Source organism: Trachypithecus francoisi, unplaced genomic scaffold, assembly GCF_009764315.1.
Source record: "Trachypithecus francoisi isolate TF-2019V2 unplaced genomic scaffold, Tfra_2.0 Lachesis_group16, whole genome shotgun sequence".
NCBI lineage: Eukaryota > Metazoa > Chordata > Mammalia > Primates > Cercopithecidae > Trachypithecus > Trachypithecus francoisi.
In genome coordinates, this window is record NW_022681461.1 from 51,800,648 (window position 1) to 51,944,826 (window position 144,179).

Consider the following 144,179-nt stretch of genomic DNA (forward strand, 5'->3'; position numbering starts at 1 on the left):
GAAGAGATGAACCAAAACACAGTTATACTCTTGTACATGGAGTGGTCTGGGTAGCTTTAATCTGTCAGTAGCCTCCGCCATATGTTGCTATTGTGCATCTGAAGTGTGAATAATCTGAATTGAGATGTGCTGTGAGTGTAAAACTGCGCACTGGATTTAGGAGACAGTACAAATATATATATATATATATATATATATACACACACACATATATGTATAACATACATCAGTATCAAAAAGCAAAACATCTCAATTTTATGTTGATTACTTGTTGAAATGATATTTTGATCTATTGAGTTGCAGTATATTAGTAAAATTAATTTCACCTGTTTCTTTTTATTTTTCTAATGTGAATGGTAAAAAAAATGCATATGTAGCTCACATGGCATGCATTATATTTCTCTTGAACAGCACTGGTCTTAAGAAATGAATCTCAGGCCCTGAATGGTTGAGTCTAACTTTGGCCCACTCAGATGAAAGTCTCTGTGCAGGGAAAGGAAGGAAGTTGATGTGCACACTTATTTCCTTGAAAGTGCGTTGATGCTATACTGAAGAGCACTGGGATCAACAGTAGTCTTTGAACAATTTCTGGTTCTCCATTACTTTCCAGGTATCTAGTGTGATCCATACTTCTCACTGTGCCTTTCATTACATATCATTAGGTATTAGTTGTGTGTACCCTTCACTCCAGTGCCAAGGCTGTGTTACCTTCACTCTTAAGGTCCTTCACCTACTAATAACTTTCCCTTTACCAGGACAACACAGATGCTGCCCAAGCTGCAGTCTTCCTATGCCCTACCCCCAAGTATCTTACTGAGGTACCTCCTGCTATGGGTTCCCACTGCACTGATAGCATTTTCCACATTACATTGTAATTTGCTATGTGTCTCAATAACTAGCCTGTAAGTTCTTTGAAGGCAGAGACTGTCACAATCAATATTTAAATGTTACACACCAAGAGAATTAATCAGTTCAGTGATTATCTAATTTGCCCATAAATTTCCATCAAACATCTGCCCTAGAGAAATCATACTTCTTTTTTTTTTTTTTTTTTTTGAGACGGAGTCTCGCTCTGCCCCCAGGCCGGAGTGCAGTGGCCGGATCTCAGCTCACTGCAAGCTCCGCCTCCCGGGTTCACGCCATTCTCCTGCCTCAGCCTCCCGAGTAGCTGGGACTACAGGCGCCCGCCACCTCGCCCGGCTAATTTTTTTGTATGTTTTAGTAGAGACGGGGTTTCACCGTGTTAGCCAGGATGGTCTCGATCTCCTGACCTCGTGATCCGCCCGTCTCGGCCTCCCAAAGTGCTGGGATTACAGGCTTGAGCCACCGCGCCCGGCCCATACTTCTTTTTTAAAAAACATACAGTACCTGACATAAAGAAAATATATCAAAGCTCTACCTGGAATCAAGTTTGATGACTAAAATCTACTTAATCCCCAAAAAGCCTTGTGTCAGGACCCACCTTCTGCAAAAGCATTACAGTTTATTATGGAAAAGTGATTGCTAAAACATGTTGGCTTCCTTTTCCCGTCAGGAGAGTTCATTGCCATGTTAATCTGAGGAGCCTGTGTATATTTGCCTTTGTCCCAGAAATATGTGAGTGTTCCTGTGCTGCGGAGAATTAGGCACTGGGCAGTTAAGAGAGGGAGAGAGAGAGCCCAGGATTGGAGTCCCAGTCTTCTAAATGCAATTTATAGCTCGGAAATAAATTAGACTTTTAAAAACAGATATTTATTGGAGGTACTCCTAACAAATTTTTACCTACTCAAGAAACCTGAGTCATAATTCTCATATTCCATTCTGGTGTACCTAACCTCTGCACACTTATGGGAGTACTAAAATTGTTTATTAACTTAAAAACTTTTTGATGGCAACAAAAACAGAGTGGTAAAAAGAAATGAGAAAACATCTACATTATAAATAAAATCCAAGACCAAGTGCAGTGGCTCATGCCTGTAATCCCAGCACTTTGGGAGGCCAAGGAGGGTGGATCACTTGAGGTCAGGAGTTTGAGACCAGCTGGCCAACATGGCGAAACCCCATCTCTACTAAAAATACAAAAATTAGGCATGGTGGTGCACATCTGTAATCCCAGCTATTTGGGAGGCTGAGGCAGGAGAACCGCTTGAACCCGGAAGGCAGAGGTTGCAGTGAGCCAAGATTGCACCACTACACTCCAGCCTGGGTGACAGAGAGAGACTCCATCTCAAAAAAATAAATAAATAAAACAAAATAAAATCCAAAAATGGTTTATCATTTATTCCTTCACTCAGTTAACTCTAAAATTTATGTCTACACATGCCTCCCTAAGAAAGAGCTGATAAATCTTGACCACTGAGGTCAAGAAAATAATTCTAGATTCATCTGTTCCCTCTTTTGCATAACCTAATGTTTTCCTGTCTACACAGTCTAATCTGTGCTAGGTCATCCTCTTTTAATTTAGGGACCTTATTACTAATCACAGGATCACAGGTAGTTCTTGGCTTTTGTTTATAAACTTTCTCCAAGTTTGGATTTAAAGAAGCGTGTTTTCTCAATGTATTTCTACAAGAGGCAAAAAAAATCATGTCAACAAGTTTTACAAATGGCTGCTTGCCCTTACTTGCCTTTACTGTGATGCTGCAGTTCTCTGATCTTCCCCTCTGTGAGGACATAGCAAGAAGGCACCTTCCACAAGCCAGGAGGAAATTCTTCACCAGAACCCAACTATACTGGCACCGTGATCTTGAACTACCGGCTTCCAGAACTGTGAGAAAATACATTTCTGTTATTTAAGCCACCCAGTATAGCGTATTTTGTTATAGCAGGCCAGATAGCTTAATATAGAAGTTCATATTTGCAGAAGCTCAACCTAGATTATAGTGCTTGGACAAGAAAGAATAACTATGCTACCAAGATTTAACTACACCATTTTATTTCCTTTACACTTGATAGAATAGATTTCTAATTTAGGGCCCACCAGTGAATTGTAAGGGGTCTCCTTTTTTTTTCTGGGGAAAGGGTTTATTACATTTGTCAACTTTTCATAAGGGATCTCTGATCTAAACCTTTTTTAAAAAATTGCTATATGAGATTTCCACTGGGGAACCCACAGCTCATAAGCCAAATGTCAGGAATCTCAGGCTTCTGCTCCACAGACACATGATTAGACATCAGTAAACGAAGCATGAATATTTATCCCCTTCTAATTGTTTCTTTGGATACATTTCCCTTTCCAATACCAAGGTAAAAGTCTTGCCTTTAATGTGGTCTCTACACTGTATACCTTTCTTCAAGAGAACTACTAAAATCAGACATGAAAGCTGTATAAAATATGATAGCTAAAATAAAGCTCTAAAGCAACCGATAGTGGAGAAAATATTTTGAATCCACTTTGAGTAGGTTAGTACTGAGTGATAGGAAGCATATCTTATAAAAGCTCACTTGAACATCAAGGGGAGCAGTTCCTCTTCCATTAATTCACATGCTTTCAGCTATTCCCTATCCAGACAGTCACCATGGTGAAAGGAAATCTGCTGAAAACAAGGACCAAGCACTCCCTACATATAAAAAGCTGACAGAGCACATTCATTTCTAGACACAGGACTCGCTTCTGCACTAGTCTCCAACCCTGAAAGGCACTTGTTTGTACTTCAGGGAGGTAAGGTTGGATGTCACCTCCAGATAGGTTCAGAGGGATAATTGTGTCTATTCAAGATGTCTGTCAGCCACCACCATTACTAGGACCCTGAGAATCTGTTTAAATATATATATGTGTGTGTATTTATATCAACATAAATTTATATATATCAATATAAGTTTATATTGATATATAATATACATAGATATATAGATATGTCAATATAATACATATATAGATATAAAATATATTATACATAATGTATTTTACATACTATATATTATTTATATTATAGGACATATATAATTACATATAATATATTACACAATGTCTATATCTCTATATCATGCATCCTACATGCTCTGTTTTCCCAAGCAGATAGCCATCTTTTTCACTGCCTTAAAGGACTTTCAACAAGTTACTGTATATGTATATGTATATGTATATTTATATGTATATGTATGTGTTTGTATATATGTGTGTGTGTGTATATATATATATGCCAGCATTTTCTTGTACAGAGCAGTATTATGCCTGTGTATTAGAGGAAACAAACTTTTAGAGGTAAGGTTTCATTGACAAACAACTTATTTAAAAAGCTTATAGAGAATTTCCCCGAAAACACTTTAGACTTTTTATTGTTTCATAAGGAATTAATGTTGTCCATCAGCAGGAAAAAATGCAACACATTACCTTAATTATTTAGAGGTTTCACTTTTTTTGAGTAGTGGGAGGGATATGAATAAAACAAAAATATGCTTAAATTTTCCTAAATTTTTACCTTGGATTCCATTTACCACTATCTATCAGAGAGACAGGTTGGCATGAGAGAGTGGCAGTGGTTGGGGTGGGGATGGAATGTGGGAACCAGGACTATGACTTTAGAGTTTTATTTCCACATCCAGTTTTCAAATCTGTCCTCGTTTTCGTATTTTATTGGCAACTGGTTTGGAGTACAGATGCTAAACATACCCATCTATGTGAAATACTTGAAAGACTATCAATTTAAATACAAAATCTGAAAGAAAACTGAAGCAGTTCATCAATCTCAGGAAGTTTCAGGAATATCTAAATGCAATGAACATAATAAATTGATGACTAACTGGAGTTTTCTATTTTCTTCAAGACCATTGGAAATATTTTGATAAGAGTCTTTGAATTGTTTAGAGAGTCTATACTTAATATAGACTACTTACATAGTCTAAAAGTATATAACAAATTAAAAAGAAGTTATAAAAATATATGCTCCGATATTAACAACCAATTCTTTTACAAAAGTGTAGGTGATGTTCTTAAGCAGCTGTGGCCAGAGTAGGTATCTGTGTCAGTACTAGTCTGGATTTGCCCCTCACTTGTGTCCTGAATTTTTATATTTCTAACCCTTGTTGTTGATTTTTACAATACCCCACACTGCTCTATACTTGACTAGTCAATTCTCTGGTAACAGGATAATCTAAGGTGAAGAGTTTTGTGCACTTTGCAACTGTTCTAAATTTGTAGCTCCAAATGCAGGCTTTCCATCTCAGCCATGCAGGCTTCATCAACTATATTTCTATTGCTCTTGTTATTTCTATCTGTTTTGAATTGCCCCTACCACAAGAAGCAGAGCTGTGATGACACTTTCATGTGACTAATGTCAAATCCACAAGGTTTCTTACCTGAATCATCATGAGTGAAAGTGTTGGGATATCATTGTGGCTTTCAGAATAAATAAACCCTGCTCTCATTCAGCTGTGGTTTTCAAAGTTGCTTTTGTGTTGAATTTTAAGTGGGATTCTTTCTGATTTTTCACTATAGACACAAGCTTGGTATTTTAAGCAGGTCATAATCCTCAATGGACATTTTTGAAAGATGCTGATTAACTGCTCAAGGAGGAAAAATAATCTACATACTCTCACTCGGCAAACATTCCCCAAGGTTTTCAGCCTCTTTAGATATAATTAAAAGAAATAATGATGGTAGGGTGTCAGAAGGCTCCCCTTTTCCCACTGAAACCAAGGGGATTCAGATGAGGCTCAAATCAGTACAAATGGGATTCAAGTTAAGTCTAAGAATCTAATTTCTGAATCTAAGTCTTTAAATCTGTTAGACTAGTAAAAGGTTTGTTGTCAAGAGATTTTAGAAAAGAGGAGACAATTTGCATACAGTATTTATTGAGAATCTGCTAAATACTAGATAACTAGAGCTGCTAAGACACTGCTTCTGCTCCCATGGAGCTTGCAGTATTGAATCAGTCAGCTAATCGGAGAAGAAGTTATGACAAAGTTTGGGGTATATCATGACAGAGGAAATTCAGGATATTCTAGTATCAAGGAAAAGTAAAGAAAAGGACTTCTGGAAGAAGTGCTGCCTCAAAGGTACCCAAAGGGTGAGTTGGAATTAGTCATGAAAAGAAGGAGGTTTGAAGCACTCACCAAAGCATTCATTTACTAGTGCAAATGAGAGCATGGTGGAAAAACATGGAACTGACAGCAACTTAGAATGGTTGGAATTCAAATGGAGAGAGTGAAATGATATGAGGTGAGTATGAAACCCAAGGTCATATTGGGGTAAAAATTGCAAGCCATGTTAAGGAATTTGTAATTTTTTTCCCTAAGGAAAATAGCCATTGAAGGTCTTCTTATTTTAGAAAGGACATCACTGGCAACAATTTGACCAATGAATTAGGGGCAAGTTAGGATGTAAGGAGACCAGGTAAGAGGCTACGAAAAGTAGCTGCAACTTGTACTAGGATAGTAGCTGAGGAAACAGGGAAGACTGGATGGAGTTAGGAAATTTCTAAAGAGTTAATTACTGTAGATTGATTGAACACAAACGGGAAGGAGAAAAAGGGAAGCTGGACAATGGATACAGGGGAATTAAGATGATAGCCTGAAAGTAAGGGAATTTACTGAAAATCAAAAACATAATCCAGGCTGGGCCTGGTGGCTCACGCCTATAATCTGAGCACTTTGGGAGGCTGAGGTGGGTAGATCACTTGAGCCTAGGAGTTCAAGGCCAGCCTGGGCAACAAAGTGAAATCCTGTCTCTACAAAAAATACAAAGCTAGCTAGGCATAGTGGCATGCACCTGGAGTCCCAGATACTTGAGAAGTTGAGGTGGAAGGATCACTTAAGCCGGGGAGATTGAGACTGCAGTGAGCCATGATGGTGCAACTGCACTCCAGCCTGAGCGACAGAGCAAGATGCTGTCTCAAAACAAAATAAAACAAATATGGTTCCAGGAATTTAAGCATAGAACTTTGTTTTTATCAAAGACTAAAAAATAAATATTTCAGAGTCTTTCTTGTTCAATGATTTTATAAGTATTAACTAGTCGTTCAGTGCTGAGAGGCCATTCAATTTTTTAAGTCATCTCTAGCTGTAAGCTCAATTCACAGTATTTTTTGTGAAATAACTATCTTCATTCAGAGTTTAGTTAGCCACCCTCACATGTAGGAAGAAATCCAAGGTTTATATATTTAATATTCTATAAAAGATCTGAGTATAAATATTAAACTCCTTAGCATAATTTGAAAAAGTTCAGATGCAGAAAATTTGAGTGCAAAGCAGTTTGAATTATACAGCAAAAGAATATACTCTATGTGACATACATTTTCTTTTTTTTTTTTTTTTTTTTTTTTTTGAGACGGAGTCTCGCTCTGTCGCCCAGGCTAGAGTGCTGTGGCCGGATCTCAGCTCACTGCAAGCTCCGCCTCCCGGGTTCACACCATTCTCCTGCCTCAGCCTCCCGAGTAGCTGGGACTACAGGCGCCCGCCACCTCGCCCGGCTAATTTTTTTTTAATATTTTTTAGTAGAGACGGGGTTTCACCGTGTTAGCCAGGATGGTCTCGATCTCCTGACCTCGTGATCCGCCCGTCTCGGCCTCCCAAAGTGCTGGGATTACAGGCTTGAGCCACCGCGCCCGGCCGACATACATTTTCTAAGAGGTATGAACAATTTATATATTTTATATAGTAATAATTAAAACAAACAAAAAGCTTAATGGATTTACATAGCTAGATTCTATCTTAAGAATTACCAAAAGAACATAGAATATTAATCTATTCATGGCATAGGAGAATTGTCCATGTTTATATGTGGTGCTTTAAAAATATGTAATATATGTTTTGTATCTATATAAATTATTGATAAGAGAAAGATACTGAAAAATGGTTCCATACCAACAATTCCTATCAGACGAATCTTACCTCTTCATATAATGAATGTTACAGGGGATGAAAGGAAACAAAAATATTAAAAATGAATGTTGGAATTCTGTCCTGATCAGTATTAATATGTCAGGAATATATTTTAGAAACCCAACAGTACTAGGGGAAATGATAATGAATGTGAAGCCCTAGTAATCAATACATTATTATGAAATACTATTTACAGTTTTGATTCATTTTTTCTAAAAATATTCAAAGCAAATCTACACTGAGTAAAGAGTTTGGCATCTGTCTTATTTATAGATCTACCCTAGATGTGTATGTGTAACACAATACAAATTTCTCACTTCTTCTGCCCCTAAACTTGTTTACCCTCCTATGTTCCCTGGGTCATTAATGGTTCGCCCTAGCTACTAGGCACCAAAACAAAATCTGGGAAGCATGCTAGACCTCACCCCTGACATCTAGTCAATCTCTGGATTCAGCCAATTGTAATTCCTAAATATTGCTCAAGTCCAAATTTTGTTATATAGATATATCTTCTAGCCCTTGATATCACTCAGCTGAATTATTGCAATGTTTCCCTAACTGGACTCTCTGAATTGAATTCTCACTTTTCTTTCAAACCATCATTCACCCTTCCAGCAGACAGATGAATCTAAAACACTGTTCAGACCAGGTCACACTCTGTCTAAACCCCTTGATCATCATTCCTGCTTCTTTCAGTATATAGTTTTTATTCCTTCTTTGTAAAATTGTAATGGAAATTCAAATGTCATGATTGCAGAGGCTTCCAGTATGACAGAATATCTTGTATCAGATGAACCCATCTTCAGAAAACAATTATAAATTGTGTACAAAGTATTTTAAAAACAAAAATTGAAAGGCACTAAAGAGTGATCAAAAGCAGACAGAAACTAGTGATGAATTAATCCTGGAAATTAGAGAGTCACATGGGTTTTATAGTTTTTCCCCAAGAGGCCCTCTCTGGTCCCCGCAATGTTTAGAATACAGAACTAAAACAAAACAAAACTTGCCTTCTTATTGAAGTCAAAGTAGGAATTTCCTTTTCAGGAAATGGAATCACAGAAGGGGAAGATGGAGTCAAAGGGGAAGCCTCAAAAGTTGAATAATAATATCCCCCTCAAATCCTTGGCTGACTGCTTGTCCATGGGTGAGACTCCAAGGAAGCTGGGAGGAAAACCACAGCTGAAACATTGAAAGGATAAAAAACCGATCATGTATTTCAGCTGCTACCTACTGCAGAGAAACAGTTTAGAGTTCAAGTTCAACTAAATTAGAGGGGCTTCAAAACACTGTAATTTTCCACTGAAATTCCAGAAAGGTTATACATATAAAGTAAAGACTACATTCCAGGACTAAGGGATTATTTGCTCTTCAACTCGAGGCAAAACTAAAACAGGCTTAATTTAGCAAATTGTAAAACCAAACCCCACAAGTTCAAAATCATCTGCCTATAATTTAGCTATCTGCTAGAATAACACTACCTCTATTTAGCATGAGAGTTAGCAAACTAAAACCTATGGCCTCTTTTCGTATGACCCTTGAGATAAGAAAGATTTTTACATTCTTATAGGGTGGAGGAGGAAGAGGAAGGAAGGAGATGAGGAAAGAGAAGAGGAAGAAGAAAAGAAAGAGGAAGGGTTGGGGAAGAAGAAAAGGAAGAGGAAGGGAAAGGGAAGAAATACCAATAACCAAAGGTGGCCTACAAGGCCTAAAATATTTACCATCTATCCCTTTATAGAAAAGGTTTTCCAATACACCCTTTAAAGAAATATAGTATAATCCAGAATCTCTACAACGTATTATCTATCATATCCCAAATGCCATTAAAAATTACTGGTAATGTAAAGAAACAAGTAAATGTGTCCAAAAAATGAGAAGATTGATTAACAGAAATAGGTCTACAATTCTGGTCAGTAAAAGAACCTTAAAATAATCATGACAATTATTTCAAATATGGTTTCAGTGGGTGAAAAGGGGAGAAATTCTAGGAGAGATTTGTAAACTGAAAAGAACAACAACAACAAACAAAAGAAAAATTCTAGAACTAAAACAATTTAACATCTGAAATTCAAAAACCATTGAATTTGGTTTAAGTCTATCAGAAAATAACTTAAAACTGGAAACAAAATATGGATTTTTTGAGTTAAAGTGCTGTTTTCTGATGTGTACTGTATAAATTAGGTAGTTACATCTCTTTCAGCAAACTACTTCATAATAGTGTCTTTGGCATCATATAGCAGAGCTTTAGTGTTGATGCCAGATTCCTTAGGGGTGACAGACACATCACACTAGCATATTTCATGATAAGCCCCATGTGTGTTTTTGTTAAATATGACAGTAAAACCTCACCTGCATATTTTTAAATAAGTTATTTCTGTGATAAATCCTTCACCAGGCAATGATCTAGACTGAGACTAAAATTGCCTCAAGCACTTTCATTTTTAGTGCTTTGTTCCAGTGACTTTAATCTCTAGCTTACTTCATAAGCAAAGTATATACTGATAAATCCAATGAGGCCTAAGCCCTATTTGGCTGAATATACTATTCTATAGGGAAATGAAATGAAGTCAACTAGTAACACAAAAACTATGTTTAGCAATTTACTAATCTTATTTGTAAGGCAGTAGAGCAGAGAGCCAACATAACCATTGCCTTAATCCTTTGTTCCTTATCTTATTTCTACTGACAGGCAGCTTTTGTTTGTCTCCTAGGGCTAAGCTTAAGCGTCTGGCTGGGAAAGAGCTCTCACACCGACAGGTCTCCCCTCCACCCCTTACTCTGGAGCGACCCCAGTCCAGCAAATAAGCATTCAGGAACAGTCCTTTCATATATGCTCAGGCCATCTATTCAAATCTCTTAGTCACAACCCTTCATTATTTTCCTGTCTTGGATGACTCAGAAATAATAAAGGTATTTTTCTTCTTATATGTCTCCAGTAATTTTATGTGGACATCATGGTTATATAAGTTGCCTAGAGCCACTGTATTACTGCATAAAAAATGATCCCCCAAACTCAGCATCTTACAACAACATTTATTCTTACACTTGTGGATCTGTAACTGACATGGTTTGGCTAATTGAAGCTGTCTTTCAAGCTGTGGGTTGGCTGGCCTTGGCTCTTGACTGCAGGTTCACTTCAAGTCTCCAAGTTTTTTGTTCAGGGGCTAGACTACTGGTGAACCTGCTGTCCAGGGCAAGTGCTTCTCATGGTGAAATGCTTCAGCCCGGGAGACCAAGCAGAACCATTCAGGTACACTTCTGGTCTCTGTTTCACTAACATCCCAGTAGTCAAAGCAAGTTATATGTTTAAGCCCAAAGTCAAAGAGTAGGAAAAATATACTTCACTCACATGAGAGCAAGGCAAGAGAGGGAATAAGATAAACTTGTCATGGGACAATGAAGAATTGAGACCAAAAATTCAATCTACAGTGGCCCATATCACAGAATAGATTAAGCTTCTTGGTGAACCAATTCCTGGAAGGATTGAGGTAAAGGAGGGTGAAGAAAAAAAACTGCAGTTGGAAGAGCTATGAGTTCCTAGCAATAAATCAAATTAGGCAGTTCCAAATTTAGATCGCATTAGATGGTTTTATTTGCTAGCATTTTTAATTCTTGCATTTTTAGCATAATTACAATACATTGGCACCTCCTTCTATCGTTATTCTCCTCATTTCCCACCTGTGTATATATTCTGCTACTAGTGAAGAATATATAAATTATGCTAGGTACAGAGTTTGAAAGACCTAGATTTTAATCACAGATCTGTAATGTACTTGCTAAGTAATCCTGAGCAAGTCCTTCAAAGTTTCTTGGCCTGTTTCCTCACCTTTAAATTATGACAATATCTGTGTGCAGAATTCTTGCAAATATTAGATATTACACATGTAATACTACTGGCACATAATAGTGGTCTGAAAACAATGGAAACTGATCTCCTTCTACATCCTTAGTCTTTCCCCTTCTCTCTGTCCTTTCACCCAGCATCCCACCCTAGAAATGTTTCTGTTTGTCTATTTAGAACAGTCAGTAGGCATCAATGGCATTTTGGAGCCATTACATTGGGGACTTTCTCATTGGTTGGCAAGTCCCTGACTTTGTCCTCATTCCTCTTCTTCAACTCAGTATTCTGTGCTATAGCATAAAGGAAATTGAAGTAAGAAATTTTGAGCATGTCAGCATATAATTGTACAATCAGTTTCCAACTAGGCTATGAAGAAAGAGATTTCACCCCCTGCCAGAGTGCTTTAGGTCAACAGGGTTGAGAAGCTTTAAATATTACTAAGAAAAGATCCCTTGAGGCTCTACATCTCACCTCAGACTGGATGTTACCCCACTTCAATGTTTTCATATGGATTATAATTTTAAAAATTGTGCAATTATTGACTAGCATACAGTCTATTTCAAAAAGGTAGGATGCATCTCTCTTTTTCACCACTGGAATCTTAGCAGTTGGCATAGCAGATGCTCTATAAATATCTGTCAAATAAATGAACAAAAGAATTATGGCTGAGCCTGAATTTTAGAGAAACTGAAAGACTTCCTAATTAAATACAAACTGAGCCCATTACTTTTACTTCTCAACTCAAAATTTATGTTTATTATGCTCTTACACATCATCTTGAGGTTGTTCTTCCACATAATTATCAGTCCTCAGCCTCAATATTTGAATTCTAATAAACTACTCTTAGAGACTTACTGTGTAACAGCTGACTTTTCCACTTTATATGCATGCAGTATTTAGAGGTTAAAGAGGAGGTCATTATAATCTAACCAGGAATATGTTTGAATGTAGAAAATGAATGATAATGTTACAATGAAGCTCTCATCACTCCACAGTTTGACTTTTAAACAATAGGACTTTAACTTTTTAATTCTCATAAACTGATATAATTGCACTTAGACTTATTTATCTTTATTGTGGTTTCTTTAGAACAAAAGCAAATGTTTGGTAATTATTTAAAGGAATCACCATAAAACACTCTTCAGAATTTGAACTGAAGTAGTAGTTCAAGTGCTGCCAAATAATTCACTAAACTATGAAATTATGTGTGTGTAGAAATAATATATACAATCCATTCTAATCTGTTACTTGATATAAATATATAATGCATAACTATATATAATACTTCACACAGTTTTATATGCAATGCACATATAATGCAAGAATAGAAATTAGTTTTAAACAATGCATAAAATGTTAGCATGCTCTTTTTATGGAAAGTTTCTAAATAACATGATTTTTATTCTAATCAAATTAATTTGAAAATATTTATAAGACTATATGGAAGAAATAAAACCACCTACAATGGGATGTTCCTACAATCCTCATTGGTAGCATCCAGGAAAAAAGAAGCCCTATTAAATTTTGGGGTTGTTTTTTTCTTTGTGAAAATATATATGAAGAGAAAAAATTAATAAAACCAAAGTCATACTGCATAAACAATTGTGCTCTCTGATTTTTTCACTCAAAATGCACAGTATATAGTAAGCATCTCATACCATGTATTTACCCAGTCCTCTTATATTGGACATTCAAGATAATTTAAGTTTTCTAATATTATAAATAAGACAGTAATGATAGTCAGTTGCTAGGTATTCCATCCTACCCAAAAGCAAGCTTCAGCCTAACTAGGTAATAATGCATGTTTTAGCCAGTTTCAAATTCAGTCGATAATCAAACTATAATAAACTGGTTGTTGGCCGGGCGCGGTGGCTCAAGCCTGTAATCCCAGCACTTTGGGAGGCCGAGACGGGCGGATCACGAGGTCAGGAGATCAAGACCATCCTGGCTAACACGGTGAAACCCTGTCTCTACTAAAAATACAAAAAACTAGCCGGGCGAGGTGGCGGGCCCCTGTAGTCCCAGCTACTCCGGAGGCTGAGGCAGGAGAATGGTGTAAACCCGGAAGGTGGAGCTTGCAGTGAGCTGAGATCCGGCCACTGCACTCCAGCCTGGGAGATAGAGCCAGACTCCGTCTCAAAAAATAAATAAATAATTAATAAATAAATAAATAAATAAATAAACTGGTTGGCTTTTGGCCAGGTACCCATGCCTGATTGAACCAATCAGGGCCAACAAACCCTGGGTTGAAATGTTCACAGGATAGAAAACAGTGCTAATCAAAGTGTTGTACCTGGAGTGGCATTCAAAAGTAGGCAAGATGGTTTTAAGTGGCACATGAACACATGAATAGTTTCATGTTTGTTTTCAACGAATAATGAGGTAACATCAGTAAGGTAATCTCTTTTCATGAATATTAACATCAGTTTTAGTGATAACATTTTATTAATTTATTGAACAAATACGTACTGAGGATCTCTCATGTAAGCATTGAGGATGCTACTATAAGCAAGACATAAAATTTCTAACCTCAGGAGGCTTACATTCTAGCAAGAGAAACAAATAATAAAGTAAGCAAATAAATATTTAAGTTCAAGTACCAATGAGAATTATGGAGGAAATATCAGAAAGTAAGAGAAAATAAAATGGGCAGCCTTAACTTCACTTTAGATAAGGGAGATCTGGGAATTGGAAGGTATCTCTTCTAAGAAATAAGGGAATAAGCTGTGTAAGGATCAAGTACAAAGACCCAAAAGATGGAGCAAGCTTGGTGCACTCCAGGAAGCAAATTCAGCCAGCTTGGAGTAAGGGAGGGCTGGTAGAGATGACATCAGAAAGGACCTCACACACCAGGGCCTGTTGTGGGGTGGGGGAAGGGGGGAGGGATAGCATTAGGAGATATACCTAATGTAAATGACGAGTTAATGGGTGCAGCACACCAACACGGTACATATATACATATGTAACAAACCTGTACGTTGTACACATGTACCCTAGAACTTAAAGTATAATAATAATAATAATAATAAAGAAAGGTGGGTCAGGGGCCAGATCACAAACAGCCTAGTGAGTATTAGTAAGGACTTACCCTGTTCTCAGTGTAACAGCAAACTATGGGATGGTTTAAGCCAGGTTAATTGAACAAATTTATATTTTGAAAACAATCTGCTGCCGTGTGAAGAACTGATTGAAAGGATGCAAGAACAGAAATAGGAAGACACGTTAAGAGATTAACACAACAGTCAGATATAATAATAGTGTGGACCAAAATGATAGAGGTGGAGACAGTGAGAATTCTCAAATTGAAGGCACTTTAAGTAGAGGTGACAAGACATCTTGATGATAGAAATGCCAAATGTGAGCCAGGCAGCATGGCTCTTGCCTATGATCCCAGCACTTACGAAGGCTGAGGCAGGAAGATTGCTTGAGCCCAGGAGTTCAAGACCAGCCCAGGCAACACAGCAAGACACCCCATCTCTACAAAAAATAGAAAAAAAAAACCAGGTGTGGTGGTGCATACCTGTAGTCTCAGCTACTCAGGAGCTTGAGGTGGGAGGATTGCTTGAGCCCAGGAAGATAAAGCTGCGGTGGGCCATTACCATGTCACTGCACTCCACACTGGGTAACAGATTAAGAGCCTTAAGAAAAAGAAAAGAAGGAAAGAAGGGAAGGAAGGAAGGAAGGAAGGAGGGAGGGAAGGAAGGAAGGAAGGAAGGAAGGAAGGAAGGAAGGAAGGAAGAAAGGAAGGAAGGAAGGAGGAAGGAAGGAAGGAAGGAAGGAAGGAAGGAAGGAAGGAAGGAAGGAAAAGAGAAGGAAAAAAGTCAACTTTGAGAAAATAAAGAAAAAGGATAGTGCCTAAATATTTGATTGTACAATTTAGGGGATGGATATGCCAACAGGAATCCATATAAACAGCAGATGTGAGAAGAAAAAATAATTTTGGTTTTAACATGTTATGCTTTTTAGATAACACAAACAAATGTACCTACTAGGCAACTGGATATTTAAACCTAGAGCGTAGGAGAAAGGATGGAGGGGCATTATCATCAGCATGAAGATGCTATGTGAGGACATGTGCCTGGATGAAATGGTCTAGGAAGTGAGTACAGGGAGTGAAGAAGGCAGGACCAAGCAAGAATATCAAGCGGGAGTGCTCTAATATTGAGAAAGGTAGACTGTGCAAAGAAAACCAGGATGCAACAGCCGTGAGATGGAACAACAACTAGGAGACAGTGGTATCCAGAAGGGCTCGAGAAGAAAATGCTTCAGGGTAGATGATGATTGTGTCAAATCTGCTGTGAGTTTGCATAAAATGAAGACTGAAAATTAACTGGTGCTCTTAGCAACATGGAGATTGCTGGTGATTTTGACAGAGCAATTTCAGGAGAGTGATGAGGACTAAATCCCAACTGAAGTGGGCTAAAGAGGTGAGAAGTCAGAAAGTTAGAGTGAGTACAGAAAATTCTCAAGAAACTTGCTATGAAGAAGAGTTGAGGAATGCAACTGGAGCTACAGTGCAACCAGAAGTCTAGGAAAGGATTGGGTTTGTTTTGCTGAGATGGGGGATCTATTTGTATGCTGATGGGAATGATCTACAGTAAGAGGGAAGAGTCATGTTCAGGAGAAAAAAGATGATTAGAGGAGTAAAGCCCTGGCACAGGTGGAAGGGGGTGAGGAGCCAGGCTGCAGGAGCTGTTTATCATCTGTGACCAAAGAGAATATGGAGCACTTGGGTGAGGAGCAAGGAGGTTGATAGATGTGGTAAAGGGAAAGGGAAGTAGTTCTCTTCTGCTTACTTCTATTTTCTTATGAAATAAAAATCCAGGTTATCAGTTGAAAATGAAGACAAGGAGGAAATGTTGGAGGTTTAAAAAGGGGGGGAAGATACAAAACAGTTATCTGGAAAAAGAACTGACCAGAGAATTCTACTATAAAAAGTTTCCTGAGGCCGGGCGCGGTGGCTCAAGCCTGTAATCCCAGCACTTTGGGAGGCCGAGACGGGCGGATCACAAGGTCAGGAGATCGAGACCATCCTGGCTAACACGGTGAAACCCCGTCTCTACTAAAAAAAAAAAAAAAAATACAAAAATCTAGCCGGGCGAGGTGGCGGGCGCCTGTAGTCCCAGCTACTGCGGAGGCTGAGGCAGGAGAATGGTGTAAACCCGGGAGGCAGAGCTTGCAGTGAGCTGAGATCCGGCCACTGCACTCCAGCCCGGGCGACAGAGCAAGACTCCGTCTCAAAAAAAAAAAAAAAAAAAAAAAGTTTCCTGAAGTGTTGAGGACCCACCAGAGATTTGTGGCCATAATGTAAAGTAAATGTGTGTGTTGTTCTCTTATCCCATTTAGCTGCTTGAATGCAGATATAGATTAAGCGAGTTAAATATAACCAGGGTTTGTATTTTGCTAGGCAAATATAATGGGGAGAAAGAAGGACAAAAGAGTTGAGGGTACCTGCAGAAGAGTTATAATGACAAACCATGGAATCTAAGATGAATAGGGAAAGAAGTAAAGACAAGCGAGGGAGATGATTAGGACAAAGGCTGGGAGTGAGTCCATAGATTACTGGAATGACGTACTTAAGTGAGGAGGCAGAAAGAGATGCTGTGAATATCTGAAAGTGGAATGATGAAAAACTAGATACTGGAGGTTACTGATAATGACAAACTCTAGGGTGTGACTAGGGTGAACATGATGGAGTTGGGGAAAGAAAGAGATATTGGAGTCAGAAGGTCAAATCATTAAAAAGGCTTACTGTAGAACTGATCTAAGTAAGTGGTGCTGAACCCTGCTGCATATTCAGATCATAGGAGTTGTGGGGTTTTTTGTTTTTCTGTTTTTTTAAAGCAAAACAAAATCTGGGTCTAAATCCTACCTTGACTAAATTAAATCAGTACCTCTTTGGCTTGGGGGAGGAACTGAACACAGGTAGGATTTTTAAAACATCATGAGGTAATAAAAATGTGCAGTCAAATTTGAAAAATAATGACATACATAAATGTTGACATCATTAAATATAATGACAGGAGTCGTGGTACAAGGAAATGCAATGAGCCAGCTGCTAAAATCTTCCATCATGAAGTGGAATGGCTTGGAAAATAGGAGATGAAGGGTTTTTGAAAAAGGATAAACAATGAGAAACAAGGAGCATTCCTGTCCCCACCTCCAGGACCTGGAAGCATAGGGTGTGGGAGCAAAAACAACCACCCCTGAAAAGGCTGACAGTAAACAGGATATGGGTTGGGTTGGGTGGTCAGCCAGGGCTTAGAGCAAGAAGGTGAAGGTGTTGTTCAGAGAAGAGTTGGAAAATAAAAGAGACTGTGCTTCCCAAGCCCTGAATTCCAGCAGCTGCATTGGAAGAGACTGCAGTTTTGGAAGGAATGGGAGATTGAGTCAGATCAAGAGATATACAAAAATATATGGAGGAGAGTTTCCGTGATGACCTGGAATGCCTGGACTTCTATGGTGACTGCGGCCAAAAGGAGTATGAAACATGATGATTAGTTCCATCACCACTGAAGGAAAGGTGGAAAATTCATCCTAAGTATATCTTCCTTCTTGGGATAGGATCCTTGGGTGGTATGTGATGATGGAGCAGGTTGAGAAGCTAGGTGCTTGGGGTGGTGGAAAAGGAGCCTGGGAGGTTCTGAAACCCTTTTAAGGCAAGCTGGGGGCAGTGTCAAAGGGAGATAGGATAATAGCCCTGCTACTGTTAACTGTAAACTGTGAGTCTCCTTAAAATCTTTGACAAAAGCAGTTAAATGGTCTCGTTCTTAAGATTTACCAAATTATGTTGCAATCAGTTTTCTGTATCTGTCTGCACTAGGCTTTAAACTGCCCCAGCAGAAACCTTTTCTTGTTTATCTTTTAATTTTCAGCACCTAGATTAAGAAACATTTGATGTACTGAAGTTAACTGCTTAAAGAACCAAAGACAAGGTTTTGTTGTGCTAAAGTGAAGTAACCAAATAAGGACAAATTTTTTGTTAACATTTCTGGATTGTAATTTTACCAGGCCGGAAGTGTTACTAAATGCACTCATATTTTTAACCACAAACAGGACTTTCCTTTTTCACTAGTTCAAAGAATTAAAATAGTTTCTGCCAGGAATTGATGCAATAATATGTGTTTAAGTGTTACATTAAGAAATCAATATTTCTAGCTTGCACTAAGCACATTAAGCATCCCTTAACTTAAAAGTGTGAACAATGTGTTTGCTTGAGATTAATTTCATGAAAAGAAAAGATAAATTAGATCAGCTAACCTAAGGAGATAATGAGATGCCAGCATTGTCTTTAGTTCTAAACTCTGCTCTATTTGGGGCATAGATTTTTTTCCCTTTCTCAGAGCTTGTTGTTTGAATCAGGGAGATCTAAAGCAATGTGGAAAGTAAAGAGACCCTCTCTTCAAAAAATCTGCCTTCTGCTCTCAGCTTCAATAGTAAGTAGAATCCTGTTGTATTTCTCCCTTACTTATAATTATTATCTCATAAAAACAGATACCAGATGTTCGATGTGATGGTTTGCAGCAATTTTTTTTTCAATCATTCTTATATGGTATATCATAATAAACCCCAAAGTTAACAATTTATTTATGAGAAAAAATAGAAGATAATTTTATCTAGATGAAACCAGATATGATAAAAAAGATTCAAAGACAAATTTTCAAATATGTAAAAATTTGAAAAATCACAATTATATAAATCAAAACACTGCAATGGAAGGGAAAATCATTTTCATCAGATGTAAAAAAAAAGGATTCATATCTAAATTCAAGTGTATATGAAAATAATTCTGCCCAAGCAAGGTGGCTCACACCTTAATCTCCACACTTCGGGAAGCCAACCTGGGAGGATTACTTGGGCCCAGGAGTTCAAGACCAGCCTTGGCAAAGTAGGGAGACCCCATCTCTACAGAAAATCAAAAAATTATCTAGGCGTGGGTGCACACACCTGCAATCTCAGCCATTTGGAGGCTGAGGCGGGTGGATCGCCTGAACCCAGGAGATCAAGGCTGCAGTGATTCATGATTGCACCACTGCATTTCAGCCCAGATGACAGAGTGAGACTCTGTCTCAATATAAAAGAAAAGAAAAGAATTTCAAGAGTTCAGTGGTCAAATGATATGAACAAGACTTCACATAAGAAGAGATATAAACATTTGTTTATATCTATCAAATAATAATACAAATTCTAGTGAGGATATGCTGTAAAATATTCACATAATACTTATGATATTGTAATTTAGGGTAACCATTTTAGAAAGTTTTATTGAAATGTCATTCTTCTAAAAGTTCATATTTTATCTTTAGCAATTCTATTCCTTAAGCAAAAAATCAATAGAATATAAATTTTCCAACATGTTCATTGTGATACTACTTTATAGTTATGAAATATAATTATATTTTGCCTCACTCAAAAACAAGGGTTAATCTGAGTGCTATCTTGCATATATAATAAAATAATAATAGGAACAACCTGTACATATTACAACAAAAGTATCATTATAATACTATAAAAGGTATGTGGCATTCTTGCACTATTGCAGGACATAATGACGCAACAACTTCATGGAGCTATTAAAAGTAATACTTATAAAGTCTGTATAGCCACATCAAAAAGATATTTATGCAGAAAAAAGAAAAAATAAGTTTAAAATTGTATGCGTACTGAGATTACACCCCATAAACACATACAAAATTTGGACTAAGATTAAAAGGAGCTACATTCTTAATATATTCATTTCAAAATTGACAATAGTAGTAGCTAATATTTACTAAGCACTTACCATGTGTCAACACTGTTCTAAGTACTTTGTATATTTAATCTAATATAATCCTGAAACAACCTCATTCGTTAGCTACTATTAATATCTCCATTTTATAGGTGAGAAAACTAAAGTGCAAAGAAGCTCAATAAATTTTTTCAAGTTCACTCAGCTACAAAAGGGAATAGGTGGAATTCAAACCTATGCAATGTGATCTCATGAAAGTAGAACTATAGATTATTTTTCTTTTTCATGCTGTCCTATATTATGATTGAAATATTGCTCAAATTATTTTTAAAAGAAGGAATTTTCTGTCATCTTTTCCACTCCAAAAAAGCTAAATGTTTAGAAAACATATCTCTGTAGTGCTTTACCAAATTCTGTGGTGATTTCTCTAATTCTTTGAGGATTACTTAGTTTTAAAAGCACCTGGGAAAACAAGAATCTGCACTCCACATCCTAGTATCATTCCTAATAAACCAGTTTCAGCTATAACTTGATTAAAGAGAGTTAATGCCGCCAGCTTCCAGGAACAATCAGCTCTACTGTGCCTGTTAGGACAAAGATTATTATCATATGTTCTCATTTACCTGGTGAACACACTGCACTCTACTGTAGGTGAACACTCCCATGCTAAAGAAACAATCAAATTATAGAAGATCATACTTTCCTTGATTGCAGAGGCACAGGTTAGAAAAAAATGTGTAACAACTTTTTTTTTTTTTAACCTTTTCATAAGTAAAATCCTGCAGGGAATTCTCTAACTTGAGCGTGGTTAACAGATGACATACTAATCTCTTTTGCTTTCACTCGAGAACAAAGGTAAATCTGAGTGTCATCGTGTATATACACTCAGTTTAGATTCCTTTTAGAGAAATAATATACTGGTTTGTCTTGCATAGCTTGGGGCCACTGGATTGTGGTGATATTTTCAGTAAACTCCAAATACTGATTAATCTTTTCAAATTAGTCCTCTTATCTAGCTCATTCCTAAGAATCAATATTCTTTAAAAAAAATTTCCAATATATAAACATTTAAATATTTTAGGGGCTTTTCCTATAAGTCTTCAGCAATGATGAGAGAGACCTGAGACAGAAGAAGAAAACAAATACACAAAAACTAATTTCTACCTATGACAACTCCATTGATTTATCTTTGGAATAGAAACTGCTTTCATTCGCTTCAGAATGTGCTGATTTTTTTTTTTCTTTCTTAGATTGTATCTCAGTGACCTGGGTCGTGTACAAGATATTCAGCAATTTGCTCAGTAGGTAGAAGGAAGTCACTAATTTATCCCCTCTACCTATTGCCAAGCAAATTCACTCAGGGGTGAGGCTCCAGAAATGCTTTCTTCATGACTGACCAGCAGTTAGACGACATGGCTTCTGGGACAGAATGACGGTGTTAGCGGTCAGAGTCAGGGCTAAACTTTGTTAGTGCTTCTCACCTTTGCATAAGTCATTTCAACCAACAGTCTTGCTTTCATTTGTTGTCCAGATGAAAAGAAGGGCAATGATTAAAACCTACTCCATGGCATATTTGTAAAACATCTTGAATTTCTCCTAATGGGATTTTTTTTTCTACGAAGTGCAAAACACTAGATTACCTTAACCATCATTAATGCTATGCTGAGAAAAATTATATATAATTTATAAAGGAATAATTTTAATATATTAAGAGGCATTGCTATGTTGGAGAAAATTTGTGTATTATATACATGACATTATATTTTATTTGATAATAGATATACATCTGCTAGTTGAGATTTCTCTTTTAAAAAACAGTGTTACAAATTTATTTTTAAGAAAGTGGGTCTACTTGGAAACGGCATAAAGAAAGATTTCATTGGGACACAGGATGTTTTTGTAAATAAAGTATGATTCAGCATCAAATTTATAACAATTTAAACAAAAATTTAGGAAAGATTTCACAGGTCTCAGCTTTAACAGCTGAAAGGGTTTTTTGTTGTTGTTGTTTTGTTTCTTTTTGTTTTTTTCCCAGTCAGCTTTTTTGGTTTTCCTTAAAGTGATCACGATGTGAAATGACTAGGAAGTACCTGCTGCCTTTCATGGGAATAGAAATTTACTTCCTTAAACCTATAGAGGGTTTGCTAGGATTTAATTTCTATGTAAGGCAGAGGTTAGAATATATTCACCTTTAATCGGTCTGTCCGGCTGTAAGATCCCTTTATAGGAATTATTTCTAGGACACACACAGAAAATTGATGGGGAAAACTACATTCCCATTTATTTCTTCCCTAACACTGGTTGTTTAAACCCACCCACAAATCAGAATTAAGTGCTTCTTCTCTGGGCCATAAACTTCCTACTTTGCCCCTTAAGTACACTCTCATGTCACTCTGCTTTGAATTAAAATTGTTTGCGGGTTGATTTCCTCCATTAGAGTATAAGCTCCTTAGAGGCCAAAATCTGTGTCTTATTCATTCAAGTGGACCCTACAGCTAGGGTATCATATAATTTACTGTCCATCTTGGACAATAGCTACAAGTATACCTCTGGTCTCACACAGACTTGGTCCAGACTTGATTCTGATCTCATCTGTACAATGGGCATAATATGAGTAGACATCTCATATTACTTTGAGAAATAAAATAATTCATAAAATATACTTAGCTCTGTATCATGCCATTATATGTAGCAAGAATTTGGGGAGGAAAAGCTTGTTGAATCCTCCAATTGAATCAAACCTCTTGCTTTTCTTCCAATTTTTAAGTTTTTCTTTCAACTGTTATTTCCCCTCTTATCTGAACTTCAGGTAACTTCTTTTTCTTTCTGTTTTTCTCTGGAATTTCTTTTAGGGCCTTGTGACTTTCATCTTTCTGTTTTCTTTTCTTTTGGTAGGAGGAGAGGGATATCTTTCAATTCATTCATTCAATGAGATCTGCAGAGGACTTCTTGTATGCTCAAGGTGGTAATGGAAATGTGCCAAAAAGCCTTTTTTTTTTTTTTTTTTACTTTATTTCTTACTGTACCTCCATCTTTATCAATCTCTAGTTTTTCCAATTCCTTCTCTAAGTACCTTGTTTTGAAGTCTGTATTTTCCATGTATGATAGCCTGGAATTTATACAACTCTGACTCCCTTGAGTTGAATTCTTATATTCTTGTTTGGAAATGGCCCCTAGATTGGCACAGCACCAGTAAGAGTGGGATACCAGTTTAATCAGCTATGCATTTATCTGTGTGATCTGCATCCACAGTTATGAACAGCTGAGCTAACCAAATGTATATAATGTCATCTCTTCCTAATTATTCTCTAATCATGACCTGGTCCTCTCCAGTCTCATGACCTTGGTGTCTCTGAGGATAAATGGAGATCTACTTGGGGGTAGAACTTGCTTTGGCTCACTTGCCCAAAACTCTAACAAAGTTACAGAGATACCAGTATCAGCTTTCCCGTTGTTATCTACCACTAGTGATAGTATGTGCAGGTACTATTAACTAGCAACCGATGGTCAAGTTAAAATAATAATGTCTACCTCAATCAAATCACTGGGTAAAACAATGAATCCACCTTTGAAGGACTAAGATAAAGTATATGATCCCCTTACCATCCCTTTTCCCATCTTATACAGACTAGAAAACCTATTGTGCATGTTTTTAATAAGGCATCAAAAACCATAAACTTTTCTTTTTCTTTTCACTGGACATCTGTGGACCAAATATAGGTATTCTGTAGAACACACACATGCCAGAGAATGCAGTGAGAGAAAAGTAACATGATGTTAGCCCAACCCACAAACTGGTGTGGGAGCCTATGGAAAAAGTAGAGCCTGTCACTTTCAGTTATCGAACTAAGAGACCATAACAAACATTTGAGCAGCTTTGAGTTTTCTGTTTTTGAACAAGACATTTCAGAGAAGTTGTGCAAAGTATATACTAAAATACATGTATTTTAACTTGTCTAACATAATCTTGTGACTATTTTGGTGTAAAACACTCTTAGACTACTTGGGATTTTCTAAGAGTTGAACTTTGGAATTTTTAGAACATGGCTTAAAATTCAAAACTCAAAACTATAAATGGAGATTGTGGCATAAGGGATTGAAAAGGGTGAGAATCATTCTGAAATGTTTATAGTCATACCATCAGGATTCTAGATTTCAGGAACAGCACCTCATTTTTACCAAAGAGTAGATAAATATGAAGCCTCACCTGCACCACAGACCTGCCCCGTAGAGTCAGCTGGCCAGCTGACTATGGGGTACACCTGATTAAAGGTTCCAATTTTCTGCCTCCAGTCTACCTTCAGACTCAAGGCTGCGACATCATGCCTGGTGCCATTTCCCTCACTCTGCCCCTCATATCATAGTTTCTCATACCCCTTTTTACTTAGCAATGTGATAGAGAAGGAAGACAAAGAACTGTTGTTGGTGACTTGTAATATATCAGAAATTATTACATGTTTCATTCCATTAAATCCTGGGGCAATGCTGCTGCTGCTGCTGCTGCTGCTGATGATGATGATGATGATGATGGTTTTACAGATAAATATAAGGCTTAGACAGTTTGCAGATCTTGATAAAATGGAATCACCAATGAGTGTAGAAGTGTGAAAACTTGCACAAAGTCACACAGCCAAAACTGGTACTCTTGTCTCTACAACCCAGTGCCTTTCCACCATACTAAGTTGCTTCCCAGAGTGTCTGTCTGCATCTGTACTCTTCCTCCAATTTACAACAGCAAAAGACCTCCTAAAAGCAGAGAATAATTGGCAAAGAACTTTGCACATAGCAGGTTTTCCATGTTTGTTCAATGAATATCAGATATAATGTGCAAGATAAAATTTGGTTTCTCAGAGATGGGCATAGCTCAGTAGCAGGGTCTTCCTCTCCTCTCCAGCCTAAATCATGCAGACCAGCCTGGGTCCCAATGTGGTCATTAATTTTATGTGTCATCTTGGCTAGGCTATGACACCCAGTACTTTGGTCAAACACCAGTCTAGATGTTGTTGCAAAGGTTCTTTTTAGACGTGATTAACATTTACATCAGTAGATTGAATAAAGCAGACTGCCATCTAAGTGGGCCTCATCCAATCAATTGAAGGCTTAAGAAAAAAGACTGAGGTCTCCTAAGAAAGCAGGAATTCTGCCACCAGACTGTCTTCAGACTCAAGACTGCAGCATCAACTCTTCCTGGAATCTCCAGACTGTAAACCTGCCCTACGAATTGCAGACTTAGCTCCTACAACTATATAGCTATAGATATATACACACATATGTATATAAGTACATGTGTGTGACATACACTTACACACATACATATGCATGTATATGTGACATACACTTGACACATGCACACACACATCCTACTGGTTGTTTTTCTGGAGAATCCTGACTAATACAACCGGCATAACTTTCCTGCTAAAAACCAACCAGTGTTTTTACAGAAGGCCAGAGAATGAGTATAGGATTAGTTCATCCCCCTTCTCATAACTGACTTCCCTGTCCCCTTACTCCATGCATGGAAAGGAAGTGGGTGTGAAATGCTTCCTGAGGATGGGCATCATTCTGTGTTCTGGTGCAAGCATAGCTGCTTCTGCTGCCTTTGCTAACTTCACAGGGGTCTGACCCAAAAGCCAAAAAAGCCATGGGTTTATTTTATCTATCACTTCAATTTAAGTTATATGCCTTCTTCTGGAAAGTCACGGAGTATCTGGAGATAAGAGGTTGTCTCTATTAGAAAAAGCAAGTTTTAGATAGCAAAACCCACTCTGCCAGAAATTCTTTGTTGCCTCTTGCTAACTGTTGTTTTGTACCAGTTCCTCCCCTATTGAAACGTATGCATTCCCTTTAGCCCTTTTCCAGGTATGTTAAGATTGGATTATATTTCATTATCAGTTCCAAGAGGACTATCTGTTGATCCTTAAAGGAGCTGCCAAAGAAGGATGGGCTTTCCTCTTAAAATTTTAGACCTTTTGCTTACTCTTGAAAATAAAAAGAATACAGGGTTGACTAGAAGATTGGTCAGTCTTCCATAATAAGATTAAAGATTCCAATTTTCAAAGAACAGATTCTATTTTCTAATGAAATTTAATAGTAAAATCCAATGATACTCAATTGCCCTCATATGTGTCCAGTCATTGCTTATGATAGAACTTTTGTTAAAAGATGAAAATAATTTAGCATCTTATCCTTCAATCCCTCCTCCACACAAAAACGTAAGTCAGATTACAGTAGAACCTCCTGCTTAAAACATTTCAATGCTCTGCATGCCCTGTAGAAAAAAATCAGAAGTCTTTAGGGTGCTATGTAAAGGTCAGAAACACCAATGCTCATGGGATTAGAGGCAAGGCTGGGACTGAAAGTGAGAGGAAGAGGCCAGAGACAAACTGGGCAGTGCGCATGTCATCCACTGATACCGTGTTGGAATTAGAGAATGATATTGCAAGACACTCCAAATTTTCTAGAAAGCTTGGAAATTCCTATTTTTTTCATGTGGAGGTTCTAAGTTGTAAATGTTTACAGCTTATTTTTAAAAAACACTAGCCACACAGGGTGGCACATGTCTGTAATTCCAGCTACCTGGGAGGTTGATGTAGGAAGATTCTCAGAGCTCAGGAGTTTGAGGTCCTCCTGGGTAATACAGTGAGAACTTGTCTCTAATAAACAAATAAATAAATAATGAATGAGCCAAACAAACCTCATCTGATTTCCAAATTAACCCCTGGATTCCTGTTTCCAATGCTGGACTCTGACCTATGTCCACCCGAAGGGCTTCATCTTTCACTCTGCCCCCTTATACTCACACCCTGTGCTCTGACCATATTCCAAGAATAGCAGTTCTTTGAATGTACCACACTGATTCCTACTTTGGTGCCCTTCAACATGTGTTGCCCAGCCCTGCTTTCACTACATATCCAAAAGCCCTTCCTTGTTCCCTTTTCTTGCCTGCAAATACATATTGCACAGTTCAGCTGAAGGACCTTTCTTCAAGGCATCCCTCACACCTACCCAGGCCAAACTCACCATACCCTCCCTTGTCACCCCCTATCCCAAAACTCTATATAACCTCCTTATTATATCTATAACATTTTGCTCTTATTTATTTTCTTGACTCCTCCTAAAAGACTCTAAGTTCCCCAAAGGCAGAGATGGTATCTTTTCAATCTCTGTATTCTCAGCACCTCATGCAGTAGCTAGTATACCACCATCATCATCATCATCATAATTAACACATTCAGTGCTTACCATGTTCCAAGTGCTTTACAAGTATTAACTTGAATTCTCACACAAACCCTGGATAATTACCCTAATTTTACAGATGAAGGAACTGAAGCACAGTGTCATAAGCTTCAACACCAAATAGTGTAGAGTCAGAGAGTATGGGTCTAGACCTTGCTTCTCTACCATGTTTTCTCTCATATGGCACAGTGTTATTTTTTGGAAATAAAATTAAACCTAAGGGTCATTTCCTAGTAGTTGATCACTTCAGTATTTCCAATCTCTTTCTTACGTATCTTTCTGTTGCTAACAAAGTAGAAGGGCTCACAGATAATTTTGCCAAGAAGAATTTTATTAAAATACTGGTATTTAAAGACTCTAATCCCACCCAGCCCTCCTGAATTCATCTGGTCTTGATTCAGCCTTGGTGAAAACAGAGTGCAGTCTGACCCAGTGATAACCCCATTAGGCAGTTTCTTTTGATGCAAACAGCAATTTAAGCAAATATGCCCTTTTGTTTTTTTCTAGTGCTCTTTGTTATTGTAGTAATATCCAAGCTGAGTTTCATGTGGGAAATCAAAGAGCCAAAGATAGGGACTTTTCATTATACACAGAAATCCAACAGAATGCTTTTTATTCCCATTCAAGCAGTTACTACTTATCTGCATGACTAAGGCATGGAAGATCTAAAAAGAAACTAAGTGCTAGTCTGGCCTCTGCTCCTTCACCCACATGGAAGTTTCACAAGCATGTTTAAAGTTTTGGGTCAAGTGCTGTCACTCTCAAAAACCAGTGGGTCTGCATTTTCCTTTGCACTACAAGTACTCTATGGACATTGCTGCGGTTTTTATCTGATTATAAGTATCCAACTAAAGTAGTTAAATGTTGAGAAAAGGTAAATAACTGATAGTACATAAGAGAACCTGAAGTACTCTGTTGACACTTAAATTATATAGCCAAGGACAACGGAGGAAATCATTTAGTGCTATTAATCAGTAATCTAACAGTATTGTGTCTGTGTGCAACTGTCTTTCTTTTGGCTAATATGTGTGAATGAATTGGTCATTGAAAAATCTGATAAAGGAATATTCTAAAAGTACACAGTGAAATCCAAATTATTTCTATCAATTACAGCTCACCTTTTCTGAGGCTTAAACTTGACATTTAAAAACATTTTAGTTATTACTTTGTTTCAAAATGAACACTACACCTCTGGTTAAAATTCTACCTTTTAAAAATTAAGGTATTTGAGACCTAGAGGGCTTAATCCTCTACTTAATATTTATTTTACTTTAGTAGTTTTTCTACAGAAAGTTTGTGAAAGATTTCATCCCCTGTATATAGTTTCTTTATCCTCCAAAATCTGGTCCTACACTGTATTCCTTGACCCATGAGGTCAAGCGGTGCCATCTGCTGGTCATAAGAAGTGGTGTCATCTGCTGGTCATTGGTATATAACTATATGAGAAAAACCACATGCACTGCTCTAGAAGTAACTTAAGTAAACTGCCGTAGAGTACACTTACCACTTTAGAATTAACCTTTAAGTTACAACTTCTCTCTTCTTCTTCCACCTTTCTCTCTCGCATTTTCTCTTATGAAGCCAATATGACTCAAGCTTTAGACTATTTTAAATGGCAGATTTGAGAAAAAAAAAAAAAGCAAACTTTTGATGCCCCCTGGTGTTCAGATTCCTTAGTATTTCTGAACTTTCTCTTTTGCTAAAACTAAAATCATAAAATGTGCTCTTCATTCATTCATTCATTCACTTATTCATTCATCTAATGAACATAACTATATCATGAATCTATGAATTATGCTCTATTTGAGATAATTGGATACCAAATTGTGACCAACATGACAAGGAAAAGAAAAGGAAGAATCTCACGACAAAGTTAAATTGAAATCTATTTTTAAGTGTCCTTCGAGTTTCTCAGTTCAGTTGTACCAAATCTATGATGGCTGGCCTTATAAGTAACCTGAGGAAGAGAGGAAAAGAGGGTAGAAGGCGAAGGGGAGAGAGAGGAGGAAGCAGAGGGTGGGCTGGCTCAGTGAACATGACATAATCCACTCATGACACACAGAACAGACAACTTGTTGCTTCCTCTTTAAGTGTATTATAAATGTAACACTTTTTTTTTTTTGAGACAGAATTTCACTCTTGTTGCTCAGGCTGGAGTGCAATGACCCAGTCTCGGCTCACCGCAAGCTCTGCCTCCCGTGTTCAAGCGATTCTCCTGCCTCAGCCTCCTGAGTAGCTGGGATTACCAGCATGTGCCACCATGCCCAGCTAATTTTTGTATTTTTTAGTAGAGACGGGGTTTCTCCATGTTGGTCGGGCTGGTCTCGAACTCCCAACCTCAGGTAATCCACCTGCCTCGGCCTCCCAAAGTGATGGGATTATAGGCGGGAGTCACCACACCCGGCCAACACTTTTAAATAAAGAGATAAATGAGGTTAATGGGAATATATTACTTTACAAGCAAGATTCGTGTCTAATGCTTTAATTTAATGGTGGCAATTATTGTCAGATGGTCTAGGATAAAATTTTGTATCTGGTACATGACCTTTGGGAAGCTCTAGGAAGCCTTCAGCAACATCATATTTCCCTTCACACACTTCTGCTCCATTAGCCAGCAAGAGAGATTTTCACAGTTGGATAAGAAGCTTCTTAGATGATCACCAATACTCCATGCCTACTCATCAATCTAGCCACCTGAAACAATCACCAGTACAACAGGAGTGCCATTATCTCCATGATATGGAGTGAAAAGCTCATTTACGTGCCAGGAAGGTAGTGCACCCCAGCTGCATGGGAACAGAAGCTCCTGTGCTCAGGACCCTTCTAGGCCTCACTTTATGTATCTCTTTATCTGGATGTTTATTCATATCCTTCCAAATACACTTTGTAATAAATCAGTAAACATGTTTCCCTGAGTTCTGTGAGCCACTCTAGCAAATTAATCGAACCCAAAGAGGGGATCATGGGAACCCCAACTTGAAGCCAGTCAGTCCGACGTTCCAGAAGCCTGGACTTGCAACTGGGGGGGAAGGAGGGGATAGTCTTGTGGGAGTAAGCTCCTAACCTGTGGGATCTGATGCTTTATCTGGGCAGATAGTTGGAATTAAATTAGAGGACACCCAGTTGGGTCCTGCTGCAAAATTGACTGCTTGCTTGCTGCAGGGGGAAAATAAGCACATCTTTTGGGATCACAGAAGTCTCCTGTGCTGATTGTTATGGTGTGAGAGCACAGGAAAAATGGTTTAAGAGTTTTTCCCAAACAACATGATATACATGTACCAAAATATTGCTGTATCCCATAATACATAAAATTATTTTGTGTCAACTAAAAAGAAAAGGAAAAACAAGAATTTAAAAATCCTAGAACGGTATTGGCATAGAAACAGACATATAGAACAGTGGAACACAACAGAAATTCCAGAAATAAACTCGCATTTGTGATCAATTTAGTTTTGACAAAGATGTCAAGAACACACAATAGGTATAACGACAGTCTCTTCAGTAAGCGCTGTTGGAAAAACTGGATATCCACCCAAAGAAGAATGAAATTAGACCCTCATCTCACTCCATATACAAAAATCAACTCAAAATAGATGGCAGATTTAAATGTAAAGCCCAAAACTGTAAAATTCATAAAAGAAAACATAGAGGAAAAGCCCTGTGACACTGGTCTGGACAATGGTTTCTTGGATACACCCTGAAAAGCATAGGCAATAAAAGAAAAAATAGACAAATGGGACTGTATCAAATAGAAAAAACTTCTGGACAGCAAAATAAATAATAAAGAAACAACCCATGAATTGGGATAAAATATTTGCAAACCTTACTTGTGATAAGGACCTAATATCCAAAATATATAAGGAACTAAAACAATTCAGTGGCAAGAAAACAAATAACCTGATTTTTAAAAATGGGCAAAGGACCAAAGCTGACATTTCTCAAAAGAAGACAAATGGCCAGCAGATACATGAAAAACTATTCAACATCATCAATCATCAGGGAAATGCAAATTAAAATCACAATGAGATATCAAATCATGTCTATTAGAATGGCTATTATCAAAAAGATGAAAGAGCACAACTGTTGGAGGGGAATGTGGAGAAAAGGGAACCCTTGTACACAGTTGGTAGGAAGGTAAATTAGTACAACCACTTCAGAAAACAGTACAAAGTTTCCTCAAACAAATAAAAATACAATTACCATATGATCCAGAAATTCCACTTCTGGGCATATACCCAAAGAAAATGAAATGAGTATGTAAAGGTGATATGTGCACTTCCATGTTTATTGAAGCCTTATTCACAACAGCCAAGATATGAAAGCAACCTAAGTGTCCATTATGAATGAATGGATAAAGATGATACACACTGAATATTATTCAACCTTTAGAAAAAGAAAGAAATTCTGCCCTTTGTGACAATGAGGATGAACTGGGAGAAAATTATGCCTAAGTGGAATAGGCCAGGCAGAGAAACACAAATACTGTACTGCATGATCTTACTTATACATGGAATCTAAAAAAGTCAAACTCACAGATGTAGAGAGTAGAAGAATTGTGCCTACCAGAGGCTGGGGATTTGGAGGTAGTGATTATTTGGATGGGGAAAGGGAAGATGTTGATCAAAGGGCACAAAGTTTCAGTTACACAGAAGGAATAAGTCTGTGATCTATTGCACAGCATGGTGACTATAATTAAGAATAATGTTTTATATATTTCAAAATTGATAAAAGATTTTAAATGTTCTTACATAAAGAAATGCTAAGTATCTGAGGTAGAAAATATGTCACTTTGATGTAATTATTCTACAGTGTGCATATATGTTCATATATATTATTACATCACACCTCCTGAGTATATACAATTATTTGTCAATTAACAATAAATTAAGAAAAATATAGCAAGCAAAAACCCCTCTTCCACTTTCCCTCAGTACTTTACAAATACATTTCCCATTACATTCTTATGAAGTGCTAGTTTAGTAATTAGCAAGCCCCTGTACCACTTCACCCCTATTTTAAGTCACCCTTTCCATCTCTTTTCTTTTACTAAAACCTAGTCTATCCTTATACTCCACAGCTTTCTCTTAAGGAAGTTGATATTCTTCCATTCCCTACATACTAGGGGACTGTGATGAAGGGTAGCATTCTCCTGGTTTCTCATTGCCAACTCCAGGTTGGTTTGCTTCCATGGCCTCTAGAAAAACTAATGCTATTAGAAGGCGGTCTCTTCCATCTAGCTCTGCCATCCTCTGATCATCCCTGTGGCTCTGGTTTACCAGTCCCTCCAACAGCTGGACCTTGTATCATGGTCTTCCCCTTACCCCAAGTCCTATCTGCCACAGTTCCAGGAGATGCAATATGAATGTAGACAATACATACACAGAGATTTAAAAAAAAAAAAAAAAAAAAACCTTCCCCCTTTCACCCTATCTGACTAATTCAATTGCTCACTTCCTGGATCTTGCCATAACCTTTAGAACTTACTACTCTTCTAAAACCTTGAGCTCCGATATTTCCCTCCAGGACCTCCTCTCCTTCCCTCTTTCACATTCCTTCACCCTACCCTCATGGCTCTTAGACACCTTTAAGCCCTCCAGTCCCTTGATCCTCCACCCCCTTGATCCTCCACATTCATCCATCATCCAGGTCCTTCATGGCTTCATTGTTCCCCACAGGGGCTGGATTTCTTTGATTGATAAGACAAACTCATACCTCCCCAACGTCCTCAATTCCTTGAGGTACTATCTGATCAGACAAGGGTGAGGGGCTGCCAGAAAAAATTATACGCCCTTGCAGATTGGTACCATTTCTAATTCATGGTCCCTAATCTCATATGGTCAAATCTTTGTCATCTTTTCTCAAACTCATTATGCAACCGTTATCTCTTATTTTATTGAGAAAATTATACCTTCAAGAGTGGTCTTCCTTAGGTTCACAGCATCTATTCTTTTTTTTTTTTTTTTTTTTTTTTTTTTGAGGCGGAGTCTCGCTCTGTCGCCCGGACTGGAGTGCAGTGGCCGGATCTCAGCTCACTGCAAGCTCCGCCTCCCGGGTTTACGCCATTCTCCTGCCTCAGCCTCCCGAGTAGCTGGGACTACAGGCGCCCGCCACCTCACCCGGCTAGTTTTTGTATTTTTTAGTAGAGACGGGGTTTCACCGTGTTAGCCAGGATGGTCTCGATCTCCTGACCTCGTGATCCGCCCGTCTCGGCCTCCCAAAGTGCTGGGATTACAGGCTTGAGCCACCGCGCCCGGCCGCATCTATTCTTAAATTATCTAGAGGCCCCATTCTTACCTCCTTTCTTCCAGCCCCATGTCTCCATTCTAATAGAGGACTATGATTTCTGTCAGAGTTTCTGATCCCATTCCTCTGGGATCTTGTGCCATTAGCTATATCTTTCTTAGTGTCTTCCATTTTTTCTTCTTTGTGAACTTCTTTTCACCTGCTTACAAACATGCTCAAAACTCTCTCATTAGTAAAAGAAAAAAAAATACCCCATTGATTACCTATCCTCTGCTGTTCATCTCCCAGTATCTCCTCCCTCTTCATCCAGACTTTATGAAGGACAGGTTTGTTGTTTATTTTCCTCATCCACAGGCTGCTCACACTCTCTCCAATTTGCCAGAGTTTCGTTCTTGAGGCAATAGTCCATGTGAGTTTTGTATTGGGTATCTGAAAAAAAAAAATTCCAGGGTAAAATAAGGGTGAGAGCTCTGTGTGTGAAGAAGTATTTAAAAGCTATTTGGGTTTTAAATTGTATTAAAAGTCAGAAAATTTAAAAACAAGTCTTCCTTAAGCATTTCTGTTCAACTTACAAATATTGTTATCCTGTTTACAAGTTGAGTATAATGAGAAATATCACCTTCACTTTTTTATTGATTACTGTATTAGCTATTTTTGGATTAACATTTCTATATTGAACAGAATAATTTTTCTCAGTACTTTAATTATATTCAATTAAATATTTTAAACAGTTTTTCAAAAATTTGACTTTAATTTTTAAGCATTTCAAATATCTGACAGGACAAATTTATAATACTTATAAACAAAATGTTTCCAAGAACTCAGATAATGCTTGAAATAAAATTATTTATACTCAGGAAATATAACAAATCAAAGTATCTTATATAATCTGATAATATACAGAAACTTTGTCAAATTATTTTTGCCTTTTGGCTTAAAATCAAACTTAAAATCAATTGCACATTCAATTGGAATTATGAGGATAACCTCTGAAATTCTATGTATTTTATATACTGTATAAAGTTTTAAATAAGAAACAGAGTTTTTCTTTAAATTTAGCACAAAGGTATTAATGCTATGTTGGCTTTATTTCAACATTTCTATATTTAATTCAAAACCATCCTATGGTGGAAAAGCACTTACCTAGAGTGAGCATAAAATGTATCTTCTAAACTGGGATACATTTGAGAGGGAAAAGGGGAACACAAAAAATAATTAAAACTTGTTAATTGATCTTCAGTAGGTATAAACCAGGACTATCCCAGCCAAACCAGGCTGATGGTCACCCCTTCCTGATCCAAGTGTAGGGAATCATTTATGATTTGGATGAGCAGAGCTTTGTGGGTCAAGTGTTTATGCTCACAATATGGCTATATAGGTTAGAGATGTGAGCGAGACCAGATACAGGTCCTGAGAGTGATCTGCTTCCTCAGTGATTCCATCTGTGTTGCAAGGGGACCTCTGAGGTTTTTTATAACTATTGCATCAACCAGGGACCTCAAGTTTATACCATCAAAGTGATTTTGTGATTCTTTCTCACTTTCTTTATTGCCTGATTTGGGTAGATACAAGTCACCACCACCAACATCATGGGTTGCTTTTAATGTTTCCAAGAGGTCACAACTCTAAAGTCATTTTAATGGCATCTCACTGGCTTTGGCATTTACTTCATACTATTTTTCTGGCTCTGAAACAAATGCTTGTTTCTGCTCAGGATAAAGGTCACTAACTACTTCTTAATAATCAAATCTAATCAAATTTATTTTTCTTAATACTAATGGACCACATGATTAATTATCTAAATGACTGTCTCCTACACTTCAATTTCCTTCATACCCAACTTCCCCTCTAACAACACACACACGCAACCCTCACCTCTCTAATTTCTTAGTTCATCCCTTAAGGCTGACTTTCTCCAGGAAAACTCTAAAAGGTGCCCAGCTCTGTGTTTTCACAGTATCTAACCTCACCCTTATCACGTTGTTTTATAATATTTGACTTCTCTTTCTGACTCCTCTCACCAGATCAGGAGTTTATTAAGGGCTCAGAAAGTATATAGATCATACATCTTTCTCTCTTAGCACTAAGTTTAAGGACCAGCACACGATGGTGTAGAGAAACTTTCCCGCTGGAGAAAAGGCATAAAAATTTATGTCATGTGAACACACGGGAGCCTTCAGAATGAAGACCCAAAGATCCAGGGAAAATTTCCCATTTTTATGATTAGCTTTGTTAACCCAAAATATCTGAGACAGGTCTCAGTCAATTTCGAAAGATTATTTTGCCCAAGGTTAAGGATGCACCAGTGACACAGCCTCAGGTCCATGATCAGACTTCCACTGCATACACAATTTATTCTGGTTCAATGAATTTGCATTTTTACATAAACAATAGGGCAGAGGAAGCAATCAGATATGCATTTGTCTCAGGTGAGCCTCAGAGGGATGACTTTGAGTTCTGTCTTTCGTCCACAACAAATTTCCTTGGGCAAATTGTGAGGGAGGTATGTAGCTTCTTATATTTGTAGCTATCTTATCCAGGAATAAAATGGGATGCAGGCTTTCCTAACATAGTTCCCGGCTTGACTTTTCCCTTGGCTTACTCATTTTTACCCTTGGCTAGATTATTTATATTCCTTTCACAGGTTCAACAAAGTATGGACGGCCACATAGAAATATGATTGGACAAAAAGGGAATGACATACTGCTAACAGACTGAGTAGGGAAACCCAGCAAAGCTGTCAGTCTAGATTCTTCATGATTGGACAAAAAGGGAATGACATACTGCTAACAGACTGAGTAGGGAAACCCAGCAAAGCTGTCAGTCTAGATTCTTCTTGGCCTCTCTGTGTAGCATTCCTTCCTTATGGGTGTGGGGCAGGTCTCTCTCTGGAATGGGGGTCTTATAACCCACAGTCAAACAAGATAGGTCAGATAATTTCTTCATGGCCATATTTGCATATTTTTGGTTCTTATCTTTTACGCAGAAAGGCAGAGGGAAGGTTAGAGAAATATGTTTAGGTTTTATGGCTGGCTTTAGGGAAAAAGTCTTCTGGTTTCTATTATCTACCTTGGGGAAGAAGGATTCTAGTTTCTATGGTAGCATCAGGGGGAGAATGGGAGTGAAAGATAGGCAGGAGAAGGTCAGAGAAAACCTTTTGCTTTTGAGGCTGCTTCTGAGGCCTTCATTTTTGGGGTGTTGTTTTCTGAATCTCAACACCGGAAAAAATAATAATTAATCAAGAGTTCAGACTTTGCGATTAGGACAGATTCAAGGCTGAATCTCAATTACTTTAGTTACATAAATTTAAGAAGACTTCTTAAATGCTCTGAGCCTCATGTTCTTCGTGCAATGACAGTGATAATAAAATCTACACTTGTCCTTTCTCAAACATCACATCTGACCTAGAATTTTATTATCTCAGTTTAAGGCTTAATAGTGTAAAATTCATAAACCCCTGGGTGAGGTAACATTTTCAGCTGATTTTGGCAACTTAACAGGTTTGACAGGTTGGATTGACATTTTGATGGGCTACAGAGAGGGAAGTCCTGAAGATTCCAAATAGACAAAGAAGCTTTGGGGAGAGGCAAATAAGCAGAAAAGATGAAGTTATAGCAATTCAACTTATCTCTCTCCCCTCCTCTGTAAAATGGAAATTATAATAGCAACTACATTAATAGCTGTGAGGATTAAATGAAGAATATGTGGCTCTTAAAAAGTATTAGCTGTTTTGTTGTTGCTATTGAAGATGCTCAGAAGACAAACATGACTTTGTTCCTGATTTGTTTTTAGGATTGTATGTACAGACGGCATATGGATTTGGCAGAGAAGAAAAGCAATACTCTTAGACTTATTTCCTACATTTTAATGTTTTTCACTGTATACAGGTGTGCCTTAAGTTTTTAAAGTGGAATAAAGAGCAGCGGGTCACATAAGAGCTCATTATATGGGTCTCTCATCATAGCTTAGATCCTGACATGCTAAGGACAGATTATGTTGCATCTGTGATATTAAAATACATCTGGGTATCTATTACTTTTTGGCCCTTTTCTATAAAAAGCACAGAAGCTGAGAATCATGTCTCTTTAGAGCAAGATTGAACATACCCTCTCTTTCACTGAGGGAGGTATAGGGTTCAGGGCTTAATCTTGCACTTTGCTTATCCTTAATAGAAATAATAATACCTACCTTATAGGATGTGAAGATCCTGGGATTCCAGGGTAGATGGCCATTCTGTTGATCTGAATATGCTTTTAATGTGCAGAATTAATCTAAGAAAAGTGAAAAACTGGTGAGATTTTACTTCAAAAAAATCCAAATTATATGCAACTTAAGTCATCTTCAGTAGAGTTTCAGAAATGATAGGGGAGATACAATTTAAAGTGAACTTTGAAAACAAGACAAGGTGACTTGCAATGAAGGCTATTTCTAGGGTAAAAGGGACTTCGAATAGAAGGAATGAATAAAGAAAACTGAAGGAGAACTTGATTCTATTGCAACAAGAAACATATGGGAAATTCCAACTATCTGGAGCAAACCAACTTTAAAGCAGACTGTAAAAACTGACCCTGCTTATCTCATTTTAAAGCATGGGGTTCTTTCCTCAACCAAAAACACAGATGTCAGGTTATACTTTATAATTTCCACTTTCATTAAAGGTCATTATAAGGACTTGCCACCTAAAATGTGATGTAAATATTTTTTGAAAAAGCTACTATATCACTTGTAATTCCCTCTATAAAGTACCTGCAATAAATGCATTTTTAAAATCAGATTTCAGCAATATTTTCTTCACCTGTGACATACTACTTATTTTGTTTATCATTATGATAATGGGAGAATGGAACACTTTTCTTTGTTTTTTGTTCTTATTTCCTTAAAATTTTAGAATAATAGTCATGTACTAACCTATAAGAAATTTAGAATGCGGCCGGGCGCGGTGGCTCAAGCCTGTAATCCCAGCACTTTGGGAGGCCAAGACGGGCGGATCACGAGGTCAGGAGATCGAGACCATCCTGGCTAACATGGTGAAACCCCGTCTCCACTAAAAAATACAAAAAACTAGCCGGGCGAGGTGGCGGGCGCCTGTAGTCCCAGCTACTCGGGAGGCTGAGGCAGGAGAATGGCATAAAACCCGGGAGGCGGAGCTTGCAGTGAGCTGAGATCCGGCCACTGCACTCCAGCCTGGGCGACAGAGCGAGACTCCGTCTCAAAAAAAAAAAAAATTAGAATGGCTCAATTAGTTAGGCTTTCTATGACAAAAATATCTAAGTCTCTAGTTACTAAAATGTTAATGTTTATGTGGCATCATGGTCTATACTGTAGAGTCAGAGTAAAGACACATAGCTATATTTTTTTAGATCAATAATTTGTTCAGTTATTTATAACCAAGAGTATTAAGAGAACTTGGATTGCAGACAAAATTATATTCTGCAATTATATTCAATTTTTTTCAGAATGTTACATTAGGACTGGCCTGGTACATACTTGCACATCTTTTGCTTCTTATCTTAATAAACACTAGCCACTATTTTCTTTTCAGTACATTTTTTTTTTTTTTTCCTTCTTGGGCAGGGTAAAGAGAAGTTGATTATTCTGATAATTGCCTGTGGAGAAGTTTCTCTGGACACAATTTTATTAAGGGCATTGAGTCTCTTTGGGGTTAATTTTTTTCTTCCCAATGACCACACTGTGCACAATGGTGATATTGTGAATTTTGAACCCGAATTTATACCAGTTCAGACATCTTTGGCTTCCTCATGCTGACATAGGCTTGCCTGGCTGAGAATTTGAAGATGCAATAATTTTTAAAATGTATTACCATCATTATTACAATTAGTTTACTTATTGTTCCCCCAGATATTTTTTCAACAATGTTCTGCTAAATCTAGAGTGGCTGCTTGCTAATAGAACTTTAGCTTTTTCACTAAGCTGCCAGGATGGGACTCTAATCCACTGTCAAAAGTAGTGGCCAAGGCCGGGCGCGGTGGCTCAAGCCTGTAATCCCAGCACTTTGGGAGGCCGAGACGGGCGGATCACGAGGTCAGGAGATCGAGACCATCCTGGCTAACACGGTGAAACCCCGTCTCTACTAAAAAAAATACAAAAAATTAGCCGGGCGAGATGGCGGGCGCCTGTAGTCCCAGCTACTCGGGAGGCTGAGGCGAGAGAATGGCGTAAACCCGGGAGGCGGAGCTTGCAGTGAGCTGAGATCCGGCCACTGCACTCCAGCCTGGGCGACAGAGCGAGACTCCCTCTCAAAAAAAAAAAAAAAAAAAAAAAAAAAAGTAGTGGCCAAAATGTCCCTACTCATTGCGGCTGTGATACAGGTGTATTGTAAAAAGATCTGATTAACACATAATTGGGGATCTCTAAGTACACTTCCATGTTATTTAGAATTTTTATTTTGGCCCAAATATCTATAAGGTAGTGGGGAGTTATGTGAGTTTCCTAGGCCATGAAAACTTGCCAGCTTTAATAACTCCAGATAAGGATGGGTCACCAGCCAGCTTGGGCCCATTTTGTAGTACCCATCCAGGACAGACACACTGGCCAGGCACAGAAATATAACAATTCAGTGGGAAAGCTGATGCAGTTGGTTGAGGTGATACATTTCATGCATTTGTATGAATACTTCCTCTTGAATATTTGATGATTCTGGAATGGTTTGGAGAAGACTTCAAAAATAAAATGTTTAGTAAAAGGGAACTGTAGGACACTGAAGAACCATTGCTCAAGACCCAATATAGTCAGCTACTGGTGATAACCATTTCAGTACTTTGTTGGCTAGGACCTAGAAGCTGGGAAGACATTTATGAGAGATTATCAAAAAGGGGAGAAGCTGTTGAAACCTTCATACTGTTTCATAATCAGAATTGTTTTAAGATGACCTAGTTCTTTATAATTATCTTCAGAAAAGCAAGGGTACAGGTTAACAGAGGGGGATTTATAGGGTAAGAACAGAAGGGCAGGGCAAAATCTATGTTCCTAGACAGACCGACTCTCCTTGTCTTGTTGACATAGTAATCAAAAAGGGAGACCACTGAAAATTTTTGCGTATTGAAAATTAATGAAAATTTTGTCTTCCTTTTATTTTAGGACTTGTTAAGAAAAAACATGACCTAAAACTTGGAAATAAGGCAAAAATATTACTGCCTACCTTTTCAAAGATACTGCACTAAAGAAAGCACTGTCTCACAAGCCTGCCCAAGGGTTATCCAAGTCTGGGTAGCAAGGGGTCATTTGATTCAGGTACTACCCTGAGCAGAAAACAATGGCCCAAGACCTCAGCCAAACCCAGCTCTCCACCTATTTTTGTACAACTTTGAACTGAGAATGCTTTTTTACAATCTTAAGTGGTTGGAAAAATATCAAAAGTAGAATAATATTTTGTCACATGTTAAGTGTATATGAAATTCAAACTTTAAAAGAATTTCCTTTTCACAGACATCACATCTTCAAGAGCAAATGCTTGAGCCCTTACCTGCAAGTTATAGTAGAAAAGTCCAGAAGTCCAGCCTGGTCCTCTCCAAGTTTCCAACTCCTATGCCTAAGGGTATTTTAAGCTTACAAGATCTAACTTGGTTACAGCGTCTAACTTTTAGCAGGGAGGCAGTGCTGAGTAGAAACTGGACTTGCTAATCATATCAAGTCACTTAAGTTGGCTAGGACCCCCTACTTAGGTAGCGGCCATAAAGCCCAGGGCATCCTTGTGCCCTCAATGGTTCACTTCTGAGTGGTGGGCTTCCTGCTCCTCAATAGAGCAATCAGCAGAAAGGCCCCTAGAAAGCTACATTGTCTTCATCCACGAAGGACTCCCTGTCTCCTGTTTCTCAAAGGAGCATCCATCCGAATTCTACTTTCATTCCTCTTTTGCCATTGCATTTTATAACTTAAAAGAAATAGATGATTGTAACAGAATAAAGAAAACTTTACATTGTGAGAAAATTTAGACCTAAAGCATATAGTAATGAGAGGACGAAAGTCTATACTGTTTAAGTAAACAGGTTCTATGAGCAGTATCCAGGCTAACATCACACAGTGGTATTTTGAATTAAATTGTACTTGTGTTTCGTTTCCGTGTTTTGCTGCTGTAAGAGGAAAGCATCCCCTTTCTCGGCCCTCCTCCCACCTCCAGCCTAATTTGCAGCATTTCTACATCTCAGAGTCCACCCTTAAGATCCTTGTCACCCATTGTTTTGTTTCAGAACGCTTAATCCATCAAGGAAGGTTAAATTGGATTATCCCAGCAGGGAAGGGATGGGGGCTTTGAGCATGAGGGATTATCCCTGTAAAGGGCTGCTGGTGGTGGTGGTGGGGTGTGTGTGTGTGTGTGTGTGTGTTGTGTGTGTGTGTGTGTCCTGCTAGTGTTGAATGATGGAGACCTTAGTCTGGATTCTGAATCCGGGTGTACTGGATGCCGCTCCGGCGTAGAAAGGGTTAAAGATGCCCCCAGTCGGGTAGAGCAGACTGGGAGTTGCGCAGGGTCTCAAACGCCTTAAAGCCGCCCCACAAATTGAAGACGAGTAAATCATAGTTCGTAAATCAGAAAGATTATCCAGTAGTACGTTACTCTGTTTATTTCCCTTTCGTCATCCCTGAGTCTTGGGTCAAGTCCATCCCAGTTGTGTCCTCCAGGAATCAAGGGAACTACGCAAACCCCCGGTGGGTTCGCAGCCGTAGGAAGCGCAAACCACGGCGCCGCCACAGCAGCCGCCCCGCGTTAACTGCCTAAGAGAATCTCAGTGGCCGGTCAGTTCCCTCCTTGGTGAGGATTTTCCCTTGCGCGAGAACTTGTGGAACGCCGCCGGGCCAGATTTTCCTGCTGAGGCCTCTGACGCCACTAATATCGGGCCAAGCAGGGAGTGCTGCTCTTTCAGGGCTTTTGTGAAAGTTAAGTAAGCCAATTAAAGTCCAAAACACGCAGTCTGGAACAATACAGCGCTCGATAAATGGTCTCCATTATTATCATTATCCGTTAGTTACAACTGGGGATGAAAAAAAAACCATGCACACAAAAACCCAGAGAACCGGAAAGGTCTGCAAAAGGGGCGGAACGCGGGAACTTCGATTTGGGGAAGGGGTGGCGGGGGAGAGCCCACACAAGCAGCCAATCCAGCTGTCCCGGGGAGGAAGAGGAGGAGTCAAGGCCGGCCCCGGGTCTCCGCACTGCTCAGTCCCGCGCTGTGAGGTTGGCACAGTTGCAGCTCTTCGGTCCCTTTGGTTCTCTTAGTCCCGAGCGCTCGCCCACTGCAGCTTCCTTTCCCGTGCAGAGACATGGCCTCTGGCACCACCACCACCGCCGTGAAGGTGAGATGAGCCCTTCCAGCCGCAGCAGTTCGCCCTGCCGGGTGCCTTCTCGCCCCCGCCCCGGGGTACTGCGCCTCCGGGGGCCATACGCACGGCCCGCGCGCCCCTGCCGCGGCGGGGAGGGACTGGGGCTCCGCACTCGGGACTCACTTGCCGCTCGAGGAGAGGGTACGCTTGCGAATGATCCCCTCCCACACACACACACCACCTTTTGGCTCATCTGCACCCGCTGCCCGTAGGGCGTAGGCACCCCTTTAGAGAGAGGTGTCGTGGATGGGAGAGGCTGCGCCCAGGCCGCCACCAATCCTGAGCACCACTCTTCTCCCGAGAAAGACACCCGGCTGGAGCCAGCAGGTGTCCGGGCGCCTGCGCTTCTGTGACCATCTCCTAGTGCCTTGCGGGACTCCAGCTTCCGCTCTCTGACTCTGCTTGCTGCCTGCGGCCCACGTGGGAGAACTGCTTACTTGCTCTTTTGCATGCTTCCGGCTTCTTCCTCCGAACGTAGGCCTCCGTGCTGAAGTTTTCCCCAGCAGCGCAATGCTGTAGGGGTTCTGAGACTTTCTTCGAAAAGGAGTACAGGCGTCCCTTTTTAGGGCTGCACCGTTTGGAGGCGTCTGGCTTCAAACTGCTTTGTTTTGCAGCCTTGCAAGTTAGAGTTCGATTTCCTTGTGCCCTAGGCCCTGAGAGGTCTTGATACAAGGGATCATTGTGCGGTGGGAAGCTTTGTGCTGAAGAGGGCACAAGTTCTGAGAGTAGCAACTGGCTTCCCTGGGGTTTTAAACACTTCTCTCCTGGTTAGTATTCCAAGAGCGAATTACAGCACATAAAGAAAACTCGATGCTAAAACTTAAGACCTCTTCTAGGGCGTTTATTACTGGCTAAGAACGCAGTTAACTTCTTTGATTTTTAGACATTTTTGACCTATGGGATAGGAAGGTCTGCGATCTTCTCCAGAGCATCTCGATACCCTACACTCGACTGCAGTTTTCCCGGGAGAAGGCGAATCTGCGGTCAGTGTGTAATCAGCCAGATTAGTTTATCAAGCCCTTGCAGGTTTAAATGAGCCAGTTAGAATGAGAGGAATGGTGAAGGGTGTTGCATCCAGACTTACACATGAAACTTATTTTGTCATTTTGAAAAGAATCTTGCATCCGGCAAATATTTATAGAAGGCCTCGCCCCTGCCTTCATGGTTTGGCGGAAACAAGGCAGAAACGGTTTTCATGAAACTCGTGTGAAGTATGTGACTTCTCTTGGGTGCTCATCTATAAACTGAGAATTTCACTGCAGAATTTGCTGGGAGAGCTAGAATTAAATTGTCTATGTTGCACATGGTTGAAGCTTATTAAGTGGTAGTGCTTATAAGTGGGGGAACTGAGATTAATTTTGAATGACCTTTTCCCCAACAATTATTAAGTTATTGTGTTAGGTATCATTAGGCCACAACATTTCACCTTACCTTTGCAGGAATACACTTCGAATGCCATTAAAAACAGAGAGATGGTGTTTAAAACAGTCTTACTTTAATCTGATTAGCATTCTCCCTGCCACACGGTTTCCCTTCAAATTAATGCAGTGCATTTAAGTGCAGAATGGGCAGTGTGATTCTCAGAGACCTGATGTAAATATTGAATAATGTGTATTTTTGATCTTGGCAAGCTTCTGGACATAAAATTAAGAGATACATATGGTGCTAAGACTGCCTGCTGATTTCTCTTTCAGTTTAAAACAGATGACAGCTTTGCTGTTGAGATTCCATGATGCCAGCACCATATTCCCCAGACTTCTAAGGCAACATTCTGTATAGAAAATGTGAGGTGCCAGTGTCCAGAGCAAAATAGGTTAAAAAAAACCACATCCTATTCCCAAATTATAGAATAATGGGACTGGAAAATGTTCCTTGTGTGTATAACCACACAAATCCCTTTTGCAGGTGTAAAGTTGAGGCCCGGAAATGTCAGCTAAGGTGTCCAGAATTACACAGCTGGACCTAGATCAGGACACAGTTGGGCCTAGAGCCTGGCATTCCACCAACTAGATGTGAGGCATTTCTGAAATCTGAAGTGTGGTCTCCCTGCCCTGTTTTCTTGTGACTTAATGCACAATTAAAATGAGCACTTGATAGAATGTCCATCTTGAAGAGGGAGGCAGAGTGCGAGCAGAAAGCAGGCTGTCTCCAGTGCCTGCTGGACACCACCCAGGTAGAGGTGTAGGAGGCACATGTGTGTCTGAGCCCCATTGGTGTTGCTGGCAGGTCCTTTGAGAGGTGGCTGGATTTAAATACAGTAACGTGTAACACATTCAGCCCAGTTCTAGGTACTCCTTTAATGTCAGCCCAAGTACCTCTCTTTTTAAAATAGAGATATGAACAGGGAATGGATCTTAAATTCATTCTCAATTTAAGAGGTGCAGTTAATGCATGCAAGTGAAAGATTCCACTGAGTTTTGGATTGGCAGTATAATATTTGGCATATCTTTCAAATCTAGCCATCTACTGGTAGAATCCTAATCAAAAATATTTATTGAATACCTGCCAGACACTGGGGATGCATCTTTGAGTAAGCAAGGCCTTTATTTTCTTCAAGTTTATATTCTAGTCAGGGTGGAAAACCAACTGACATGAAAGTGAAACAGCAATAGGATTCCATTGGGTGAGGGGTGTCAGAAAAGACTCCTAGGGAGGTGGATTTTAAGCTGTGCAGTAGTCTGCCTCCAAAATCTCTATGTTGAAACCTAATCGCCAATGTGATGGTATTAGAAGATAGGGCCTTTGGGCATGATTGGGTCATAAAGGTGGAGCCCTCGTGAATGGAATCAGTGCCCTAGAGAGCTGCCTTATTCCCTCCACTAAGTGAGAGGACACCATCTATGAGCCAAAACGTGGGTCTTCCCCAGACACTGAATCTGCTGTGACCTTAGACTTGCTAAGCCTTCAGACTGTGAGAAATTTCTGCTGTTTATAAGCCACCCAGTCCTAAGATACCTTGTTATAGCAGCCTGAATGGACTTAAACAAGCTGATAGTGAAAATAAGGATAAAGATCCAAGTGAAGACCTGAGGAGAGAGATGGGGGTAGGAGAGCAAAAACCAAGGTGTCACAGAAGTGAGCTCAGTGTAGTAGGAATGGAAATCACGGATGCACAGTGAGAATTGGGTGGATGCAGCTCATAAGACCATCCTTATAGACCACGATCAAGAATTTTGATTTTAAATGTTTTGGAAACTGTGGAAGAGCAGCAGGTGGCGTTTGATTTACATTTTAAAATGATTACCCTGGCTGTTGTGTACAGGATAGCCAGTGGGCAGGGGAAGAGCTAAGAGATCAGGCCAGAAGTCTTGGTGTTGGTGCTGAAGTCTAGGGTGGGAGCCATGGAGATGGTGAGGAATAATGAGATTGGGGATAGAATTTGCCGGTAAGATGTGGGGAGTGCAGGAAGAAGAACAGGATGATTTCTGCTTTTGACCTGGAAAATCAAAAAGATGGTGATACTGGTGGGTCATTTCAAAGTGGATGATAAGGGGCCATGAGTGACTCCTTGGAGCCAAGGAGGGTGAGTGTACTCCCAGATACTGCTGGTTAGGGGGCCAGTGGCTGAGATGCTGAGGGACCTCTTTACTGTAGGAGCAGAGTGGGTGGCAGGTTGAGGGAGGGAGAAAGCCACCTGGAGTGAGAGTAATTGAAACAGTCTTTTTTGTGGTTCACTGCAGTGAGAGGTGGTCCAGGCAGGGAGTGAGGCTATTACTTGGGGGGTAGCCATGGAGAGAGGCAGCAGGAGCCAGAGGCTATGGGATTAACATTGCCATTGTCTGAGAGGACCTCAGGGAGACATTGTCCTCCAGCATCAGCCAAGGGCAGGTAGTATTCCTGAGAGAGGGCCAAACTAGTCTTTGGCACCCAAATAGAAGGCATTCTGGAGGGCTCCAGCAGTGTAGCATGACTCCCCTGAGCAGCCTCCCAGCTTTCACTCGGGGAGATTAAAAATAAGACTTGGCCAGGCACAGCGGCTCATGCGTGTAATCCCAACACTTTGGGAGGCCCAAATGGGCAGATCAACTGAGCTCAGAAGTTCGGGACCAGCCTGGGCAACATGGTGAAACTCCATCTCTACAAAAAATACAAAAATTAACTCGGCACAGCGCTGCACACCTGTCATCCCAGCTACTCAGGAGGCCAAGGTGGGCGAATCACTTGAGCCCAGAAGGCAGAGGTTGCAGTGAGCAGAGATTGTGCCGTTGCACTCTAGCCTGGGCGACAAGAGTAAGATCCTGCCTCAAAATAATAATAATAATAATAACAACCACAACTTGTTAATCATGGTTGCTGTGACAAGGAGGGGATATGGTCCCATTGTGGGTTGGTAGTGAGCTATAAACATAATGATATTAGGGAGACGGACAAGTCATGGTTTGTAGACTGTGGAACATGGGCCTTTACACTCTCCGCTTGGCTGTCTCGAGTGTGGCCTACAAGGGCCTTCAGCCTGAAAGTCCTTGTGTGGCCATCTGAAACTGAGGACAACCCGCAGGCCCCAGTTGAAAATCAAATGACCAACGAGCCTTCATTTTTTTGCCTAGGGACACAAGGGCATTTTGGGCAGGACAATTACTTCTTTGGTAGGACTGTCCCAAGCATTGCGGGACATGGAGTGCAACCCTTAACCCCCTCTGCAGAAATGCCATTAGCACTCCCCATAGTCGTGACAACAGCCAGAAATAGCCCTGTTTCCAGACACCCCCAGGAGAGCTGTTTGACATTTAGTTGAGGACCCTAAGGCAAAATCACAAAAAGACTACCTGCTGAAGAGAGGTAGGAGCAGCCAGGTTTTGTACTGCTCAGCAGGGTAAAAGGAGGAAATCGGGCTTTTTTTGTTGCTTTGAGGAAGTTTATTTTGATTTTTTATTTTTGCCAGGAGTGGTAGGGTATACAGAAACAGTGCCTGATATTAATACATTATTTCACTTTATTCTCTTGATAATTGTATGGATTAAGTAAAAATGTTACCCCTATAGGTGCAGTTGAGGAAGCAGTTAAGGAAAATGTTTGTATGCAGTGGATCCTGGATCCTTACCTGTGGTTGTTGTCATGGCATTCCAGTCTGTGCCTCAAAAGCATCTAAAGCAGTGGTTCTCAAAAGTGTGTCATGCATTCATATCACCTGGTCATTTGCTAGAAATGCAAGTTCATAGGCCCCACCCCAGTCCCAGTGAATCTGAAACTCTGGGGCTGGGGCCCAGCAATCTAGGTTTTGACAAGCCTTAGGATATTCAGATGTCCACTGAAGTTTGACAGCCACTGACCTAGAGAGCTTTGGAAAGGGTGACCATCTGCATTTTTAACAAGCTCTTCCCTTAGTGTAATAGTTTCCTGTTGCTGCTGTAACAATTTTCACAAATAGAGTGGCTTAAGACAACACAAATGAGGCTGGGCGCGGTGGCTCATGCCTGTAATCATAGCACTTTGGGAGGCTGAGGTGGGTAGGTCCCTTGAGCTAAGGAGTTCAAGACCAGCCTGGGCAGTATGGTGAAACCCCATCTCTGCAAAAAATACAGGAAAAAAATTAGCCAGGCATTGTAGTGCATGCTTGTAGTTCCAGCTCCTTGGGGACAGGAGGATCACTTGAACCCAGGAAGTTCAGGCTGCAATGAGCTGAGATTTCACCACTGCACTCCAGCAGCCTGGGTGACAAAGTGAGACTCTATTTCAGACACACACACACACACACACACACACACACACACAAATGTATTCTCTTACAGTTCTGGAGTCCACAAATCCAAAATGAGTCTTACAGGGCTAAAATTAAAGTGTCTATCGGACTAGTTCCTCTTAGAAAATCCATTTCCTTGCCTTTTTCAGTTTTCTGAACCTGTAGAACCATGAGGTAAATAAGCCTTTTTTCTTTATAAATTATCCTGTCTCCAGTATTCTGTTATAGAATAGAAAACAGACTAAGAAAACTGTTGTGCTTGTAAGAGATTGGGACACAGACACATAGAGAGGGAAGATCATGTGAAGACACATGGAGAACGCTGCCATCTCCAAGCCAGGGAGGGAGACTGACCTTAGAAGAAATCAATCCCAATCGCACCTTAATGTTGGACTTCTAACCTCCAGAACTGTGAGGAGATAAGTTTCTGTTGCTTATGGGGAAAACCCATTTCCTTGCCTTTTTCAGCTTCTGGAGGCACCAGGACTTCTTGGCCCATGGCCTCACATCATGTCCCCTTTTCTCTCCCTCTGCTTCTATCATTATATCACTTTCTTCCTCATTTGACCTTCTTACCTCCTTGTGATTTCATTTAGGCCCCACCCAGATAATCTAGTATAATCTCCCCATCTCAAGATCCTGGATTTAATCATATTTGAGGCAGGTTCTGGGAATTAGGATGTAGCTAGGATCTCTTTGGGGCAGGGGCATTATTCAGCTTACCACACTCAGCCCACGTTTTAGAAATTTATGGTCTAGGCCCTAGAGCAGGTTGCTTAGTTCTGAGGGCACTTTAGAACCACCTACAGAGCTTTAAAAACAAACTATGCCTTGCCCAACTAATCAGAATCCCTGGGGCCTGGGCTTTGGTATTGAAAGCAGGAGAGGGGGAATGTCCTAGTATCCAGCAGCTGGCTCAGGAGGGTGGGTGGGTCCCGCTGTTGTTCCACAAGCATAGGAGAGCTCTAACAAATACAGTATGCATTAGGGAAAATCCTCCTCTGAAAAAATCTGGCCATTTCAGCAGGTGAAGTGTGTCTTTAAGAGGATGTCTGCCCTTTAGCCTGGTATCTGTACTTTACAAGGGGCGTTTGGTCAAATAAAAACCATGGATGTTTTGAGCCCTTGGGTTGTCCAAGCTTATCCGACTAAAATATAGAGTCACTATATTAGTTCGCTAGGACTGCTGTAACAAAGCACTACAGACTGGGTAGCTTACGCAACAGAAGCATTATCTCCTCACAGCTCTGGAGGTTAGAAGTCCAAGATCAAGGTGAGATCAAGGTGGATTTCTTGTAAGGTCAGTCTCCTTGGCTTGTAGATGGCAGTGTTCTCCATTTGTCTCACAGGGTCTTCCCTCTGTATGTGTTTATATCTCCATCTCTTATAAGGACAACAGTTTTCTTAGTCTGTTTTCTGTTGCTGTAACAGAATACCTGAGACAGGGTAATTTGTGAAGAAAAGAGGTTTATTTCAAAGAAATGAAAGGGAGACCAGGGAGATAGGAAAAGGAAACACAAAAAAGAGAGAGACAAACTTGGCTTCATAACAACCCACTCTTACTGGAACTAATCCAACTCAATGAGAACAAGAACACTCTCCCCTGGGACTGCATTAATCCCTTAATGGGGGTGGATTGTTACTGCAGCTCATGACTCAAACTCCTCTTAAAGGTACTACCTCCCAGCATCACTGTATTTGGGGAACAAGCCTCAACATGAGTTTTGAAGATGACCACATTCAAACCATAGCATGAGCTATACTGTATTAGGGCCCATCCCAGTGACCTCATTTGATCTGAATTACGTCTTTAAAAACTGCAAATACAGTCACATTCTGAGGTACTGAGAGTTGGAACTTCAACATATGAACTTAGGGGAGACACAGTTCCATCCATAACCACTACCTACAAGGGTGGCCTACAGAGGGGGGTGTCTTTTCTGAGATGAAGCCCCCAGCTATCCCTGTGGACCCTATTGCAGGTTTTTAACAGTCCTCCCAGCCGGAGACAGTTGGTTGCTCCCTCCCATACAGCTAGGCTTCCAGGATTTTGCAAGGCCCTGACAGGCCTCAAAGCCATGTCAGCCTAATAATGAGGGCTTCTGTCTGCTGTGCTTGCCAAAATTGTTATGGCAACCAGATCTGAAGGACTGCAATGCTCAGATTGGGCTGTGCCAGCTCCAGTTCTGGCTCGCTTACGTCATCATGAGCTTGAGGCACTCAGAGGCAGCCCATCTCCCTGGCATGAGCTGGTCTCAAATGCTTGGGGTCATGGTATTTTGAGAATGCCATTATAGAGTACTGGGTTCCTTACGGCAGTGCGCCCAGGCCTCAAAGTGATGGTGAATGGTTTCTGGGACAAAGAAGGTTGGTAAAATCTCTTGTAGCCAGGTACTAGTGGAAATAGACACAGGGTAGGGGCTAGTATGCACCCTTTCCACATTGCTGGAAGTTCTGAGCAGGTGAGCTGGTATTTGGATAAATGCTTTCACAGTCTTAGAGAAGTCAGACCCTTGGATTGATCTGCTCTGGAACAAAAATTTTTTCTTCACTATGAAAATGCTTTCTTTGGGGTGTCTTTAGAACATGTGATGTCAAGACACAAAGAACAGCAAGTGCACATACAGTAAGACATGGCTGTCATAGAATAGATTGTGTGTGAATAAAGGGTTCACATCACTTCCACCCTTTACACAGTAACAGAAGGCTTTAGGCCACCTACCTCTTCCTTGGCTCACTCAAAGTCTTCTTCCTCCTCATCTGTGGCCTCCTGCTACTGCTGGTATTCAGACACCAGGTCATTCATGTTGCTCTCAGCCTCAGTGAATTCCATCTCGTCCATGCCCTCGCCCGTGTACCAGTACAGGAAAGCTTTGCACCGAAACACACCTGTGAACTGCTCTGAGATGGACTTGATCAGATCCTAAATAGCAGTGTTGTTGCCAGTGAAGGTGGCGGACATCTTTAGCCCCCAGGGTGGGAAGTCCATACAGCTGTTTTTATATCTTGGGGGATCCAACCAACAAAGTAGCTGCTGTTCATGTTTTAGGCATTAAGCATTTGCCTGTCCACCTCCTTCATGGACATGTGACACCTGAACATGGCAGCTGCCATTAGGTAGCAGCCATGGCAGAGGTTGCAGGCAGCCATCATGTTCTTGGCATCAAACATCTGCCAGGTGGGCTCATGCACCATCAGGGCCTGGTACTGCTGGTTGTCCCGACTGGTCAGCAGGGCGAAACCAGACATGAAATGCAGGTGGGGGAATAGGACCCTGTTCACGGCCAGCTTCTGCAAGTCAGCACTGAGTTGGCCAGGGGAGTGCAGACAGATGGTGACCCCACTCATGGTTGCAGACACCAGGTGGTTCAAGTCACTGTAGGCAGGTGTGGGCAGCTTTAGGGTTCTGAAGCAGATGTCATCAAGAGCTTTATTATCAATGCAGAAAGTCTAGTTTTGAGAAGTTTGGTTTGATGGTCAGTCAGTGGAAAAGTGTGGCATGAGCCACTAGCTTTTAAAATCTGTCAAGGACCTTGATTGACTCCCTATTTCAGAACTCTATCTTGTGTAATAAAGAAGTCCTGGCTGGGCAGAAATTCCATCTCAGGTCTTGAACACATTTCTTACACAGTCTAGAATTAACTGAACTGGGGACTGACGCTTCCGGCCCAGGAGGCCTGGCAGGGTCTTGTCATTGTTTCCTGAGCGTGGATGAAGTCATTGAGAGTTTTCCTCCCCTCTGAGATGATTCACTCAGATACCTGGAGTCACTGTTTCTGTGCTTGTTCTGTGACCTTCGTCATGAACTTGACCTCTCTGAGCATGTTGCCTCATAACATGGAGACCAAAAAAACTTCTAATAAGGTGTAATGTTATGAAGGACTCCAGGGGATATTGGGAGAGGGCAGATCATAGTGGTTAAGCTTGAAAGACCTGGATTTCTATCCCAGCTTTGCTCCTTATGATTTGCTCTTGGATGTTTTTAATTTTTATGCTTCTCTTTCTTCGTTTGTAAAACGGGTAACATTCTATAGGGCCCATCTTATGGTCGTGATGATGAAATAAGGTAAGACCTCTGAAGCACTTAGCACAGTGCCTGTAACATGTAAGTCCACAGACACAGTTACTTTATTACTAAGGCAGTTTGAGTTGACACAAACTTAGAGACTCAAGGGAATGTGGATAGAATTGGGCCATCAGTGCTTGGGTACTTCATCCCAGTTGTACTTTGCTGTGGGGCCAGCAGGTGGCGACATTGGCCACATCTTGACCCTGCCGGCCTCCATCTTAGAGGTCCAGTTTCCTGGGATGGCGGGACTCAGTTGCTACGCTTGTCCCTGTATCCCTCGCACAGTGTAGGTTTCGATAAACAACTGGACCTAGTTAAGTGACTGGATGGGCTTGCCAGCAGATCATTCCAGAGCAGTAGCCACTCTTGCTTTCATGTCCAGGGCTACTACATGTTCCTTGCTGAGGGCTGAGTTGCCAGCTACCTAGTGCAGAGTCATTATGCAGTCAGGTGATGCAGACTGAAGCCTGGGGCTGCTGAGAGTGAGCTCAGGGGCTCTGAATTTCAGCAGGACACCTGGTTAGCATTTCTCAACAACTGCTACAATGCTGGGCAAGTTCACGTAAACTCAGAGGGTGGCTCCAAACAAAGCCCAACTTGATTTGTGTATTTGATCCCGAGCATCCAGTGTTGAATCAAGAATCTGAGATGCCATGGCTCAGGGAACACCCAGAAACAGCCAGGTCAAAGTGGTGATGAGTTAAAAAGCTAGTAGCTGAATCCCAGAGAGTTGGCTAAGAGTAATTTCAGAGTCAGCAGTTCATATCTGTATCCCAGGTGAGGACGTGGGCTGGATGGTTTCTTAGCCTCCTCATGACCTGTGGTGCTTCAGAGGTCCATGGAATGAAGGATAAGTTGGAGAAGCCAGGCTAAAGAAGGGTTGGGATTTCCTGAAACTATGAATTTTTGTTGTTTTCTATTGAAGTGCCGTTATTTAAATGTATTGACTTAAGTGAACACTTCTGTTGATTTGAAAGCTATAATACTGGTTACCCTTTAACAATAATGTGAAGTTCATTGACGTAAAGTATGTTAACCTGCTGTGGTTTTAATCATATACCTCCACAAGATGGCGCCAACATCAAAACCTGGCTTTGCCACTTAAGGAAATTGTGGTGGACAGTCACAAATTTTGTAACCATGTCATGGGAAACAGGCAGAGTTCTTCAGTAAAAACTTCACTAAATTGTCCTTATTTTCTTGTTTGTTTTTTGTTGTTGTTGCCTTTGTTTTTTTTTGTTTTTTTCAGGAAACTGAGGCAGAAAGGTAACCATTTTTTTACGTGTTGATAGGACTCAACTTGTGTAACCTGACCTGAAAATTATTTAATTCAGATGTTCACTGAATTCTTAACTCTGGAATTTTTTCTTGAGGCCTAATTTATTTTATTTAGTTACCCAGGTGACAATAGATTTAAAGCTTTTCATTGAAAGACAACAATGCTCAGGTCACTTCGTATTAATTAGGTTTCTAATAAAGTTAGCCTGGCACTATTTACTTTGTCCTTTAGGAAGTACCAGCCCAAGGAAATTTCCCTAATGATTTGTTACTTAATTTTTAGTTTTAACAGTTTAGTTAATATTTATTTTTGTAATTGTTCTTGTTTCTGTTTCTTAATCATCAAATTAGATCAACTCTCAGGTTTCTTTAACTCTGACAAGGACTTTCAAGATAATCTCTGGAAAATGCAATACAATTCATGAACTTAAAAAAAAACTTATAACTACCTTTTGAATTACTTATTTATTTTTACATAATTTACTGAGTAGTATACATGAGTATCCTATATGTATATCTACAATATGTAAATACAAATTTGCATACATATATGAATGATTGTTTTCATAAATGTATATGTGGGTAACTTTTCATGCTATTTCAGTCTCCTCTGTCTGCATTCTCTCCTAGCTCTGTGATTCTAATGGCGTAGGAAAGATAGTCTCTAATTTCTTTATCAAATAGAACAGTGAGGAGAAATCACTACCAAATGGAATATCTAATATTTTATATCCCAGCAGTCTTCTGGACATTCTTTACTCTGTAGTCCATTTGACAGAGAAACAAAATTGATTAGAAGGTACTTTCCACTACCATATTTGCCTACTTTTAGGTTTGATTTTCTAACTTGAGTTGGTTAAAGTACCTATCTGTGCTGACTTATAATTCAGACAGTCAGAAGTAAATGTGATGTAGTCCCAAAAAGTGCCCTACATTTTGGTTATTTCTAGAATATAGAAGGCCTTCAAATATTTGTTGATTTTTATAGAAGGCTTTGAAATATTTGTTGATTGTTGTTCAGTAATTTTCAGATTTCAAAAAAATAGGGCTTGGCAGGAATGGAGAAGAGCATATGAATAAATGAATTTGCTTAGAATTTTATTTCTAATAAAAATCACCAAATACAATAATCTTCTCTGTCTTTTTCTCTCTTAGATTGGAATAATTGGTGGAACAGGCCTGGATGATCCAGAAATTTTAGAAGGAAGAACTGAAAAATATGTGGATACTCCATTTGGCAAGGTTAATATATCCAATTAGTGGAGACATGTTAGTTTTTTCATTTCTCCTTGCTGGCTTGATTTTTAAATTTAAAAAAAAAAATTGCTTTTGTTTTGGCAGCCCAGGGCTGTCTGCTCACAGCAGAGAGGGCCAGAAGTTCTGCTGTTGGGTTGCATCAGCTGAGAAGGTGTCTGACGGATGCCTCAGACTTTGATGTTTTGAGAAAATGGCTACTGGATATGTACCTCACTTCTCTAATTCTGTTGCTGGAAATCAGATACTCATTTCAGACCACAGACTCATTCCAGACTGTACTTTCAAATCTACATTCAAATCACCTTCTAATATGGGCCAGTAGGTCACACCACACAAATTAGGGGACAGGCTGATGACTAATAGGATGAATTATGATTATTAAGTGGCACTTGAGTGAAAAGAACTGTTTCGGGGAATGAGAACATACCTCATGTTAGTTGAATGCATAACTGAGCTAGAAATAAAACGTTCCTCCTTTTATAGGAGAGGTTGCTTGTTCTTCAATCCCGTGTCACTTAGCCTATGTATGCCAGGGTGAGGGTGTCTGCATTCTCCTAATTCCATATTGCTACGTCCTCTGGTCCTTCTGTAAGATCTGTCTATCTGGCTGTCCCAACCAAACCCTCCTTTTCAGCTAAATTCTTAGGTTGACCTTGTGTGCTCCCAGTCCTGCAGTCATCTTGGTTCATTTTCTTAAACCCCTTGGTTCTAAGGGTCTTTCCAGCCTTTGTTACCTCAAGTCATTTCCAGGATCATCTTAGACCTGGTTAACACAAGCAGACATTTCCAGTACTGAGTTGTTAGTGTCATGACAGTGACTTCTTATCCTTTCTGCCTTTCACCCTCCTACCTGTTCTTGAACCTGCCCAATAACCTTGACACATCTAAGTTTGACCAGTCTACCATGATAGTCCTCTGGGGTACTCATTACGAATAGATCTGACTGAATGGTACCTACACAGGTACTGATGGTAACCTTGAGTCCTGTGAATCTATGCTTGCAGAGGGATCAATAAGTGATTGATTAAATGATTATATTGATAATCAGATCTTACCTCTTCCCTAAGTTGTATCCTCAGACTCTTCAGATTCCATGAGTACTGTTGTGGTTGAACAATTTTAATTTACATAACTGTTTTTAAATCGCTGAATTAATTGACATTTTTTCATTGCATGCAGCCATCCGATGCCCTAATTTTGGGGAAGATAAAAAATGTTGATTGCGTCCTTCTTGCAAGGTATGGTATTTTAAGCTTTTTGGATGTTACTACTAAAGGATAATTTAAACTTAAATTCTGGAAAGAGTAAAGATACAAGTATGAGTTTTTATATGTTGACAGAATCAGAATATCTTAGTAACCTTTATTTACAATGTTTCATTTTTGGTTAAGTTATATTGATTTAGAAGATGAAAGATCTGGATCTCATGCCCTTGCCCCTTAGATTGGGAAAGTAGATCAGATGACTAAAATCAAAGCTCTGGTTTTAGTTCTAAATGCAAGAAGAAATGTTCTGTTCATTTTTTCCCCTTTCTTATAAAGATAAAGAAAAGCAATCCATCATTAATGACCTCTTGCTAGTAGTAGTTATATGTCTGTGGAGGGTGGGCTTAGGGCTTCTGAAGTGGATTACTTGTGTCTGTGCTGTTGTTTCCTTAAGGAGGCTGGTGCTGTTCCGTATTACAGAGGAGGCCAAGTCATTTTTATCCCATTGTTAGAAATTAGTCAAGATATATGTATGAGTTCTCTATTGTTGTGTAACAAATTACCCCAAATTTAGCAGCTTAAAAGAGCACACACAAGGCCGGGCGCGGTGGCTCAAGCCTGTAATCCCAGTACTTTGGGAGGCCGAGGCGGGTGGATCATGAGGTCAGGAGATCGAGACCATCCTGGCTAACCCAGTGAAACCCCGTCTCTACTGAAAAAATACAAAAAACTAGCCGGGCGAGGTGGCGGGCGCCTGTAGTCCCAGCTACTCGGGAGACTGAGGCAGGAGAATGGCGTGAACCCGGGAGGCGGAGCTTGCAGTGAGCTGAGATCCGGCCACTGCACCACTCCAGCCCGGGCCACAGAGCGAGACTCCATCTCAAAAAAAAAAAAAAAAGCACACATGATCTCCTGGTTACTGTTGGTCAGAAGTCTGGCACGGCTTAGCAGGTCCTCTGCTTGCGGTTGTACAAGGCCCCACAAGGCATATTCAAGGGCTGAGTTCCCATCTGGAGCTTGAGGTCCTTGTTCAAGCTCATGTGGTTGTAGGAGAATTCACTTCCTAGAAGTTACAGGACGGAGGCCTTTGGCTCCTAGAGGTGGTTCACATTCTGTTGTGTGGCCTGCTCCACAGGCTGTTCACTTGGCAGCAGCTTGCTTCTTGCTATTAGGGTATGGCAAAGGTGCTAGAAGTCACCTCCATGGCTAGGCTGTACCTTGCAAGCATGCAGGAGACCAGTAGGAGAATCTCACGTGCATGCTTGCAAGGTAGAGCCTAACCATGGGAGTGACTTATAGCACATTTGCCATTTTCTAATGGCTGGATGCAAGTCCCAGGTTCACTGACACTTTATACAGAGCATGACAGTGGGGACCACACTAGGCTCTGTCTGCCAGTCTACATTTTTGAAACAGAAGTGGCTTCTCAGAATCCAGGGAACCTAAATTTTAGTTATACTTGGTCACTGGAGTGGGTTCTAGGAGACCTCCTGTGTTAGTCTGTGGTCATTGCTAGAGAATCACTTAATTTTTTCTAGACTCTAAGAGAAAACAGTTGGTGGTGTGCTCATCACGGGTTGACGATTTCTTCTGTCCTTAGGCATGGAAGGCAGCACACCATCATGCCTTCAAAGGTCAACTACCAGGCGAACATCTGGGCTTTGAAGGAAGAGGGCTGTACACATGTCATAGTGACCACAGCTTGTGGCTCCTTGAGGGAGGAGATTCAGCCCGGTGATATTGTCATTATTGACCAATTCATTGACAGGTAAGCAGTCATACAAAATGCTTTAGGCTATTGTAGCTTGTAGCTGGTCATTTCTAACTCAAATGGATGATGTTTGGGAACCAGCAGGGAAACCGGGAGGGCAGGGCCACAGACTTGCTTGCCTTTTTTTTTCCTTTTCTTTTTTTTTTTTTTTTTTGGTAGGGGGACAGAGCCTCACTCATCACCCAGGCTGGAGTGCAATGGCATGAACTCGGCCCACTGTAACCTCCGCCACCCAGGTTCAAGCAATTCCTCTGTCTTAGCCTCCCGAGTAGCTGGGACTACAGCAATTCCTCTGTCTTAGCCTCCCGAGTAGCTGGGACTACAGGCGCATGCCATAATGCCCAGCTAATTTTTGTGTTTTTAGTAGAGATGGAGTTTCACCATATTGGTCAGGCTGGTCTTGAACTCCTGACCTCAGGAAATCACTCACCTCGACCTCCCAAAGTGCAAAGTGCTGGGATTACAGGCGTGAGCCACTGCACCCAGCCTGCTTTAAGCTTTTCATTGTGAGTTTTTGTTTTTGAATTTTAATTGACAAATGATAAATGTATATGTGAGGTATAACATTATGTTTTGATACATGTATACATTGTACAATGATTAGCAAAGCTAATTAACGTATTACCCCACATATCATCTTTGGTGCTGAGAACATTTGATTTTTACTTTAACAATTTTGAAATACATAATACGTTGTCATTAGCTATAATCACTCTGCAGTATAATCTCAAAAACTTATTCCTCCTGTCTAACTGAAATTTTGTGCTTTGATCAACATCTCCCAAAACCCCAGCCCCTGGTAACCTTTCTACTCTTTACTTCCATTAGTTTGACTTAGTTAGATTCCACATATAGGTGAGATCATGCAGTAGTTGTCTTTCTGTGAATGGTTTATTTCACTTAACATAATGTCCTGCAGGTTCACCCATGTTGTGGCAATTGACAGAATTGCCTTCTCTTTTTAGGCTAAATGGTATTCCGTTGTGTATGTAGACCACCTTTTCTTTATCTGTTCATCTGTTGTTGGACATTTATGTTGCTTCCATGTCTTGGCTATTGTGAATAATGCTGCAGGGACCGTAGAAGGGCTGATGTCTTTCTTGACATAAAATTTCATTTCCTTATACACCCTGAGATGGGATTGTTGGATCACGTGGTAGTTGATGTTTTTAGTTTTTTGGGGAATTTTAGTAATGGCTGTATTTATATTCCTACCAGCAGTATACAAAGGTTCTGTTTTTTGTCACATCCTCATCAACACTTACTATGTTTTGTCTTTTCAATAAAGGCCATTTGTGGCCTGGCACAGTGGTTCATGCCTGTAATCCTAGCACTTCGAGAGGTTGAGGCAAGAGGATTGCTTGAGCCCAGGAGTTTGAGACCAGCTTGGGCAACATAGTGGGACCTTGTCTCTATAAAAAATAAAACAAAAATTAGCCAGGTGTGTTGGTATACACCTGTTGTCCCAGCTACTTAGGAGACTGAGGTGGGAGGATCGCTTGAGCCTGGGAGGTCAAGGCTAGAATGATTCATGAATGCACCACTGCACTCCAGCCTGGGTGACAGCAAAAAAAGCCATTCAAACAGGTGTGAGGTGATACCTTATTGTGGTTTTTATTTGCATTTTCCTAATGACTAGTGATGTTGAGCATTTTTCATACAGCTGTTGTCCATTTATGTGTCTTCTTTTGAGGAATGTCTATTTAAGTCCTTTGCCTACTTTTTAAATCAGGTTGTGTTTTTGGAACTTTCCTTCAGTTAGTTTCCTTATGTGGTGCCAAAAAGGTTGGGGGCCACTGTACTAGGGCCACCCCCTCCCCTATTCCTGGTAGAAATAATTGCCTCTCAGAATGCTCTGGGTGAAGACAGGAGCCTCCTGGGCTGGATGGAGAGTGGGGAGTAGCACAGAGTTAAATCATTTGGGGATCCTTCCACAGTCCCCCATCCAATCACCCTGCCTACCACCTCAGTCCACGCTGCTCCTCCCATCAGTTACCTCTGAGCTTACGGCACTCACAGCCCTCTCCTAGAGCTTCTGCTATGAGAGAGAGGGTTGTCCAGTCCAGGCCACTGTGTCTTCTGCCTTTCAGGGATTCATTATAGTTTCTGGTCCATCAGAAGCATTCTTGGTTGTTTCCTGACGGAATGAAACTGTTTTGAAATTGCCCATCCCGTTGGTCAGAAATGGTTGAATATCAGCAGTTTCATGTGGTTCAACCTAATAAATAATGGGTTTAGACTAAAATGGTTACATGTCTCTCACCCTGAGTTATGTCCTTATCATGTATTTATACCTGACACTATATATTTATGATCTGTTTCCCTCTAGAATATAAGCCATGTGAGATCAAAGGCCTTGTCTGTCCTGTTTGCACCATATCACCAACGCCCACAGTTCCTGGCCCATCTTTGCTCTGTCAGTATTTTTTGAGGGCTTGAACATAGTCATTTGAATAGAGGGATAGGCTGGAGTTTGTGTTTTGGATACATCTTGATTAAAATCTCAATGGCTGTCAACGTCCATGTGTTTGGAGGTAATAGTTTAAGAAAATGATTATAATATGATTGCTAAATAGAGCAGAATACAAAACTCCATATTCAGAATGATCCAGATTTATGAAGTATTACAGATGATACTGTAAAGTCCGAATTGGGCACTGAGCTTTGGGTTAATTTGTTAGTTAAATGGTATAACTATACACTGTTGCATTTCCCAGATCTTTTACTCACATACTGGCTCTTTCAAGAAAGCAGTTGGGTCAGAAGATGGAGACTAGAAAGAGAACAGGTATTGCCATCAGATCTGGTTTCATTCTGTCTTAGCGCATCTTAGCCAGGTAACCTAGATCTTCTAGTATTTTTCTGTTTATGAGACATATGAATAACCTGCCTTCTTAATGTTTCCTTGGAAGTTCAAAGTCTCTAACAAGTGCCTTTTGTGGGATCTTGCATGTGTTAACCTTCTGAATAACTGAGTGCCATTATTGAGAGTGTGGGCGGACTGGCTGGAGGGTCCACTAGTTGATACTACTTTACAACAGCAGGAGAAAAGAATCTGTTAAAAGAAGGATCCCTGGTAGGGCGCGGTGGCTCATGCCTGTAATCCCAACATTTTGGGGAGGCTGAGGCAGGCAGATCACCTGAGGTCAGGAGTTCATCAACATGGTGAAACGCTGTCTTTACTAAAAATACAAAAAAAATTAGCCAGGTGTGGTGGTGAGCACCTGTAATCCCAGCTATTCGGGAACCTGAGGCAGGAGAATCGCTTGAACCTGGGAGGCAGAGGTTACAGTGAGCCAAGATTACTCCATTGCACTCCAGCCTAGGCAACAAGAGTGAAACTCCGTCTCAAAAAAAAGAAGGATCCCTAAGAAAATATAATTTAGCATGAAATCTCAATTTTTACAGTGATTACTTATTTGCAGTGATAACGTTTTGAATATATTAGGTTAGACAAGATTTTACAGTTAATTTTACCTGTTTCTCTTTTACTTTTTCAGTGACCACTAGAAATTTTTAAATTACCTAGGTGGCTAACATCATATTGCTGTTGGATGCATCTTTTAAGTGCTACTACCTTTGATTGAGCTGAGTGGGTTCCAGTTAACCAGGCTTGAGCACGTATATGATTCATTATGTGTTTGAACATCTTATAGCAGAAGAAAATCAGAACTTCTTGCCTTGTGGGTAATACCCTCTATGTGTTTTACTGATAGCACATTTCTTAGTAAAGTGAATCTTGGTGTGTTGAGACAGGCATCTCCTACCTCCACTTGCTGATGGCATCAGATACAAATAGCTACAGGCTTTGCCATTTTTAGCCTGGGGTTTCCCAGAGTCATACCCACAGCCTCAACTTGTTTAACAGAATTGTAACATCCTGTAAAGCCACCCGGTGGAGTATAGATTCCAGGGCAGCTGGGGCAGGAGCATTGAATCAGGAGATTTGATCTTGACTCTGTTTGGCCTTGGGCAAATCACTTTACCCACTGTGTGTTGGTTCTTTCTTCCAAATGGAGGGCTGAATTGTACCATCTCTCTCTTTCTCTCTCTCTCACTCTTTTGTGTGTGTGTGTGTGTGTGTTTTGTTTTTTTTTGTTTGTTTTTGAGACAGTCCCACTCTGTCGTCCAGGCTAGACTGCAGTGATGCAATCTCAGCTCGCTGCAACCTCGCCTCCTGAGTTCAAGCAATTCTCGTGCCTCAACCTCCTGAGTAGCTGGGATTACAGGTATACACCACCATGCCTGACTAATTTTTGTACTTTTAGTAGGGATGGGGTCTCACCATGTTGGCTAAGCTGGTCTTGCACTCCTGGCCTCAAGTGATCCACTCATCTTGGCCTCCCAAAGTGCTCGGGTTACAATTGTGAGCCACTGTGCCTGGCCCAGGCTCCTTTTCCCTACACTGCCCTTGTATTCTCTCCAGGGACTTACCTAGAAACACACATTGGCCTGTTGCCATAACTTTGTCAGCACGTTGTCTCAGAAAAAAAAAAATCCTCATCCTAAAGTGTGCTTCAAAGGTTATCAAGATTGTTTAATAATATGGCTATTCTTATTTTATAGATGGCCAAGCTAAAGCACATCACTTTCTTTTCCTTCAGTGCCAGCATGGGCAGGGCAGGGGGACCAGCCTCAGACTTAAGAAAGACATGTGGCTGGTTTTTAGGGTTGTTTTTAGAAACATTAGATTTCTGCTCTAATGACGAAATATACTCTTGAAGGACTCTGACAATGCTGGAAGCTCTTTTAAGAAAAACGTCATTCTTTTCTGAAAATTTTTTTTCCTCTCTTTCTCATGCTACATTACAGCTGATGAAATTAAAAAGCCTGGGCATGAGAAAAGGGGAACTCTGGATGTGACTGTCCTGGAAAGAGAGATAGAGAGTGCAGTGGGCTCAAGTATGTTTGCGTATGTGCAGTCAGTCTTTGTTTCTTTCTCATTCGAGGAAATTCCATAGCAATTAAAGTGAAAATAATGATCTTTCATTTGTGAGTAGAGCATCCTAGAAAGCAACATATATCTTGCTCTAGAACTTAAATTCCAAAAGAATGGGTTATATTTTTCATTTTCCCATTTTTGTTGCACAGGGACGAGTTTCCTAATGCTTCCTTGCCATAGGCCCTGGCCTTTGTGTGCAGTGTTCTTCCCAAATCAAAAATTAAAAATAGGAAAATCAGAATCTCTACCAAGAACTTTGTCTAGGAGGCTTGTCTGCAGTAGGTTTCTTCAGTGCCTATGCCTCCTGCTGGATTGTGTTTGATGAATCCATTTCTTTTAACTTGTACAAGGTCCCCATTGTTAGAGCCAGAAGTCATTTGGCCACTGAGGGTAAAAGATGGTTAGGAGTGGGATTTGTTCCACTTCTTTGCAGTGATTAAACAGTCTATTTGAACTGGGAAAAGTATTTGACCTTTGGTCTGTCCTGAAAGAAAGTCATCAGGCTATTTATACATTAAAAGGCTCTCATAAGATTTGTACTCCAAGATTCATAATTTTGGAACTTCTCTCCTGTGGTACACACCCTTGTATGTATGCACACCTGGCTCTCACTGAGTCACTTATGGGAAACTGAAGCAAGATGTTCTGTTTATGAGGGAAAAAAGACCTCATAAAAGAGTCAAAGTAAATGAGACTTAGAGAAATTTAGAAGCATGACTATGCATCACTGGGCCTTTGCTTAGTTTTTATTCATCAGCCATGGAGAAGAAAGGCATGACTCTTTCCTGCCTCCCGCACCCACCCGACTTCTAAAGCTCAACTTCGATGATGCATTATAAAGTGGTGCACAGGATTGGTTTTTAATGAGATTTTTGCCATTGGAGCAAAGCAAGACTGTTTCCCTGCCAGCTGCTTTATTGAAATCATGAGGCATTTTGTTGTTTCCTCCTGTACTTGTGGTACATGGGCCCTCCATTTTCTAGCCCAGTTCTTGTGAGATACCTCTACACAATCATTTGTATGTGTGGGAGAACTGATGATATGGCCTTTCTTTCACCCCCAACTACTAACTGTCCGTGCCATTAAAGATACATGGGCAGGGGATTCCAGCAATTTCTACACTTGCTCTTCTTTCTCTTTACCATTAATCCTGATGATTGTAGGAAATCAGTACACCATATTTATTATGCAAATCTAAGAAAAACAAGATCTGTAAACTGTTTGAAAAGCTGCCCACGTTGTATTTTTTTGTTGTTTTTTTAGATAGGATCTTGCCCGGGGTAGAGTGCAGTGGCCTGATCAAGGCTCACTGCAGCCTCGACCTCCTGGGCTTAAGCAGTCCACACACCTCAGCCCCTCTAGTAGATAGGATTACAGGAATTTGCCACTATGCTTGGCTAATTCATTTTATTTTATTTTATTTTATTTTTTTAGGAGATGGGGGTCTCACTATGTTTGCCAGGCTGGTTTCAAACTCCTGGCCTCAAGCAATCTTCCTGCTTTGGCCTCCCCAAAGTGCTGGGATTATAGGCATGAGCCACTTCACCCAGCTACATATTTTTTTAAAAAAGGATCAGATGAGTAGGACTTGCTCAACTGCTGTCACTGTCAGAAGTATCTCAAGATGAAACTTGCAAACATATCAGTAAGGAGAAGGATGAGATTTCTTTTTTAATAGTCTTCTTTATCAGGAATGTTTTGCAGACATTGATTTTTTTTTTTTTTTTTTACAATGAGAAAAATATGACCAAAAACTGAATATTAAAGGAAGCACAATGTGATTCCTGGTGCTAGGTAGTTTCTGTAAAATGTGGCTAATAACATATTGGCCTGTTGTGCCCAAGGCCTGTGTTTGGGTTCTACCTTCTCAAAGAATGCAGTGAAAGAATCCCAGCTTAGAAGTGAGGACATCCAGAATTCTTTCCTGGCTGTGCTGTGAAATTCGTTTGTCACTTAGTGTCCTCATCTGCTAAATGAGAGTGTTGAATTGATTCCTAAAAGTTCTGGTATCCTCCCCTCTTCAGACGATTTCTTCAACTTATTTTCTTGCTAAAACTGGGAGGGGTTCGACTTTGCTTTTGTCACGCATTCTTACTCATCAGGAAAGCCCCACTGTAAACACAGTGCTGAAGGATCAGTTATGTCAGTCTTGTTTCCTTCTCCCAGAGACCAGCCCTGCCTTGGGCTTCCCCTAGAACTTTATGTCATAGCATAAAGCTCTGGTCCCTGAGGTTGGGAGTATGCTCTAATGTCAAGTATTTTGTCATTCTCTTTCTGCCTCTTGATGACTACAAAGTGTTTTATGGTAAAGAGTTACACAAGAAGCCTTTATTTAGCTCTTTGTCTCACTCCTGTCAACAGCTATTTTTAACCCTTACTGTTCTTACTGCTTCTTCCTCATTTCCCTCACTCTTTAGCTGAGAATGTCACCCCCACCTTTATAGAGAAGACAGAAACTTAAGCATGAACTCATCATCTTCCTTCACCTTCCCTTTCCCCGGTTACTTGCGTCCCCATTCTTTGCCATCCTCTTGTCTGTAGCTGTCCTTGAAGTGGTGCCCACTATTCCCCTGGATGAGGTTCATTCTTACGTTCTATTCCATAACCTAGTTGTGTTATTAACTTCCCATAATATATCCTGTTATTAAAAATCCTACACTACCAATTTTTGAGTTCCTATTAGGTGTCACAATCAGTTAATCCCACTTATGGCATACAGCAGTCATTCCAGTTTATAGTGGAGGAAACTTAGGCCCTTCCTATGTTTCTGACACTGCTTATTATCATAGCTCTAGAAGACATCTTCTGTCTACCTTATCCTTCCCTTTTACAAAAAGTGAGAAAACTGAGGCCCAAAGAGATTGTTGTCACCACCTGTGTAGAGTGAGGATTTTTATTTTTGTGCTACTGTTTAGCATGATCTCATGAAATATAATAGAAAGTAAGGAAAAACTTACCTGTTTATTAAGCAGCCTTGCTTGACTAGGATATAAGCATCCATTGGTTTTCCTCCTTTTTTATGCCACCACCAGCACTCAGGGGCACTGTTGATATCAGAACAGTGGGAGGATCTTAATGGTATTGGTCCAAATTCATAAGTTTTCACTTCTCTTTTTTTGAGACAAGATCTCACTCTGTCGCACACACTAGAGTACAGTGGCGCTACAGCTCACTGCAGCCTCTCGACCTCCCAGGCTCAGGTGATCTTGCCACCTCAGGCCCCCAATTACTGGGACTACAAGCGTGTGACACCACTCCCAGCTCATTTTTCATATGTTTTTGTAGAGACAGGGTTTCACTATGTTGCCTGGGCTGGTCCTGAATGTCTAAACTCAAAGGCTGCAACCACCTTGGCCCCCTATAGTGCTGGGATTACGTGTGTGAGCCTCACTTACTTCTGGTTATTAAGACAGAATTTTTCCACTTCTCAGTCTGATGTTGTTTCTGTCCGAATTTTTTCTCATGACTGCCTATTCACGCTGCTGTTTGATTCTTGGGATATATTTTAAATGATGGGTAGATTCACTTCCCCTAAACCATCCTCCTTATGAGCAGCCGTTATTCTGCTCTGCCAGTAAATTAATTGACTCATGATTCTGCATGTTGGGGCTTGTTGTGGATACAGACCATATTCTGAAACGTCCTCAGAGGTCGATGATTGTGTTTGCCTCTGCCAGGGGATGAGCGTTTACCCTCAGCTTGTTTGCAACACCACATTTCCTCAAAGGAAACGTATTAACCAACGGCTATCTTCAAGCCAATGTGAGAGTCTTGATTCAAGAAACAACCTACCAGTCAATCTATGTCTAGCCTTTTCTCCCTCTCTTTGAAAGTGCCAGTGTTCTCTCTTTGACTGTCTTGAACTCATTTTTCTTGCCCGCACACATCATTTTGTCTCCTTTATTTTTCCATAGGCAGTTTTTTTTTTATTTGTCGACTAACTTCTTATCACATAACCCTGCTTGACAACCTTAAGCAATTTGTTGGATACCCTTGACTTGAGGCCCATTGATATGTCATACTTTGGGATTGGCAGAAGAAATGTTCGGAAGCATATTTTCCGTAAATGATAGTGACAAGTGCCAAGCACTTGCTTCATGTGGTCTCATTCGGTTCTCACAGGGACTTTATAAGGTAAGTGGGATTGCGTCCATTTAAGGAAACTGATACAACTGAGGTGCAGAGAGACGAGAGTGACTTTCCCAGAGGCACACAGCTAGTGAGTAGTAAAGCCAGTGGATAAGTCAGTCCCTGAAATCCATGTTTTCCAGTAGGATCCCAAGCTAATTGGGAGATAAAAATTAGTCCCCTTGCCTAGCTAGAGGGGTTTACTGGTTAAAGCAAGAGTAAGAAGCAGACCTTACCTTTTAGTTTTGTAAATTAGGAGTGTATCATGGGTCTCACTGAAACTAAAAAAATTGTCAGCAGGGCTGCATTCTTTTCTGGAGGCTTAGGGGAGAATCCCTTTCCCTGCCCTTTCCCACTCACATTCCTTAGCTTACGGCCCTCATCCATCTTCAATGGCAATGGCAGTAGAGTCCTCACCTGTCATCATGCTGACATTGATTCTTCTGCCTCCGTCTTCCACATGTGAGGACTCATGTGAAGACATGCCACACACCTAGTTAATCCAGAATAACCTTTCTATTTTAAAGTCAGCTTGTTAGCAACCTTAATTCCATTTGCTCTCTTAGTTCCCCTTTGCCATCTAAAGTAATATACTCATAAGTTCTAAGGGTTAGCATGTGGACATCTTTGGAGGGGCCATTATTTGAAATCTAAAATGGATATGTTATTGCATCATAATCTATTGGGAGGTAGCCACTGGAGGTTTTTGCAGCCTTGTTTTTATATTTAAGCAAGGGTGTAAATGTGTGTCTTAGTCTGTTCAGGTTGATATAACGGAATACCATAGACTGGGTAGCTTCTAAACAACAGAAATTTCTCACAGTCCTGGAGGCTGGGAAGTTGCCAGCAGATTTGGTGTCTGGTGAGGACCCTCTTTCTCACAGATGGCACCTTCTCATTGTGTCCTTACATGGTGGTAGAAGGACGACCTAGCTCTCTGTGGTCTCTTTTATAAGGGGTCTGATCCCAATCATGAGAGCTGCCTAATCACCTCCAAAAGGCTCCATCTCCTAATACCATCACATCTTGGAAATTTGGATTTCAGCATAGGAATTTTGGGAGGACACAAAACTTCAGACCATAGCAATAGGGATGTTGCTAATACCTCATGAAGAAAGAACTTGATTGAAACTCAGTAATTTGCCGAAGACCACACAAAAATTCATTTGAATCCAGGGACAAAACTATGTTTCCTGTGTTTTCTCCATGTCACTCAGAAAATTCAGCATGAGGGAGAAATATGATTCTTAATATAGAAGAGCTGTTTTGGCTGGAACTTGGAAGTGAACAGGCAGGCTTAATTGGGCAACAGTCCCCATTTTGTGGGGTGTGACTGGCAGACTTATTCCAGGCTTCTTGCTAAGTTGTAAAACTTCTGATTTCTCTGATAGAGACCTTCAGAAGGAGGGCTGGTGCTATTAAAGTTATACACATTTCATTCTAGAATTTCTTTTGAGGGCATCATCCACTCCCCTCAGCTGTGATTGTAAACCCTATTGCTCTTGGTCAAAATTTCATTCAGCATTAACAATGATACATCCTGTTATGCTGTGCAGGTGTGTTGCTGTTTATAGGAATTTAAGTTTAGATCATTAAACGTTTCAATACTGAATGCATTGACAGTTAAGTTGATGATGCAGAAAACTGCAAATAGGTGGGCAAACTATAAGAGGTGTTTCTCATCTGCACCTTCCCTTCTAGTATCTTGATAGTATAGTCCCAAAATGGTTTTAAGGCCTTGCTTCTTCCCCAGAACTACCCTCTTTGCTTGCACCTTACAAGGTTGAGTGTTGTGAGGCTCCATCTAGTGCTGACTCCAATTCTGTCTCTAGCCCAGACCCACACTTGTGAGCTGCTATGGGTTATCTGAACATCTTGGTTGACTTAATCTTCCTAACATCCTTGTAAATAGGTGGATGAATACTGTGTTTTACAATTGGAAACTGAAGACTCAAAAAGATATGGCAATTTGGTTTAAGTCCACATAGCTAGTAGTTAGGGAGCTTTGTTGAGAAAGAAAAATGCATGAGAGGAAATTAAGACTGTAGTTAATAATTATCAGGTGCATATTAACGTTGCATGAAGTTTAACATAATTACATGTTATTCTTAAGGTTAAAAAGTTCAAAACAAAGGCGGGGGTTCCAAGGCAAGTGGGTGGGGATAGACAGGAGATGCACAGAGGTAGATGAGATGCGGGTGTTATGGTGTGGAAGTCAGTTGGAGTATAGCCACTGGAGGCTTTTGTGGCCCTGTTTTCATGTCATAGTTATAAGTGGGGATGTTGCTAATGCTTGACTCATCAAAGGCTGAAACAAAGCCAGAGCTGAAGTTGAGTACGTGGCACTGTTTTATTGGTTAATCTTTCAAAAAGAGAAAAGCCTCTGTTTATACAGGCTGAAACAGTCATTTGACCTGTTCTTCAACTCCATCTGGAATTGCTTTGGGGTTAACTTAGCATTTCCCCTAAAGCACATATGACAGAAGGTTGGGAGGAGCTCGGATGGGGTTTTCATTCCTCCAGAGCACTGAAGCCTTATTTCTGAGTGAGGTGGCCTTGGTGCCAGCTAATGCCACTGTTTAGTGTGTGATGGACTAGAAGTAACAGGTTAATTTTGGCCAGTAGACATGCCAGCTGTTTAAACGGAACCAGCAAAACTATTTCTCAGTGCTGCCTCCCACCCTGGAAGAGGACATCATGTTATCTACCTGCCCCTGTTGGCTTCCCTTAACTCATCTTTCCCATGCTGTCCCCTCCTCCCTGTGTTACTCATCAGTTCAAATTTAGAATAATTGAATGCACAGAGAAAGTGGCTTGTTCTGAAAACTTCTGACAAGAAATTTCCAGGTGACTTGGTACTAGATTAATTTTAGCCTCTCTTATGGATTCAAAACTGTTTTGTTATAGGACTTGAACTAAGACACTTTAGAATTAATTACAGCTGGGAAAAAGAGCAATCTAAATGAGGCAGCAAACAAAGATTCCTAAATATGGAGCAAGACAAGTGGCTGTTTATTTCAGTGGGTCACTGGCATGAAAAAGTGTAGTTGGCGTTACAGGCAGGAATTACTCTTAGAGACATGGGAATTAAATGCAAGGTAAGTACTTGTTTGGACCCTGAAACTAACAAAGCAACTATTTAAAAACAAATTTTTTTAAGACATTGGGGAAATTTGCATCTGCTCTGAGTCAAAGCCTGGGATTTGTGTCTGTGAAAAAGCTAATAGAGGAAGCAAGTTGGACAAAATTTAAGAAATTGTTGAATCTGGGTGATGTGTATATGGTGTTAACTATATGATTTTCCACATCTATGATGATGAAACATTTTCGTATTGACTTCTTAAGTGTTTTACCTGGCCTTTCTGAGCCCACAGTTGAGTTGCACCTGCAATCCAAAGTGGTTACCCCATCACGGCTGCCAGACCGCAGACACTTTAATTCTTGTTGTGCAGTGTGTTGCTGCCAGCCCAGAGCCAAAAAAGCTGAATACCACCCTGAAGCTTTTGTAAACGATTGTCTTCAGCTTATCCAGAGGAATTGAGTCTGGAGTAAAGACAAAAATATTGACCTAGATAAAGTTGACTCACCAGCCCTTGGAGGATGGAAAGATGGCCTTAAAATAAAACAAACAAAAACCTTTTTTGCTTTATTTTGTAGGACCACTATGAGACCTCAGTCCTTCTATGATGGAAGTCATTCTTGTGCCAGAGGAGTGTGCCATATTCCAATGGCTGAGCCGTTTTGCCCCAAAACGAGAGAGGTGTGTAGTCTTTCTGCAAGGTGTACCAGAATAAATCATATGGGCTTGGGGTGGCATCTGGCATTTGGTTAATTGGCAGAGCAGGTGGCCCCATACCCTCACTCAAGTTTGCTTTATATTACGCAAAGTTTTATGAAGAGTTATTTCCTATTGCTCATAATGCCTCTGTTACTCTCATTTTAAGCTAAACCACTCAAAGTTGCAACCTACTTTTTTAATAAGTTTTGATTTTGCTATCTGGATAAGTTTTAAATGATTTAACATAGAATATCACATTACTCAAGAGTATGCAGTCTGGAGCCAGATTACTTGGGATCAAATCTCTGCTCTTCAACAAAGTAGCTGTGTCCAAGAGGACAAATTATTTGACATCGGTGGGTTTCAGTTATCTTCTAAAATGAAGATAATTATAGCATGTACCTTATAAGACTGTGTGAGGGATGAGAAAGTTAATACTTAATGAAGTCTCTGAACCATGCCTGTCAGTTGTGGAACATCCGATGGCTGGTAACTGCTTTTATGAATTAAATTACTATTATTGATCTTCTAAAAATGGTCAGATTGGCAGCTGTTGCCTTTGACCTGAGTTTGGTCGTTACTGCCCAGCCTTCTGTCTACCATTATAGCCAAATCAGAACTATGGGGACAGCCCCACAAGGGCCAGTGGTGGTATAAGGTGTGGAATCATAGTTTTAGTTCCCAAGGAACAAAAATGGCTACTATGACTAAGAAGTCTGTGGCTTTGTCCACATGTGCTACTTCTCTTATAATCCCAGGTTTGAAAGTCAGGTACAACTCAAAAGATCAGAAGTATTGTTAGAGATTAACTGCTTCATAAAACCTCCCTTATAAGTTAACTTAGAGAATATAAATACCTAAACATGTTAGTCATTCAGATAATGTTAACACCTGCATATAGAGAGTAGATGATTTCTTTTAGCATTTATGTTTTATCCTACATAATCACAGAAAACCCATTTCCTTATAGTTAACAGCAAGGGCACCTAAACTGAGGACACAGGGATGGGAGAAATATTTCTAGTCTCAAACAAGAATTTGGAATATAAAACTGAGTACTGAGGGAAGCCATTTCAGAGGTACCACTGCACATTGATTTTCTCTGACTTCTAGGAAAGTACGTTTTTTACTTGTTTTAAAAAAAAAAAAATTGACAGGTGAAGTTTGTATATGTATGTATAGCATATTTCTGGATAGTTATCCACAGAATGTATCAGAATGCTGCTAGTCTTCTCTGAAGCACAGATCAGTCCACATAATAAATTTGCTATCCTGGGGGAAATGGAGTATGGGTAAAATTCTTGTCCACTTCAAAATGGGGGCAGCTTGGGAAGAAATAGTCTCAGAAGACAGTATGCATGCTGGTATGAATCTGAGGTCAGTTCTCAGGCAAAATACAGTGACTTGGGGAACTAGGAGTAGAGGTAGGTGGGGGAAGCACAATGGAGCTATAGAGAGCACATGTAAATGTGGGTCTGTGGTGATAATTTCCAGTAATCCAAATTAGCCTCCCTTGAAGCCAAATTAATTCAGCTAAAGAACCCTACATAAAGACTGAGAGAATACTGGGGAAGGCAATTTAAGAAAATGTCAAAATAAGCATTCAGAAAGAAATTTTTAAATAGTGTCCAAAAACATGAAGAGTAAATAGTCCTGCCAGTTGGTAATTTTCACTTTTAACATCCACATGATCTTTCATGTACTGATGGAATAGGACTGTCATGATGAATTGTCAAGTGGCAAGTAAGATACTCAGTGGTTGTACCATATTCTACCATTTATGTTAAAGTATGTATATATACAAAGAAGTAAGTATGTAAATATTTATATACAAATAAAATATTTTTGGAAAGTTAACAAAAAAGCTGGTAACTGGAAATGGGGAAGATGGCAGATAAGAGACAGGGCTGGCCACCACGGTAGCTCACGCCTGTGATCCCAGCACTTTGGGAGGCCAAGGCAGGCAGATCACGAGGTCAGGAAATCAAGAACTTCCTGGCTAACATGGTGAAACCCTGTCTCTACTAAAAATATGAAAAATTAGCCAGGCATGGTGGCAGGCGCCTATAGTCCCAGCTACTTGGGAGGCTGAGGCAGGAGAATCGCTTGAACCCGGGAGGCAGAGGTTGCGGTGAGCCAAGATCGTGCCACTGCACTCCAGCCTGGGTGACAGAAACTCCAACTCCATTTTAAAAAAAAAAGAAAAGAAAAGACAGGGCTAACATGCAGCTCCACATGGATGGACAGAATGGCATATAGAGACACTATGATCTTTTGTTCCAAGAACCAGGAACTTACCAGGAAAACCAAAAGAATTCAAAGATCCTTTGAAAGAAGCGGCACACCACTGCAAATTCTGCAAAACAGGCAAAAAACTGAGTTCCCAAAGTGTGAATCGGGGAGAACCTACCTCTGAATACACATCCCCACTGGGGAAATCTAAAAATCCAGATCATGGAAGAAGAATTTAACCTTACCTAAAGATGAAACGGATTTAGGGGGTTATGTGAAATATGAAAGTTGAAGTAGCAGTGGGAAGTGCTTTGGATGTACTCCCAGTCTCCAGCTTGAGTCCAAGGAAGCCAGCCCTGACTATATCTCACAGTGGCCCTCAGGAAAGGCAGCCAGTGGAATTGGAGAGTGGTGGCAGGGCGAAGGAAGCTCCCAAATGAAATTGGTAGTGGTTTCAGCTGGGCACAAATTTTCTTGGGCAGAGTCCAGGGGACTAGTGGGAGCCGTGGCAGATACAAGTGAGTACGGGAGCTGCTGCCAATGGAGTGGGCAGACAGGAAGGGGTGAGGTCCAAAGGCCATGCTTGCTTTCCCAGTAGGGTAACTCACATCCTGGGGCAAGGTCTAAGCAGGGCACTGCAGGAGTGAAACTAGCCTCACCAATTGCATAGTAGCTGGATGAGGCCTCTTGCTGCTGGCTATCCCCCACTACCCTGGTGAAGTTTATGATACAGCAGAGGCAGTCAAGATCCCCTCTGGAACATAAACCCAGTGGCCTGACAAACCATCCCCACCCCTTAATTTCCCACAGTGGCTGCAGCAAGCCCTGACCAAGAAGAGTCTGAGCCCAGAACCACCTAACCCTGCCCCCACCTGATGATATTTCCCTACCCACCCTGGAAGCCAAACACAAAACATGGAAACTCTTTGGAGCTTTATTGCCCTGCCTATTGCCTGAGAAACCAAAATAGTTACCTTGGGCATCTTAGGGCAAGCTTAGAGCCCACTACTACTACTGCAGCTGGTGCTTTCTTGAAAACACCACCTCCTGGCTGGCAGTCAACTCAGGCCATTACAGCAACTCGTGAAAGAATAACCCTGATCCCAGGACAGAAAAGACAACACCTAATTTCACTGCCTGCAACATCCTAGCTAACCAGAGATCCTGAATGTGTCCACATGACAACTTCACTGCTAGGATAAGCAGCATTCAAGAGAGCCAGCACACTAAACATATCTACAACCAATGACTCCCGCAGAGTTTACTTCACTTCCCTGCCACCTCTACCAGAACAGGTGCTGGTAGCCACAGCTTGGAGACCTAAAGATGGATCACATCACAGTACTCATTGCAGACATCCCCCAGCACCAGTCCAGAGCCTGGTAGCCTCAATGGGTGGCTAGACCCAGAAGAGCAGTAACAGTCACTGCAGTCCAGCTCTCAGGAGGTCCCATCCCTAGGGGAAAGGGGAGAGCCCACATCAAGGGATCACCCCATGGGACAAGAAAATCTGAACAGCAGGCCTTGACTTTCAGCCTCTCCACTGAAATAGTCTACCAAAATGACAAGGAACCAGAAAAGCAATTCTGGTAATATGACAAAATGGGATTCTGTAACACCCTCAAAAGATCACACCAGCTCCCTAGCAATGGATCCAAACCAAGAAGAAATCTCTGAATTGCCAGATAAGGAATTCAGAAGGTTGGTTATTAAGCTACTCAAGGAAATAGCAGAGAAAGGTGAAAACCAGCATAAAGAAATTTTAAAAAACAATACAGGATATGGATGAAAACTTCTCCAGAGAAATATAAAGAAAAAATAAGTCACAGATTCAGGAAATGAAAGACACACTTAGAGAAATACAAAATGCAGTGGAAAGCTTCAACAATAGACTAGAACAAGTAGAAGAAAGAACTTCAGAGTTAGAAGACAAGGCTCTTGAATTAACTGAATCAGACAAAGAAAAAGAATTTTAAAATAAACAAAGCCTTCAAGAAATTTGGGTTTATGTTAAACGGCAAAACCTAAGAATAATAGATATTCCTGCAGAAGAGAAATCTAAAAGTTTGGAAAACTTATTTGAGGAAAACTTTGTTGGCCTTGCTAAAGATCTTGACATCCAAATACAAGAAATCAAAGAACACCTGGGAAATTTATTGCAAAAAGATGATCAGCTAGGCACATATTTATCAGGCTATTTAAAGTCAAGATGAAAGACTTTTAAGAGCTGTGAGACAAAAACATCAGATAACCTATAAAGGAAAACATATCAGATTAATAGCAGATTTCTCGCAGAAATCTTAGAAGCCAGAAGCCGGAAGGGATTGGAGTCCCATTTTTAACCTCTTGAAACAAAATTATTCTCCGCCAAGAATTTTGTATCCAGTAAAACTAAGCTTCATATGCTTCATAATTGAAGGAGAGATAGTCTTTTTCAGACAAACAAATGCTGAGAGAATTTGCTACTACTGAGCCAGCACTACAGGAAATGCTTAAGGGAGTTCTAAATCTTGAAACAAAACCTCAAAATACACCAAAATAGAACCTCATTAAATCGTAAATCTCACAAGACCTATAAAACAATAATACAATGGCAAAAGAACAACATCTTTGGGCAAAAACTAGCGTGATGAATAAAACAGTACCTCACATCCCAATACTGATGTCGAATGTACATGACCTAAATGCTCCACTTAAAAAAAGGTACGCAATGGCAGAATAGATAAAAATCTACCAACTAAGTATCTGCAGTCTTCAAGAGAGTCACCTAGCACACATGAACTCACATAAACTTAAGGTAAAAGGAAAAAGATATTCCATGCAAATGGAAACCAAAAGCAAGAAGAAATAGCTATTTTTATATCAGAAAAAAACAGACTTTAAAGCAACAACAGTTAAAGCAAAGAGGGACATTATATAATGATAAAAGGAGTAGTCCAACAGGAAAGTATCACAGTTCTAAATATATATGCACTTAACACTGAGCTCCCAAATATATCAGACAATTACTAATAGACCTAAGAAATGAGATAGATGGCAACACAATAATAGCGGGGGACTTAAGTACCCCACTGACGGCACTAGACAGGTCATCAAGACAGAAAGTCAACAAAGAAATAATGGATTTAAACTATAACCTAGAACAAATGGACTTGACAGATATGTATAGAACATTCTACCTAACAACTGCAGAATATACATTCTTTTCATCAGCACATGAAACATTCTCCAAAATAGAACATATGCCACAAAACAAGTCTCAACAAATTTAAGAAAATCAAAATTATTTCAAGTAATCTCTCAGATCACGGTGAAATAATATTGGAAATTATCTCCACTCAAGAGGAATCCTCAAAACTATACAAATACATGGAAATTAAATAACTTGCTCCTGAATGATCATTAGGTCAACAATAAAGTCAAGATGGAAATTAAAATATTCTTTGAGCTGAATGATCATAGTGACACAACTTATCAAAACCTCTGAGATACAGAAAAAGTGGTGCTAATGGGAAAGTTCATAGCATTAAATTCCTACATCAAAAAGTCTGAAGGAGGACAAATCAACAATCTAAGGTCACATCTCAAGGAACTAGAAAAACAAGAACAAACCAAACCCAAACCTGGCAGAATAAAAGAAACAGCAGAGATCAGAGCAGAACTAAATGAAATTGAAACAAAAAAATACAAAAGATAAATGAAACATAAATATTTGAAAATTTAAAATTGATAGACCATTAGTGAAATTAACCAAGAAGAGACAAGATCCAAATAAGCTCAATGAGAAATGAAACAGGAGATATTACAACCAATACCACAGAATATAAAAGACTATTTAAGGCAACTATGAACACCTTTATGCACACAAACTAGAAAATCTAGAAGAGATGAGTAAATTCTTGGAAATATACAACCCTCCCCAATTAAATCAGGAAGAAACGGAAACTCTGAACAGACCAATAACAAAATTAAAACAAAACAATTAAATAGCAAAATTTAAACAGTAATTTTTAAAAATTGCCAGCAAAGAAAGCATCTAAGACCAGAGGGATTCACAGCTGAATTCTATCAGACATTCAAAGAAGAACTGGTACCAATCTTACTGAAACTATTCCAAAAGACAGAGAAAGCAGGAATCCTTTCTAATTCATTCCGTGAAGCCAGTATCCCCCTAACTACAAAATCAGAAAAGAACATAACAAAAAAAGACAACTACAGACCAATATCCCTGATGTACATTGATGCAGAAATCCTCAACAAATTACTAGCTAGCCAAATCCAACAGCATATGAAAAAGATAATACACTATGATCAAGTGGGTTTCATACCAGCCATGAAGGGATGGTTTAACGTAGGCAGGTCAGTAAATGTGATACATCACATAAATAGAATTTAAAACAAAAATCATACGGTCATCTCAATAGATGCAGAAAAAGCATTTGACACAATCCTGCATCTAGTTATAATTGAAACCCTCAGCAAAATTGGCATAGAAGGGACATACTTCAAGGTAATAAAAGCCATCTATGGGCTGGGCACAGTGGCTCACGCCTGTAGTCCCAGCACTTTGGGAGACCGAGGCAGGTGGATCACAAGGTCAGGAGATCAAGACCATCCTGGCTAACACAGTGAAACCCTGTCTCTACTAAAAATACAAAAAATTAGCCAGGTGTGGTGGCGGGCACCTGTAGTCCCAGCTACTCGGGAGGTTGAGGCAGGAGAATGGCGTGAACCCAGGAGGCAGAGCTTGCAGTGAGCCAAGATCACGTCACTGCACTCCAGCCTGGGCGACAGAGTGAGACTCTGTCTCAAAAAAAAAAAAAAAAGCCATCTATGACAAACCCACAGCCAATGTTATATGGAACAGGGAAAAGTTGAAAGCATTCCCTCTGAGAACTGAAACAAGACAAGATTCCCACTTTCACCACTTCTCTTCAGCATAGTACCGGAAGTCCTAGCCAGAGCAATCAGACAAGAGAAAGAAATAAAGGGTAAAAAATCGGTAAAGAGGAAGTCAAACTGTTGCTGTTCACCAATGATATGGTCATATACCTGGAAAACCCTAAAGACTCATCCAAAAAGCTCCTAGATAAATGAATTCAGCAAAGTTTCAAGATACAAAATCAATATACTCAAACCAATACCACTTTTATACAACAACAGCAACCAAGCGGAGAATCAAATCAAGAACTCAACCTGTTCTATAACAGTTGCAGGAAGAAAAAGTAAAATGCCTAGCCAACAACATGAAAGATCTCTACAAGGAAAACTACAGAACACTGCTGAAAGAAATTATAGATAATACAAAAAAATGGAAACATCCCATGCTCATGGATGGGTAGAATTAATATTGTAAGAATGACCATACTGCCAAAAGCAATCCACAAATTCAATGCAATTTCCTTCAGAGTACCACCATCGTTCTTCACAGAAATATTTAAAAAAAAAAAAAATCCTAAAATTTATATGAGACCAAAAAAGAGCCCACGTAGCCAAAGCAAGACTAAGTAAAAAGAACAATCTGGAGGTATCACATTACCTGACAACAAACTATACTACAAAGCTATAGTTACCAAAACAGCATGGTACTGGTATAAAAGTAGGCATGTAGACCAGTGGAACAGAATAGTGTACCCAGAAATAAGTCCAAATATTTACAGCCAACTGATCTTTGAAAAAGCAAAACAAAAACATACACTGGGGAAAAGACACCCTGTTTAACAAAGGATGCAGGATATTTGGCAAGCCAGATGTAGAAGAATGAAACTGGATCTTCATCTCTCATCTTACATAAAAATCGATTCAAGATGGATCAAAGACTTAAATCTAAGATCTGAAACCATAAAAGTGCTAGAAGATAACATTGGAAAAACCTATCTAGGCCTTGGCTTAGGCAAGCAGTTCATGATCAACAACCCAAAAGCAAATGCAACAAAAACTAAGACAAATAGATGCAATTTAATTAATCTAAAATGCTTCAGCACAACAACAAAAAATAATAATCAGCGGAATAAAGTGACCACCCACAGAAAGGAAGAAAATATTCGCAAACTGTGCGTTCAATAGAGGACCAGTATCCAGAATCTACAGGGAACTGAAACAAATCAACAAGGAAAAAAAAAAAAAAACATTAAAAAGTGGGCTAAGTACATGAATAGGCAATTTTCAAAACACATGGCCAATAAACATATGAAAAAATGCTCAAAATCACTAATCCAGGAAATGCAATTTAAAACCACAATGCGATACCACCTTACTCCTGCAAGAATGGCCATAATTTAAAAATCAAAAAATAATAGATGTTGGTGTAGATATGGTGTAAAGGGAACACTTTTACACTGCTGGTATGAATGTAAACTAGTACAATGGAAAACCATATAAAGATTCCTTACAGAACTAAAAGTAGAACTACCATGTGATCCAGCAATCCCACTCCTGTGTGTCTACCCAGAGGAAAATAAGTCATTATATGAAAAAGACACTTGCACACAGATGTTTGTAGCAGCACAACTTGCAATTGTAAAAACTATGGAACCAACCTAAATGCCCATTGAACAATGAGTGAATAAAGAAAATGTGGTATATATACAGCATGGGTGTGATGGTTAATACTGAGTGTCAACTTGATTGGATTGAAGGATACAGAGTATTGATCCTGGTTGTGCCTGTGAAGGTGTTGCCAAAGGAGAGTAACATTTGAGTCAGTGGGCTGGGAAAGGCGGACCCACCCTTAATGTGGGTGGGCACAGTCTAATCAGCTGCCAGCATGGCTAGAATATAAGCAGGCAGAAAAATGTGAAAAAAGAGACTGGCGTAGCCTCCCAGCCTATATCTTTCTCCTGTGCTGGATACTTCCTGTGCTCAAACATCAGACTCCAAGTTCTTCATTTTTGGAACTTTGACTGGCTCTCTTTGCTCCTCAGCCTGCAGACGGCCTATTGTGGGACCTTGTGATAATGTGAGTTAATACTTAATAAACTCCCCTTTATCTATCTGTCCCATTAGTTCTGTCCCTCTAGAGAATCCTGACCTATACAGATTTTAGTACCAGGACTGGTTATAGAGGAATAGAATATTAATGATGGAGTTCTCTTGTTGGTATGGGGGTTTCTGAAGTTGGCTGCTTAATATGATTAGACCCAAAGATGCTAAGGACTCTACTTCTAATAATATGGAGAACACCAATAGTCCTTGGCATGAACTGTTTAGAGAGTTATGCAAAATAAATATATTTGAGACTACTGATTCATCATTCGTGAGAGGCAAGGACTCTACATAATACCTTTGACCATATGTGGAATCACCCTTAGTGACTCTGTACATAATAACTTTGACCATGTGTGAAGAACCAGGGAACATAATGAAGCCGGTTGGTTGCTCCTAAGTTCAGTGGACAAAGTGATGAAAGAAAATAATGAACTCAGGGATTCTATCTCCCAGCTCCAGAAGCAGATGCGGAACCTCAAATCTGCTAAGATTGCTCTGAATGAGAGTCCTATCTCCTGTAGAGAAAGAGCTGAAATTGTGGAAAAACAGACACAAGCTCTTATCATATGCGTGGCCGACCTGCAGTGAAAGGTACATGCACAGCCTCGCCAGGTGTCTACTGTTAAACTGAGAGCATTGATTGAAAATGAAGGGGCCCTGCAACTTGGAATTGGGATGTGTGGTAGGACCCTGATGAAGCTGGGGACCCTAAGTTTGAAAAAACTGATGAACCGTATTTTCCAGAAGAAGCAGCTTTCCCATCCCCAGAAGTGGCAACATTCCCTCCCTGACCTATGCTGCCATCAGCCTTTTCACCTTTGTCTGAGGAGATAAACCCTGTGCGGCCTGAGGCAAGAGTGATGGCCTCCCCTGAGGCAGTTGCCAGGCAAGATAATGTTGATTCTTCTCAGGAGCCACCCCTAAAACCACCACTTACTTCTAGACCTATAACTGGACTGAAGTCCCAGCAGGCCCCTAGTGGTGAGGTTGAGATTGTGACCCATGAGGTGGTGCGCTACATTCAAAAAGAACCGCTTGAGTTTTCTGGTTTATATAAACAGAAATCTGGAGAACAGGCATGGGAATGGATACTAATGGTGTGGGATAATGGTCGAAGGAACAATGGAGTTGGATCAGGCTGAATTTATTGATTTGGGTCCACTAAGTAGGGACTCTGCATTTAATGTTGTAGCTCTGGGAGTTAAAAAAGGTTCTAATTGTTTACTTGCTTGGTTAGCTGAAATATGGATTAAAAGATGGCCCACTGTGAACAAGCTGGAAATGCCTGATCTCCCTTGGTTTAATTTAGAGGAGGGGATCCAAAGGCTTATGGAAATTCAGATGATGGAGTGGATTAGTCACTTTAGACCTATTCATCCCTGGTGGTCCAGAAAATATGCCCTTGACCAATGCCTTGCAGAAAGATTTGTGAGGGCAGCACTGGGATCTTTGAAGAGCCCTGTAATTGCTCTTCTCTGTATGTCAGATCTAACTGTGGGAACCACAGTCACTCAACTATAAAACTTAAATACAGTGGGAATAATTGGATTCCAAGGTGGCAGGGGCCATGGCAGCACTCAACCGTCAAAGGCAAAGTGGGCACAGCTACCATAATGGGCAGCAGAGGCAAAGCGGCAATCAGAATAGTCTGACTCGTGTAAAGCTCTGGCATTGGCTAATTAATTACAGCATTGCTAGAAGTAAAATTGATAGGAGGCCTACTGCATTCCTACTTAATTTATATAAGCAGAAACTTCTAGGTCAAATGGACAAAAGACTAATTTGAATTATAAAAACAGAATCACAGCCCCTCAACCAATGTCTAGACTTTAGCTAGTTTACAGACCCAGAACCCCTTGAATGAAGGGGAGGCTGGGTCCTCTTGAGGAAGGACCCCACTGTATTACCAACAGTTTATGCTGTGAATCTTTCTCCCATCCTTCCCCAAGGAGACCTCCGACCTTTTACCAGGGTAACTGTGCATTGGGGAAAGGGAAATAATCAGACATTTCAGGGACTACTGGACACTGGCTGTGAGCTGACGTTGATTCCAGGGAACCCAAAACGTAATTAAAGTAGGGGCTTATGGAAGTCAGGTAATTAATAGAGTTATAGCTCAGGTCTGACTTGCAGTGGGTCTTATGGGTGCCCAGATTCATCCTGTGGTCATTTCCCCAGTGCCAGAATGCATAACTGGCATAGAATGCATAACATACTTAGCACCTGGCAGAACCCCCACATTGGCTCCCTGACTGGTAAGGTGATGGCTGTTATGGTGGAAAAGGCCAAATGGAAGCCCTTCGAGCTGCCTCTACCTAGAAAAATAGTAAAGCAAAAACAATAGCACATCCCTGGAGGGACTGCAGAGATTAGTACCACCATTAAGGACTTGAAAAACTCAGGGGTGGTGATTCCTACCACATCCCCATTTAGCTTTCCCATTTGACCCATACAGAAGACAGATGGATCTTGGGGAGAGTGACAGTGAATTATAATAAGCTTAACCAAGTGATGACTCCAGTTGCAGCTGTTGTACCAAATGTGGTTTCATTACTTGAGCAAATTAACACCTCTCCTGGTACCTGGTATGTAGCCATTGATTTGGAAATGCCTTTTCCTCCATTCCTGTCCATAAGGCCCACCAGAAGCATTTGCCTTCATCTGGCAAGGCCAGCAGTATACCTTTACTGTCCTACCTCAGGGGTATATCAACTCTCCAGTTTTGTGTCATACTCTTATTCAGAGAGACCTTGATCGCTTTTTGCTCCCACAGGATATCACAATGGTCCGTTACATTGATGACAGTATGCTGATTGGATCCAGTGAGAAAGAAGTAGCATACACACTGGACTTATTGGTGAGGCCTTTGCATGCCAGAGGACGGGGAATAAATCTGACTAAAATTCAGAGACCTTCTACCTCAGTAAAATTTCTAGGGGGTCCGGTGGTGTGGGGCCTGTCGAGATATTCCTTCTAAGGTGAAGGATAAGTTGCTACATTTGTCCCCTCCTACAACCAAGAAAGAGGCCTAGTGAGCCTATTTGGATTTTAGAGGCAATACATTCCTCATTTGAGTGCGTTACTCTGGTCCATCTATCGAGTGACCCAAAAGTCTGCCAATTTTGAGTGGGTCCAGAACAGGAGAAGGCTCTGCAACAGTTCCAGGCTGCTGTGCAAACTGTTGTGCCGTTTGGGCCATATGACGCAGCAAATCCAATAGTGCTTGAGGTGTCAGTGACAGATAGGGATGCTGTTTGGAGCCTTTGGCGACCCCCATAGGTGAATTACAGCGGAGCCCTCTAGGATTTTGGAGCAAGGTCCTGCCATCTTCTGCAGATAACTACTCTCCTTTTGAGAGACTGCCCTTGGCCTGTTACTGGACCTTGGTGGAAAGTGAACATTTGACTATGGGTCATCAAGTCACCATGCCACCTGAACTGCCTATCATGAACTGGGGGCTTTCTCACTCATCTAGCCATGAAGTGGGTTGTGCACAGCAGCATTCAGTTATCAAATGGAAATGGTATATATATATATATATATGACTAGGCTCAAGCAGGTCCTCAAGGCACGTTGCTGTGCCCATGCATAGCCTCCATCCTTGCCACCTGGATACTTTGGGCTCCTACCTTTAAGTCAACAGGCTAAGAAGGGAATTACAGTGCTGGCTGGAGTGATTGACCCAGACTATCAAGATGAAATCAGTCTACTAATCCACAATGGAGGTAAAGAAGAGTATGCATGGAATACAGGGTGTCTCTTAGTATTACCCTGCCCTGTAATTAAGGTCATTGGGAAACTACAACAGCGCAATCCAGGCAGGACTACAAATGACCCAGTTTCTTCAGAAATGAAGATTTCAGTCACTCCACCAGGAAAAAGACCACAACCTACTGAGGTGCTTGCTGAAGGCGAAGGGAATACAGAATGGATAGTAGAAGGTAGTCATCGATACCAGCTACAACCCTGTGACCAGCTACAGAAATGAGGACTGTAATTGTCATGAGTATTTCCTCCTCCTCTTGTTAAACACATGTTTGTGCATGTATACAATTGTACTAAGAGAATATCTTCATTTTATTTTCTTTCTCCTTTATTATATGACATAAGATTTATTGACTTCACATCAACATTTAAATATTGCTAACTTTATGTAGTAGTATTTGGATTGGTGTTTGGTGCATTTCTAGTTGCGCAAAGGATAGTTGTATTATGTTAGGTGTAATTATGACCTTATTATTGTCTTTATTTGAAGATTATGATCTCAGGAGATGTGTATGGATTCATGTGGACTTGTGATGGTTAATACTGAGTGTCAACTTGATTGGATTGAAGGATACAAAGTATTGATCCTGGATGTGTCTGTGAGGGTATTGCCAAAGGAGATGAACATTTGAGTCAGTGGGCTGGGAAAGGCAGACCCACCCTTAATCTGGTGGGCACAATCTAATCAGCTGCCAGCATGGCTAGAATATAAGCAGGCAGAAGAATGTTAAAAGAGAGACTTGCCTAGTCCTCCAGTCTACATCTTTCTCCCATGCTTTATGCTTCCTGCCCTCCAACATCAAACTCCAAGTTCTTTGTTTTGGAACTTGGACTGGCTCTCCTTGCTCCTCAGCCTGCAAATGGCGCGTTGTGGGACCTTGTGATCATGTGAGTTAATACTTAATAAACTCCCCTTTATTAGTTATGTCCCTCTAGAGAACTCTAATACAATGGAATACTACTTAGCCATAAAAAGGAACAAAATTATGGCATTTGCGGCAACCTGGATGGAGTTGGAGACCATTATTCTCAGTGAAGTAACTCGGGAATGGAAAACCAAATATCATTATGTTCTCATTCGTAAGTGGGAGCTAAGCTATGGGGATGCAAAGGCAGAAGAATGATATAATGGGGCCAGGCGTGAATGGGGCCGGACGCAGTGGCTCACGCCTGTAATCCCACCACTTTGGGAGGCCGAGGTGAGTGGCTCCTGAGGTCAGGAGTTCAAGACCAGCCTGGCCAAGATGGTGAAAGGGGTCTCTACTAAAATACAAAAAAAATAAAATAAAATTAGCTGGCCGTGGTGGCGGGCACCTGTAATCCCAGCTAATCAGGAGGCTGAGGCAGAGAACTGCTTGAACCTGAGAGGCGAAGGTTGCAGTGAGCCAAGATCACGCTAATGCACTCCAGCGTGGGCAACAGAGTGAAACTCCATCTCAAAAAAAAAAAAAAAGAACGATATAATGGACTTTGGGGCCTCGTGGGGAAGTGGGAGAGGAGGATCAGTGATAGAAGACTACGCATTGGGTACAATGTACATTTCTTGGGTGACAGGTGCATCAAAATCCCAGAAGTCACTACTAAAGAACTTATACATATCACAATAAACCACCTGCTCCCCAAAAACTATTGAAACAAAAAAAAAGCCTGGTAATAGTGGTTTCCCTTGGAAAGGGACAGTGGTTTTCCTTGTACTATTTAAGTTTTGTACCATGTACAAATATGTGTTCCAAAAGCAGTGTTACTTCTATTCATTTTAGGAGTTAATGTGAAAGTCCTGACATTAAATCTATTTAGGCTGGTGATCTAATATTGCTAGTTCCTTGGTGAGGGTTGTGGTAGTTTCACTACCACATCCGTCTTTTTAGTAGTTCACAGTGGTTACACAAAGTAAAAAAATGAAATCATCTTAACCTCAGACCTGGACCTGGACCCTGTATTTGATATTTTTTGCTACCTTAAGATAGTGTTAGCTGTTCTTAAAGGAATGCAAAATGCTGGTTCAGGTGGCTGACACATATTCATAGCCTCCATTTCTTCCTCCTCCTCACAAGCATGGTACCTATCTCCCAAAGTGCCAGAGTGACGATGAGGACTTGTCAAGAGCCATTCATTTCTAGAAGCACTCTGAACTTTAGCCAAGGCATACAACTCAGTTATTCGGGATCTTTAAAGACATTATTGAACCAGCAGGAGTGGGCTTAGTATGTCTTAATTTTTGGGGGGGAAAAGGGGGTGGGGTAGAGATTTAGGCTTTTGCATTTGTAACATATACTTTTTAGGGAAAAGTGTTAATTAAGCATAATTTTATTTTCAGCATTTATAAGATAAACATGATGTAGCCTCAACTGTTCATTGTCCATAGCTTGCTAAATTTTGAGTTGCCAAGACTCTTGTTAAAATTCTGTTTCCCATTGCAGTGGCATAGTGTAAGTTATTTTTTAAGGAAATAAGTTAATTTGTTTATGTGATAAGCACACGTGCAGGTGAGACTTTGCCCAGATTGGAGACTTTGACTTTAAGTCACTCCACTTTATTTATAGAGTATCCCAGGAAGGTTAGCCAAATATGTGTAGAAGCTGCCAGTATTAATAATTGTTAGAAGACCAGCTTAGTGCATACAGCGTACCTGGCATGCTTCTCTGCTTGTGTATACCTTAGTTCATTTAATCTTCCTCATACATTTGAGTTACACGATATCATTATTCTCAGTTTACACTTGAGAAAACTAAGGCATACAGAGATTATTTTTCAACAGTGCTTCAGTAAGTTAACAGTTAAGTTGAAAAGACTATTTTTTTTAATTTAAAGGGAATATTGAAGCATAAGCTAAGAAAAAATTAAGGTAATTAATAACTTGAAGATTAGATGTGAAGTATTAAATAAAACGCTGGAGAAAACATTCAGACTTTTCAATGATGTTTCTAAAAACCCATCCCTAACCTTGCTGCTAAAGGAATTCCAAGATGTTTATCCCTGAACAGAAAAACAATCAGCACAAGTCGGTGGAAAGGCAGTAGGCAAAAGAGAAATCACTTTCTAACCAGAAAAACCTTTTACAGTAGTCTTCAGATTCTGTATTTTTAAAAGTAATGAGAATTAGCTTTTCAGGAACCTGGAAATAGAACTCAACACACCTGTTTGAGAAGATGAGCGATGAGAGGCATCTTAGCTTAGCCTGCGAGGTTGAAAGTTAAGACTCAAGTCTGTATTCTCAAACCAGCTTAGTCTCTTAAAGTTGTTAAGAAGCAGATGAGATTAAAGCATATAAACAAATGCCTGGTGAGTAGAAAGAGCTTGGTGCTCACTTGTGTAGCTATTAGTTTCTATATGCAAAGGGCTGGGGAAACGAGGATTATGTAAATGAGAAAGGGTCCAGGAAACACCCTTCCGTGGTCCTCTTCTGAGAGCCTGGCAGATAGTAGGCATTTATTGTGGTGACAAATCGTCTTTAAGAAATCAACTTGTTAAACATTGGGGGGAAATGCAGCCTTAAGTTGTGCATATGCTTGTGTGTTTTGAAGTTTCTGGTTTTTCTTTTCTAGGTTCTTATAGAGACTGCTAAGAAGCTAGGACTCCGGTGCCACTCCAAGGGGACAATGGTCACAATCGAGGGACCTCGTTTTAGCTCCCGGGCAGAAAGCTTCATGTTCCGCACCTGGGGGGCGGATGTTATCAACATGACCACAGTTCCAGAGGTGGTTCTTGCTAAGGAGGCTGGAATTTGTTATGCAAGTATCGCCATGGCAACAGATTATGACTGCTGGAAGGAGCATGAGGAAGCAGTAGGTGGAATTTTCTTCTGAGCACATATAGCATGGGTTTCTGGGTACCAATAAGAGGATGTCTTAACTGTTTGTTTCTATTAAATTAGTTTCAGAAAGTGCCTTTCTACAAGGTTTTAAGTTGTCAACATTTTCTATAGTTCCTATTGGAAGGTAAGAACAAAGATCATAGGAAAGAAAGAGACACTTTTACCCAAGGATTAATAGTGAATAGTACATTGTAGGCATGTAGATGTGTTGAGAATCATGCTATGACCTGGTCCTTATTTTAAGGATAAAGGTGTATTTTGATTGCCAATCTCTTCTGCTGTGCTACTTTTTGTTTTGAAGAAGGAAAAAAAATCTATAACTTAACCCTTTCCTCGTGAGAGGGCTGTATGTTCACATCCATCTATTTAACCTACCGTGGCTGGATACTATGTTCAACATAGAAATGTGACAGCAAATAGACAAATCCTTAAGGAGACAACATTGTGTTAATGGAGATAGAAGTTAAGCAAACCAATATAAGAAAGCTAACGGTTATAAAGAAATAGAATGGCGAGGTACAAGGGTACAGTAGGTCAACTGAATAGAGTTGACCAGACCAAATATTTGAAGTATGAGAAGCCTTCCTGTTTTAAGTGTGATGGGCAAGAAGGGCATGATTGAGTAGAGTGGAAAGGAGGGAGACCGGGGAGAAGGGAGAGAGAGGAGGGATGCGATACAGCCGCGCCAGGCCTTATGGACCATGGTAAGGGTTTCAGATGGAAGTTCAGTGAGGGGTTCAGGCAGAGAAGGCAGCAGGATCCAGCTGGAATTTGAGGACACTGGAACAATGTCAGCTTCTAAAACAAAACAAAACTTTAAACATCTGTGTAAGTACAGGGTGGAATATAATGAATTCCAGGTACCCATCACTTAGGGTCCACAATTAGCCATGGCCAATCTTGTGTCATAGGTACGTCCCTACCTAATTCTCTCTCCCCTGCCCTCATTGTGAAGTAAATATTTTCCTAAAAGGTCTTTTTAAAATTAAGTTATAACCATGCCATCATTGTACAAAAATAGTGATATTGATTTCTTAATATAATCAAATATTCAGACTATTCCTTTTTCCTACAGTCTCATAATTTTTAACAATTTGATCAAATCAGAATCCCTTACAATCCATACGTTGTATTTTAATGATATACCTCTTGTCTCTTTTAATCTGATTTTCACCTCTTTCTCGTTTTATTCCTTGTATTACTTGAAGAAACTAGATCATTTGTCCTGTCATTTATCTCATTTTAAGATAAAGGGACAAAACTGCAGTCACTTTTGAAGTAAGGAAAACATTTAGGGGTGACCTTTCTGAGCACATTTAGGGTAAGTGACGTCTCCAAAGAGGACTAATATTGTACCACCGTTTTAGAGAGTTGTTTGTTTTACTATCTAATTTCACATAAAATGGGGTTAGATCTTTTTGCCGCCTGTCCATCCATGTGTACAGTGTTTTGGGTCGTAGATGAACACAGGTTCTTTGTTTTTCATGAATTCCTTATGATGACTCCTCAGTGTAATAGACTGTTTGCTTAGTACTAGGATGCCTTTTATGTAAGAGATTTGCAAATTCTTACATTAAGTCACAACATAATATCTTATTTGGCAGCTTTGGTAACCTAAAGAACAACTCAGCCTCGTAATGTCAAGAAGCTGCTTCCAATTAATAGGAAACTCCAGCCCCTGCCACACCCTGAGAGCAGTTTGCTTCCTGCCTGTGGCTTTCTGCTCAGTCTAACATATGTCTCCTCCTTTGTAGAACCAGCAGTGATTTCCTTTAGTAGCCAAAGGATGTTGGGGAAATAGTCAGCTGGAGCTACTTTATTGAAAAGCAGAGAAATTAAGCTCTGTAAATGGAAAGGCTTGAAGACAGTGTTAAATGCCACAAGGAGGGCCCACATAAAGATGGTATTATTTCAGCCAATCGTATGTATCGTTGTGCTTTGTGCAGATGTGCAGCCTGGCGTGGCAAGAAGGATTTGGAGTTTTCTAAACTCATCTTCAGATTCTAGTTGCTCCATTTTCTTGTCACATTGGGCAAGTTATTTCACTTGTTTACTCTTCTGTAGAATGAAGCCAGGGCTCTAGGTGAGGAGTGGAGGTTGTTTAGTCATTGTTTAGTCAGTTAGACCTTGAAGGATTACTGGAATAATTAAACCAAATAATATATGTAAAACAACTGGTATAATGCTGGCTCATAAGAGGGTGGTCATCAGACGGTGACTCTGATGGAGTGGGGGGCCCGAGAGGTGGGTAGTATCGGGGAAAGGCATTTGAACTGCACCTTGAACAGAGGGTTTATTGTGAGAAGGATGTTTTGGGTGAAGCCCAACAGCTGGAACAAAGAAAAGGGAGGTCAGTATCTATACAGAAATAACCAGTCACAGGAAAAAGATATAAGGAAATAAGTAAATACAAGGCAAATTTCTTGGATGCTTCATGTCTCTGCATTCAAAGACTCAGCTTAAAATATATCATTTACATGTACCTGGCAGATACCCAGCCTGTCACTGCTTTGTGTTCCCATAGTAGTGCAGACTCCCCTCTGCTGCAGTCTTCATCATTTTTTCCTATACACATCTTGGTGTTTGTGGGTGGGGTCTGGACTATACTTAAGGAAATAGAAAGGTGTAATCCTTGTGTCCCTGAATGTTTTATTTCTTCGAAGCATAGGAAAGCATGTCAAATACTCTATCTCTGATGGTAATTTTATATTCACTTTCTTCAACTTTTTCTTACGAAGCTATTTTAGTTATATATAGAAGTAGCCAATAGCACGAGCTTCCATGAATTCAGCATCTAGCTTCAACCATTATATTAACTTACAACCAATATGATTATGACTCCCATCAATAATTTTATCCATAAACACTTCAGGAGTTATCTAACATGAGCACATTATCATTTTCATTCTCCAATAATAATTCTTTAATATACCCAGCCAAAATTTAAATTTCTTGTTAAATGCCTTAAATTATATTTTTGGTTGCAAGCTTTTTATGAAGGAACCAGATCGTTTGTCCTGTTGAGTTTCCCACAGTCTGAATTGCTGAAATCGTCTCCTTGGAGTAGTTTAATAGGCTTCTCTGTCCTCTGTGTTGTCTATAAATTGGTAGCTAGATTTAGATATTTAATCAGATTCAGGTGTCTTAAGGTAGCATTTTATTTTTTCGTCAGGAAGCACATAATGAGTGGTTTATTTGGGATTTTGTTTGTTTGGTTCTGTTTGTGATGTTAGCAGCCAATCCATTAATTCACTGGGAGCCATAAAAATTGTGGTATTTTAATTTCATAATATTTTTCTTTATTACTGGAATAATTTTCTAAGGAGAAACATACTTCTGTTTGATTATCCAGTGTAGCAACAGTTTTAACATTGTAATCCATTCGACTGTGGACATGAAGAGAACAGCCACATCTTTCTAGACCATACTAACCCATTATACATCTGAGATATTTTCTCAGATACCATATTGAAATCTGTATTAGTCTGTTATCACATTGCTATGGAGAAATACCTAAAACTGGGTAATTTATAAAGAAAAGAGGTCTAATTGGCTTATGGTTCTACAGGCTGTATGGGAAGTGTGATGGTGGCATCTGCTCAGCTTCTGGGGAGGCCTCAGGAAACTTCCAATCATGGTGGAAGGCAAAAGGAGAGTGAGGCATCTCACATGGTGGGAGCAGGAGCAAGAGAGAGAGAGGGGAGAGGTGCTGTACACTTTTCAACAATCAGATCTCACAAGAACTCACTGTCAGTAGAACAGCACCTGAGGATGCTGCTAAACCATTCATGAGAAATCTAACCCCATGATCCAGCCACCTCCCACCAGGCCCCACCTCTGACAGTTCGACATGAGATTTGGTGAGGACACAGATCCAAACGATATCAATATTCATCAGTGCTTTTCAGAGATGTCACTGAGTTTCTCCAGGACCTCCCTAGGTCTCCTAGGACTAAGACCATCTTGATAAATGCAGAACTTGAACTCAGGGGTTTAAATGTAGAATAAAAAGACTTCACAAGTCATGTTTTTCTTACTCTTTCTGGACTGTTGTAACAAAATACCATAGCATGGGTGGCTTCTGAATAACAGAAGTTTATTTTTCACATTTCTGGAAGTTGAGAAGTCCAAGATCAAGGGACTGGCACATTTGGTGTCTAGTGAGAGCCCACTTTCTCATAGACAGCCATCTTCTCACTGGAACCTCACACGGTGGAAGGGGCCCTCAAAGAATGGCACTGGGGCCTCTTTTGTGAGGTGATTAATCCTATCCACAAGGACTCTGCCTTCATGACCTAATTGCCTCCCAAGTGCCCAACCTCCAAATCTCCTACATTGAGGATTAGGTTTCAACAGATAAATTGAGGGGACACAAAACATTTAGACTGTAGGAAGGCTGGAACTCAGAAAAATATTTTATGACAAGCAGTGGAATTTTAAGTTCTGGTAACCTCCAGTGCTGTTGTTTCTCTAGGTTTCAGTGGACCGGGTCTTAAAGACCCTGAAAGAAAATGCTAATAAAGCCAAAAGCTTACTGCTGACTACCATACCTCAGATAGGGTCCACGGAATGGTCAGAAACCCTCCATAACCTGAAGGTAAGTGTCAGCCATGTACAATCAGGCATGTCTGTAGACTCTCTATTCTTTTCTTACGTGCATTTCACCTTTGGTCCTCATGTATTTTATGCCAGCCTAGATGTTTTCAACAAGTTTTTGTGACATCTACTACCATAGTAACCACTTGTGAAATTGAGTAGTCATATTTTCTGGCTGGTAATGCAAGACCATTGCGAGAGTTTTATTATCTAGTGTACCAGATTCTTCACATTGTCCTGCTCTGTAGTATCCCTAAGTCTTACTTCAGAAGATTGATAGTGCTTTCTCTGAATATTGCTTACATTGTTGACAAAGCTATTTTCTCTTTGGCAGATCCATTCAAATTTGTGGCAATCCTTTAAAGCCAAAACTCTGACAATAGTACCAAAATGGTGCCAGAAAATATCTGCTTAAGGTTAATCATGCATCAAACTAAACAGTAATTAATGATACATCTGGGATGTTTGTAGATTGATAGCTTTCCAACTCTAGTATTAATTCTCAGAATATAATTTAAACTAACTGATAAACTCAGAGTTGCATGATTTTTGTTTGGGCACTTTGTGACTCTTCTTAACCACATAGGGAAAGAATTGCCTCAAACTGATCAGATACTGCATTCCCCTACTATCCAAAGAGGACCATACCTCGAAGTCTCCTAGAATACACCTGTACTTTTGGGTCTTCTGGCAGTGGTGGAGAGAGGATTTGAAAGGTTGATCTAAGCCCTCCCTACCTGAATTACCACCTAGGAGCTCTGGAATAAGAGAGCCACAGTTTTAGTATAATGAGGACGTTGTATGGTGGTAAGTGACTGCCAATCACTGGGCATGGCGGAGCCTTGATTTGTAATGTTTGCTGATTTACATAGTACAAGTGCTCCAGTACGGCCAATTTCACACTACTAATGTGAAGCCACTGACGAGTTGAGAAGTGATACACACAGTCAGCTCGTGCAAGCTGGTACGAACAGGATCCAGCACACCACTGTAACTAAGGTGTCTCTCAGCAGTTAGGACTGACAGTCAGGAATGCTGGAATTTGTAGTTTATCTTCCCTACTAAGAAACAAATCTATTGGTTTCAACACTGTATACCTAGGAGCTAAATGTTATTTAATGAATAAATGATATCCCCTTTCCCCATGAAGTGTTTTATCGTAATAGAGATGCAGGAAACCCTTGTTATTAGAATTAAAAGGGAAAAAATACATTTGAGTGCAGTCAAGTAGCACAACTGGAGCTTGCATAAAAAACGCATGTTGGTTTGCCAGAAACGTGACTCGGACTATTATTAGCAAAATGTCATAGAAGTTTGCTTGTTTGTTTGTTTGAGATGGAGTCTCATTCTGTCACCCAGGCTGGAGTGCAGTGGTACGATCTCAGCTCACTACAACCTCCGCCTCCCAGGTTCAAGCAATTCTCCTGCCTCAGCCTCCTGAGTAGCTGGGATTACAGGCGCGCACCACCACGCCCAGCTAATTTTTGTATTTTTAGTAGAGATGGGGTTTCATCATGTTGGTCAGGCTGGTCTTGAACTCCTGACCTCATGATCTACCCACCTCGGCCCCCCAAGGTGCTGGGATTACAGGCGTGAGCCACTGCGCCCGGCCAAGTTTATTTTTTTTAAGTCTCCCAACTGACCCCACTTTGACCATAGTCTTTCAAAAGCTTGAAGTTAATTTCTCAAGTAATGTATTTACTGTTTTAGCTTTATTTTTAAGTAAAAATGCTTGGAGAGTAGAAATCAGTGTTCTCCTTTCCTGGAGCTTCTGAAATTGTGTGGTTTTATTTGTATGCATTTTTAAAGAGGCTTAGTTTACGTAGCTTTCATCGGATTTTCAAAGGGGGTTATGAGATAGATAGATAGATAGATAGATAGATAGATAGATAGATAGATAGAGATAAATATATATAGAGAGAGAGAGAGAGAAAATTAGGAATTCCTGCTCTAGACAAAACTGAGAATCTTGGCCTTCATTCTGTAGCATTAAGGAACACCATACTAATAATCCCTTATTCTGGGGATAGTATTTTTAGTCCTCTAAGCACTGAAATATATATCATTCATTCACTCGCTAAGTCATTTCAGAAACACTTAGCACCTACTATATGTCAAGGTCTGGTTTGCAAAGTTAAAGACTTGTGATCATGATCCTATGGTGTTTGGAGATACAGACACATAAAAATTTCAACGATTTCTTACAGTGGGATAAGGATAAGGGATAGAGGTTGCATAAACAATAATCCAGGCTGGGGGTTGGTGTGGCAATAAGTGATTATCAGAACAATGCTCTGAGATAAGCATTATTAACCTCACTTTACAGAAAAGGGAGGTGAAGAACCAAGAGTTTAGAGTACCTAAAGTTCCACATCTGGTTAGTGAACTTGAAAATTATCTGTAGAATTTATTTAAAGTGTATGTTTCCTGAGTCCTCACTTTGATCTAGAAAATCAAAATCTGTTTTTTTAAACAAACATCTCAGTAATTAGGCCCACATGTGAGTATCACTGCCTCCTTTCTTCCTTTCAGAATATGGCCCAGTTTTCTGTTTTATTACCAAGACATTAAAGTAGCATGACTGCCCAGGAGAAAAGAAGACATTCTAATTCCAGTCATTTTGGGAATTCCTGCTTAACTTGAAAAAAATATGGGAAAGACATGCAGCTTTCATGCCCTTGCCTGTCAAAGAGCATGTTGTAAGAAAGACAAGACATTGTGTGTATTAGAGACTCCTGAATGACTTGGACAACTTCAAAATACAGAAGAAAAGCAAATGACCAGTAAACGTGTGGGAAAAAATATCACATTTTAGGGGCAAAAAAAAACCACCATTATCTTCTCCCCCTATTAAATTTGCAACAATAAAGGGTGGAGGGTAATCTCTACTTTCCTATACTGCCAAAGAATATGAGGAAGAAATGGGACTCTGATTATTTATTGATGCGACTGTAAATTGGTACAGTGTTTCTGGAGGGCGATTTGGTAAAATGCATCAAAAGACTTAAAAATACTGACGTACTTTGTGCTGGATACTCTACATCTAGGAATTTCTCTTTAAAACCATATCAGAGATACATACAAAGAATTACATATAAAGAAGGGTGTTTAATAATGATAGTTACAATAACAAATAATTAAAACAATCTGAATACCCAGCAATTGGAGGCAAATTATGTCTTAGTTATAATTAGATTGTGAATCAGCCAACTGAAAATCCTTTTTGCATATTTTAATGTCCTAAAAAGACATGGTTGCTCTATATGTGAAATGAAAAAAGGATGTGGTAGCATTTTATAGTACTAGTTTTGCTTTAAAATGCTGCGTAAATATACAACAAAACTAGAAAGAAATATATATATAATCTTGTTATTGTATTTAGGGGAGGGATACTGGGATAATTTTTATTTTCTTTGAATCTTTCTGTGTCTTCACATTTTTCTACAATGAATATAATCAAATAGTAAAGTTGTTGTAAAAATAAAAATGGATTTAGAAAGATCCAGTTCTTGATTGTTTCTGGTAATGAAGCAGAATTTAAGATGGTAATATAAAGGTGAATGTCATTTAAGGAAGTTACATCTTTATTCTGCAAAAGAAGAGGATCATTGATTTCTGTACAGTCAGAACAATACTTGGGTTTGCAACAGCTTTCTGAGAAAAGCTAGGTGTTTAATAGTGAGATAGTCTAAAAGTTAAACTATTTAAAAGACTAAAGGCACATTTTATGGTGTCTGATATTTTAAAAAGTGATGTTTGATTCTCCCTTTTATGAGTTAAATTATTTTACACGAGTTGGTGATTTTGCTTTTTAATAAAGTGGACGCTTGCTTTTTTAACTCTTTTTTATTGTTAATTTTATAAAAATGCTTTTTGTTTTCTTCAGGTTTTTATCATGGGGAGATATTTTTCCTCAGAATTATTTTCTTTTCACTGTACACTCTTACAGGATACTTAAGGATCAGGATACAGAACCTTTTATTTAAAGAGTTTGTAAAGTCAATGTGTTTGTTTGTGTCTATGAGATTGACTTCAAGATAATAAGCTGCTGATTGTAAACAAAACAGTTACTCTCCAGTATTAATCTGAGTCATTAGTGTGAGCCATTTGGGTCAAGTATGATTATGACCCTTGGATTCCCTCATGTACTATTAAATTTTAACTCTGGTTATCCATTAGCAATCCGTAGAGAACTTAATGAATCTGAACCCAGGCTTCTCTAGCTCTGTAACCTTTGTTTTCGCTACAATATGATACATAGATGGTACCTTACTTTTCCTCATTCTTAGTAGGTGTCTGAATGTCAGGGCAAAAATATGGGCATTTTTCCTGCTGTGTTCAGAAAGTACAGTTCTCTCCAACTTGCAGAGGTACTTTTCTTGATTAAATAGCCTTCTCTAGCAACATCATTTTCAGACTAACCAAATGAATGCACTATAGTCTTTTCTTTCACCCAATCATTCATGCCTTACGCAAAGCCAATATAATTTTCCTCATAGCTTATGCTTGAGGATATTGTTGAAGAACACTTCCTGGAACACTTCTCACTTGTGATGCTGTACTAGTTTTTTTTTAATTATTATTAAAGCTAGTGTATTAAGTGAACACCATGGTCAGTTGTGAGCATTTTGGTTTCCCCAAAGGATGAATGGTGAGCATCATGAGAAGCTGTAGTTTAGTGACTTAGCCCTTATTGATTAATAGATTTACATGTACGTAGAAGTCTTTGTTGGAATTATAATCTGCTGTTGTGTTTGGCATTGATTTTCATGGTTTTGAGAATGACATCCTGGCCCTGTGGTCCCCGAGGGTCATAGTCCTTATGACCTGGCCCCTGTTCACTGCCCCCTTCATTAGCATGAGTCGCTGTGCAGGGCCAGAGGTAGCTACTATGGCTTGTTTCAAGGAAGAAAACTCCAGGACAGTGGCACCCTCAGGAGCGGAGGACAGCGAACTTCCCTGAAGAGGGAGTGACTAAGGTGACCCCCAACCTGCCCTGAGCCAGCCACCCTGCAGGTGCCGTGTGAGCCTGCTTTGGCATCCACAGGATGCTCCTGGAGCCTCTTCTCTGGCTGTTACCTCAGGGGCATGGTTGTGGCCACACCAACACCTATTTTCCAAATAATTATTCATTCTTGTGACAGTGGCCTGAACATGTTTTTCACTTTCTCAACAAGCATTTAGCCAGCACTTATCCAGTGAAACAATTTGATAAAGTTTCAAGGAGCATCTGCTGGGTTAGGAAGTCACGGACTGAGGAGTTTGTGCCACAATTTCTAGAGTCCCTCCTTGATGTGGTTTGGCTGTGTCCCCACCCAAATAACATCTTGAATTGTAGTTCCCATAATCCCCACATGTTGTGGGAGGGACCCAGTGGGAGGTAATTGAATCATGGAGGTGGTTACCCCCACACCGCTGTTCTCATGATAATGAGTTCTCACAAGACCTGTTGGTTTTATAAGGGGCTTTTCAAACTCGTTTGCTCAGCACTTCTTCCTGCCATCATGTGAAGACGGACGTGTTTGTTTCCCCCCCACCAAGGTTGTAAGTTTCCTGAGGCCTTCCCAGCCATGTGGAACTGTGAGTTAATTAAACCTCTTTCCATTATAAATTACTCAGTCTTGGGCAGTCCTTTACAGCAGTGTGAGAACAGACGAATACACTCCTCAAATGTTTTGAAGATTGTTGCACCTTGGAACACCAGTGTGCATGGAATCTGGCTCAATATATGTATTGGCCCAGCAAGGCAAAGAACTGAAGTTTCAACATGGAAGAACCTGTGTTGTCCTCTTAATAGTATAGAATAATTCAAGATAGGCAAGAAGGACAGCAGTGAATGAAGACCGTGGAAGAAAAGAAGGAATGCCAAAGATGGAGGAAATCTACCAAGACTAGTAGGGTAGTCCAGAGGAAGCCATTTCAGGGCCTGTTGCCAGCTGTGCCTTTGAGAACCTCGGGATCTGGAAGAATGAGGGGAATTTCTTCAGAAAGACAATTTCGGCATGCATTATTTCTTTGTTTTGGAGAGTCACTCATGTTGTTGCGTGCATCTCTAGCTTGTGCCCTTTTTATTGCCTAGTAGTATTCCGTCATATGCCTATCTTATAATTTGATTATCTGTTCACCTGTTGATGAATGTTTGAATTGTTTCCATTTGAGGAATTTTACGAATAAAGCTGCTATAAGCATGAAATTACAAGTCTTTTTGTGAACATATTTTCACTGATGCAAATGCCTACACTCCCACCAGTAATTTTTTTTTTTTTTTTTTTTTTTTTTTGTTGAGACAGAGTCTCGCTCTGTCACCCAGGCCAGAGTGCCGTGGCCAGATCTCGGCTCACTGCAAGCTCTGCCTCCTGGGTTTATGCCATTCTCCTGCCTCTGCTTCCCGAGTAGCTGGGACTACAGGCACCCACCACCTCACCTGGCTAGTTTTTTTGTATTTTTTAGTAGAGACGGGGTTTCACCGTCACACCAGTAATTTACAAGAATTCTTGACAAAGCTTGGTATTGTCAGCGTTTTTAATTTTAGCCATTCTGTTGGGTCTATTTTGATATCTCACTGTGGTTTTGATTTGCATTTTTCTGATTGAAGATGTTGAACTTCTTTTCATGTGCTTCTTGGCCATTCACATATTTTGTGAACTATCTGTACAAATATTTTTATTAAAAAATTAGATTGTTTTGTTTTATTATTGAATTGTAAGAATTGTTTATTCTGGATATACTCTTTTTCAGATATATGTATTGTGACTATTCTTAGTCTTTAGCTTGCCCTTTCATTTTCTTAATGATATCTTTCAAAGAACAAGTGTTTCGTTTTGACAAAGCCTAGTTTATCAATTTTTTTTTATGGTTGGTGCTTTTTGTGTATTCCAAGAAATCTTTGCCTACTGATTGAATTACCTGTGTGCCCTTGTCAAAATCAATTTACCGTTTATCTATGGATCTGGATGATCTATTTATGTCATTTATCTGGGTGTCTCTTCTTATTCCAATACTCCACTGTCTTGATTATTGTGGCTTTATGGTGTCTTGAAATTAAGTATTGTTAAGCTCTGCAGTCTTTTCCAAGATTGTTTTGGCTATCAGTCCCTTTCTTTATAAAGTTTATATTAAGCTTGTCCATTTTTCTTTAAGAAAAATATCTGCTGGAATTGCTATTGGGATTGCACTGAATTTTTAGGTCGATTTGGGAAGAATTTACAGTATTGAACCTTTCAATCCATGAACATGGTATGTTTCTGCAGTTATTTGGGTCTTTTAAAATTTAAAATTTATCTCAGCAATGTTTTGTAATTTTAGTGAAGAAGTCTTGTATATCTTTTGTTAAATGTATTCCTAAATATTTTGTGGAAATGTTATTGTAAATAGTACTTTAATTTCATTTTTAAGTTTATTGCTGGTATACAGAAATACGTTTTATTTTTGTATATTGACTTTATATTCGGTAATCTTATTAAATTCAGTTAGTCCAGTAGTATGTCTTATATTTATTTTATTGCAAGTGCCTTAGGGATACCTTGTGTACACAATCATTTCATATATGATTAACAACAGTTTACTTCTTCTTTCTAGTCTTTACCTTTTGTTTCTTTTTGCTTTGTTGTATTGGCTAGGACCTTCAACCTAATGTTGAATAGAAGTGGTGTGAGTTGTTATTCTTGTCTTACTCTCAACAGCGGGGGACAGCGTCTAGTTTTTCACTATTAAAATATGTTAGCTATAAGTTTTTTCTGTTTCATGTTTTTATCAGATTGAAGATCTCTTTTATTCCTATTTTGCCAAGAGTGTCATGAATGCGCGTTGAATTTCGCCAAGTACTTTTTCCTGCATCTACTGAGAAAATCTTGATTTTTCTCTTTTATTTTGTTAATGTAGATTCTTTAATGTTAAACTGATCTTGCATTCCTGGTACAAACCTTACTTAGTCATGGTATGTTATCCCTTTTATATAATGCTGGATTTGGTTTGCAAATATTTTGTTTGATTTTTACATCTATGCTCATGAGACAGATTGGTCTGTGATTTTCCTTTCTGTAAGTCTTGTCAAGTGTCAGGGTTTGGTTAATTTTGACATTTACAAACATATATTTTTAACATAAAAATAAACTTTAAAAAAAAAAAAAACAGACGACAGCCTGAATTGTTTATATACAGAATGTTAACCAAAAAGATTGGAAAAGGCTGGAACAGCAGGTTACATTTGATACCTAAAAATATTTTGCAGATATAAGTGCATCTTGGAACTGTTATAGGCAAAAGCTTGGGAATGACTAAAATTCTCAGTGTCATAGGATGTTCTGAATAAACTAAGGTACATCAATTCAAATAAGTAATGTGAAGTTGTCAAAAAGAATAGATATCTGTTTATGCACCAGTATGGAACAATGTTCATGACAAAAGTGGAAATCAAAAATACATAGAGTAAAATAAATATAAGTTTGTGGTGATGTATAGAGAGGATGTTTATATTTCCCGAAAGTTTCTGGAAAGAAACTTATTGATAGCTTCTGAGGGATGAATCAAGAGACTTAAACTGTCAGGCCGGGCGCGGTGGCTCAAGCCTGTAATCCCAGCACTTTGGGAGGCCGAGGCGGGTGGATCACGAGGTCAGGAGATCGAGACCCTCCTGGCTAACACGGTGAAACCCCGTCTCTACTAAAAATACAAAAAACTAGCCGGGCGCGGTGGCGGGCGCCTGTAGTCCCAGCTACTCGGGAGGCTGAGGCGGGAGAATGGCGGGAACCCGGGAGGCGGAGCTTGCAGTGAGCCGAGATGGCGCCACTGCACTCCAGCCTGGGCGACACAGCAAGACTCCGCTCTCAAAAAAAAAAAAAAAAGAGACTTAAACTGTCAACTTCATACCTTTCTATAGTGGTTGAACTTTTCACCGTAGGCAATTGTTCCTTTAATTTATATATTTTAAGGAGTGGATACCTAGCTTCATAGCAGTTCATGTAACATGAGATAAAATATATGATTCTTGGCCTTAACTTCTGATAGATTATGCTTGGGGCACTGTATCCAGTTCTGGGCACCATGCTTTCAGGAGGATGACTATCTAAAAAGCACCAAGAGAAGGGTGAAAGGACTAAAAAAAAACCGTGCCACATATGTAATACTTAAATGGGTTAAGTATATCTAACTATTTAGGAGAAAGCCTTGAATGAGAACTTTGTTTAGGGGCTGTCATTCTCTTACAGACATGTGCCTCCCTCACTGTTCTGTAAGCTTTTGTAAAGGCAGGAGGTTGTTTTTTTAACTCATCAGTTTAGGAGCCTCTTTTCCTTGTATTTAGCACAAGCTCAACAAATCCCCATTTTCACTTTCAGCAGGTGACTAGTTCCCTCTTCAGGGACAGAACTGAAACATCAGCAGAACACTTTCAAGACCCCCCCTCTGTTCTCTCCCAAACTGTTTTCCCTCCTCTTACCATCTGTGACAGTTCTTCTCAAACGGGAGCATGCATCATCATCACCTGGAGGGCTTATTAAAACAGGTTGCATGGCGCCACCCCAGAGTTTCCGATTCAGGACATCTGGGGCATGGCCTGATAATTTGCATTTCCAACAAGTTCCAGATGATGCTGGTCCCACTTTGAGAACTACTGTTATAGGTGTTTCTCCCTAATCATTCTCTTATGCACCACCAGACCCCATGCTTCTCACCTAGTAAGGACATCAGTCTAGTGATTACCCCTTTCATAATCATTTTTCTGCTTATTATTGAATCACTTTTTCAGCACACAAATATGCTTATTTCTCCCATTGATTTCTTGACCCCAATTCTATGTACTGTCTCATTTTTAAGCTTTTCATTGGCATAAAATCCCTTGAAGAGTTGATTCTCCTGCCTGCAATTCCTCTTCTCTAGACTTCCCTTAATCCTCTTCATTTCAGATTTTGCCAGTGCACCACCTTCAGCACCACCAAGATTCTCAAGATCGCCGATTTACTAGTTGTCAATTTTCACACTTAACCCTTCATTTCCCATCAGCCGCATTTGATACACTTGACCCCTTCCTCTTCTTTGGAAGCTTTCTTTACTTGACTTCCAAGGACATCACACTCTTGAGTTTCTTCCTTCATTGATGGTTGCTGCTTCTTAGTCTCCTTTGCTGGTTTCTTGCTTTTCCCTGATCTTTTAACGTTGCCTGCCCTAGGGCTCAATCCTGGACTTCTCCATCTTCACTTGTTCCTTGGTGGTCACTCCTCAACTTCCCCTACACCTGCTTTCCCATCTCAGTCTAGCGGTTCCATCCTTCTGGTTCCTCAGATTAAAAACTTGAAGTCCTTGACTCTTCTCTTCAAAACCCACATTCAAACCAGGAAAAAATTATTTACCATCCAAATATGTCAAGATACTGACTATTCCTCACCACAGCTACTGCTTCCAACCTAGTCTGAGCCACTCTCATCTCACCTAGATACTGTAATAACCCCTAACAGGTCCTGCGTCTACTTTTGCTCCCTAGATCAAGCAACCCAGGAGGCAGAATGATCTGCTCAAAATGTATTTCACTTGTATTAAAATCCCACATCTTTATGATAGCCTATGAATCCTCATGTGATTTGCACTTGCCCTCCCATCTCTCTGACTTCCTCTCACTACTGTCTTCTCGCTCACTCTGCTCCAGCCCTTTTCCAAGAACACACCAGGCCTCCTCCTGCCTTTAACATTAGAGTATTTGGTTTGTGTTCCTTCTACCTGAAAAACTCCCAGCAGATAACCACCTGGCCTCACTACAGCACCTCCTTCAAATCTTTGCTGCAGAATCACCTTAATGGGTCAACCCCAAACATCGTATTTTAACAGATGATAATGCCCCTCACTCCATGCCCAAAGTACTCCTAAGGACTCTTACAAGCACAAACTTTTGTTTTTCTCATAGCTCTTAACTTCTCCCTACATACTCTAGTATTTGTATATATTTGTTTATTGTTCTGTGACTCCCAACACACACAGTTCCTCCAAAATGTAGAACCTCTGTGACAGCAGGAAACTTGTCATTTACTGATATCCCAAATGACCAGACTAGTGCTTGGGATTTAGTAGGCTTCCAGCCAATACTATCTTGAATGTACAGCTTCCCAATACATATGACTTGCAAAGTCCTGCATGTTCTGACTTACTCCGGCCTCTTTGTCACCTCCTACACCTCATGACGCTCTAAATCAGCGCTGTCTGATAGAAATATGTGAGCCAATATGTAATTTAAAATTTTCTAGAAGCCGTATTTACAAATTAAAAGACAGTTGAAATTTTTTGTAATATATTTTAATATATCCAAAATGTTATGGAGACATGTAATATTTAAAAATTATGAAATGTTATATTCTTCAAATACTAAACCTTTGGAATCAGATATTTTAATACTAACAGTACATCTCAATTCAGAGGTGATTTTTTTTTTGTTGTTGTTGTTGTTGTTGTTGTTGTTGAGATGGGGTCTCTGTCTCCCAGGCTGGAGTGCAGTGGTGTGTTCTCGGCTTACTGCAACCTCCACCTCCCGGGTTCAAGCAATTCTTCTGCCTCAGCCTCCCGAGTAGCTGGGATCACAGGTGCCTGCCACCATGCCCAGCTAATTTTTGTATTTTTAGTAGAGACAGGGTTTCACCATGTTGTCCAGGCTGGTCTCAAACTCCTGACCTCAAGTGATCCACCAGCCTCGGTCTTACAAAGTGCTAGGATTACAGCCGTCAGCCACCATGCCTGGCTATAAGGCTAAATTTTTATAAGAAATGTTCTATCTGTGTTTAAGATTCGTAAAATTTACTTTGAAAAAATAGACTCACATACCTAAGTTGTTTCAGTTATATTGAAGTGGCTATCAACTTTTAAATTGAACTTAATTAAAACTAAATAAAATTAATTTCATTTGCTCAGTTGCACTAGCTACATTTCAAGTGTTCAACAGCCACACTTGGCTAGTGATGTATTAGCACGACTCTTTGACTCCATCTCCAAGCAGGCCAGCCTCCTCTTTGTCTCTAGCCTTTTGTAAGTTGTCCCTCCACTTGGAAGACTCTTCTTTGCTCCACCATCATCTCTTTTTATCTGACTCACTGTCTGAATTAGCCCTTTCTCTGCACTTTGCAAACACACTGCTCTGTTATGTTACTAGTCATACTGTATTATAATTGTCTGATTCATTGTCTGATGGTTCAGCAATTATTTCTACCTTGTTTACTTTTGTGTCCCCAGACTCTTCAGACAGTACCTGTCATTTAAGAGATACTATGTGTGTCTATATATATATATATATAGACACACATATATATGTTATATGTTATATGTATATATATAGACACACATATATATAACATATATATGTTAAATAAATTTATAAATCTATGAAATTTATGCCTATAGAAGTTTTAGCCATCCTTCTGTTTCCAACTCAAATTGCTTCTTTCCCAGGATTCTTGTCAGAGCAGTCTATAGCAAATATTTCCTCTTTTGTACTCCCAAACCACCTGGAGCTTATATTACTCATAGGCCATTTGTAATATATAATTTTACTATTTAAAATTCTACCTCCCCAGATAGTGAGCACTCCCTCGTGGGAGGAATGTGAGTCTGGGGTCTGCCCCTCTCTAACAGTTCATGCCTGGTAAGGATCATGGTGTCGTGGCATGACAGACACCAAAAGTCCACATTTTCCAAGGGAATGAATGTTTATAAATACATTGGCCCCTTAATATTACTAGAGCCCTCTTCCTATTCTCTTCTCTTTTCCTAATTCATGCCCCCTTATTACCTTAACAGATGTGAGAGTTAATCAGGATGTAATTAAGTTGAAAAAGTACCTAGGATGGAAGGAATTTGGAATTCTAAATACTGTGTTTTAAGTTGGAAAAAAATTATATAAAATGTATTCTGTTGTCTTGACAGTTATTTACTTTGTTTTTTATCTTATAGTTTTTCTTCTTGAGACTGTAGGCTTCTATTAAATTGTGAACTAATTTAGATGCCACTCCTGAGGGCCTGGCACATGATTTGCACTTAATGAACAGCTGCCGTAGTCTGAATTTCTGTGTCCTCATAAAATCCATATATTGAAATCTGATCTCCAATGCAATCGTATCAAGAGGTAGAGCCTTTGGTGGTGATTAGGTCATGATAGTTTTTCCTTCATGAATGAGATTAGTTCATAAATGAGGCCTGAGGGAGCTCTTTTGCCCCTTCTGCCATGTGAGAACACGTCTAGAAGGTGGCATCTATGAAGTAGAGTGGGCCCTCATCAGACACTGAATCTGCTGGTGCCTTGATCTTGGACTTCCACCCCCCAGAACTGTAAGAAACAACTTTCTATTGTTTTTAAGTTACTCAGTCTAAGATATTTTGTTATAGCCACCCAAAAGGACTAAGACAGCAATGTTCATTTTATCTCAATCAGCAATTTAAAAGGAACAGCTATAGAAGTTGAACAACAGTCATACTAACTGAATCCTAAGGAAGTTATTTTTGAAAACGTATAAATATCAAAATGAAAATGTTTCAGAATTCAGCATATAAGTGAAAAGGGGACCTGTTCTTGGTTTAATAAGCATTTTGTTGCAGAGCACTTTTTTTCAGAATAAAAAATAAAAACATTTGATGACTTCATTTAGGGCAGATTAACAGGAAATAGTGTTATCAAACTGTGCCCTCAGTTTTATAGATGATTCAGTCTTAAAAACTCCACACATCGGAATGTGATGATGTGTTCATTAGCTGCTCTCTTTGACTTCACTTTAGTTTACAAATTCCCACCCCTTAGGAATCAAGATTACAAGACTAAAGCAGTAAGTGATAGGAAAGTCAACTTCAAATGTATACAGAAATACAAAGATCAATATAATGAACCCCTGTCTGCCACCCGGCTTCAAGAATTACTTCATAGACAATCTGTTTATTCTATAATCCCACCGACTGTTCACCTCCGATGTTATTTTGAAGCATTTCTCATGTATGATTTCATCTATGAATATTTCAATGATACTATTAAAGGATAAATATTTGTAAGATAACCACAATACCACTAGCACACATAAAAAATAAAAATTTCTTAAGTCAGAAAATAGTATTCAAAATTTCAAATGTATTATAAATGCCATTTTTTACATGTTGTTTATTTAAATCAGGATCCAAGTAAAGTCTGTACATTGCAATTGGTTAACACATACTTTGTGTTTCTTTTATTCTAGGCCATCTCTTTTAGTAAATGTCCTTGAATGTTTCTTAACTTGCTATATGTTCACGGACCATTTCCAGAGACTTTGAATGGTTGTTTTAAAATAATTTTCACCCATTCTGTAGGTTGCCTGTTCACTCTGATGGTAGTTTCTTCTGTGCAGAAAAGAACTCTGGATTCAGTTCCTGGAAAGATTAGTGAAAATTATTTTTTAATCATTTTTCTTTTTTTAAAAAAATTATACTTTAAGTGCTGGGATACATATGCAGAACATGCAGGTTTGTTACGTAGATATACATGTGCCATGGTGGTTTGCTGTACCCATCAACCCATCATTCTACTTTAGGTATTTTTCCTAAGGCTATCCCTCCACTAGCCCACGCCCGGACAGGCCCCAGTGTGTGATGTTCCCCTCCCTCTGTCCATGTGTTCTCATTGTTCAACACCCACTTATGAATGAGAACATGCAGTGTTTGGTTTTCTGTTCTTGTGTTAGTTTGCTGAGAATGATGATTTCCAGCTTCATGTCCCTGCAAAGGACATGAACTCATCCTTTTTTTTATGGCTGCATAGTATTCCATGGTGTATATGTGCCACCTTTTCTTTATCAGGTCTATCACTGATGGACATTTGGGTTGGTTCCACGTCTTCGCTATTGTGAATAGTGCCACAATAAACATACGTGTGCATGTGTCTTTATAGTAGAATGATTTATAATCCTTTGGGTATATGACCAGTAATGGGATTGCTGGGTCAAATGGTATTTCTAGTTCTAGATCCTTGGGGAATCACCACACTGTATTGTTTCCTGACTTTTTAATGATAGCCATTCTAACTGCTATGAGATGGTATCTCATTGTGGTTTTGATTTGCGTTTCTCTAATGACCAGTGATGATGAGCTTTTTTTCATGTTTGTTGACTGCATAAATATTTTCTTTTGAGAAGTGTCTGTTCATATCCTTTGCCCACTTTTTGATGGGGTTGTTTTTTTCTTGTAAATTTGTTTAAGTTCCTTGTAGATTTTGGATATTAGCCCTTTGTCAGATGGATAGATTGCAAAAATTGTTATTTTCTCTGCTCCTCATCCTCCTCCCACCCTTCACCCTCAAGTAGGCCCCAGTGTCTGTTGTGTCTTCTTTGTATCTGTGAGTTCTTATCATCTAGCTCCCACCTGTAAGTAAGAACATGTGGTATTTGGTTTTCTGTTTCTGTGTTACTTTACTAAGGATAATGGCATCCAGCTCCATCTATGTTCCAACAGAAGACATGGTCTCCTTCATTTTAATGGCTGCATAGTATTCCATGGTACATATGTACCACATTTTCTTTGTCCAGTCTGTCATTGGTGGGCATTTAGGTTGATTCCATTTCTTTGCTATTGCGAATAGTGCTGCATGTGTCTTTATGATAGATTGATGTATGTTCCCCTGGATATATACCTAGTAATGAGATTGCTGGGTCAAATGGTAGTTCTATTTTTAGCTCTTTGAAGAATCCCCACACTACTTCCCACAATGGTTGAACTAATTTCGACTCACACCAGTGTATCAATGTTCCCTTTTTCTTCACAACCTTGTCAGCATCTGTTATTTTTTTACTTTTTAATAATAGCTATTCTGAGTGCTGTGAGATGGTGTGTCATTGTGGTTTTGATTTACATTTCTCTAATGATCAGTGATACCAAGCTTTTTTAAAGTATGGTTGTTGGCCACATATATGTCTTCTTTAGAAAAGTGCCTGTTCATTTCCTTTGTCCACTTTTAGATGGGGTTGTTTTTTTCTTGTAAATTTGTTTAAGTTCCTTATAGATGCTGTATATTAGATGTTTGTCAAATACATAGTTTGCAAATATTTTCTCCCATTCTATAGGTTGTCTGTTTACTCTGTCGATAGTTTCTTTTGCTATGCAGAAGCTCTTAAGTTTAATTAGGTCACTCTTGTCAATTTTTGCTTTTGTTGTAATAGCTTTTGGTATCTTTGTCATGAAATATTTGCTCGTTCCTATGTCCAGAATGGTATTGCCTAGGTTGTCTTCCAGGGATTTTATAGTTTGGAGTTATACATTTAAGTCTTTAATCCATCTTGAGTTGATTTTTTTATATGGTATAAGAAAGGGGTCCAGCTTCAATCCTATGCATATGACTACCCAGTTATCCCAACACCATTTATTGAATAGGGAATCTTTTCTTTTTTTTTTTTTTTTTTTTTTGAGACGGAGTCTTGCTCTGCCACCCAGGCTGGAGTGCAGTGGCTGGATCTCAGCTCACTGCAAGCTCCGCCTCCTGGGTTTACACCATTCTCCTGCCTCAGCCTCCCAAGTAGCTTGGACTACAGGCGCCCGCCACCTCGCCCGGCTAGTTTTTTGTATTTTTTTTTTAGTAGAGACGGGGTTTCACCGTGTTAGCCAGGATGGTCTCGATCTCCTGACCTTGTGATCTGCCCGGCTCGGCCTCCCAAAGTGCTGGGATTACAGGCTTGAGCCACCGCGCCCGGCCGGGAATCTTTTCGCCATTGCTTGTTTTTGTCAGTTTTGTCAAAGATCAGTCATAGATGTGCAGCCTCATTTCTGGGCTCTCTATTCTGTTTCATCGGTCTATGTATCCATTTTTCTACCAGTACTTTGCTGTTTTGGTTACTGTAGTTTGGATTACAGTTTGAAGTTGGGTAACATGATGCCTCCAGCTTTGTTCTCTTTGCATAGGATTGCCTTGGCTATTTGGGCTCTTTTTTTGGTTCCATGTGAATTTAAAAAAAAAAATTTTTTTCTGTGAAGAATTGTCATTGGTAGTTTGATAGGAATAGCATTCGATCTCTAAATTGCTTTGGGCAGTGTGGTCATTTTAATGATACTGATTATTCCTGTTAATGAGCATGGAATACTTTTCCATTTGTTTCTGTCATCTCTGATTTATTTGAGCAATGTTTTATAATTCTCCTTGTGGAAATCTTTCACTTTCCTGGTTACCTGTATTCCTAGGTATTTTATTCTTCTTGTGGCAGTTGTGAATGGGATTGCATTCCTGATTTGGCTCTCAGCTTGACTGTCATTGGTGATCTCAAGGTTTATGTTCCCTCCCCAACTTGGAGGCAGCAGAGGAAGGGACCTTAGTAGTAGCTGTGGCCAAGGGTCTTTTGCTTGTCTCCTGGTGGAGGCTCCACCCCAGAGATGCAGATCAGCAGTCACTCAGTGTAATCAGCCCAGGATGGATGGTCTGTGATGTGGGCCCAAGCTGGGGGTATCCTGTCTGGTGATGAGCAGGGGGATGGATGAGACCCACAGGAGACAGACTGGCCTTCTCTCCTTGTGTCAACAACAGTTTATTGGAGGTATGGATAGGGCACTTAGGATCTTTGTTCCTTTGTTAGTCTGAGAGTAGCAAGGGCTCTTTCACTGCAGAGGAATTTTGGTTTCCTATCAAACCATGAGATGTAGCCAAATATGTTCAGAGGGAAATTTATAGTTTTTAATGCTTATTTTCAGAAAGAAAAACAAAAAATTAAGAAGTGAGGCCCCTAACTCAAGAAGTGATGACAAAAGAAAAGCAGAACTTAATTAAATTAATGAAGTAGAAAACAAGGAGGATACATTTAAAAATAAGTTACAGGACAGGAGAAGATATATGCAATACTTATAACTGAAAAAAAACCTGATATCCCGAATATCCAAAAACACCTTCACAAATCACTGAAAAAAGGCAGACAATCAATTAGAAAAGGGAGTAAAAGACTTAAATAGTCAGTTCAATAAAAGAGAAACTCTGCATGGTCAATCACTTTATGAATAAATGCTTAGTGATAAGAAACATGAAAATTTAGAGATACCTCTACAATGAGATACAATGAGATACCTCTACACCCCATCAGTTGAACAAAAAATTAAGTCTGACAACTCCAAGTTTGAGCATCAAGAATTCTCATACAGTGCTAGTGACAGCATAAATTGATAAACCACATTGAGAAAATAATGTGACATTATCCAACTAAATTGAAGATAAGCTTACTGTAGCAGTCTGGATCCAATCAGGAGATAGAAACCCCACAGGAGGCTAAACATGGAAGTTTAATATCAGACTTAGTACCTATGATTAAATAGCAACTATAAAATATGAGGAAAGAGTACCTAAGAAAAGACAAACTTGAAAGAGTTTCAGACCTCATTGGAGAACGTGTGTTTGGCCACTAGATAGCAAAAAAATATCTGCTGATGTAGCCAGACCACAGCTGGTCTGGAGTTTCCAAGCAAACAATAGGGAACCCTCTAGTGTACAGGTAGGGAAACAGGCAATCAGCAATACCTAGTGTGGCCTGCAATAGGAAGCTGGGGATGAAAGCAGGAGACCAGAGCATACCCACACACAGGAGCCCACACAGGAAGTGGTAGCTCTATGTTGTGAGCCTCTGTGCCACAGGGGGCTGTTGTGAAGGTCATGTAGGAGCTTTGGTTTTTATGTCCAGAGGGCTGTGGAAAGGTTATCATCAAGCTGAGGCTGCAATATTGCAGAGTAATCTTAGGCCTTCGTGGGTTCTAGTGGATGTCCTCACATACACACCTCTGAAAAAATTGCAAGAAACTTTATCCTGCAATGTCCCATCAACATCCTCACTGAAAAAAAGTTAATGTAATGCTCACTTTAAAAGAGAAGCACTTGGGAGAATTCTATTATTAATTGTAAACCATATATTGAAGAGTGCATTTAGAGCTGAAAAGTGAACAATTGCTAATGGAAATACCCTGTAATTTGAAAGGCATGAATTTGTGTTGGATACACCAACATATATATAAAAATGGTCATAGACGCTTTGTTTTAATTGCCCCAAATGGACACAACACAATGCTCAGAATGGATAAATGGATTGTGGTATAATGGAATAATAACATCAATTAAAATCAACAAAGTAGAGCTTGTGCAACAATATGGCTGAACCTTTCAAACATAATGTTAAGTGAAAAACAGCAAGACACTGTATAATACAAATTACATATCTTAGTCAATTCAAGCTATTTATTGTAAAAATACTATAGACTGAATGGCTTAAACAACATACATTTATTTCTCACAGTTCTAAAGGCGGGAAGTCCAAGATAAAGTATTGGCAGATGTGGTATGTAGTGCAGCCCCACTTTTTGGCTTGTAGAATTCTTGCTGTAGCCTCACATGGCCACTAGTGAACTCTAGTTTCTTTCTCTTCTTATAAGGCTATTAATCCCATCATGGGGGCTCCACTTCCATGACCTAATCTAAACCTTGTTACCTCCCAAAGTTCCCGCCTTTGAATACCATCTTATTGGGGGTTAGGGTTTCAACATATGAACATTGTGGGGACACAAACCATGTAGTCCATAAAATTGCATGATTCCCTTTATATCAAGCCCCCAACTAGGCAAAACTAAACTATATTATTCAAGGTCACATACATAATTAGTAAAACTGTAGAGAAGTAAGGAAACCACTACCATAAAATTCAGGATTAAACTAACCTTTAGAAGGGAGGGAAAGGGTTATGATAGACAAGGAATATATGATGGGAGGGGCTTTCAGGGTACCAGAACTATCTGTCTCAATCTGATGATAGTTAAGCTGATGTTTGTTTTATAAATGCTTATTTACGATTCATACTTTATATATAAATTTTATGTGCTTTTCTGTCTATATGTGTTATATCTTTTAAAAAGAAAAACAGTTTATGTCAGGAAACAACAAAATCCAGCCAGGCCCACCCAGAGATTTTATAGGCAAAGTATATCATACATTTATGGAAGGAATAATTGTAATTTTATGCAATTATTTCCAAAGAATACATTGGAGAAAGCTCTTCTTTGAATCTTGTATATTCCAATATATTTGTTCTTAAGAGATTGGGCAGGATTAGTAGAACCTAAAAGTTCTGGGCACCATCCCCTAAGATTTTGATTTAGTAGGTCTGGGGTGGGGCCCAATAATTTGCATTTCTTATTTTATTTCAGTAGTTTTTGGGGAACAGGTATTGTTACCTGAGGATGGTCTTTAGTGTTGATTTCCAAGATTTTGGTGCACCCATCACCCAAGCGGTGTACACTGTACCCAATATCCAGTCTTTTATCCCTCACCCACCTCCCACCCTTCCCCACTGAGTCCCCAAAGTTCATTGTATCATTCTTGTGGCTTTGCATCCTCATAGCGTAGCTCTAAGTGAAAACATACGATGTTTGGTTTTCTGTTCCTTAGTTACTTCACTTTTAATAATGGTTCCCAACTCCATCCAGGTTGCTACAAATGCCATTATTTCATTCTTTTTTATAGCTGAGTAGTATTTCATGGTGTGTGTGTGTGTGTGTGTGTGTGTGTGTGTATACACATATCACGTTTTCTTCATCCACTCTTTGAATGATGGGCATTTGAGCTGATTCCATATTTTTGCAGCTCTGAATTGTCCTGCTATAAACATGCCTGTGCAAGTGTCTTTTTCATATAATGACTTCTTTTCCTCTGGGTAGAGGTAGATACCCAGTTGTGGGATTGCTGGATCAAATGGTAGATCTACTTTTTTTTTTTTTTTAAGGAATCTCCATACTGTTTTCCACAGTGGTTGTACTAGTTTACATTCCCACCAGCAATGTAAAAGTGTTTTATTTCACTACATCAATGCTAATATCTATTTTTTATTTTTTAATTATGGCCATCCTTGCAGGAGTAAGGTCATATCACATTGTGGTTTTGACTTGCATTTCCCTGATAATTAGTGATGTTGAGCATTTTTTCATGTTTGTTGGCCATTTGTATATCTTGTTTTGAGAATTGTTTATTCATGTCCTTAGCCTGCTTTTTGATGGGATTGTTTTATTCTTGCCGATTTGTTTCAGTTCCTTGTGGATTCTGGATATTAGTCTTTTGTCAGATGTATAGTTGGTGAAGATTTTCTTCCACTCTGTGGGTTGTCTGTTTACTCTGCTGATTATTTCTTTTTGCTGTGCAGAACCTTTTTCATTATATTAAGTACCATCTATTTATCTTTGTTTTTGTTGCATTTGCTTTTGGGCTCTTGGTCATGAACGTTTTGCCTAAGCCAATGTCTAAAGGGTTTTTCTGATGTTATCTTCCATAATTTTTATGGTTTCAGGTCTTTGGTCCATCTTGAGTTGACTTTTGTATAAGGTGAGAGATGATCCAGTTTCATTCTTCTATGTGGCTTGCTAATTATCTAGCACCATTAGTTGAATAGGGTGTCCTTTCCCCACTTTATGTTTCTGTTTGCTTTCTCAAAGATTAGTTGGATGTAAGTGTTGGACTTTATTTCTGGGTACTCTATTCTGTTCCACTGGCATATGTGCCTATTTTTATACCAGTACCATGCTGTTTTGGTCACCATAGCCTTACAGAATAAGTTTGAAGTTGGATAATATGATACCTTCAGATTTGTTCTTTTTGCTTAGTCTTGCTTTGGCTATGTGGGCTATTTTATAATTCCATATTAATATTAGGGTTGTTTTTTCTAGTTCTGTGAAGACTGATGGTGGTATATTGATAGGAATTGCAATGAATTTGTACATTGCTTTTGGCAGTATGGTCATTTTCACAATATTCGTTTTCCCTATCCATGAATATGGGATGTGTTTCCATTTGTTTGTGTCATCTATGATTTCTTTCAGCAGTGTTTAGTAATTTTCCTTGTAGAGAGCTTTCACATCCTTGGTTAGGATGTTTGCAGCTACTGTAAAAGGGTTTGAGTTCTTGATTTGAATCTCAGTTTGGTCATTGTTGAGATATGACAGTACTACTGATTTGTGTACATTGATATTGTATCCTGAAACTTTACTGAATTAATTTATCAGATCTAGGAGCTTTTTGGCTCAGTCTTTAGGATTTTCTAGGTATACGATCATACCATCAGTGAAAAGCGACCATTTGACTTCCACTTTAGTGATTTTTTACTCTTTATTTCTTTCTTTTATCTGATTGCTCTGACTAGGACTTCCAGAACTATGTTTAATAGAAGTGGTGAAAGTGGGCATGATTGTCTTGTTTTGCCTTGTTCCATTTCTCAGGGGGAATGCTTTCATCTTTTCCCTGTTCAGTATAATGTTGGCTGTACGCTTGTCATAGATGGATTCTACTACCTTAAGGTATGCCAGTTTTGCTGAGGGTTTTAACCATAAAGGAATGCTGGATTTTTTCAAATGCTTTTTTCTGCATCTATTGAGATGATCCTGTGATTTTTGTTTTTGATTCTGTTTATGTGTTGTATCACATTTATTGAATTGCACATGTTAAACCGTCCCTGAATCCCTGGTATGAAACCCACTTGATCATGGGGTATTATCTTTTTGATATGCTGTTGGACTTGGTCAGCTAGAATTTTGTTGAAGATTTTTACCTCTATGTTCATGCGGGATATTGGTCTGTAGTTTTCTTTTTTGGTTATGTCTTTCCTAGTGTTGGTATTATGGTGATACTGGCTTCATAGAATGATTTAAGGAGGATTCCTTTCTTATCTTTTGGAATAGTTTCAGTAGGATTGGCACAAATTCTTTGAATGTCTGACAGAATTCAGCTGTGAATCCATCTGGTCCTGGACTTGATTTTGCTCGCAATTTTTAAAAATTACTATTTTAATCTCACTGCTTATTATTGATCTGTTTAGAGTTTCTGTTTCTCCCTGATTTAATCCAGGAGAGTTGTATATTTCCAGGAATTTAGTCATCTCTTCTAGGTTTTCTTGTTTGTGCGCATAAAGGTGTTCATAGTGGCCCTAAATGATCTTTTGTATTTCTGTGATATCAGTTGAGCTGATATCATTTCATTTCTAATTGAGCTTATTTGGATCTTGCCTCTTCTTTTCTTGGTTAATCTCACTAATGGTCTATTAATTTTGTTTACCATTTCAAAGAACCAGCTTTTTGTTTCATTTGTCTTTTGTAATTCTTTGTTTATTTCACTTTAATTTAGTTCTGCTCTGTTCTTTGCTATTTCTTTTCTCCCTCTGGACTGGGGTTTGGTTTGTTCCTGTTTCTGTACTTCTTTGAGGTGTGACCTTCAATTGTCTATTCGTGCTCTTTCAGACTTTTTGATGTAGGCATTTAATGCTGTAAACTTTCCAATTAGCACTGCTTTTGCTGTATTCCAGAGGTTTTGATAGATTGGATCACTATTATCATTCAGCTCAAAGAATTTTTTAATTTCCACCCTGATTTCACTGTTGACCCAATGATCATTCAGGAGCAGGTTATTTAATTTCCATGTATTTTCATGCTTTTGAGGATTCCTTTTGGAGTTGATTTCCACTTTTGTTCCACTGTGGTCTGAAAGAGTACTTGACATAATTTTGATTTTCTTGAATTTGTTGAGATTTGTTTTGGGGTGTATCATATGCTCTATCTTGGAGAACGTTCCATGTACTGATGAATAGAATGTGTATTCTACAATTGTTGGGTAGAATGCTCTGTAAATGTATTAATTCCATTTGTTCTAGGGTATAGTTTAAGTCTATTGTTTCTTTGTTGACTTTCTGTCTTCATAATCAGTCTAGTGCTGTCAGTGAAGTATTGAAGGCCCCACTATTATTGTGTTGTTGTCTATCTCATTTCTTAGGTCTAGTAGTAATTGTTTTTTAAAATTGGAACCTCCAGTGTTAGGTGTATATATATTTGGGATTGTGATATTTGCCTCTTGGACTAGTCTTTTATCATTGCATAATGTCCCTCTTGGTCTTTTTGAACTGTTGTTGGTTTAAAGTCTGTTTTGTCTGATATAAAAATAGCTACATGTGCTTGCTTTTGGCATCCATTTGTATAGAATATCTTTTTCCACCACTTTACCTTAAGTTTATGTCAGTCCCTATGTGTTAGGTGAGTCTCTTGAAGACAGAAGATACTTGGTTGGTGAATTCTTATCCATGCTACCATTCTGTATCTTTAAGTGGAACATTTTGGCTATTTACATTCATTTTTAGCATGGGTAAGTGAGAAGTAAAATACTATTCTGTTTATTGTGCTAGCCGTTGCCTGAATATTTTGTGTGGGTTTTTTTTTTTTTTTCTCACTGTGTTATTGTTTTATAAGCCCATTGGGATTTATGCTTTATGGAGGTTCTATTTTGGTGTATTTTGAGATTTTGTTTCATTTAGAACTCCTTTTATCAGTTCTTAGTGCTGGCTTGGTAATGGTGAGTTCTCTCAGCATTCGTTTGTTTGAAACAGATTTTATTTTTCCTTCATTTATGAGGCTTACTTTTGCTGGATACAAGTTTCTTTGGCTGATAATTGTTTTGCTTAAGGAGGCTAAAGATAAGACGCCACTCTCTTCTAGCTTGTAGAGTTTCTGCTGAGAAATCTGCTGTTAATCTGATAGGTTTTCCTTTATAGGTTACATGATGCTTTTGCCTCACAGCTCTTAAAATTATTTCCTTCATATTGACTTTAGATAACCTGATGACTATGTTTCTAGGTGATGATCTTTTTGAGATGAATTTCCTGGGTGTTCTTTGAACTTCTTCTATTTGAATGTTCAGATTCTCTTGTCCCATGGGGTGTGGTCCCTTGATGTGGTCCTATCCCCTTTCCTCTAGGGATGGGACTTCCTGAGAGCCAGACTGCAGTGATTGTTATTTTTCTTCTGGGTCTAGCCCCCTAGCAGAGCTACCAGGCTCCAGGCTGGTACTGGGGAATGTCTGCAAAGAGTCCTGTGATGTGAAATAAATACATTATTTCTTTATTTCCCCAAATAAATTTTCCAAACTTTTAGATTTCTTTTCCGTCTCAAGAATATCAGTTATTCTTAGGTTTGGTCATTTAACATAATCCCAGACTTTTTGGACTTTATTCATTTTTTTTAAATCCTTTTTTCTTTGTCTTTGTCAGATTGGGTTAATTCAAAAGCCTTGTCTTCAAGCTCTGGAGTTCTTTCTTCTACTTGTTTGATCCTATTGTTGAATTGTTTCATCCATATCCTGTTTTATTCTTTTAACTTCTTTAAGTTAGTTTTCACTTTTATCTGGTTCCTTCTTGAGTAGCTTAATAAGCAACCTTCTGATTTGTTTTCTGGAAACTCAGAGATTTCTTCTTAGTTTGGATCACTAGCTGGTGAGCTAGTGTGATCTTTCAGGGGTGTTATAGCACCTTGTTTTGTCATATTACCAGAATTGTTCCTCTGTTTTCTTCTCATTTGGGTAGATTATGTCAGAGGAAAGGTCTGGGACTAAAGGGCTGCTGTTCAGATTCTCTTGTCCCATGGGGTGTGGTCCCTTGATGTGGTCCTATCCCCCTTCCTCTAGGGATGGGACTTCCCGAGAGCCAGACTGCAGTGATTGTTATTTTTCTTCTGGGTCTAGCCCCCTAGCAGAGCTACCAGGCTCCAGGCTGGTACTGGGGAGTGTCTGCAAAGAGTCCTGTGATGTGATCTGTCTTTGGGTCTCTCAGCCACGGATACCAGCACCTGCTTCAGTGGAGGTAGCAGGGGAGTCAAGTGGACTCTGTGAAGGTCCTTGATTGTATGTTTGTTTAGTGCACTGGTTTTCTCGAATGCTGGTTGTGCTAGTGGTTGGTTGGCCTTTAGCCAGAAAGTGGCTCTTTCAAGAGAGCATCAACTGCTACAAGCTTGCCCTAAAATTGCCCAGGTAACTATTCAGGTTTCTCAGGTGATAGGAAAGACCATAGAGCTCCCAAGAGATTATGTCTTTTGTCTTCAGCTACCAGGGCAGGTGGAGAAAGACCATCAGATGGGGGCAGGATTAGGTGTGTCTGAGCCCAGGCTTCTCCTTGGGTGGGACTTGCTGTGGCTGCTGTGGGGAATGGGGTGTGGTTCTCAATCCAATGGAGTTATGTTCCCAGGTGGATTATGGCTGCCTCTCCTGCATCATATAGGTCACCTGGAAGTGGGGGAAAGCTGATAGTGCCCAGCCTCACCCAGTTCCCATGCAGTCAGCAAGGCCAGTCTTACTCCCACCACCAGCACCAAGTTTATATTCAGGCAACCAGCAATCAGCGCTGAGATCTTGCCCCAGGCTACATGCCTCCTTGCTGAGAATCCAAGCAGGGCTTTCAGGCCCCGTCCCTTCTCACTTGCCATGGCTTCTGCACTCATATCTGCACCTCTCATTGACCTCTTACTTCTGGATTCTGCCCAGGAAGGTTCATGGTTGGTCAAAATTATTACGAAGTTCAACTGGATGTTTTCTTCCCCCTGTGGTTCTTTCCCAATTCCACTAGCAGCCCTCCCCAAGGACCCTTGTGAGAAAAAGTCAGAAATGGCTTCCCTGGGTATCAGGAGTGCCCACAGGGCTCTTACTGCTGCTTCTTCTACCTTTACATTTTGCTGTATTCTCTAAATTCGTTTCAGCTCTAGGTAAGGTTAAATACTTCTCCTGTGATCTGAATTTTCAGGTTCCCCAGTGAGGATGTGTGTTTAGAGGTGGACCTTCCCCCTGACACTTTGGGCACTCCCAGTTTTTTGGCTGTCTCACAGAGCTTGCAATGGCAAGCTGTTTCCTTCAAAAGGTCTGTGAATTATTTCAGTTTTCCTGGTATATTCTTGTGGTAGTTCTTGGAGCAAAAGTTTATGATGTAAGCCTCCACATACTGTTCTCTTCGTCCAAGTGGGAGCTGCAAATTAGTCCTGCCTTCTAGCCACCATTCTCCCCAGTATTTTGCATTTCTTTTTTTTTTTTTTTTTTTTTTTTGAGGCGGAGTCTCGCTCTGCCGCCAGGCTGGAGTGCAGTGGCCGGATCTCAGCTCACTGCAAGCTCCGCCTCCCGGGTTCACGCCATTCTCCTGCCTCAGCCTCCCAAGTAGCTGGGACTACAGGCGCCCGCCATCTCGCCGGCTAGTTTTTTGTATTTTTTAGTAGAGACGGGGTTTCACCATGTTAGCCAGGATGGTCTCGATCTGCTGACCTCGTGATCCACCCGTCTCGGCCTCCCAAAGTGCTGGGATTACAGGCTTGAGCCACCGCGCCCGGCCAGTATTTTGCATTTCTAATAGTTGCCATGTGACTTTGATGCTGCTGGTCTAGGAATCATAGTTTGAGAACAACTCTTCTAACATAACCTTGAAAGAAGATTATATGGCCGTAGTCAAACCATCAGGGGAACCAACGAATATAAAAGCAAAAATTCCCAACCGAAAGGCAGTAAGTTCAAAGATTCAGGAAACATCAAGCCACACAGATGAAAAAGAACCAGCACAAAAATGATGGCAATTCAAAAAGCAAAGTGTCTTCTTGCCTCAAAATAACCACACTAGATCCCTTGCAATGTTTCTTAACCAGGATGAAATGGCTAAAATGACAAACATTGAATTCAGAATCTGGATGGCAATGAAGATTATTGAGATTCAGGAGAAAGACAATACTTACTCCAAGTAATCTGAGGAATACAGTAAAATGATACAAGAGCTAAAAGATCAAAATAGCCATTTTAAGAAAAAAACAAACTTATCTGATAGAGCTGAAAAACTCACTACAAAAATTCCACAATACAATCAGGATTAACAGCAGAATAAACCAAGCTATGGAAATAATCTCAGAGCTTGAAGACCAGTTCTTCAGATCAACTCAATCAGACAAAAATAAAGAAAAAAGAATGAACAAAACCTCCAAGAAATGTGGGATTATATAAAGAGACCAAACCTATGAATGACTGGCATCCCTGACAGAAAGGGAGCAAGAGCAAGAAACTTGTAAAATATATTTAATGAGACTGTGCACAAAAGATTTCCCAGCCTTGCTAGAGAGGTGAACATTCAAATGCAGGAAATTTAGAGAAACCCTGTGAGATACTATACAAAATGACCATCCCTAAGACACATAATCATCAGATTCTCCAACATCAACACAAAAGAAAAAAATACTAAAAGCAGCTAGAGAGAATAGGAAGGTCAGTGACAAAGGGACCCCCATCGGGCTAACAAATGGACCTTTCAGCAGAAACAATATAAGCCAGAAGAGATTGTGGCCTATATTGAACATTCTTAAAGAAATTTTAACTAAGAATTTTATCCAGCCAAACTAAGCTTCATAAGAAAATGAGAAATAAAATCTTTTTCAGAAAAGCAAATGCTAAGGGAATTGGTTACCATCAAACCTACCATATAAGTCCTAAAGGAAGTACTAAATGCAGAATCAAAAGACTGTTACCAGCCACCATAAACACACTTAAGTATATAGACTATTTACATTATAAAGCAACTACACAATCAAGTTTGCATAGCAACCAGCTAACAACACAATGGCAGGACCAAATCTGCACATAGCAATATTAACCTAAATGGGCTAAATGCCCCACTAAAAAGGCACACAGTGGCAAGTTGGATAAAGAAGCAAGACTCAACTCTATGCTATCTTCAAGAGACCCATCTCGTATGCAATGACACCCATAGGCTCAAAGTAAAGGGATGGAGAAAAATCTACCAAGCAAATGAAAAACAGAGAGAAGAGAAGGGGTTGCTGTTCTTATTTCAGACAAAACAGACCTTAAGCCAACAATGATCAAAAAACACAAAGGAAGGGCATTATATAATGATAAAGTGTTTAATTCCACAAGAAGACTTAATTATCCTAAACATATATGCAGCCAACCCTGAAGCACTCAGATTTGTAAGACACGTTCTTAAAGACCTTGATTCCACAAAGAGACTTAGATTCCCACAAAATAATAGTAATACTCTAAATGAACCACATCTTGACCATAAAGCAATTCTCAACAAATTCAAAAAATGAAATCATACCAACCTACACTCTTGGACCACAGTGCAATGAAAATAGAAATCAGTAGCAAAAAGATATTCAAAATTATACAATTACATGGAAATTAAACAACCTTCTCCTAAATGGCTTTTGGCTAAACAATGAAATTAAGGCAGAAATCAAGAAATTCTTTGGAACGAATGAAAACAAAAGTACAACATACCAGAATCTAGTGTTAAGAGGAAAACATACAGTGCTAAATGCCAACATTAAAATTGCCAATCCGATTACCTCCACCTGGTCCTGCCCTTGATACATGGGGATCATGGGGATTACAATTCAAGGTGAGGTTTGGGTGGGAACACAGATCCTAACCATATCAGCACTGGTACAAAAACAAAAACACAACTAATCTCAAATAAACAATCTGACATTATACCTAGAGGATCTAGAAAAACAAGAGCAAATCAACCCAAAAGCTAGAAGGAGAAAAGAAATAACCCAAATCAGAACTTAACTGAACAAAGTTAATGTGCAAAATACATACAATTGTTTTCAGACATCAATGAAACCAAAGGTTGGTTTTCTGAAAAAAATAAATAAGATTGAAAGAGTGCTTGCTAGACTTATGAAAAAAAGAGAGAAGATCTAAATGAACACAATCGGAAATGACCAAAGGGACATTACTATCAACCCCACAGAAATATAAAAAACCCTCAAAGACTAAATGAACATTTCTGTGCACACAAACTAGAAAACCTAGAAGGAATGGATAAATTCTGGGAGACATACAACCTCTCAAGATTAAACCTGGAAAAAATTGAAACCCTGAACAGACCAATAATGAGTTCCAAAATTGAATCAGTAACAAAAAGCCTGTCAAACAGAAGAAGCCTTAGATTAGATGGATTCACAGCTGAATTCTACCATAAGTAAAAAACAAAAGCTATTACCAATCCTACTGAAACGATTCAAAAAAAAAAATCAAAGGAGGAGGGACTCCTCTCTAACTCATTCTATGAAGCTAGCATCATTCTGATACCAAAACCTGGCAGACACACACACATATACACACACAGAAATGCTGGCCAACATTCCTGGTGAACATATATACAAAATACTCAACAAAATGCTAGCAAATGAAATCCAGCATTATATCAAAAAGCTAATCCACCATGATCAAGTAGCCTTTTCTTGTTCTGCAAGGTTGGTTCAATATACACAAATCAATAAATGTGATTTGTCACAAAAGCAAAGCAAAAAACCAATACCACGTTATTTCAATGAATGCAGAAGACTTTTGACAAAACTCAACATCCTTTCATGTTAAAAAAAAAAAATCAACAAACTAGGTATTGAAGGAGCATGCTTGAAAATAATAAGAGCCATCTTTGACAAACCTACAGCTGACATGCTCAATAAGCAACAGCTGGAAGCATTCCCCTTGAGAACCGAAACAAGACAAGGATGCCCACTCTCACCACTCCTATTCAACATAGTACTAGACGTCCTAGCCAGAGCAATAAAGCAAGTGAAAGAAAGAACGGTTTCCAAATAGAAAAAGAAGTCAGCTATCTCTCTTCACAAACATGATTCCGTACCTAGAAAACTCCATAGTGTCTTTCCAAAGCCTCCTACATCTGATTAAAAGCAAAAACAAACTTCAGCAACAGTCTAGGGTAGAAAATCAATGTATAAAAGTCAGTAGCATTTCAATACCTCAATAACATCCAATAACAATATGGCTGAGAGCCATATTGTGAATGCAGTCCCATTCACATGGTATTTGATCATCTGAAGCCTTCTCTCAACTTGTCAAAGTCATTCTCCGTCCATCTTTGTTCCATTGCTGACACAGAGCTGCGTTCCTTTGGAGGAGAAGAGGAACTCTGATTTTTAGAATTTTCAGCTTTTCTGCTCTGATTTCTCCCCAGCTTTGTGGTTTTAGCTACCTTTGGTCTTTGATGATGGTGATGTACAGATGGGGTTTTGGTGTGGATGTCCTTTCTGTTTGTTAGATTTCCTTCTAACAGTCAGGCCCCTCAGCTGCAGGTCTGTTGGAGTTTGCTGGAGGTTCACTACAAACGCTGTTTGCCTGGGTATCACCAGCGGAGGCTGCAGAACAGCAAATATTGCAGAACGGAAAATGTTGCTGTCTGATTCTTCCTCTGGAAGCTTCGTCTCCAAGGGGCATCTGGCTGTATGAGACGTCAGTCAGCACCTGCTGGGAAGTGTCTCCCAGTGAGGGTACTCGGGGGTCAGGGACCCACTTGAGGAGGCAGTCTATCTGTTCTCAGATCTCAAACTCTGTGCTGGGAGAAGCACTACTCTCTTTGAAGTTGTCAGACAGGGACGTTTAAGTCTGCAGAAGTTTCTGCGAATCAAAACCACAATGAGATACCATCTCACACCAGTTAGAATGGTGATCATTAAAAAGTCAGGAAACAACAGGTGCTGGAGAGGATGTGGAGAAATAGGAATGCTTTTACACTTGGTGGGACTGTAAACTAGTTCAACAATTGTGGAAGACAGTGTGGCGATTCCTCAAGGATCTAGAACTAGAAATACCATTTGACCCAGCCATCCCATTACTGGACATATACCCATAGGGTTATAAATCATGCTGCTATAAAGACACATGCACACGTATGTTTATTGCGGCACTATTCACAATAGCAAAGACTTGGAACCAACCCTGATGTCCATCAATGATAGACTGGATTAAGAAAATGTGGCACATATATAGCATGCAGCCATAAAAAAAGATGAGTTCATGTCCTTTGTAGGGACATGGATGAAGCCGGAAACCATCATTCTGAGCAAACTATCGCAAGAACAGAAAACCAAACACCACATGTTCTCACTCATAGGTGAGAATTGAACAATGAGAACACTTGGATACACAGTGGGGAATATCACGCACTGGGGCCTGTCATGGGGTGGGGGAGGGGGGAGGAATAGCATTAGGAGATATACCTAATGTAAATGACGAGTTAACAGGTGCAGCACACCAGCATGGCACATGTACACATATGTAACAAACCCACATGTTGTGCACATGTACTCTAGAACTTAAAGTACAATAATAAAAAAAGAAAGAACTGCCCAAGATTGGGTAATTTATAAAGGAGAGAGGTTCAGTTGACTCACAGTTCAGCATGGCTGGGAAGGCCTCAGGAAACTTACAATCATGATGGAAGGTAAACGGGAAGCAAGACACCTTCTTTACAGGGTGGCAGGACAGAGTGAGTGCAAGCAAGAGACATGCCAGATGCTTATAAAACCATCAGATCTTGTGAGACTCACTCATTGTCATGAGAACAACATGGGGAAACCACCCCCATCCAATTATCTCTACCTGGTCCTGCCCTTGACACATGGGGATTATGCGATTACAATTCAAGGTGAGATTTGGATGGGAACACAGAGCCAAACCATATCGGTACTAGTACAAAACAAACACAAATCAGTGGAACAGATTAGAGAACTCAAAAATAAAGCTGCACACCTACAATCATCTGATCTTTGACAAAGTTGACAAAAACAATTAATGAGGAAGGGACTCCCTGTTCAATAAATGGTGCTGGGATAATTGGCTAGCCATATACAGAAAACTGAAACTGGACCCCTTCCTTACACCATATACAAAAATCAACTCAGGATGCATTAAAGACTTAAATGTAAAACCTAGAACTATAAAAACCTAGAAGGAAACCTAGGAAATACCATTCTAGACATAGGCCCTGGCAAATGTATCATCAGGAAGACTCCAAAAGCAATTGCAACAAAAGCAAAAATTGACAAGTGGGACCTAATTAAAGAGCTTCTGCCAGCAAAAGAAACTATCAACAGATTAAACAGACAACCTATAGAATGGGAGAAAATATTTGTAAGCTGTGCAACTGACAAAAGGTCCAATATCCAGAATCTATAAGGAATTTAAATTAACAAGAAAAAAAATTTTTTTAATGGGCAAAGGAGATGAACAGACACTTTTCCAAAGAAGATATACATGCAGCCAACAAGCATATGACAAAAATGCTCAGCATCACTAATAATTGAACAAATACAAATCAAAGCCACAATGAAATACCGTATCACACCAGTCAGAATGGCTACTATTAAAAAGTCAAAAAATAACAGAAGCTGGTGAGATTGCAGGGAAAATGGGACACTAATACACTGCTGGTGGGAATGTAAATTAGTTCAGCCACTGTGGAAAGCAGTTTGGAGATATCTCAAAGGATTTAAAAACAGAACTACTATTCAACCCAGTGATCCCATTACTGGGTATGTACCCAAAAGAATATAACTGTTCAACCATAAAGACTCATGCATGCTTATGTTCATCACAGCACTATTCACAACAGCAAAGACATGGAATCAACCTTGATGCCCATCAACAGTGGACTGGATAAAGAAAAAGAAGTAAATATACACCATGCAATACTACGCAGCCATGAGAAAGAACAAAATAATGTCTTTTGCAGCAGCATGGGTAGCTGGAGGCGATTATCCTAAGTAAACTAACGCAAGAACAGAAAACCAAATACCACATGTTCTCACTTACAAGTGGGAGCTAAACATTGAGTACACATGGACACAAAGTAGGGAACAACTGATGCCAAGTCCAACTTAAGGATGCAGAGTGAGAGGAGAGTGAGGATTGAAAAACTGCCTCTTAGGTACTAGGCTCATTACCTGGGTGATGGAATAATCTATATACCAAACTCCATGACATACAGTTTACCAGTGTAACACACCTGCACATGTACCCCTAAAACAAAAGTTGTAAAGAAAATACCAAAACACACATTCACAAAAGAAAAAGAAGATTCTAAAGACAACCTAAACAAACAGAGATCTTCATAGATGGAAAGGCTCAATATTACAAAAATGTTAGTTCTCCTTAATATAAACTATGCAATACAATTCCAATTTAAAAATTTGAATAGTTGAGCCTTTTAAATTTTTTTAGTATTCATAACAAAAACAATTTTAAGTTTAATAGCACAGGAGGAAAATTAATGAAGCTTGAAAATTAAAAGGGATGCAGAATCCTAAAGACACTTTGATTGACTATCTCATAAAGAATCAGACATGAGGCACACAAAATTGCCACATTTTAGATTCTTGGCTACTTGTATTTTGCTAGTTTTTCATATGATTATTAACTATAAAACCCATAAACGAGCCTTTATTAGGAATCAAAGGGATAAAGGACTAAGGAGGCTACCTCAACCTCCTTTGCCAGGTGTATGAAGTTTTTTTAAAAAAGGATAATAGCTATAAGGGCAAAGGAGAACAACTGAGTCTCAGGGGCTTGGCTTGCCACAAGGAAGAAATGAGCTTATAAGGAACCACATGGGCCTGGAGAAACTTGTGACATTTTCTCTTAGGCTATTTACAGCTAATGCCATCACAATACAAATAAATTTAAAATAGTGAGGAAAAACAAAAGTAAGCTAGTTTTACTGATTATAGAGATTACTCTCTGTGCTATGATCAAGTTCCAAATTTGTTTGAGTTTCTAGCTACTAGAAATAAAAAAAAAAAGGAAAATATGACAAATGTTACAGTGTTCAAAAGTAGAAATGAGGCAACATGTTAAGTTCACCTGAAATCCCGAAGTAGAATGTATAAGAAATAGCTCTCAGTCTGGGTTCCTATGGGCAAGGAACAGGTGCCATCTCCAACTGAGTTAAGCAAAAGAGTAATTCACTAAACAGATACTGCAATAGCTCACAAAATCTACTAGGAAGAATAGAAGTACAGGCTCAAGGCTAAGCCACTAGGAAAGACACACTGAAGCATGTTTCAGAATTGGTCTGGAGATAAAACAGCTTCCTCCACTTCCACAGATACTACCATTCCCACCTGCAAAGCTAGTGTCCCTTCAAACCCTTGTTTCCTGTAGCTCATGAGTCAGATCCCATCTGGTAGCATTTAGTTCCAGAGTCTTAAGTCACATGCCTATGCCCTACCTGCAAAAGAGGAAGGAAAAGTAAGTATCTGGTATTTTTAGCTCCTATAGTGGATCATTCACCCTTACCACATGTTTGTGACATTATGAATTCCCCGAACATAAAAACTAGTTGTACACAACCAAAACAACATGATAAATGTTGTGACAATAACCATATACCATCCACTTTCAAGTTTTCTGCATAACCAATTAAGTCAATCCTTAGAAGGACTTAAATTAAGATTACAAATTGTTACTTGTGCCCTTATGAACTTTCTGACCTAAGTATTCTCAATCCAATAACATAGTTATAATCCTGCATTTATTTGCTGTTTTCATCAGGGTTTTTAAAAATACATCCATATATGTAACTTTCTTGGATCAATTTAACTTGTTCTAGGTTATTCTGGAATCTATCAGAATAGAACCCAGAATGCCTGGAGGTGTGGATAGAATAGAAAATTTCTTTTATTGCCTTTAAGAGCTGTTAAACAGAACTGAATTCACCAGTTACAAAAGCAAATGATTAAGGTTAGAACAGAAATATCAACACATTATGCTTGTTTACTTTAAAACAAACCTTCTATATGAATAAAAACAAATTCCCACCAAAATGTAAAGAATTTAAAAGGTAAATTGTAAACATTATAAAAAAGCATTGTGGAAAAGATGAATTCAACTAAATGTGCAGCTATCTGAAAATGAGGCTGTGTTGTCTTCTCCTTAAGTATAATGATTGCAAATAAGGAAGGAGGATTGGAGGATTTCCTGCTTCTTTCTGTAGCATTGAATGGGGCCTGCTTTGTTAGATGACTTCAATTGCAGGATATTTCAGAAGGTGGATACATGGACTATACTATATTTAGACTCCAGCTGCCAGTGAGTCTGGGGGAGGCATACTTAGGCTTGCTGCAAAACGATGATCCATGGCTTTTGTGAACAAGTTATCCTGAAATATATGACACAAGATTTTTAAAAAATCTTCAGGCCCAACTCAGAAACATCCTTTACTGATAATACGTAAAGAAGTTACAGAAGAAAATGCTTCTGGATAGAGGAGATGGAAAATATTGAACAGAGTCATTGGGAGAAGAAAGTCCTTTTCAGCTTCTCACATTGCTGCCACCTGTCCTAGAGACATCCAGGGATTCTAATTTTATGGTGGAAAATAACCAGAATTGCTTATAGCTATTATCATTAAGTTTTGACCTACTCATTATTCCTTAGTGAATATGAAATGGAAGAAGTGTTCTCTTCTCCTTCTCATAGGGTATGTGACAGGGGTGTGGCTCACTTCTTTGGTATCCCCCTGCTCAAACCTCTAGGGGGAGCATTTTTTGGGCTCCGACTCCATGGCAGTGTCTAGAGTTGTTTACAGTTCCTAAAGCCCCAGTGGGCGTGTGTTACAGTATGCTCTTTTAGTTTTGCCATCTGCAGGCAGCTTGTGTTAATCAGCTCAATTAGACCCTCCACCTTATTGCAAGGACAGAGGGTTTTCTGTATCCTGGGTTCCTGCCCTAGTGTATCGGAAAAATCAGATCACACGTGGGCTTGGAGAATGAGTGCATGAGTGCAAGGTTTTACTGAGCCATGGAAGTAGCTCTCAGCAAATGGGTGGTGAGTCAGAAGAGGAATGGAGTGTCTTAGCGTCCAGTTGCCTGTGTGTGTGCCCGCTAGGGTTTCGGGGGGGTTTTACAGGCACAGGATGGGTGTAGCACTTCCCTGCCCCCTCCCTGTATCAAATAGACTGCATTTTTAAACATAAGGCAATAAATTAAAACCACCATAAATTGAAAAAAAAGTTTAAATTAGTCATGTTTCTCCCCTCCAAATTTAAAACACACACACACACATAAAAGCACTGTCTTTTCCAGGAATATGGAAGACTAGAAAATACAAAATTTTTTCACTACAGGAGGTTAGAAATGCTGGACAAAATGTAGCAAACATTCTGTTAAGTCCACAGCTGAGAGTTCAGTAAAGTGAAATAATTCCCAAGTGACCCAAAACAAGTGGGAACTGAAAAACAGCACTAAGAGAATAAGAAGGAGCTTCTGATATTAGGAATCAAGATTTGGGTTATACCAGCTGCTCCCTGATGGAGACAAGACTTTTTGAGAGTAAGAAAATAAGGACTCAGAATTGAAATCCCTACACAGAATAGGATCATTTGAAGAGCTATACATTGATGGCGAGGAGATCCTAGAAAATACTGCAAAGGGAGATGACAACACTTATATTACCATAGTGGCTTTGGGTGGGGAGAAATTATTTTGTGTAAAAGCCTGCTTTCAAGTGGGTTTGGTATTTAATTTAGTTACATGATATGAGTACCTTCAGCTAAGAAATTAACCAAATAACTGGTTACAAATTGGTAGTATTTTTGTGAGGCCAGGAAGAAACAAACAGAAGCAAAACGTTTCTAAAGAATTCACCTAAAACCCAGACTACACAAGATTTCTATAGGTAAAACACTTCTTAAAATGAACTTGTCTTCCAAAATACAAAACTACAAAGGGAACAATCTTCCATGCACAAATGTTAGCAGAAGAAGAGATGGAATTATCAGCTCAAATTTCCAAATAAGGGGTAAGATATCAAAGCAGGAAATGAAAACGTGATAAAAGAAAATATAATATATATGTTTTTAAAATATACTTTAGAAAACAAAGTAGAATTGAAGATGTGGAAAAAAACATTAAAAATAAAAATCATTGAAAGGGTTCAACATCAGATTGAACACAACTGAAGAGAGAATTTGTTAACTGGATAATGGATTTGAAGAAGTTACCCAGAATGCAAGAGAGGAGAGAGGAGGAGAGCAGAGAGGAGAGAGAAGATGCGAGAGGACTGAAGGACTGACATAAAATCTATTAAGAGTGCCAGACAGAAAGAACAGAGAAAATGGAGGATTGGTGGGCAATATTTGAAGGAAATATAATGAATGAAAATCTTTACCAAATTATAGAAACATTTAAATACGTAGATTCAGAAAACATAATAAGTTCCAAGCTGGAGGAATGAAATTAATTTAGCTTAAATTAAAAGCAACTAAAGATAAAATGATAAAGATTATCTATAAAAGAACATTTATTGGTATAACAGCAATTATTTATGTCAGTAGCAGTAATACAGATATAAATTAATGGAAACAATTACCAGAATATAGAGTAAACCATGCCCTTTGATTTAAAAATAAACGCTTTTTGCCAAGAAAAAAGATGGAATCATCTCCTGTCAAAGAATCCTTGGCAGTAATTCAGTAAATTAGCAGAATAGCCTGGAAACTGAAAGCTGAACCCTGTAATTTAATGTTATACCATAGTTATTTTCCACCAACTAAGGGTATGTGATTGTATGAAGGAATGTGGTTGGGTTAAGGGGGGTGAGTGGGTATGCTTATTGAAGAAACAGCATGTGATGACTAAGTACAATCCCAGATGTTGAAGTCAATTCATCTAGAGTTTGGATATTTAGACAATGGAATCACGATGGTGGTCAGTAGTGTTTAACTTATATTAGGTTCTAATGCACTAACCTGTAAAGGCTGTCACATAATGCTGTTAGTGATTAAGTAGTTTGTATATAAGGCTAGGCAGGATGGCTCTTGCCTATAACCCCAGCACTTTGGGAGGCCAAGGCCGGCTGAGGCGGGCAGATTGCTTGAGCTCAGGAGTTCAAGACCAGCCTGGCCAACATGGCAAAAACTCATCTCTACAAAAACATACAAAAATTAGCTGGGCATGATGGCAGGTGCCTGTAGTCCCAGCTACTCAGGAGGCTGAAGCGAGAGGATGTCTTGAGCCTGGGAGGCTGAGGTTGCAGTGAGCTAAGATAGCACCACTGCACTGCAGCCTGGTGAGAGAGCCAGAGCCTATCTCAAAAAAAAAAAAAAAAAAAAAAATATATATATATATATATATATATATATATGATAAACCAGAGCTAGCAATGTGTTTCACATACTTTCCTTAATTTCAGGCTTATCCTTTCTCATAAATAATACTTGTATGGGTTTTTTTTTTTTACTATAAAAGTAATTCCTGATGGTCATAGACAACTGGAAAGATATATATAAGTCACAAGAAAAATTTTTTAATTTCCTTTACTCTTACCACCCAGAGAAAATATTAATCAGCTTTTTAGGACATTTTAAGTTGATTTCAATGTTTTTAATTCAACTTTGCATTTCAAGATAATTGCTAACATGCAAGTCTTAGAAATAATCAACTGATCTTGGGTGCCCTTTACCCAGTTTCTCCCAATGGTAACATCTTTAGTATATTTAGTATAGAAAAACTATAGTACATTCAATGGTAGACTGTCATAGAAAAAAAAAAAGAAAAGAAAAGCTTTTATAAAGCTTAAAAGTCAGGATATTAATATTGATGTAGTCAAGATACAGAACATTTCATTCACCACAAGGATCCCTGAAGTTGTTATCTGATAGTCACAATCACTTTCCTTCTTCCCTCACTCCTTCCTTAATCTTGGTAACCACTGATTCTTTCTCCATTTCTATACTTTCATCATTTCAGTAATGTTATATAAAATAGAATCATACAGTATGTAACATTTTAGGGTTGACTTTTTTGTTTAGCATAACTCTATGGAGGTTCACCTAGATTGTTGCCTGTATCAATACTTTTATTCCTATTACTAAATAGTATTGTATGGTATGGATATGTGTAACCATTCACTTGTTGGAGGACATTTGTTTCCAGTTGTTGATTACTGTAAGTAAAGTTGCTATAAATATTCATGTACAGGTTTTTTGTGTTACATGTCTTAATTTCTATGAGGTAAATGCCCAGAAGTGAAATTGCTGGGTCATATGGTAGTTGCATGTTTAGTTTTTTAACAAGCTCCAACTTCATATTATTACATTTGAAGTAAGTTTATTATATAGTAGGTCATGTTTTTAAATCCGCTCTGACAATCTGTCTTTTAATTTGTGTAGTTAGAATAGTGTTATGACTTAACCCTGAGGTTTTTTGTTGTTGTTTTCCTCTATTTGTTTTCTCTAGTTTTTGTTTTAGTTTTCCTTTTCTTGCTTCCCTACAGGTTACTTGAATATTTTAAAACTTTATTTTAATTTAGGTACAGTGTTTTTGAGCATATCTCTTTGTATAGCTTTTTTTAGTGATATTAAATTATACTTGATATTACATTATATGTACATAACTCATCACAGTCTCTTGTGTTATTATTTTGAGTGAAATACGGAAGTCTCATCTCTTTATATTATCCCTTACCCTTCCCCATTTGTAGTATAATTATTGTAACTATTTCCTGCCCATGTATTTAGAACCACATCAATCAGTGTTACAACTTTTGCTTAATCTGGTAAACATAACAAAATTTAAGAAGAAAAGGAAAACTAATTACATTTATGCATATTTTTGCTTAGTATCTTCTTTCTTCCTTCTTGCTGTTTTAAGGCTCCTTCTTTCATCATTTCTTTTCTGTTTAGAAAAATTCCTTTAGCCTAAAAAGAGTAGGTCTGCTAGTGACAGATTATTTTAGTTTCCCTTTAACCGAGAATGTCTTAATTTTCCCTTCAGTTCTGAAGTACATTTTTACTGGATATAGGATTCTGGGTTGACAATTCTTTTCTTTTAGCACTTAGAAAAATATTGTGCCACTTCCTTCCTGCCATGGTTTTTTATGAGAAATGTTTGGTCATTCTAATTTTTCCTCCTATAGGTAAGGCATCATTTTTCAATAGCTGTTTTTGAGATTTTCTTGTTTGTCTTTAGTTTCCAGATATTTAGTTATAATGTAACTTGGCATGGATTTTGGGGGGGTTATTCTATTTGGGATTGGATCAGCTTCTTGAATCTGTAAAATCATATCTCTTGTCAAATTTGGGAAGTTTGGGGCTATTACTTCAAGTACCTTTTCAGCCCTGCCCTATGTCTCCTCTCCTCAGGGACTTTGATGACAGGAATGTGTAATCTTCTGTTACATGCCCACAGGTCCCTGAAGTCTGTTCTTTTTTTTTTTTTTTTTTTAGTCTATTTCACTATGTTATTCAAATTGGGCATCAAATTGCACTATTGTTGTTCTATATTCCAGATCAATAATTATTTCCTCAGTCTCCTCCATTCTACTGGTGACTCCATCCACTGATCTTTTAACTTTGATTATTGTGTTTTTTTAATTCTTAAGATTTTCATTTGGTTTTTCTTTATATCTTTTATTTCTTTGCTTAGACTTTCTGGTTTTTTTTACTGAGGCTTTCTTTTTCATCCCCATTTTTTTCAAATCCATGTGTCATAACCCATCAAGTAACTTTTATCATGGTTGCTTCAAAATCTTCATCAGCTATTTCTAACTTTCTGATGTCTTGCTTTGGCATCCGTTATTGTCTTTTTTATTCAGCTTGAGATTCTGGTCTCGGAATAAGTGACTTTTAATTAAAACCTGGACATTTTTGTCTTATGTGATGAGACTCTGGATCTTCCTTAACCCTTCTATTTTAGCTAGCTTTCTTGGCATTGCTGTAGCAGAGTAAGGGTTGGGGAGTACAAGTGCAGGTGGAGGTTGAAGAACAGACAGAGATAGAAGTAACAAGTTCTCCCACTTGGCCTTTGTTGGCACCCAAGGATGGGAGCACCTTGTAACTTCAGGTTGGCACCAGGAGTTCTGTGTCCATTGACACCAAAAAGGAGGAAGGCTTATTAATAGCAGGTGGGATGACTATGCTGTCTACCTACACAGTCTGATTACAGCCTAGCAAAAATGAAAGTCTAGGCTCCCCACTGAGCCTTTGCTAGTGAAGGTGAGAGTTGGGATGACATTTTTTTTTTCTTTTATTTTATTTTTGACTCCTATATATCCCAGGCCTGGAGCTGAAAAACCCAGTGAGCTGGGTTGACATTTTTTTCTGTGGTGTTTGGCTGGAGTAGGGCAGCTATTATGTAAAAATTTTGTCTTATTAGGCTACTGCTTACTTGGTCCTTTATCTAGAGAAAGGAAGCTTTTCTGGGAGCCTTTTTTTTTCTTTTTCTTCTTTTTTTTTTTTCAAATCTGTGCCCATTGGTATTTCCAGCTGCTGGGTTTTCAGCTCCAGGCCTGGAATACAGGAGTCAAAAAGAAAACCTAGGAAACTCATCGTTGTGTTTTTCCTTTCCTGAGTTTCTGACCTGGTCTTCTTCCTTCTCTCCACATTTCAAAATCTTCTTATGTTTGTTTTATGTGTAACATCCAAGGTCTTTAGCTGTGCTTAACTAGAGGACTAGGGAAAAGTACGTCTTACTTCATCTTCCTGAAAGTAGAAGTCGTATTTTATTTTCCTTTAGTTTAGTTTATTACTTTTTTCTAAAGTTGAATAAATTAATTTTTCTAACTTAAAAGTATATTTCAAATACTTGAATTTGTCTTTTAAGAAAAGTAGAGTTTTATCATTTTGGAGCTCTGCCTTATGAGATGGTTTTACCATTTTATATTCATACGTTTTAGAATTTCATTGAACTATTTCTCTACTTTTACCACCACTACTGGCAGTTTTTCATATAGGTATTACTTTAAAAATTGTTAAGATTATTCAAATTAAGCAGAGGGAGTAGAAAATAAGGAAATGAATTACTTTTAAATACTATTTTTACCATTACTTCATGAGAGTTATGAAGACAAGACCACATAGATTCTACACTGAATGGGCATCTAGGCTTACTTATTAGCTTAGTATGCCTCTTATACAACAAATTCATAACACCACAAGGTAAATGTATGCCTTGGAAACATAACACATTACTACATATCAAGCACGTTTGTAGTTGGTTTTGAATAGCTTAATTCTTGAAGATTAAATTTGAGAATACCCAAGCTCTATACAGAACAGCAAAACCCTTATAGAGTACCCCACCATGACACAAATTTAATTCTGTATGGATTATATACATTCTCTTGCACTCTCTCTCAACATTGGACGTTTCTCTTATTCCTCAACATCAGCAATATAAATGGCTTATTCAATATTTGTAAATAATTAACTCTACCATCATCGTGAAAAGGGAAAGAAAGATTAATGGTAAGTATTAAAATAACTGTGCTAAGCATAAACAATAGCTAACATTAATTTAACACTTTCCATGTGCCACATAGTATGGTATTCATTTAACAGGTGTTAACTATTTTTGTTCCCACAATACATTGTTTGAGGCAGATACTACTAATTTCCCCATTTTATAGATGAGAAAACTAAAGCTTGGGATGTTATGTAACTTGCCCAAGCCACACATAATAATAGTGGCATAACCAGAATTTAAATCCATAGTTTGTCCTTGATTCCATGCTTTCTATGCTGTTTAACTTTTACATGAGAGTGATATCTTTTATAGCATTAAATTGCACCAGGGAACTCTAACCCATCTTGTCTGGGTCAGAAAAGGGACAAAATGTCAACTTTAAAGTATTCAAAAATGATATTTGTTTATTTCATTTATTCATCTGCTATGTAGCAATCACCATTGTATAATATCTCCACAAAAGTATATTATTTGAAAGGAAATCCATCATTTGTTTATTAAAAATATGCATAAAATGTTTACTATGGGCCGGGCATTGTTCTAGGTACATAAGATACATAAATTACCAAAACACACAAAGATTCACACCATTAAAGAGTTTGTATCTTAGCATGAGGGAGGAATAAAATAATAGCTTAAAAAAAAGAAATAAGTAAATTATATAGTATATTTGAAAGTGAAGATGAAAAAATAAAACTAGTGTACGTAAGTGTGATCATCAAGGAAGCAAGCAACATTAAATGGGGTAGTCAGTATCAGAAGATGAGATATGACGATGAGAGAATTTGTCTTTGAAGAAGAAGATTCCAGCTAGAGAAGACAATTCTATATCCCTAAATTGGGAAAGCACCTGCATGCCTGAAGACTGGCAAGGAGGCTAGTGTGATGGAAGTAAATGATCCAGTGAAAGAGTAGTAGGAAATAAAGTAAAAGAGACATGTATAATCACAAAAATCACTGAAAGGTTTGGAGATGTTTTGGGGGGAGTCCTTGTTTGTTTTTTAATAGCAGTGATATAATTTACATATCATAAAGTTTATAAAGTATACAATTCAGTAGTTTATGATATATTCACAAAGGTGTGCTACTGTCATCACAATCCAACTACGGAGTATTTTCATCACTCTCCAAAATCACCATATCTATTAGCAACCACTCCTCAAGTCCCCATCCCCCAGCCTTTGGAAACCACAGATTTCCTCACTGTCTCTATGAAATTGCCTATTTTGGACATTTTCTATAAAAAGAGTCATATAATATATGGCCTTCTTTGTCTGGCTTCTTCATCTGACATAATGTTCTCAAGGTTCATCCATAGTATAGCATGTATCAGTACTTTGTTCCTTTTCAGGGCTGAATGATATTTCATTTTATGGCTATACCACACTTTGTTTATTCATTTGTCACCTGGATTGTTTCCACTCTTTGGCTATTACAGATAATTCTATTATAAACATTCTTGTACAAGTATATTTTTCATTTCTCTTGGGTAAGAACCTAGGAGTGGAATTATTGGACCACATGGTAACTCCACATAAGTTTTAAAATTTTACTCTGAGTGTACTTATTTAAATAAGTATAAAGAAGAGTGATATAATCTGACTTGCATTTTAAAAGATCACTCAGACTATGGTGTTGAGAATATACTGTAAGATAACAATTTTTTAAAAAGCAGAGAACCATCAGGCCCAGCATGGCAGCTCACACCTGTAATCGCAACACTTTGGGAGGCCAACACAGGAGGATCACTTGAACCCAGGAGTTTGAGACCAGCGTGGGCAACACAGAGAAACCCTCTACATCTCTACAAAAAATATAAAAATTAGCCAAGTATGATGATATGTACCTGTAGTCCCAGCTATTTGAGAGGCTGAAATGACAGGATCACTTGAGCCCAGGAGGTTGAGATTGAACTGTGGTCACACCACAGCACTCCAGCCTCAGTGACAGAGCAAGACCCTGTTTTGAAAGAAAGAGGAAGGAAGGAAGGAAGGAAGGAAGGAAGGAAGGAAGGAAGGAAGGAAGGCAGGCAGGCAGGCAGGCGGGTGGGCAGGCAGGCTAGTTAAAAGTTTGTACTGGGTAGGCCGGGCGTGATGGCTCATGCCTGAAATCCCAGCACTTTGGGAGGCCAAGGCGGGCGGATCACAAGGTCAGGAGATCAAGACCATCCTGGCTGACACGGTGAAACCCAATCTGTACAAAAAAAAAAAAAAAAAATTAGCCGGGTGTGGTGGTGGGCGCCTGTAGTCCCAGCTACTCGGGAGGCTGAGGCAGGAGAATGGCGAGAACCCGGGAAGTGGAGCTTGCAGTGAGCCAAGATGGCGCCACTGCACTCCAGCCTGGGCAACAGAGTGAGACTCTGTCTCAAAAAAAAAAAAAAAAAAATACTGGGTTGAATAGCTACCCTCCAAAATTCATGTATACCTGGAACCTGTGAATGTGGCCTCGTTTGGAAATTAAGATGAGGTCATACAGGGTTGGGGTGAACCCTAATCTAACAATTGGTTTCCTTATAAGAAATGAGACATTTTAGCTGGTCATGGTGGCTCATGCCTGAAATCCCAGCACTTTGGGAGGCCGAGAAGGTGGATCACTTGATGTCAGGAGTTCGGGACGAGCCTGGCCAATATGGTGAAACCCCATCTCTACTAAAAATACAAAAATTAGCTGGGCATGGTGACAGGCACCTATAATCCTAGCTACTCGAGAGGCTGAGGCAGGAGAATCACTTGAACCCAGGAGGTGGAGGTTGCAGTGAGCCGAGATCATGCCACTGCACTCCAGCCTGGGTGACAGCAAGAATCCATCTCAAAAAAAGGAATGAGACACCTGAACACAGACACAGGGAAAAAAAAAATCCATGTCAAGGTGGATACATAGATGGAAATGTTGTATCTACAAGCCAAGAAATCCCTGATGTCACTGACACTCGATGTACCAGATCTAGAAAGAAGAACCTATATTGTTCCTGGATCCTTCAAAGAGAGCATGGCACTGCTAACACCTTTATTTTGGACTTCTATCCTCCAGAACTGTGAAAGAAAAAACCAAAAAAATCTGTTTTGCTAAAAGTCCCCCAAGTTGCAGTACTTTGTTACGGCATCCCCAGGAAATGAATACAGAGGATATTGTTATTTAGGTGAGAAATAGAGTTGGTCCAGACTAGTGTGATAGAAGTCAAGGTAAAGAAAAAAGGTCAGAATCTAGAAATATTTTGAAAGTAGAGCTATAGGATTTACCAAATGATTGAATGTAGGTTTTGAGGGAATAATAAAGGAACCAAGAATAATCCAAGACTTTTAATCTAAACTATTGGAAAGATGTTGCCATTAACTGAATGAGGAAGGCTTTGGGTAGAGCAGCACTCAGGGGAAGTACAAGGAGTCCAGTTGTTAAGTTTTACAAGCCTATTTAATACCCAAGTGGAGATGTCAAGTAGGCAGTTGTACATAAAAGTCTTGAATTCTGGAGAGAGGTCTCAGCTAAAGATATAAATCTGTGAGTGGTCCACATAACAGAGGCATTTTCAGCCATTAGATGGCACAAGATTGAAAGAGATCACTAAGGAATGCAGTGCAGAGAAGAGAGCAAGAAGAGAAGCAAGAATGCAGTGCAGACAAGAAGTACCTGGATACTGCACTGTTAGTCGGTCAAGGAAAAGAGAACAAATCAGCAAAGGAGACTGGAAGGGAGCAGTTGGTGAGATAAAAGGAAGACTAAGAAATTGTGATGCTTGTCACTAATCATCAGGTAAATGCAAATTAAACCTCAAGAAGATACCAGCTTACTCCTGCAGGAATGGCCATAATTAAAAAATCAAAAAACAATAGACGTTGGCATGGATGTGGTTCAAAGGGAACATCTTTACATAGCTTATGGGAATGTAAATGTATATAGAAAGTAGTATGGAGATTCCTTAAAGAACTAAAAGTAGAACTACCATTCAATCCAGTAATCCAACTACTGAGTATCTACCCAAAAGAAAAGAAGTCATATTAAAAAAGACACATGTACATGCATGTTTATAGCAGCACCATTTGCAAATGCAAGAATATGGAACCCAAGTGCCCACTGACCAAAGAGTTGATAATAAAAATATGGTATATATACGCCATGGAATACTACTCAGCCATAAAAAGGAACAAAATAATGTCTTTTGCAGCAACTTGGATGGAGCTGGAGGTCATTATTCTAAGTGAAGTAACTCAGGAATGGAAAACCAAATATTGTATGTTTTCACTTATAAGTGGGAACTTAGCTATAAGGACACAAAGGCATAAGGTGATTAATGGACTTTGGGGGCTCAGTGGGGGAGGTTTGGAGGGGGTAAGAGGTAAGAGAATATTGGGTACAGTGTACACTGCTTGGGTGACAGGCACACTAAAATTTCAGAAATTAGCACTAAAGAACTTACCCATTTAACCAAAAGCCATCTGTACCCCTAAAAACTATTAAAATTAAAAAAAAAAAAGAAAGAAAGAAATTGTGATTGATATGGTTTGGCTGTGTCCTCACCCAAATCTCATCTTGAATTTTAGCTCCAGTAATCCCCACATGTCGTGGAAGGGACCTGGTAGCAGGCAACTGAATCATGGAGGTGGGTCTTTCTCGTGCTGTTCTCATGACAGTGAATAAATCTCACGAGATCTGATGGTTTTATAAAGGGGAGTTCCCCTGCATATGCCCTCTTTGCCTGCTGCCAGGTAAGATGTGTCTTTGCTCCTCCTTGCCTTCTGCCATGATTGTGAGGCCTCTTCAGTCCTGTAAACTGTGAGTCAGTTAACCTCTTCCCTTTATAAATTACCCAGTCTTGGGTGTGTCTTTATTAGCAGCGTGAGAACAGACTAATACAATTATGCCTGTACTAGAATCCACTTAAAGAAAGGGAAACACGAAGTGATCACCAAGGTGTGACATAGGAAAGCAGAGTTTGATGGTCCATCAAACACTATTAATAGGAAAAAGTGAGAACTAAGAATTGATCATGGATTTTAGCAATATAAAGATTATTGTGACTAAGATGAGCAATAGTTTCAGCAGTGTTGAAAGTAAAAGCTTGATCAGAGTAGGTTTGTAGCTTGAAAGAGAGGAAATTGGAGACAGCAATTATAGACACTTGAAATTTTTATCATGGAAGATTTCAAGCATATAAAAGTAAGAATTAACAAAAAATGAAACCCATCACCCACATTCAGTTGTTTTTAACTGATAGCCAATGTTGTTCATTTATTTCCCCACTCCCTCTGTCCCTACCTTACCAGATTATTTTGAAGACACTCTGAAAAATCATTTAACTTCATTCATAAAAATTTAGACTTCTGCTTTGAGGCTGTTGCATTTTTTCTTTTTCTGTAAAAGGAGAAAAAAACACATGGTAATTTGCAGGTGGAAGTGAGGTTAAGACATTCGTAAACCACATTTGGATCCCTGGGTTCAGATGTGGACTAGCAAGAGAATTGGAGTTAACCAGGGTTTTGGTTTTGCCATGCATAAAACAGTGTGAGGTTCAAGGGTGTATGCAAAGGACTGATTACTATCCTTTGAAAATTGACTGTGTGACCATAAGCATTTTAGCTGGGTAAGGAGTAGAGTGATGACATAAAGTGGGTGAAATACACTGACAACGTGGTAGAATCATAGATTAGAGGTCAAGGTGGGGTAATAAAGAGGTGGTAGTCAAAGAGTACAAGTTAATCAGAGAAGCAGGCTTACAGGAAATAAGCCAGAGAATGTTCGTCCACGTGTATGTTAACCCATTTCCTGTTTAGAAAAAAAAAAAGTGTGGCTTGCTGCCAGCACTCATTGAATTTTACATAAACACACCCTTTGAGGCTGAAGCAAATCTGACTGATTTTTCAATGTGAAAATAAAATATAAAAACTGTTCATGGAGTTATTTCTACACAGAACTTGTCTCTAATCCTAATGTAACAGGAATGTATATGATATTACATTAGAATTAGAGACAAGAGAACAAGAATATTCTTGGGGCAAACAGGAAATGGGTTAAGGAATTAGACTAGAGTAGATTTACAGATAAGGAGACTAAGTTCAAGAGTGAAAATCATAGAGAAATGAGTTGAATTACAGAATGGGAGTGGCTGGTGGATTTTAGAAAGGAGGGAGTATATTCGGAACATAACAAAGAGGATCAAGAAAAAATTAGCCCATGACAAGAGAGAGCGTGGGAGTATACATAAACAATGTCCACCTGCGAAGACTGTAAGATAAGCAGGAGGGAGAGCTGTAATTCCATTAGAGCAAAGAAAAGAGATTTTCCTTGACCACTGCGTGATGCTTTTTTAACATGTTTTTTTCCCTCAATAAACAATTGCAGGCACAGTTGTGAGCATGGGCAAATTCAGGTTTTATGTGACCTGAAACCTACTTAGTTTGGAGGACTTTCTTTAAGTAAAATTATTATTTTACTTAAAGAAATAAATAAATGTAAAATTTTTATTTTCCCAAATTTTACCAACAAAAATATACAATTATATAAATCTATTATCCACTTACCTTCCAATAACTCACTTGAAAGGGGCTATTGGGAAACAATTCTCTATGGATATTTTCATCTTTCTGCGTGATCAGGCTTTCTGAGGAAAGAATATTGTCAAACTTGATTAAATAATTATTAAGTAGTAAACATGGCTTGGAAGCCAGAGATTGTTATTACTCTGGAAATATTTATCCCTTCGATAAATCCCACTTCATCATGCTAAATGATTTTTTGTTTTTGTTTTTGAGACAGAATCTTGTTCTGTCACCCAGGCTGGAGTGCAGTGGCACAATCTCGGCTCATTGCAAGCTCCACCTCCCAGGTTCACGCCATTCTGCTGCGTCAGCCTCCCAAGTAGCTGGGATTACAGGCACCTGCCACCTTGCCTGGCTAATTTTTTGTATTTTTAGGAGAGATGGGGTTTCACCGTGTTAGCCAGGATGGTCTTGATCTTCTGACCTCATAATCCGCCCGCCTCGGCCTCGGAAAGTGTTGAGATTACAGGCGTGAGCTCTTTTTAATGTATTGTTGAATTTGGTTTGCTAGCATTTTGATGAGATTTTTTTATATGTATCAGAAATATTGGCCTACACTTTCTTTTTTTTTTTTTTTTTTTTTTTTAGACGGAGTCTGCTCTGCCCATGGAGTGCAGTGGCCGGATCTCAGCTACTGCAAGCTCCGCCTCCCGGTTCCCGCCATTCTCTGCCTATATCTGGCCTACAGCGCCACCACGCCCGGCTAGTTTTTTGTATTTTTTTAGTAGAGACGGGGTTTCACCGTGTTAGCGGATGGTCTGATCTCCTGACCGGTGATCCGCCCGTCTCGGCTCACCAAAGTGCGGATTACAGCTTGAGCCACCGCGCCCAGCCACACTTCTTTTTTTCTTGTGTCTTTGTCCAGTTTTGGTATCAGGTATGCTGACCTTGGAGAAAGAGTTTGGAAGTATTACCACTTCTCCCATTTTTTTTGAAGAGTTTGAGTTTTTTCTTTAAAAGTTTGACAAACTTAGCATTGATGCAATCAGGTCCTAGACTTTTCTTTGATGGGAGACTTTTTATTACAGCTTTGATCTCATTACTTGTTTGTTCAAGTTATTTTTTTCTTTATGATTCAATCTTAACAAGTTGTATGTGTTCAGGAATTTATCGATTTCTTTTTGGTTTTCCAAAAGAAACGTGTTGTTTCTTTTGGAAAAAGTTGTCCATAATTGTTTTTAATGATTCTTTGTATTTCTGTGGTCTCATTTGTTAACTCCCTCTTTTTGTTTCTGATTTTATTTACATGGGTCTTTTCTCTTTTCTTCTTAGTTTAGCTAAAGGTTTGTTAATTTATTTTTTCAAAAAAACCTTTTTGTTCATATTTTGTATTTTTTAGTCTCAATTTCATTTACTTCTGCTCTGATATTTATTATTTCTTTCTTTCTACTAAATTTGGTTTTGTTTTGTTCTCTTTTCTAGCTCCTTGAGGTACATCATTAGTTTGTTAATTTGAAGTTCAAAGATAAGGTAGAATTACAGTGGTCATTGTAAGGAAGTTTTAACCTAGACAATACTGTTCGCTTATGAAGTGGACTGGAAAAGAAGAAATTCTGAATTCCTCAAGAACAATGGAATGTAGATTTTGATTATCATGCAGAGCCTTCCAAAAGACTCAATGAATCAAAATTTGCCTCTCTTAAAGACTTCTGGCCAGAAGCAGTGGTAATCCTAGCACTTTACGAGGCTGAAGAGGGCAGATTGCTTGAGCTCAGGAGTTTGAGACCAGCCTGGACAACATAGGGAAACTTCATCTCTATTAAAAACAAAAATAATAATAACAATTAGCTAGGCATAGTGGCACAAGCCTGCAGTCCCAACTACTCAGGAGGCTGAGGTGGGAGTGTTAGCGTAGGTAATTAGGCAGACATGAACATCAGAAGAAAAGCCCATCCCCCACCAGTAATGTCAGGCAACCATTAGGTGATGGTCAGGTAGTTGTTAAGCAGTCTCTTTAAAATAATAATTGGTTGCAGCCAGTGCCAGAGAAGGGCAGTCTCCCAATATATAGAAAACACTTGAAGCTGGTGGCCAACAGCTTCCCAGTAAGGAGCTGGGCAAGCAGGCTCAAGCATGCACTAAGAGGCAAAATGGCATAGTTTAACTGGTGTGTGACCTTCCTCTATGAACAC

The 144,179-nt window shown here is 39.4% G+C and overlaps 1 protein-coding gene, 1 long non-coding RNA gene and 1 pseudogene across 3 annotated transcripts; 1 reads left to right on the plus strand and 2 right to left on the minus strand.

Annotated features, from left to right (window-relative positions):
• Positions 1-2,612: 2,612 nt before the first annotated feature.
• LOC117098663 lies at positions 2,613-38,262 on the minus strand. Its single transcript, XR_004443524.1, has 3 exons — positions 38,034-38,262; positions 34,109-34,274; positions 2,613-2,746 (listed from the first exon to the last, which is right to left on the minus strand). It is a non-coding gene; the product is annotated as an uncharacterized LOC117098663 (long non-coding RNA).
• Positions 38,263-42,913: 4,651 nt separating this feature from the next.
• On the plus strand, positions 42,914-98,876 carry MTAP (methylthioadenosine phosphorylase). Of its 2 annotated transcripts, XM_033237485.1 has the most exons (9): positions 42,978-43,154; positions 43,832-43,948; positions 55,364-55,450; positions 56,645-56,703; positions 58,271-58,438; positions 71,169-71,271; positions 87,819-88,058; positions 92,562-92,684; positions 95,216-98,876. In XM_033237485.1, exons 1-9 carry the CDS (start codon positions 43,122-43,124, stop codon positions 95,252-95,254), a joined length of 969 nt encoding a protein of 322 aa, XP_033093376.1. In that variant the 5' UTR covers positions 42,978-43,121; the 3' UTR covers positions 95,255-98,876. The 2 variants fall into 2 exon arrangements, with proteins under 2 accessions (XP_033093377.1, XP_033093376.1); XM_033237486.1 differs by lacking the exon at positions 43,832-43,948 and having other exon boundaries at positions 42,914-43,154.
• On the minus strand, positions 51,596-53,147 carry LOC117099434 (annotated as a pseudogene).
• Positions 98,877-144,179: the final 45,303 nt, after the last annotated feature.

Excerpts from the sequence above, each read along its gene's own strand:
- MTAP (XM_033237485.1), top strand. The coding sequence starts at position 43,122 with ATGGCCTCTGGCACCACCACCACCGCCGTGAAG. Across the intron at positions 43,155-43,831 it reads CCACCACCACCGCCGTGAAG|GCCCTGAGAGGTCTTGATAC; the intron begins GTGAGATGAGCC and ends CTTGTGCCCTAG. Across the intron at positions 71,272-87,818 it reads TTTGCCCCAAAACGAGAGAG|GTTCTTATAGAGACTGCTAA; the intron begins GTGTGTAGTCTT and ends TTTCTTTTCTAG.